General features: G+C 43.1%; 1 protein-coding gene across 1 annotated transcript; it reads left to right on the top strand.

Annotated features, from left to right (window-relative positions):
• Positions 1-41,431: 41,431 nt before the first annotated feature.
• LOC126425187 (uncharacterized) lies at positions 41,432-131,924 on the top strand. Its single transcript, XM_050088142.1, has 7 exons — positions 41,432-41,614; positions 59,335-59,569; positions 61,806-61,975; positions 84,203-84,330; positions 90,390-90,565; positions 111,233-111,480; positions 131,318-131,924. Exons 1-7 carry the CDS (start codon positions 41,461-41,463, stop codon positions 131,887-131,889), a joined length of 1,683 nt encoding a protein of 560 aa, XP_049944099.1. The 5' UTR covers positions 41,432-41,460; the 3' UTR covers positions 131,890-131,924.
• Positions 131,925-144,179: the final 12,255 nt, after the last annotated feature.

Genomic DNA, 144,179 nt, shown 5'->3' with positions numbered 1-144,179 from the left:
TGGATATTTTTCTACAACCCCGTAAAGGAACAGTCACGGAGTTCGACAGCATCCCCTATAGATAGAAATCATTTACGAAACGATAGTGCTGTGGTGGTGTAATAGTTAGTATTTTTGCCTAGTGAGCAAGAAGACCTGGGTTCGAGTCCCAGCAGAGGCACACATTTTAATTCATTTCTCCAGCTTCCATCACTATCGAACATCGAAGAGATTTAGTTAAACGAAACCCAACCTTATTGTCCTGGGGAGACTGAGAGTCTGGGTATCTTTTGGGTATGAGCAGCACCCTCACCTACTTACCTTGACTGTTTTGCAGGCGAGGAGTGGCAGATGGAGGACAGCAGCAACGCTACGCTGTCCGTGGACACTGGCTGCATGCAGCTGTTGGCCAACGCCCTGGACCACCCCACGTGCCCACTGGAAGACCTGCCTCCGGAAATCACTAAGCGGCGCGAGCAGTGCCGCGTGCAGCTGTGGCACGACCTGTCGCAGGGGTCGCCCCACATACCCGTCACCAGCTACCTGGCCTACACGCAGAGGGCCAACGTCAACCTCTGCCTCTTCGCCTGGATGACTGTCAGCTCGATCAGCATTTGCCAGGACGATCCCATAAGTACGATACAGTCCGTGCATGATGCTCGCCGCATTTTTGATAGTCGTGACGACCTGTCTTGTCCGGAATCGAACGCTGCAGATGCTATGCGCTCTGCTTCCTGAGCTATTCTGTTCTTGAAGTGCCGCGATTTTTCTTCTGAAGATCGCCTCAGTGCATGAGGCGCCCTCATGGACCACCATGGATGGTACTCACCTGCAGTGGGAGCTGAATGGCAGTAGTATGTAAAGCCAACAGAAAGATTACTGACCTACAAACACAGTTTAAACAGTGCCACATTGAAATACAAGGATTTTAAAATCGAGATTTTAAAAATTTTTAAAAATCTCATTTATATCGTTAAGGGGGGGGGGGGGGGGTGGGAGGTACGTTGATGAAAAACACACACTATTTCAAAAATGTACCAAATCCACAGTTTTGAAGGTATGGCAATGAAATTTTGCGCCACGCTATACATGAAAGTAACACATTTACACATAAAATACTTTGATTATATATGTTGAACTTTTTTTAATCAAATTTGAAGTTTTATTTTAAAAAAAATAATGTATGTTCCTTTTTCTCAGAAAGTATTCAAGAGATTTCTACAAAAAAATTCTCTGTTTCATCTCTTTACATGTTGTAAACTTCTCTCATGAGGTTTTCGGAACAGGTCAAATAGGAGAATTTTCATAATTTTTTAATTATAATTCGACAAGTACAATTTTAAATTCATGCAAAATTCCAAGCACTTTGCCCCATATCCCAGCTTGCAATCAGAATTTGAAATTTGCTCTTGCGACAACGTTTATTATATTTACAAAAAACCGATCGGGATTAGCCGAGCGGTCTCAGACGCTGCAGTCATGGACTGTGCGGCTGGTCCCGGCGGATGTTCGAGTCCTCCCTCGGGCATGGGCGTGTGTGTATTTGTCCTTAGGATAATTTAGGTTAAGTAGTGTGTAAGCTTAGGGACTTATGATCTTAGCAGTTAAGTCCCATAAGATTTCACACACACTTGAACATTTTTTGTTTACAGAAATATGTGCAAAATTTCATAATTCTAGCATTCATAGAATCTGAGGAAAAGGTACATAAACTTTAAAAGACACACTTCTCAGGAAACGCAATTTAAAGTTCAACCTAACTTTTTTGCTTATGTCACTTCTTCAGAAGGCACCACATTTATACCCTGGGTCGTCTTTCCCTTCAAGGCTTCTCTTCTGATTTCCTGTTGTCTGTCTTCTTTCCTTTACCAGGTCTTCAAATGTCTTTTCAGCTGCACAGACGCGCTGTAAATCTATTTTTCTCAGGTAGTCTTCAGTAAAATTTCCTATCTTGAATCCCATTCTTTCTAATACCTTCATCCGCCCGACGTTCCCATCATTAAATACAATATCTGCATCATAAGTTGGAATCCTGACAACTGTAGCAGATGAAAATGTGTTTTCAGGGCATTATTTCCATATGAGTGAATTTAGAGACTCATATGGATTTTGGGTTTTTCCATGAACACACTTTTTGAGAAGTGCAGGATCGGCCCAAGATGACTTATAAAACCAAAGACTATGTATCACAACCTTTTACATGTATCCCGCACACATTTGGTTGAAAGTAATACAGAGAATCGTTGTTCACTGAGCTGGTATTGAAGTGCTGCTTCAAAACGTGGGCGTGGCAGGGAGGCCGCGTCACACTTTTAATTAATTTTCTGTCACGTCGGATGCGATTCCAACATTGAAACTTTGGGAACTTATTCTCCATGAGTTGTACTAACAAATACAAAGTAAATCGAAAGTTGCCATTTTTGGTCAATTTCATCAATGTCCCCCCTTAAATGTCTTCTTTCACTTACTGACTGCCAGAGTATATATACTACTGGCCATTAAAATTGCTACACCAAGAAGAAATGCAGATGATAAACGGGTATTCATTGGACAAATATATTATACTAGAACCGACATGTGATTACATTTTCACGAAATTTGGGTGCATAGATGCTGAGAAACTAGTACCCAGAACAACCACCTCTGGCCGTAATAAAGGACTTGATACGCCTGGGCATTGAGTCAAACAGAGCTAGGATGGCGTGTACATGTACAGCTACCCATGCAGCTTCAACACGATACCACAGTTCACCAAGAGTAGTGACTGGCGTATTGTGACGAGCCAGTTGCTGGGCCACCATTAACCAGACGTTCCCAGTTGGAGAGAGATCTGGAGAATGTGCTGGCCTGGGCAGCAGTCGAACATTTTCTGTATCCAGAAAGCTCTATACAGGACCTGCAACATGCGGTCGTGCATTATCCTGCTGAAATGTAAGGTATCGCAGGGATCGAATGAAGGGTAGAGCCTCGGGTCGTAGCACATCTGAAATTTAACATCCACTGTTCAAAGTGCCGTCAATGCGAACAAGAGGTGACCGAGACGTGTAACCAATGGCACCCCATACCATCACGCCGGGTGATACGCCAGTATGGCGGTGACGAATACACGCTTCCAATGTTTGTTCACCGCGATGTCGCCAAACACGGACGCGACCATCAAAAAAATGGTTCAAATGGCTCTGAGCACTATGGGACTCAACTGCTGTGGTCATAAGTCCCCTAGAACTTAGAACTACTTAAACCTAACTAACCTAAGGACAGCACACAACACCCAGCCATCACGAGGCAGAGAAAATCCCTGACCCCGCCGGGAATCGAACCCGGAAACCCGGGCGTGGGAAGCGAGAACGCTACCGCACAACCACGAGATGCGGGCGGACGCGACCATCGTGATGCTGTAAACAGAACCTGGATTCATCCGAAAAAATGACGCCGGCCGGTGTGGCCGTGCGGTTCTAGGCGCTACAGTCTGGAACCGCGTGACCGCTACGGTCGCAGGTTCGAATCCTACCTTGGGCATGGATGTGTGTGTTGTCATTAGGTTAGTTAGGTTTAAGTAGTCCTATGTTCTAGGGGACTGATGACCACAGATGTTAAGTCCCATAGTGCTCAGAGCCATTTTTGAAAAAATCACGTTTTGCAATTCGTGAACCCAGGTTCGTCGTGGAGTCCACCATCGCAGACGCTCCTGTCTGTGATGCAGCGTCAAGGGGAACCGCAGCCATGGTCTCCGAGCTGATAGTCCATGCTGCTGCAAAGGTCGTCGAACTGTTGGTGCAGATGGTTGTCGTCCTGCAAACGTCCCCTCACTCAGAGATCGAGACGTGGCTGCACGATCCGTTACAGCCATGCGGATAAGATGCCTGACATCTCGAATGCTAGTGATAAGAGGCCGGTGGTATCCAGCACGGCGTTCCGCATTACCCTCCTGAACCCACCGATTCCATATTCTGCTAACAGTCATTGGATCTCGACCAACGCGAGCAACAATGTTGCTATACGATAAACCGCAATCGCGACAGGCTACAATCCGACCTTTATCAAAGTCGGAAACGTGATGGTACGCATTTCTCCTCCTTACACGAGGCATCACAACAACGTTTCACCAGGCAATGGCGGTCAACTGCTGTTTGTGTATGAGAAATCGGTTGGAAACTTTCCTCATGTCAGCACTTTGTAGGTGTCACCACCGGCGCCAACCTTGTGTGAATGCTCTGAAAAGCTAATCATTTGCACATCACAGCATCTTCTTCCTGTCTGTTAAATTTCGCGTCTGTAGCACGTCATCTTCGTGGTGTAGCAATTTTAATGGCCAGCAGTGTATGTACCTTCCACATTTATGTAATTTGCCTAGCGAGATATTCTTGCGCTTTCAGATAACAAGTGTAATCCAGATCTTGTTTTCTGAGGTCATGTATCGTATGCAGGCGTCCCCAACCTACCTACAACGGTGCACAATTACAGCGGCCAAACACTTCTGAGCTGTATCTGGCTCAACTCAGTTGCTACCAAATGTACGCATACGTTCCCCACATCAGGCTCTCAAACGACCTAGAACCTGCTCAAGTGAGGAAGGCATTGCGTCGTCAGCTGTTGTGTGCGCTGATACCCTGGAGCATAGTCCTGGCAACTAGTATTGCTTTAGATAATACGAACAAGTATTACCTGTTACACAGTCGGATAACATTCCTCATGGCGATTTCGCTCTCGATAGCCTGCAATTTGTCTTTTCTCGGACTAGGGAATACATATACGTACGTACGCAGAACTCCATGCGGCAACTCAATCTTTCTTTTTTTTTTTTTTTTTTTTTTGTCATCAGCCTACTGACTGGTTTGATGCGGCCCGCCACGAATTCCTTTCCTGTGCTAATCTCTTCATTTCAGAGTAGCACTTGCAGCTTACGTCCTCAATTATTTGCTTGACGTATTCCAATCTCTGTCTTCCTCTACAGTTTTTGCCCTCTACAGCTCCCTCTAGTACCATGGAAGTCATTCCCTCATGTCTTAGCAGATGTCCTATCATCCTGTCCCTTCTCCTTATCAGTGTTTTCCACATGTTCCTTTCCTCTCCGATTCTGCGTAGAATCTCCTCATTCCTTACCTTATCAGTCCACCTAATTTTCAACATTCGTCTATAGCACCACATCTCAAATGCTTCGATTCTCTTCAGGTTTCCCCACAGTCCACGTTTCACTACCATACAATGCTGTACTCCAGACGTACATCCTCAGAAATTTCTTCCTCAAATTAAGGCCGGTATTTGATATTAGTAGACTTCTCTTGGCCAGAAATGCCTTTTTTGTCATAGTGAGTCTGCTTCTGATGTCCTCCTTGCTCCGTCCGTCATTGGTTATTTTACTGCCTAGGTAGCAGAATTCCTTACCTTCATTGACTTCGTGACCATCAATCCTGATGTTAAGTTTCTCGCTGTTCTCATTTCTACTACTTCTCATTACCTTCGTCTTTCTCCGATTTACTCTCAAACCATACTGTGTACTCATTAGACTGTTCATTCCGTTCAGCAGATCATTTAATTCTTCTTCACTTTCACTCAGGATAGCAATGTCATCAGCGAATCGTATCATTGATATCCTTTCACCTTGTATTTTAATTCCACTCCCGAACCTTTCTTTTATTTCCATCATTGCTTCCTCGATGTACAGATTGAAGAGTAGGGGCGAAAGGCTACAGCCTTGTCTTACACCCTTCTTAATACGAGCACTTCGTTCCAGATCGTCCATTCTTATTATTCCCTCTTGGTTGTTGTACATATTGTATATGACCCGTCTCTCCCTATAGCTTACCCCTACTTTTTTCAGAATCTCGAACAGCTTGCACCATTTTATATAGTCGAACGCTTTTTCCAGGTCGACAAATCCTATGAAAGTGTCTTGATTTTTCTTTAGCCTTGCTTCCATTATTAGCCGTAACTTCAGAATTGCCTCTCTAGTCCCTTTACTTTTCCTAAAGCCAAACTGATCGTCACCTAGCGCATTCTCAATTTTCTTTTCCATTCTTCTGTATATTATTCTTGTAAGCAGCTTCGATGAATGAGCTGTTAAGCTGATTGTGCGATAATTCTCGCACTTGTCAGCTCTTGCCGTCTTCGGAATTGTGTGGATGATGCTTTTCCGAAAGTCAGATGGTATATCGCCAGACTCATATATTCTACACACCAACGTGAATAGTCGTTTTGTTGCCACTTCCCCCAATGATTTTAGAAATTCTGATGGAATGTTATCTACCCCTTCTGCCTTATTTGACCGTAAGTCTTCCAAAGCTCTTTTAAATTCCGATTCTAATACTGGATCCCCTATCTCCTCTAAATCGACTCCTGTTTCTTCTTCTATCACATCAGACAAATCTTCACCCTCATAGAGGCTTTCAGTGTATTCTTTCCCCCTATCTGCTCTCTCCTCTGCATTTAACAGTGGATTTCCCGTTGCACTCTTAATGTTATCACCGTTGCTTTTAATGTCACCAAAGGTTGTTTTGACTTTCCTGTATGCTGAGTCTGTCCTTCCGACAATCATATCTTTTTCGATGCCTTCTCATTTTTCCTGCAGCCATTTCGTCTTAGCTTCCCTGCACTTCCTACTTATTTCATTCCTCAGCGACTTGTATTTCTGTATTCCTGATTTTCCCGGAACATGTTTGTACTTCCTCCTTTCATCAATCAACTGAAGTATTTCTTCTGTTACCCACGGTTTCTTCGCAGCTACCTTCTTTGTACCTATGTTTTCCTTCCCAACTTCTGTGATGGCCCTTTTTAGAGATGTCCATTCCTCTTCAACTGTACTGCCTACTGCGCTATTCCTTATTGCTGTATGTATAGCGTTAGAGAACTTCAAACGTATCTCGTCATTCCTTAGTACTTCCGTATCCCACTTCTTTGCGTATTGATTCTTCCTGACTAATGTCTTGAACTTCAGCCTACTCTTCATCACTATTATATTGTGATCCGAGTCGATATCTGCTCCTGGGTACGCCTTACAATCCAGTATCTGATTTCGGAATCTCTGTCTGACCATGATGTGATCTAATTGAAATCTTCCCGTATCTCCCGGCCTTTTCCAAGTACACCTCCTCCTCTTGTGATTCTTGAACAGGGTATTCGCTATTACTAGCTGAAACTTGTTACAGAACTCAATTAGTCTTTCTCCTCTTTCATTCCTTGTCCCAAGCCCATATTCTCCTGTAACCTTTTCTTCTACTCCTTCCCCTACAACTGCATTCCAGTCGCCCATGACTATCAGAATTTCGTCCCCCTTTACATACTGCATTACCCTTTCAATATCCTCATACACTTTCTCTATCTGTTCATCTTCAGCTTGTGACGTCGGCATGTATACCTGAACTATCGTCGTCGGTGTTGGTCTGCTGTCGATTCTGTAACAATTTGGCACTAAGAAAATACTTCTTTACATGAGAGCTAGGACTGTCTTCTTAGCTGGAATAGGCGTCATTATTAGAATTGGCTTTCACCAGGCACAAGGCATAGCACAGCTTGTGTACTACGTTCATATAGCTACAATGGACAGGGACCACTGTTATTTGTTTTTTTCATTTGTAACGGAACAACACTGCTTGTGCTCATGGAGGGAGTACTGGCGTGGTGGAGTCCAGATGTGATCCGTCAAGGCCAAGACCTGTGTTCGTCAGCTGAGAGAAATCTGCCAAAGAGAATCAATGCAGAGTCTCCGGTTGCGGTATAACGATGTAATCTCCACGATTGTTCCCTTCAAAGTTTTGTCCTCATTGGACACCGCTCTAAACCAAGTGACCAGCTGTCGACCTAGAATTTAGCGGATTTTACGAGACGATCTGAGACCGACATTGTAATAGACGTGCTCATTTCTACTTTTATTAATTTTTATTTTCAGTCGTGGGCCAGTGTATCCTAGATAGCCACTACCTGTCCTGCAGATACCAGGAAAGTGTTGGCTCACACAAAGACCACCTGTGTGCATTTCCGCGTAACCAGAAGTTTCGTCACAAGTTAAGAAAACAATGTAATGCACATGTCTCTAGCACCCAAAGGATTTAATTCTTCGAGATTATCAATGCTGACAGGATGTCCTGCCTTCAGGCGATATTTCATCTGCTGCAGGCTGAATAAGAAACATGACGGAAATGTGAACAATGTTTATTGTCCTACTTGTAGGGAGTACAGCCAACTTGAACGCCACAATAGCGATATTTAGGGGGTTGTAGTAAACATTTTTTCTAGATACAAAAGTCAGTATTGTTTCTTGAAATATTTTAAATATGCTTTCGTGGTATAATTCGCTCCTTATTTTCAAATGTCTATCAAAACAGGTTTTTCAACATTTCCGTGATGCTCTTCCTTGAGGCAAACTAGTCTGTGACATTAATCCTTGAATTGAAGGGTGCTTAAACCATATATGCGCGGACTGACGTTCGCTATGCTTGGGGTCGATGAAAATAAGTTATGGGCCCCCATTCAATGATGCCACAAATCCATCTTCTGAAAGTCATCAATGTTATTTGATGAATTAAACTGACTGTAATCAATTTGGTGTATCTGGTTTTTCCAGCTATGTCCCCTTAAATCCCACAAGTTAAAAAATGTCGTCATTGCACAATATATACTGGATCAATATTTCAGCAAACAAATTCATTGTAACATTTGAAATTCGACATATTTTCGCACTGTGGTCAACCTACATTTGGGCGGCATTCATAGCAATTAAAAGAAATGCAGAGCTACACGACCTAAGACAGCATTAATTCTCTGTGAACTGCCTTTTGGCATCTCTCTGGAATATATTTACAGACATGCCTTTCATCGCCAGGAATGTGATGTCCCAAAATTGAAGCAAGAAAATTTACTGAATAACAGACATAAACAGCTTCAAAGTAAGCTCTGTTTTCGTTTATGTTAGTATTAACTTAAAAAGCTATTGCTTTGCACATTTGTTTGAATGCGTTACTATGGTAGGACCCCCGCTTGAGTTCACTACTGTTTCCACAACCCTGTTTGCACCTTAAAAAAATTAATTGATTGTATTTCTTTCAAGAAATTTAAAACGACTGAGAACCGATTTTTAAAGTGTCTAATCTTAAAGGAATTTTCGTGCTGATTCCAATAATGGTCTTAGATCTTGTAAGTCTGTAATTTTTTCTGAATTTGTGAAAAATTTAGTATTACGTTTCATATTTCAGTAATATTACTTCAGCTGATGTATTTGGGTTGAAGTTGTGTGTGTAAACATTATCTTTTGTGCTCCAGCGTATGTGGGATGAATGGTAGTCATTTAATTGAGATTAAATATTTCTCCACAGATTTCTTTGTTATTACGTGATACACAACAAAGTAATTTATCCAGAGTAGGTGGAACAGGATGAAATCTGGATTACCAAAAATCTGGATAATCCAGAAATTACTAAATGCAGAAATTATAATATGTACTGCAATATACATACAAACCTTAAATTTGGCACTATCAACAAACACTTGTTCACCACTTACTTCCTGTGGTTACTGTTGTCTCCTCATATTCATTTACTGAAATGGTGTGTAAGCTTCTTTTGTTTCAAACTTGTGCGGCGTCTGAGAGCAGCACGACTGAATAGACATTTCACTAACATCAGTTTGATGGGAGTTGTTTCCAACTGATATTCTAGATAAACCATTTGTTTTTCCTTGTGAGCCTCCTAAAACACCACTTCTATTTTTCATCCTTTTATGGGTCTTCTAATTTGAAAGGTAGTGTTTTACTGGGTAGTACCAGATAAAAAATGTCCAAATTGATCTCTACTTTAAATATGTTGTAGGGTTACGTTTTTGGAGGAAATAACTTCTTCAGATTCTCTTTAGAAGTTTTCTGCTGCCACTTTACACCCTGACAAACTTTCACCCTCACTGAAAACAGCCATGTCCCACGATGAGCTTTCCATATTTCCATCTTTCCAACCATCTTTCTCCGACTGTGAGTTAGGATCGCCATCAGGTATGTCGCTGTTTAAGTTTAGCACCTTTTCCTGCAGGTGTGGACTGGGCACTGGAAAATCGTGCGCTCTTTTCTCGCTGAACTAAATGAATAACACTCCATCCAGTGTTCTATTTCTTGCTTTTTTATTGTACTGCGGTTCTGCTGACTGTTTTTACTCATTATTTTGAAGCAGAAGTCTTCATTGCAGTCTGAAACAGTAGAAATCCCTACATCATATTCTTCAGGTATGTTTTCAGCAGTTCCCCTTTGTCTATTCCTTTTAGTGTTTCTAGTTTTTGTCTATTGAAACAACCAATTCCTTTCATTCTAAAACCATTTCAGTCATGAGCACCCAGAATTCTGAACAAAAGAACAATTTTGGTAGGTGCAGCTTCTTAATTCTGTACACAACAATTCCACACTGATCATAGTAATGTTAGCTGGAAGCATAGGGCCAGCGACCTCTATGCTAGCTGTGGTTGTAACATAACAACTGTACATATACTGTACCATATAAGCTCTGTGTTACACATTGCCATATTTAAAAAAAGGCCACAAAAAGTACATATGGATAAATCAGAAATCTGGATTAATGAGGGCTGAATAAATGAAGTTCTTGAGAACAATTTTGGAATTAGCTAAATCAGTAGGTCCCCTACAAACCCTTTTCCTTGTTATGGTGTTAGCTATTATAATCCTGAATTCATGGTAGGAAAATATTGTGTGACGAATTAAGCAGGTTTCAACATTCAAAACATGAATTTAAGGAAAAAGCAAAAATAAAATTTCAGAAATATTATTTGTTATCTATGCAATTAGGAAGTAAATATTGTGCTGTTGCTGTAAATGTGTCTTATATTTGGGAAAATGGAATTCATGCGATATAAATGTAGATTAGGCTGTAAAAGTTTGTTGCTAGGTTTCCTGACTGTGCTTTGATAATCCCCCTAGCATTGGACACTCAGTGGTGAATTATGTGTAGAATTCTTTTGATAGGCTAATATAATTTCATTTATATATGTTGTAATTCTCTCTTCTGTTATCTCAAGATAAAAAAAGAAATTTAATAGTTATTTTTGCTGGATTATATGGATATAAAAATAATTGATGTGCATTCAAGCTAAATATTTATTATAAGCTGGAGCATACTTTAATGCTGTGTAAAGTCTCATAATATAACATTACATCTATCGTGTAACACTGTATTATTGGATTCTCACTATGTGTTAGTAGTCCCATCTTGTTCTGCGAGCTCATTCTGTAGCACATACATTTCCTTACTGGGACTATTTTCAAATCTGGTTTTTCTTACAAAACAATAGTGGGTTTCACTAACAAGTCAATAGTGGCACCACCATAAAATTCAGAGTAAGCCTATGTCTTTTAAAAGCATCAAAGAGTGATTCAGGCAATATAACAAACTGATTGTCAAGAAAGAAATTCTTTTATTATTATTATTTTAGTTGGCTTCAAGAATACAGTGACAGCTTAAGGCCTTGTCAACTCTCACTGGCTGTGCTGCAGAGTAAATTTTACAGGTTTCATTATATGAAAAACATAAATGTCATAAATACTCTCAATGTAATATAAAACGACATGTGTATTTGACATATAATTGAAAAATAATGATTGGATTAATTAGCAAAATGTAGTGAATAATTGGTACCACATGCAAAATTTAGGATTTATCTTTGAACTATATTTGTTTACAATAGTGGCTTTTTTATTTTCATTTACACATTTGTTAATCTAAGATAAATGATTGTTCTTTTTTTATTTGATCCCTGATGATGCACTTGTAGAATATATGCTTTAACTACAAATATTAGACAATACTCAACATGCAATATTAATTTTGTTCATATACAAACAACAATGGATATTTGTTTGGTTTTACTAATACTGAGCAAACCATTTCTCATAAAGAGAGATCATGTGTTAACTGCTGTATTCCTCATTACTTGTTTCAGTCACAATATAAGCTGATCAATTACATAATGTGAGAAAGTAAACAACTCATGTTTTGATAAGTAAGGCCTGCTTATATGGCTTTAACTCAGTAATGTTTTGGAGCTCAAATGGTATTTTATATTTGGGATATACCTTTCTATATGCATAGGCATATAAATCGTCTATGATTACAAAAGTTCCAATGTACAGAAATTTTGTGAATTCTGTAGTCATCTGTAATGACTTTTCTTGAGCTTTTATCATTAATGAATGTCTATTATTACTGTATTATGGCACGTTATCGTGATCGTAGATTTTCCATAATGTTTTTGACTTTTGTTTCCCTGTCTTCACTTGACATGTAAGTGTATCGAGAGAAGTCAGGTAATTGTAAAATAAAATTATTGGATTGCTTGTTGAAGACAATTTGAAATAAAAGCATAACTCTGGAGATATGTGGCAAACTACACATTACTTTGTCAGAACTAGGCAAGGAAGTTTGCAATTTAGGGAATTGGGTCTCTTCAACCCATAAACTCATAATTAATGTCCTCTAGTTTCTAAGATCAGACGCAGAATCATTGGCTATTACACACTTTCAAATACTTTGTGACTGTTTTGAATGGTTTTTGAGATTTCCATCACACACTGATGAAGAGTTTTGGCATGTGGATGATATGCTGAATAGACAAATTGTTTAAGGTGCCCGGATAAAATAATCCAAAGTCGAGGGAAACGTGCAGGCCATGCAGTTGGTCGTCTTCTACCTTTCCACATGTCATGATAGATATCACCCACTGCATCCTGAACATTGAGACTGAATAGTACTTTGGCTCCATCAGGCATAAACCATACGTTTCTTCTTATTTGAAGGGGCACATATTTTGAAGGGTGTTTTGAATAAAATCCCTGTAGATAACACCTGTAAGAACTACTGAGAGAACGTATTGCCCTACCAGACAGCCACCTACCATTCCACTTCAGACAGTGATCTTGAACTGATGCTCTTTTCTAGCCTATACTGGAACATGAGGATTGTGACCAGACCATGTGTGTTGATTGTTTAATTTATTATTCAATTTTTTCCTAACTTTGCCTTATCGGTAAAGAAAACTGACGAGGAAAACAACGGATTGGTAGTTTATGCAACAAATCATTTTTAAAAGTTCTTCTGAGGTGGGAGACTGACAGGTGTAAGGCCCTGTGCACATTGAAGATTATGAAGGTACATGAGTTGTTCATGAAGTAACCTCTTTGATGAACTTGGAGATGTACCACATGCCTGGGCCACTTTTCTTGCACTGATATCTGGCTCTTCTTCGACAACCTATGGAGTGTGCTCTTCCCGGTCTTTAGTACTCTGTGGTGCTATAGATCCTGCCTAGGATCTTTGGTCTGGAAACACTGTCTGATAAAGTCTTGCAGCCTCATGTACAGTTCCATTCACGTGGCCATTTATAAAAATCGTGTCTGCCTGCCCAAGAGGTGAATATTCTGCCTTGTGCGAATGGAGTAGGTAACTCACTATCTGTTACTACATGTACACAATGACCACAATGAATGACGGCTTGAAAAAATTTTCCCTAGCAGCGCAAAGAGTCAAACTGGTGCACAGATAAGTGAAGTGGTTGGTATGTACCTGGAATGCTGTTGAATGTCAGTGTTCATTAATTACTCAGAAGCGAAGGATTTTTCAGACATAGCAACAGCAACTTCTTCAACAATTTGTAGAGCTACAGGCCGCCAGCCTCTCTCAGAAGGAATTCCCAAATCGTCAGTTAAGTCGAACTTACAATCTTGTTCTTCAACTCCTTTGCGGAAAGAGGTCTTCTCCATGTTCCTTTAATGCATCGATAATCACGAAGAGCATAAGCGACTACTGCAGCTGTTTTGAGGGAAACAGCTTTACGAGTAAAGACCTACCCACCTCGTCCATTCTCATGATGACTGTCTGCAACCGTAATGCAAACTAATGCCTGTGTTTCTACTGCACGTCGTCGTACCAGAACCGACGCCTAACGGTGAGACCAAATGGGAAGCTGGTGGAACAAAGAAGCAGCGGTATCATCAGGATTCACTAATTGGCAACATCGGCTGGTGGCACTGGTCATATGCTGAACACAAGTCCAACGATCATAAGTCGCTCCTCATACTGCCCCGTAGGCGGCAGTCGGCCAATGGTAACCGGACTGAGGCCTAACCCTGAGTGCTGTCCGTGTTAATTAAATTCTCCATAACTTCAGAACTATTACAGACACGCAAAATTTGACAATCAACCCCTTGAGTGCAAGGTCACAAAAGGCCAATGATGTTCACGGCATTCGACACCCCACATATTGTTTACCAAGCAACCACACTATTGACTGCTCATGGCAAAAGGGGAGGGGGGTCGGAACTGTAGGTATCCAAAGGAACCCAAGGAATATCGCAAAGTGAAAAAGAAGTGGCAGATGAAATATTAGCGTTTTTGCAAGATGAGTGAGCGGACTAATAAATTCACAATTCGTGTATAGTGTTTACTTTTTGTCTCTAAAAACGGTTGAAATGGGCTCTGTGCACTATGGGACTTTCATCTATGGTCATCAGTCCCCTAGAACTTAGAACCACTTAAACCTAACTAACCCAAGGACATCACACAACACCCAGTCATCACGAGGCAGAGAAAATCCCTGACCCCGCCGGGGAATCGAACCCGGGAACCCGGGCGTGGGAAGCGAGAACGCTACCGCACGACCACGAGCTGCGGACGGTTGAAGTGTTTTCTGTGCTTCACTGTTACCAGGGAACCTGTTCCACGCACTCGCATCTTCCTTGACAGTGTGCAATGGGGCAGTTATCCGAGTTTACGATCTGTTAGTGCTAATTTACCGGTATTCCCCAAGCGACACTTATTTTTGTTTTTCTTACATTCGATGCTAATGCTTCTTTTTGTAGTTCCTTTCTACACTTGACCGCAAATACAAGGGATTTTAGGCACTCCTAATGTGTCGATCGGCAAGGGCCGGCCCTTTCCAGTGTTCAAATATTCGCGCACCTTTCCTGTTGGTTTGAACACAGTGTGAACACCGTCTTCTCTTAGTACGCTGCTGACACGGTCTTCCCCTTTAGTTGGTTCAAATGGTTCAAATGGCACTCAGCACTAGTGGGACTTAACATCTACTTAAACCTAACTAACCTAAGGAGATGACACACACCCATGCCCGAGGCAGGATTCGAAACTGCGACCGTAGCGGTCGCGCGTTTCCAGACTGAAGCACCAAGAACCGCTCGGCCTCAACGGACGACCCTTTAGTTGGCCCTTTCTCATTGAAACTCTGGAACTTTTATGGTGTAGCATTCTATTTATGTAGCCATTTTTCCTCAAGGCAGTTTTTAAGTGATCGAGCTTGTCCAAGTGCTGTAGTTCACGTATTCCTTTAGCCTGGTCCATCAATGTCTAGGTTACTCCTCTTTTAATCCTTACCGCTTGGGACAGTGACTGGAATTTCTATGGGGTATCTAGCCAAGTGAGTGGACTTTCTGTAGGATTTGCGCCCCAGAGTTCTGTTGTGTTTTGTAAGTACCTGTACACCTAGAACTTAAATTCTTTCCCTTTTTCCTTAGTGAAGAGAATTAACGTTATTCAGAACATTTGAATGGGAATACTGAGAAACGCCACATTTCGATTTTTTGACAAAACTGAGTTATTTACGATTTTGTATTTTAAATATTTAAGCCGATCATGCCTACAGAGAAACCCCATATGTTCTGGCATTTACTGTGTTGCTATGCAGCCATTGCGTCACATAAACCAAAAAGAGACCCCCACATGTATAGAAGACATGGGCTTTTTTTAGAATTCTGTATTGTCAGCAACGTTTTGAACAGAGAAACTAATCGATATGTGCTTATAAATCACAAGAAAATTCTTGATGTAAGGCGATTTCTTCCATAGCTGCCAAAAGAAGAAATCATCTACAATTTGTACACTGATATATATATATATATATATATATATATATATATATATATATATATATATATATATGTACATTTGGCCAAAATGTGCCAAAAACTGAGCCTTGTGTGAAGCATAATTCCAAAAAGAGTGAAGTATACGCATAATTTGTTTGATTTTTGTGCATATCAGCCATAAAGTATGAATTATGTAAGGGTTTATGCTTATTTACTATAAAATATTGAGAAAGCCCACATGTTCAGAAAATAAATTTTAACTTAATGTCAAGAAAGCGTATCACCATTGTCTACAGTCCATTGTCATTCTGCCCTCTGCATTTATTTTACCGTAAAATGAGAAGAAAACCGGAAATCCATCAGAGTTTTAAGACCTGGAATTTTTTGTGTCTCCTGAAAAGTCAGATTTTTTGGACATGTGGGGTTTCTCTATATTCCCATTCGTTTAGAAATTCTGAGAGTTGTTTTTCTCCGTAAGATCATATAGTGAGAGTATCATCCCCTTACTGAAACAAACATGACGGTTTTTCTTCTTGCATTCTGAAGGGCTGCTTCTTCAAATTTTCCACTGAAAAATTCGCTACAAGTGCGCTGAGTGGGTTCTCATATTCACACCGTGAGTTTTCTCATATAATTTATTGTCCATATTGAAAGTAAATTGTTGGGAGACTACGTTTTCAAAAATATTTCCCAACTGTGATATCACCTCATTCACAGGAACCGTAGTAAACCGTCCTTAATATCACATGTAATCAACCTGAAGGTTCTCAATTTTTTGGGGGTTCGGGTGGCTTCCCCGTCGTAAGTTCGAGTCCTCCCTCGGGCATGGGTGTGTGTGCTGTCCTTAGAGCAAGTTGGTTTAAGTTAGATGAAGTAGTGTGTAAGCCTAGAGATCGATGACCTCAGCAGGTTGGTCCCATAGGAACTTACCACAAAGTACTTTCGGTGAAATAAGCAGAATTTTTGATATGAGAGTCACTTTTTCCTCAAAATTACTGTAGGTGAGTGGCTAAGTGTTTGTCAACCCCATAGGCTGGACAGGAGAGCCAACGATTGGTCTTAATAGAATGCAGTGTTTGTGAATTTTTGGTAAATCATACTGTCTTGGGAAGACTTTGGAAACAGGTTGGAGACTTTGGGTCAAGCTGCTGGAGTGTAATTAGCAGTTTTCGAAAGGGAGGTAAGAAGGAAATGACAAGTATTTTGGACAGGTCAGGAAAACTGCTGGTGAATCCCGTTGATGCCTTGGGCAGATGGAGGGAATATTTTGAAGAGTTGCTCAATGTAGGTGAAAATACGATCAGTAATGTTTCAGATTTTGATGTACAATGAGATAGGAATAATGATGGAAATAGGATCACATTTGAGGAAGTGGAGAAAATGGTCAATAGATTGCAGTGCAATAAAGCGGCTGGGGTGGATGAAATTAAGTCGGAACTCATCAAATACAGTGGAACGTCAGGTCTTAAATGGCTACATAGGATAACTGAAATGGCGTGGGAGTCGGGACAGGTTCCATCAGACTGGACGAAAGCAGTAATCACACCAATCTTTAAACATGGAAACAGAAATTATTGTAACGGCTACAGAGGTATCTCTTTAATCAGCGTTGTGGGTAAAATCTTCACAGGTATTGTTGAAAGGAAAGTGCGAGTATCAGTTGAGGACAATTTGGATGAAAATCAGTGTGGGTTTAGGCCTCTTAGGGGTTGTCAGGACCAGATCTTTAGCTTACAGCAAATAATGGAGAAGTGTTACGAATGGAACAGGGAATTGTATCTATGCTTTATAGATCTAGAAAAGGCATATGACCGGGTTCCTAGGAGGAAGTTATTGTCTGTTCTACGAGATTATGAAATAGGATGCAAACTTTTGCAAGAAATTAAAGATCTTTACATAGATAGTCAGGCAGCAGTTAGAGTTGACGGTAAATTGAGTACATGGTTCAGAGTAGTTTCAGTGGTAAGGCAAGGCTGCAACCTGTCTCCACTGTTGTTCATATTATTTATGGATCATATGTTGAAAACAATAGACTGGCTGGGTGAGAACACAAAATAAGCAGTCTCGCATATGTAGATGACTTAGTTGTGATGGCAGATTCGATTGAAAGTTTACAAAGTAATATTTCAGAGCTAGATCAGAAATGTAAGGACTATGGTATGAAGATTAGCATCTCCAAAACGAAAGTAATGTCAGTGGGAATGAGATATAAACGGATTGAGGGCCAAATAGGAGGAAACAAAGTTAGAACAGGTGGACGGTTTCAAGTACTTAGGACGCATATTCTCACAGGATGGCAACTTAGTGAAACAACTGGAAGCGAGGTGTAGCAAAGCTAATGCAGTGAGCGCTCAGCTACGATCTAGTCTCTTCAGCAAGAGGGAAGTCAGTACCAAGACTAAGTTATCTGTGCACCGTTCAATCTTTCGACCAACTTTGTTGTATGGGAGTGAAAGCTGGGTGGATTCAGGTTACCTTATCAATAAGTTTGAGGTTACGGATATGAAAGTAGCTAGGATGATTGCAGGTACTAGTAGATGGGAACAATGGCAGGAGGGTGTCCACAGTGAGGAAATCAAAGAAAAACTGGGAATGAACTCTATAGATGTAGCAGTCAGGGCGAACAGGCTTAGATGGTGGGGTCATGTTACACGCATGGGAGAAGCAAGGTTACCCAAGAGACTCATGGGTTCAGCAGTAGAGGGTACGAGGAGTCGGGGTAGACCAAGGAGAAGGTACCTGGATTCGGTTAAGTATGATTTTGAAGTAATAGGCTTAACATCAGAAGAGGCACCAATGTTAGCACTGAATAGGGGATCATGGAGGAATTTTTATAAGGGGGACTATGCTCCAGAGTGAACGCTGAAAGGTATAATCAGTCTTAAATGATGATGATGATCATACTGTCTTCGTTGATTTGATGAGACCTTTCCTCTCAAAGAGAGAAATATAAGAGGCTTTTATTATCTTATTTAATACCCTAAGAAAAGAAGTTGTGGGATCCCCCGTAAGTCAATAGACAGAAGGAGCAATACGATAATTCCCTACTTTCAGATATGAGTCATTTAATTATTCATAATTTTGACAGGGTTCTACCTATGCTGCGACGTGCTTGCCAAAGACGGAAACTGAGCGGTTGCACCTTCTAGAGTGTGAACTTTAACGAAACCGAGAAACTTTAGGGACGGATTCCTGACGGGAAATGAAGGAGAAAAGATCATAAAAACAAGTATCCAGAAATTGATGGTGTGCATGTAACGACAGCATATCGTGCTGGAACACAGTACAGAGCTGCATCGCATCCACATCACAGACGATGTTCAAAGTGGGATGCAATACACGCATTCACACGTCGCATCACGCATTACCGCACTCTTTCGCAAGTCCGGCCTCTCTCCCAATAGCATCACAGGGGTCGTGAACACGCTGTTGAAGATTCTGCACACCACGAACTGGTTCAGCATACACAGCGCTTTTCAGATGCACCCATACTTAAAAATCCTGGGGTTTAAGACCGGCAGTCTAGCAGCCCTTGCTACAGTTCCTCAAGCCCTATTCAACGTCCAGGGAAGATGTTGAGGTGTCGGAGAACAGTAATGCGGAAGTGGGGTGGTGGTGCTCCGTCATGCAGAAACCATATAACATGTCGTACCGCCAAAGGCACATTCTCAAGCTGCTCTGGTTGAAACCTCCCCTTAGAAAAATTAATGAATTACTGTGCTGATAAACCTGTTACGTTATTTGATTTTCAAACAGCTGAGCAAAACTGAACGTACTCAGACATTTCTCTCTTTACTGATTCTGATCATCACTAAACTGACACACAATATTTTTAGCGCAACGCCATCGGACTTTCAATAATCCCTACAAAAGAATGGCCCTAACAATAACCTATAAATTTCATGAATCACTTCCCTCACAAAAATCTTCGTTACTCGAACTACTGCAATACAGCGAGCGCCACTACTGCCAGCTAAATAAAAGATTGTAACTACTGAAGTGAATAACTACTGATAGGCACAGTTAGCAAATGAAAGATTTTGATAAAGAACAAACAATGTATTTACCTTAATAGTGTTCAAAAGTCATTATATATATATATACGAGGTTGAGTATTTCGCGAGTAGTCCGGGAACGTTTTTCCGTCGACGCATTGTGGAACAGTAAACGACTCAAATATGGGATGACCAAGAGCCCCAGCCCAGATACTGATACTGAACGGATTCTGACGTGACGCCTCAAACATTCTAATGTTTCTGAATTTTCTTGGGTTTGGGTGGACGGTGCCTCTTGGTCGCAGTCTGACTGGGAATTTCAGTCTGTAACAGCTCGTCACTCGGCGTTTGAACGTTTCCTTGGCTCAGTGTCTAATTTTAATTCTCGGCGTTCTGTGATCGATCTCACGGAGAAAACGTATGACGACGCAGCTCTGTCTGTGCTGGGGAAAGGTTTGAATTTCGCACCGACGCCTAAGAGTTTGCCAGTCGTTGATTTTATTAGTTCTATTGAACAGGCTGTTTATAAACTACCTTCCGAGGCTGCAGAAGAGGTTAGGAGGAAAGCCTGCCGTGTGTTGACTGGGGCCCGTCCACCCAAGTATAACATTACAGCAGCTGAGGCGGCTGCTTTACGTTCACTCAGAATGGATCCTGATATCATTATTTTACCTGCGGACGTGGGAAATGCCACGGTTTTGTTGAACAAGCACGATTACATTCAAAAGATGCAGTGTCTACTTTCTGATTCGGCGTATCGCAAAATCGGTGCTGACCCTACTAAGAGTGTTGAGAGAAAGACAAATAACCTCCTGAAGAAAAGTTCTTTGTCACAGGAGACTATTAAGATTCTTAATTCTTACTGTGCTGTACCACGTAGATTATATGGCCTCCCTAAGGTCCATAAAGAGGCTGTCCCGTTGAGGCGTACTGTTTCTAATATTGGTGCTCCGACATATCGTGTAGCTAAACATCTTGCTAGTTTGTTGAGCCCACTAGTAGGTAGGTGTGAACACCACATTAAGAACTCTGCAGATTTCTTACGTCGATTGCAGGGATTGAGTTTGAATGACTCTGATATTTTAGTCAGTTTTGATGTGGTTTCTCTTTTCACTCGCGTTCCTCTCTCTGATTCGTTGTAGCTAATTGAGGTTAAGTTTGGTGTCGAGTTATCAAATTTGTTTCGACGTGTGCTGACTTCCACTTACTTTTTATTCAATGGTCGGTACTACGAACAGACTGATGAAGTTGCAATGGGAAGCCCGCTGTCACCTATTTTGGCCAATTAGTTTATGGAGGACTTTAAGGAACGTGCATTGGAGTCAGCGACCTTGAAACATGCGTGTTTTTTCAGATATGTATATATATGTGGCCTCATGGTAGTGAGAAGTTGAGCCGGTTTTTGGAACACCTGAATTCAATCCACCCGAATATTCAGTTCACTATGGAGGTGGAAAAGAATGGATGCCTTCCCTTCCTTGATGTGTTGGTCAGAAGGAAGACTGATGGTACGTTGGGGCATTCTGTTTTTAGGAAGCCTACTCACACTGACTTGTATCTGCGAGCTGATAGTTGTCACCATCCAGCTCAGCGTGAAGGAGTACTTCGCACCTTGGTTCACAGGGCCCACGTTATCTCAGACCCTGAAAGTCTGTCAGCTGAGGCATCACATCTCGAAGTCATCTTTCGTCAGAATGGTTATAGTGAGAGGCAGATCAAACGTGCGTTGCGCTATCAGCCTTCTGTGCAACGGGTGAGTGACGATAGCAACGAAGTGGCACCCAAGTCTACGGCCTTTTTGCCTTACGCAGGAAGCATTTCCAACAGGATTGGCCGTATTTTGCGGAAATATGATGTGTTGTTCGACCACCTAAGATTAAGGCCCTGTTGGCGTCCGTAAAAGATGATCTTGGTTTGGGTAAGGCTGGTGTCTATCGTATTCCTTGCAGTTGTGCCATGTCATGTATTGGTCAGACAATCAGGACTGTGGAAGACCGGTGTGTTGAACATAAGCGTCACACACGCTTACAACAGCCGAGCAAATCCGCTATTGCAGAACATTGCCTTGACACCGGCCATCCTATGGAATACAACAAGACGGAGATTCTGGCTTGCACGTCCAGCTGTTGGGACAGTGTTATTAAGGCAGCTGTTGAAATCAAACTATCAAGAAACCTTATAAACAGAGATGGTCGATTTTTTTTTAAATGCTGCTTGGGATCCTGCTCTGTCTCTCATCAAAAAACAGAGGGACAGAATTAGTGCTACCTCACCTGTTGATTAACAGTCACTATAGATATTTCTGATGTTGTTTATCTTTGGTTGTGTGATGACTCTGCGGTTACTTGTTCTGTGTGTGGTATCTTCCTTGCTTCTCCTCTGTGAACCGAGGTATTAAATTTGCTTGCACATTGCTTCCTCCTTGCAGTTGTGCCTTGAGAATGGCAGGGTGTGCTCCTGTCGAAATATCGGCGGTGGTCGACGACGTCACCCGGCAGCGAACCCGTAAGTTATTTGAACATTCCCCAAGGATTATCTGCAGCCCATAGATGACGATTGTGCAGATTGATGATGCCAGCTGCTTCGTCGGTAAAGAGGACTGATGACAGAAATCCCATGTGATGATCTGGTACAATAACCATGACAAAATCCTTACCGTAGAAGTAAACTCACCGTTGATAATCCTCACGACCTCTTGGCAGATAACATGGATAGCAGCGGTTGCCATGCAGGATACACACAATCGTAATTTGGCTCACACTTTGTTGGTCTGCCACTTGCCTGGAGCTTGTACTAGCGTTCGTCTCAATGTCCTGTAGAGCCTGGTCCTCAAAAATGTGGTGTTCGCACAGCAGCCGCCTCCCAGCACATTCGTCTGTATGAAAGGACCCATGACCACACAAACTCCCAAAAGGGGGCTTGAAATGTTACGTGATGTGGTTGATGTTCGTGTAGGTACTTGTTTTGGTGTACACGTGCTGCCTCTCGACCGTTTCCATCTGCTTGACCGTACACAAACACCATCTCGATTTGTACTATTCTGCTACACTACCGGCCATTAAAATTGCTACACGACGACGGTGACATGCTACAGACGCGAGATTTAACCGACAGGAAGAAGATGCTGTGATATGCAAATGATTAGCTTTTCAGAGCAAGGTTGGCGCCGGTGGCGACACCTACAACGTTCTGACATGAATAAAGTTTCCAACTGATTTCTCATACACAAACAGCAGTTGACCGGGGTTCCCTGGTGAAACGTCGTTGTGATGCCTCGTGTAAGGAGGACAAATGCGTACCAGCACGTTTCCTACTTTGATAGAGGTCGGATTGTAGCCTATCGCGATTGCGGTTTATCGTATCACGACATTGCTGCTCGCGTTGGTCGAGATTCAATGATTGTTAGCAGAATATGGAATCGGTGGGTTCAGGAGGGTAATACGGAACGCCGTGCTGGATCCCAACGGCCTTGTATCACTAGCAGTCGAGATGACAGGCATCTTATCCGCATGGCTGTAACGGATCGTGAAGCCACGTCTCGATCCCTGAGTCAACAGATGGGGACGTTTGCAAGACAACAACCATTCGCACGAACAGTTCGACGACGTTTGCAGCAGCACGGACTATCAGCTCGGAGACCGTGGCTGCGGTTACTTTTGTCGCTGCATCACAGACAGGAGCGCCTGCGATGGTGTACTCAACGACGAACCTGGGTGCACGAGTGGCAAAACGTCATTTTTTTCAGATGAATCTGTTTACAGCATCATGATGGTCGCATCCGCGTTTGGCGACATCGCGGTGAACGCACATTGGAAGCGTGTATTCGTCATCGCCACACTGGCTTATCATCCGCCGTGCTGGTACGAGGTGCCATTGGTTACACGTCTCGGTCACCTGTTGTTCGCATTGACGGCACTTTAAACAGTGGACGTTACATTTCAGATGTGTTACGACCCGTGGCTCTACCCTTCATTCGATCCCTGCAAAATCCTACATTTCAGCAGGATAGTGCACGACCGCATGTTGCAGGTCCTGTACGGGCCTTTCTGGATACAGAAAATGTTTGACTGCTGCCCTGGCCAGCACATTCTTCTGATCTGTCACCAACTGAAAACGTCTGGCCAATGGTGGCCGAGCAACTGGCTCGTCACAATACGCCAGTCACTACCCTTGATGAGCTGTGCTATGGTGTTGAAGCTGCATAGGCAGCTGTACCTGTACACGCCATCCAAGCTCTGTTTGACGCAATGGCCAGGAGTATCTAGGCCGTTATTACGGCCAGAAGTGGTTGTTCTGGGTACTGATTTCTCAGGATCTATGCACCGAAATTGCGTGAAAACATAATCACATGTCAGTTCTAGTATAATATATTTGTACGATGAATACCCGTTTGTCATCTGCATTTCTTCTTGGTGTAGCAATTTCAATGGCCAGTAGTGTACTTACAGTACGCGCCGTCAATCACACAGCTTTCCACACACAAGGAACACACGGGATATGGTAAGGAGAAAAGCCGATCGTCAGCGCCATCTACTGTGGCAACGATGCATTTCTGGACACATGTTTATCAGATATTTTCTCCTCCATTTAAAGTCAGGAGTTTGTACTAGCAGTTTGTCGGTGTTATTAATGTTTACTCTGTATAATAAGGGAAGTCATTGTTGCTAATATCGAACGTGGAACACTTTTTTACCGAAATCAGCTGTGGATCAAATACACACAGAATCAACTACAATATCGCTTAGCAGCAAACCACGTAACAGTAACTAAGTGAAAGGTGACATGAAAGCGTATAGAGATTGTAATTCTGAAAAAGACATTCTAATTCTTCCTGCAGATAATGGCAATGCTACAGTGATAATGAGGGTAGAAGACTATCACAGTTAAATTCGGGCTTATTCGAACCACCAAGATACAGAGAGCTTAAGGTAGATCCTAAGACTGCGTTTCATACAACAATTGGCATCCCTAGAGCAGATGCGCTTTTTTTTTATAAAACGAGTAGGCACGGGGGGTACTTCGTACACAAGTAAAAAATACCTTTCTTTCTGCTACGAATGTATGAGTAAAATCACAGTTTAATCTTAATTTAAATAAACAATTATAAAATAGACTTTCCTTATATGAGCTGAAGCTCTGCGTAATTAAACAATGATAAAACAAACTTTCGTTATATCAATGTTGGTGCGCACAAGTGTGACCTTACAGTAGTGACCTAATCGAAGTATTAAAAATGCAATTGCATCAGACCCCAGATAACGGCTTATTAGATTACTGATTATCTCGTAGACAACTGCCTCAGCGTGAGATTGTGCTGCTAAGTCGCATACTGGATCATTTTCTTGCACGGATCATATATTTTTTCCCACACCTAGCACGCAGTTTATTTATATTAGTGCTGTCCACTTGGACGTATGGCACGACAACTTATCACTATGTTAGCTAAAGCAGTAATGAAGAAACAATCATGCGCTCCCAATTGTATCTGTATCTAGATCTACATGGATGCGCTGCAAATCATTTTTAAGGGCCTGGCAGAGAGTTCATCAAACGACCATCACAATTCTCTGTTCTTCCAGTCTCCTACAGAGCACGGAAAAACGAACACATATCTTTCCGTGTGAGCTCTGATTTCCCTTATTTTATTACAGTTATTGTTTCTACCTATGTAGGTCAACGTCAACAAAATATTTTCGCATTCGGAGGAGAAAGGTGGTGATTGAAATTTCTTGAGGAGATTTTGAAGCAACGAAAAACGCCTTCGTTATACTTATGTCCACCCCAAACCCTCTATCAGTTCAGTAACACTAACTCCTCTAATTCGCGATGATACAAAAGTGCTGACCTTATTGGAAATTTTTCGATGTCATTGGTCAATCCTATTCGGTAAGGATCCCACAACGCACAGCAGTATTCCAAAAGAGGACGGACAAGCGTAGTGAAGGCAGTCTCTTTAGTAGATCTGTTACATTTCCTAAGTGTCCTGACAATGAAACACAGTCTTTGGTTAGCCTTACCCACAACATTTTCTAAGTGTTCTTTCCAATTTAAGTTGTTCGTAGTTGTAAATCCTAGGTAGTTGAACTTACGGCCTTTAGATTTAACTAATTTATCGTGAAACTGAAGGTTAACAGTCAATGTCCAATTTTCGCACCGTACTCATATGTTTTCTAAATCGTTTTGCTATTTGTTTTCATCTTCTGTCTACTTTACTAGTCGATAAACGACAGCGTCATCTGCAAACAACCTAAGACAGCTACTCACATTGTCTCCCAAATCGTTTATACGCATAAGGAACAGTAAACAACCTATAACACTACCTTGGGGAACGCCAGAAATCACTTCTACTCGATGACTTTCCGTCAATTACTACGAACTATTACGTCTCTGATAGGAAATCACGAATCTAGTCATATAACTGAGAATATATTCCACACGCACGCAATTTCACTACAAGCCGCTTGTGTGGTACAGTTTCAAAAGCCTTTTGGAAATCTAGAAATACGGAATCAGTTTGAAATCCCTTGTCAATAGCACTCAACACTTCGTGAAGTAAAGAGCTACTTCTGCTTCACAGGAACGATGTTTTCTAAATCCGTGTTCACTGTGTGTCAATAGACCGTTTTCCTCGAGGTAATTCATAATGTTCGAAGACAATATATGTTCCAAAATGCTGCTGTGTATCGATGTTAATGATATGGGCCTGTAATTTAGTGGATTACTCCTACTACCTTTCTTTAATATTGGTGTGACCTGCTCAACTTTCCAGTCTTTTGTAAAACAACAATTGAACAGTACAAGATAATTTTATTTGTTGTTGGCGCAGTTTATACATAGACACGCTCGCTCGAGGGGTAAGCTAACAAAAGCCTTTTCAGTTTCTCCCACTGAGAAAAAAGGTCTCATCAAATCAAAAACATTGCCACCAAGGTTGTATGGTGTATCAAAAATTCAAAACCTAACACTCCGTTAAGATCAATTGCTAGCACTATAGATTGTCTGATTTACTGGATTGCTGAACACTTCAGAAGAAACTGCTTTTGTGACAAAAAGGTAAAGAGGCCAGTACACCATAAAAATGAACCAACTGAAGGGAAAGTTTTCCTTCCCTTTGTAAAAACTGTCGCGTATCAGAACCATAGAGAGAAAAATATGGTGCTGATACAGTGGTTAAACCAATAAAAAATGTATATGAGTATTTGAACAATCCAAAGGACCTACACTCGCAGGTTGCCCCTGTAAGCAAGTGTACATAGGAAGCATTACAAGCCACTGAGGTTCTATATATATATATAAAAAAAAATTCGGGAAATGCTGAGGAAGAAGACTATTGCAATCTCAGTTTTAAATTATGCAAAAGACAACAGGCAAAAGTTAGTTCAGAATCTGTAGAGAAGTTGATGTGCGAAGCATACAAGTTCCACTGTCATACCACAGAAAATGATGGGCTAAGAATTCAAGAAAACTACGATCCAAAGTAAAATCGCTAAGCAGGTCAAAGGCTTCAATGTTGTCATTCATTGGCCCGTCTCGGGCGGCAGTGGCTGATAGCAAAAGAAAAGCTGAAATAAATTTCGCGTTTAAGATATCGTTCATGCAGGAGATTCATACAAAACATACCGGTGTTTGGACCATCGCACAGACTCCCATATGGAGGACATAGTAATATCATCCCTGGCAAAGCAAAGAGTTGAAAAGAAATAAGCCACCAAGTTGAGATGGAATACCAGTTTACTTTGACATAGAGCTGTGCGAATCTGTCGTCATGCTCAAAATCACAAACGACTGCAGAAAAAGGACAAGTGACATCTATATATACGAAGACTACAATGAAAGACTTCAAAAAGGCAGACAAGCATCCTTAACATTAGTTTTCTGCTAAATTCTTGAACATATTCTCATTTCGAATGTAATAAATTACCTTAATACCAAAAGGCTTCTGTCCACGATTCAGCGTAGTTTTAGAATGCATCGCACGTATGAAAACCAGCTTGCCCTTTTCTTGCATGATATTCTGTGAACCATGGATGAAGGGCAACAGCCAGATTCTATATTCCTAGATTTCCGAAAAGTATTTGACTCGGTACCCTTCAACAGGCTATTAGCGAAGGTACGAGCTTATCGAATAAGTTCCCAGGTGTGTGAGTGGCTCGAAGACTTCTACAATAACAGAATCCAGTACGTTGTTCTGAACAGTGAATGTTCATCAGAGAGAAGCATATCGAAAGGAGTGACCACGGTAAGTGTGATTGGAGAGCTGTTGTTCTCTATACACACTCATGCTCATAAATTAAGGATAATTGCAGAATGTGGTGCCACACAACGTGGCACTACACAAAACTGGCGCTAATAGCATAGGCACATAGGGAACACACACGACACAGATCTGTAAGTCCACGGTATTGGTGATAAGTTGAGAAAACCGTCCGACATATGCTACAAAACGCCACTGTTTCCTGCGCACGTACCGCAGTATTAATATGGGATAGGATCACCACGCACACGTACACAGGCCGCACAACGGGTTGGCATACTCTGGATCAGGTGGCCTAGCAGCTGCTGAAGTATAGCCTCCCATTCTTCCACCACTGCCTGTCGGAGCTCCTGAAGTGTCCTAAGGGATTGAAGACGTGCAGCGATACATCGATCGAGAGCATCCCAGACGTGCTCGATGGGGTTTAGGTCTGGAGAACAGGCAGGCCGCTCCATTCGCCTGATATCTTCTGTTTCAAGGTACTCCTTCACGATTGCAGCTCGGTTGGGCCGTGCGTTATCGTCTGTAAGGAGGAAGGCGCGACCCATTGCACCCATGACATTACGATACACCTGACCTGTTACTCTGTCATAGACATGCAGGGGTGTACATGGTTCAAATGGTTCAAATGGCTCTCAGCACTATGGGACTTAACAGCTGAGGTCATCAGTCCCCTAGAACTTAGAACTAATTAAACCTAACTAACCTAAGGACATCACACACATCCATGCCGGAGGCAGGATTCGAACCTGCGACCGTAGCGGTCGCGCGGTTCCAGGCTGAAGCGCCTAGAACCGCTCGGTTATTCCGGCCGGCGGGTGTACATGTGCCAATCATAATCCCACCCCTCACCATCAAACTACGACCTTCATACAGGGCCCTTTCAAGCATTTTAAGGGATTGGTATCTGGTTGCTGGTTCACGCCAGATGAAAACCCGGCGAGTATCACTGTTCAGACTACACCTGGACTCGTCCGTGAACATAACCTGGGACCACTGTTCCAATGACCATATACTGACACCAGACTTTACGGGCTCTCCTGTGACCAGGGGTCAGTGTAATGCACCTTGCAGGTCTCTGGGCGAATAAGCCATGTCTGTTCAGTCGTCTGTAGACTGTGTGTCAGCAGATAGCTGTTCCAGTGGCTGCGGTAAGGTCCCGAGCAAGGCAGTACTCCGTAGCCGTCTGCGGGCACTGATGGTGAGATATCGGTCTTCTTATAGTTTCGTACAGTGTGGACGTCCCGTACTGTAACGCCTGGACGCGTTTCCTGTCTGCTGGAATCATTACCATAATCTTGAGATCACACTTTGTGGCACACGGAGGGACCGTACTACGACCTGCTGTGTTTGTCCAGCCTCCAATCACCCTAGTATTCCACCCCATATAATGTCATCAATATGTGTTCTTTGAGCCATTTTCAACACACAGTCACCATTAGCACGTCTGAAAACGTCTGCACACTTACTCGCTGCACCGTACTCTGACATGCACCAACACACCTCTGCGTATCTGGACTGCTGCCAGCGCCACTGTGCGACGACCACAGGTCAAATGCACCTCATGGTCATACTCCGAGGTGATTTAAATCCACAAACTGCCCACCAGAGACTTGTTTCACCACGTATCAGTAGTATCCTTAATTTATGAGATTAAGTGTACATAATTATCCTGATGGACGGGTTGAGCAGCAATCTGCAGCAGTTTTCTGATGATTCTGTGGTGTACGGGAAAGAGTTGTCGTTGAATGATTGTGGGAGGATACAGGATGACTTAGACAAACCTTCTAATTGCTGAGATGAATGACAGCTAGCTGTAAGTGTTGAAAAATGTGTGTTAATACAGATGAGTGTGAGAAACAATCCTGTGGTGTTCGAATGCAGCATTAGTAGTAAACTGCTTGCCTCAGTCGCGTCGTTTAAATATCTAACCGTAACGTTGCAAAACCGATACGAAGGAGGGTAGTAGGAAAGGCAAATCGTCACCCTCCGTTTATTGGGAGAACTTTATCAAAGTGTGGTTCATCTGTAAAGGAGACCGCGTATACGACACGACTGCGACCTTTTGGTGAGTACTGCTCTAGTGTTGGGTTCCGCGCCAGGCTCGATAGAAGGAAGATATCGAAGCATTCAGAGTCTGGCTGCTATATATGTTACGGAGATGCTTTGGGGCCTTAAATGGGAATCGTTACAGGGAAGACGACATTCTGTTCGAGGAACACACCTGAGAAAATTTAGAGAGCTGGCATTTGAAGCTGACTGCAGAACGATACTACAAGGATCACGAAGATAAGTTCTACATCTATATCCACGTATGTACTTTGCTAGCCACCAAGCAGTGTGTGGCGGAGGGCACAATTCGAACCAAAGTGATACCTTCCCCCCTCTGTTCCACTCGCGGATCGCGCGAGGGAAAATGACTGTCTGAACGCCTCAGTACGAGCTCTAATTTACCTTATCTTTGAATGGTGATCATTGCGTGAGTTGAAAGTTGGTGTAATAATATATGCTCTACATCCTCCCCGAAGATTGTATTTCGGAATTTAGTGAGCAGCCCCTTCCGTTTAGCGCGTCGTCCATCTGCAAGTGTGCCCCACTTCAAACTTTCTTTGAGATTTGTAACGCTCTCGCGATGGCTAAATGTACCAGTCACAAATCTTGCCGCTCTTCTTTGGACCTTGTCAATCTCTTGAATCAGACCCAACTTGTAAAGATCCCATACAGACGAACAGTACTCTAAGACTGGACGAACTAACGTATTGTAGGCAATTTACTTTGTTGAAGGACTGCATCGTTTAAGGATTCTACTAATAAATCGCAATCTAGAGTGCGCCTTGCCCGTTACTTGTGTAATCTGATCATTCCATTTGAGATCATTTCGAATAGTCACACCCAGTTACTTGACGGATGTTACCGCTTCCAAAGACTGGGCATTTATTTTGTACTCGTACATTAATGGGGATTTTGGCTTTGTTATACGCAGTGGGTTACACTTACTAATATTGAGAGATAACTGCCAGTCATTACACCACGCTTTCATTTTCTGCAAATCCTCTTTGATTCGTCCATAACTTTCGTGTGATACTACTTTCCTGTAGACTACAGCATCATCGGCAAACCGTCTAATGCCGCAGTCAATACCATCAACTAGATCGTTTATGTAAATCGTAAAATGCAGCGGACCTATTACGCTGTCCTGGGGCACACCTGAAGTTACACTGGTTTCTATTGAAGTCACCCCATTCAGAACGACGAACTGCTCTCTGTCTGTTATAAAACTTTATATCCAACCGCATATGTCATCGGATAGACCGTAAGGGCGCACTTTTTGTAGCAAGCGACAGTGCGGAACAGAGTCGAACGCCTTTCGGAAGTCGAGAAATATGGCATCAACCTGGGTGTCAGTATCTAGAGCCTGATGTATATCATGCGCATCGCATGACCGCTGTTTCCTAAAACCGTGCTCGTTTCTGCAGATGAGCTTCTCAGAGTCTAGAAAGGTCTTTATGTCTGAACACAAAATATGTTCCATGATTCTACAACAAATCGATGTTAGTGAATTTGGCCGGTAATTTTGTGCATCCGATTTTCTCCCCATTTGTATAGATTGCTATGACCTGGGCCTTCTTCCAGTCCCGTGGAACTTTCCGCTGTTCCAATGATCTCTGATAGATGATGGATTAGAATGGTGCTATATTTGTTGCATAGTCAACATATAATCTTACTGGGATACCATCTGGGCCAGATGTCTTCCTGGCGTGTAAGGATCTTAGCTGCTTTACAATCCCAGATACACTAAACACTATGTCAGCCATCCTTGCGTTTGTTCGATAAAGCTAGGTTTAGAATTTCGGCCTTCTGTTTATCATCATCCGTTACATTATCCACACTGTCAGCAAGAGAAGGTATTGAATTATTTGTTTGTCTCTGGTATGGAGTCATGCACACGGTAAGTTTTCCCTCGCTCTGTGTGCAAGGTGAAGATGAAAAGAAATGACTAGTGGAGGTGCAAGGTACACTCCACCACGCACCGTACGGTGGCTTTTGGAGTATGTATGTAGATGTAAACGTAGATGTCTTAAGGAACACAAGAGAATATGTCACCTGTGCAATATGGACGAATCAGCAGTAGCAATCATGCACTGGGGCCACAGAACCATCAAATTCGTTTCTGTGATACTGTGGTTTTTGCATAAGTAATCATTATTACGCAAGGATGTACGGAGAGAGACCACAGAAATTCTATATTTCAAAAATGTCTTCAATATAAAATAAGAAGGGCTGAAATTAGAAAAGTTGTGGCCGTTAGTACTAAACAAAACAAACAGTTCGAACACTCTCCCAGTGCAATAATCGTAACATACGGGGGATAGGCAAAATAATGTGAACACCTGTACTTGGGAATGGTTTATTAACAAGGGGTTGGACTCCCATTTGCCCGTAACATAGCTGCAATTCTTCTTGGAACACTGGCATACGATGATTGTATAATATCCAGTAGAATGTTATGCCACTCTTCGATCAGAACCTCGGAGGCGGAGTCTGCCCTCCAATAGCGTCCGCAACGGTTCGATAATGTTCAAGTCCGGGGACTGTGCCGGACAGGGAAGACGCTGCAGTTCAGTTGCATACTCCTCATACCATGTTTGTACTGTGTGAATGGGTGCATTATCAAAAATGGCTCTGAGCGCTATGGCACTTAACTTCTGAGGTCATCAGTCCTCTAGAACTTAGAACTACTTAAACCTAACTATCCTCAGGACATCACACACATCCATGCCCGAGGCAGGATTCGATCCTGCGATCGAAGCGGTCGCGCGGTTCCAGACTGTAGCGCCTAGAACCGCTCGGCCACCCCGGCCGGCCGGTGCATTATCGCCCTGAAATATGGCATCATTGTTGGGGAAGAATATTTGAATCATAGGGGTGCATGTGTTCACCTAACACGTTCACATAATCGTTGTCTGTAGAACGGTCTTTGAGACTAATGATAGGACCAGCAGAATACCATGATATAGCTGCCCACACCATCACACTTTCATCTCCATGCTTAACCGTTGGAATCAAGCAATCAGGATTGTAGGATTCTTTTGGCGTTCTCCAGACGTAACCCAGGCCCGATGTTGGAAATAACGAAAAAGTTGGCTCGTAGGACTGTATGACGTGTTCCCACTGATCAGCCGTCCACGATTTAGGCTCCTGATACCATGTTTCAAGCTTCCTTGCGTTGGTTGCCGTCACTAGTGGTTTCGGTATAGCAGCTCGTCCATGAATATTCGCTTTATGGAGTTATCGGCGGACAGAGTCGATAGATACGTGGTCTAGAAGGTGGATATTGACGTCTGCAGTCCCTTTAGCCATTTTAGTTGGTAGAGCACTTGCCCGCGAAAGACGAAGGTCCCGAGTTCGAGTCTCGGTCCGACACACAGTTTTAATCTGCCAGGAAGTTTCATATGAGCGCACACTCCGCTGTAGAGTGGAAATCTCATTCAGGAAACATCCTCCAGGCTGTGGCTAAGCCATGTCTCCGCAATATCCTTTCTTTCAGGAGTGCTAGTTCTGCAAGGTTCGCAGGAGAGCTTCTGTAAAGTTTGGAAGGTAGGAGACGAGGTACTAGCAGAAGTAAAGCTGTGAGGACTGGGCGTGAGTCGTGCTTGGGTAGCTCAGTTGGTAGAGAACTTGCCTGCGAAAGGCAAAGGTCCCGAGTTCGAGTCTCGGTCAGGCACACAGTTTTAATCTGCCAGGAAGTTTCGTTTTAGTTTTGTGTTTTTTTGACAAAATTTGTGTTGGCGTATGACGATCTCGTGCCCACTATTACGTTTACACGATGATGTTTTCCCATGTTTTGTGTAGGCTCTCATGACTGTTGAAAGAGTTGCTCTTGCAACATTCAGTAAGTTGGCTGTATTAACCGCGACGTTGCAGATAATCAGGTCCCCCATAATGTGCCCCCTTTGGAACTCTGTTAGGTCTTTAATTGCACGTCACGTCGGCCTATCAATGCTAATGCGAAGTGTGCACTATTCGTAAACAACGTGCCCTGATGCTTTGTCCGTACAGTCCAGCGCAACACGTGCCTTACCTGTGTTGTTAACAGCCAAACACAACCATCACATTATTTTACCTATCCCTGTATGTCAGTCTGATTCCACCATCTTAGGTAGCTGTCAGATGAAGCCACGAACCAGCCGTTACGTTGATATGTACAAACAGGTCGGCTTCCGACTTGGTCCGCAGCCTAATGCCCATAAACTAAAAGTCACTCATCTGCCCGTGTTCAATGTAGCTTAAGTCAGTGCGTTTCCCCATTTTCAATCCTTACCGTTGCTAGACTGAATCACCATTCGTGTCCGCTCCGCTTGTTCCATACCACAGTCGGTGGAGAAGGATCCGTTATGGGATCATTTTGCTGTCTGAGTGTTAAAAACCCTTTTTTTCGGGAACGTACCAGGTTGAAATTTATGTCATATACGGTCTATGGTCCCTTGGTAGTGTAACAAAGTGAAGCTTGTAAGACAATGCAATCAACAGATACGGCAATAGAAGTCACATATTTTGATAGACGCAAACTCATTATTTAAAACCAATATAGTACTTTCTGTCGACGCCGAATCATGAAATTTGGCAGGAAGGAAGATTACACAGTGCAAGAAAAGGAAAAAACGAAAGTTGTTAATACTTAATTATATAATAAGGAAAAAATGTCACTCTCCATGTTTCATACCTACTGATGTAGCCTTGTCTAGTACTAATTTTATTTTATTAGTTTTCTTTTTTAATAGAAACTGTTATGTGGGCATGCTATTCCTATTTTGTGTTAAAAGTTTCCCTGTTTGCTCTATTGTTATCTATGTACTGTCCAATTTTTACTTTTTCATTACATTACCACCACACTGTCAAAGATGTTACTGATTGTATGTAACTACTTCAGTCTGGACGTGTTACTTCTCTTCCAACGATGTTTGCAAACATTGTAACTTTTTTGGTGATAACACTCAGTAAATGTCTCAAGATGGCCTTGTAAGCCGAAAACCGGTTAACAATAAAAGTAATATTGTAGAACAAAAGCAAACTGATGTTTTTCATTTATTAAAAAAGTATTTCTTTCGCCAAAACCAGTATCTTGTCTCCCACAATCCAAACTTCACAGAAGCTCTCCTGCGAAACTTGCAACACTAGCACTCCAGGAAGAAAGGATATTGCGGAGACATGTCTTAGCCACAGCCTGGGGGATGTTTCCAGAGTGAAATTTTACCTCTGCAGCGGAGTGTGCGCTGATATGAAACTTCCTGACAAATTAAAACTGTGTCCCCAGACCGAGACTCGAAATCGGGACTTTAGCCTTTCGTGGGTTCAAAATGGTTCAAATGGCTCTGAGCACTATGGGACTTAACATCTGAGGTCATCAGCCCTCTCGTACTTAGAACTACTTAAACCTAACTAACCTAAGGACATCACACACATCCATGCCCGCGGCAGGATTCGAACATGGGACCGTAACGGTCGCGCGGTTCCAGACTGAAGCGCCTAGAACCGCTCGACCACTGCGGCCGCACCTTTCGTGGGAAAGTGCCGTATCAGCTGTGCACTTGCCCGCTAAAGCAATGGTCCTGAGTTCGAGTCTCGGTTCGGGACACAGTTTTAATTTGCCAGGAAGTTTCACATCAGTGTTCATTCCAGATTTCTTTTCTCATTTATGATCCGACTTCAGACTTTAAACTAAAATGTTCTAGAAAGTCGCGGAATTCCCGGGACCTACATCAGTAAAGACGCCGATAACAGGCAAAAACCGTCGGGATTCTCCTCTCCCGGTAAGGGTCAACCGTCCATACACCTAATTGTGGAGAACGCATAGAGCTCGAATCCTATTCGCATCAGGCCACTTTTTCTTTATTTTTACAACAATCGGTATTACTACCCTGTCTCTCATTTCCTAATTCGGAACCAATGAGCAAAAATCGTACGGATTTTTTGTGCCGGAATACAGTATTAAGCCATCGCTGCTAGACATAGCTCACTAGTCTGTAAGGTAGCTATAATTCCGCATCTTACAGGCACTCATCCACATAGTTTGCTGTGATCTACAATCACACTTAGGTATCATGTGATACGTTGTACATCGTATACAAGGTGTTACAAAAAGGTACGGCCAAACTTTCAGGAAACATTCCTCACACACAAATAAAGAAAAGATGTTATGTGGACATGTGTCCGGAAATGCTTAATTTCCTTGTTAGAGCTCATTTTAGTTTCGTAAGTACTGTACTTCCTCGATTCACCGCCAGTTGGCCCAATTGAAGGAAGGTAATGTTCACTTCGGTGTTTGTGTTGACATGCGACTCATTGCTCTACAGTACTAGCATCAAACACATTGTTGGTGATGTCTTGATTGGGCCCCATGTTCCTCCACCTACGCTCAATGGAGCACGTTATCATGATTTCATACGGGATACTCTACCCGTGCTGCTAGAACATGCGCCTTTACAAGTACGACACAACATGTGGTTCATGCACGATGGAGCTCCTGCACATTTCAGTCGAAGTGTTCGTACGCTTCTCAACAACAGATTCGGTGACCGATGGATTGGTAGAGGCGGACCAATTCCATGGCCTCCACGCTCTCCTGACCTCAACCCTCTTGACTTTCATTTATGGGGGCATTCGAAAGCTCTTGTCTACGCAACCCCTGTACCAAATGTAGAGACTCTTCGTGCTCGTATTGTGGACGGCTGTGATACAATACGCCATTCTCCAGGGCTCCATCAGCGCATCAGGGATTCCATGCGACAGAGGGTGGATGCATGTATCTTCGCTAACGGAGGACATTTTGAACATTTCCTGTAACAAAGTGTTTGAAGTCACGCTGGTACGTTCTGTTGCTGTGTGTTTCCATTCCACGATTAATGTGATCTGAAGAGAAGAAATAAAATGAGCTCTAACATGGAAAGTAAGTGTTTCCGGACACATGTCCACATAACATATTTTCTTTATTTGTGTGTGTGAGGAATGTTTCCTGAAAGTTTGGCCGTACCTTTTTGTAACACCCTGTATATGAATATATAAAGGAGGCTGACATTGTTACGTACACCTTGTAAATAATTGTTAACGCTTATTGCGTGAAAGGTGACGGATTGTCTTCACTATCAGAATGGCATAATGAATGATTGCCTATACTAGTAGAGATTGGAATGCCAATGGTGATGAAACGGCAGCCAGAACTCAAGCTCTGGGTGGAAGGCCCTCACAGGTGTTGGTCCTGCTTAAAAACAGGAAGTAGCAAGACGGACGTCGTAGCACCTACGTGCTGGAGCACAATAGGGTGACGGCCAGCCGCTAACAAAGAGGAACAAAGAAGCGGCACCTCGGATTTTTACTCAGAAGCATACCATTGTACGAGTATATGTTTCTCCTCGTAAACTTTCCGCACTGGACTCCAAAAGACTAAAATATGGTTGGTCGGCGTTCGGAAGAATCTGTAGAGAGGGAAAATATTCCGTCGTTTTCGGAATTACGAGGATGGGGAGCCTAGCCTTGCTGGGAAGTCAGCGGTGGAGAGACGAGGTCTTCCATTGTGAGTCCCCGTGTGTGACGGTCGCTCGGTATCAATTTTATTGGTACAGACGGACTTGCTGTCTTTGCTCTCAGGAGAGTTTATAGTTAGAACAGTTAGGCACTGTACTGTTGCGAACCTATACGATTCTGGACTTCGCCTCCGGGTTGGAAGTCGTCGTTGCGTATGCAGCATTCAGTAATTGAGAGCACTTATTCTGCCTATATTTACGTTGAGACGTTATCCGAACTCCGTCCTTGTTGCTGGGAGATGGCATTTCTCGTCTGTAGAACACAGAGAGGAGAAGACAGTATTAGAGTTTATTAGTGAGAGGACCGCCTTCTGCCGTCCTAGTGTTTGAAAGAGTTTATTTTGTGTATCTGGAGTTCTTCTATCGTCGCAGTCGAGTACGAGAACCATCGCTTCGACGCACCGGACGCAGTACATTCGGTGATATCACAAATTGCTTCGGCTTATTAGGGCTTTAAAGCTAAACAGGTGATCGCGTTAGTTTATTTCCACTGAGGTTCCACACCACCGAAGATCATCTTTGAAAGTAGTGTGTTCTGGTGTCTGTTACGTAGATAATGTCAGACAGTTTGCGTTATTTATGTTAGATCGCGTGGCCATAAAAAGGGGCAAAGTTGGGCAATGGATTAATAATTTTACTTAGGAAATATTGACATTTGTAATAAAGGGTGTTTTTTCAATCTACAATATATGTATAATAAGAAACAACGTTTTATCATTTAGTAGTATTAGTTGCCTTAATCATTCATTTATGTTTAGATTGTAATTTATATGATAAAAAGAATTAAGAGTTCCTAAGATCTTTATTATTATTTTCAGCCATAATGTTATACACACAACACAAGATGGCGAACTGTAGAATGTGAGTCTGTACGATTATCGAGGTTTGTGGACCGTGACTGTGTGGAACAATTATTTATTTCAAGTTTCTGCCACCAGTCACTTTTTATTTTATTTTATGCTTAATCTGACATAATGCAACGCGTTTCGAACATGTTCTGTTCATTTTCAAGCGTTAGTACATACATACATACATACATAGAGAAATGTTACTTAAAAATAAACAGTCTTCAACGAGATTATGCTAGAACAGTATGTCCATTGTTTTTTAATTTTTTAATGTAGCTGCTGGTGTGGCATTTTGGGGGGGGGGGGGGGGAGGGGGGGCAGTGTATATCTAGAAATCGAAATCAGTTATGTCTTCTGCTGGTTTTCTTCCTTGTGGTTGACTATGTATATCACAGCCTGTATCGGATGCAGATAGATTTGCATCAGTTATGTGTTACGAAAATAGTGTGAAAGGTTTTTATATGACAGTTGATCACTTACAATTTCATAATCTTGCTGCTTCACTCCATCACTGGTGTAATAGCGGAGCTGTTAATTGACATTACACTATAGCACATTACATTTTGTCACTGATTGCCACTGCACAAATTGCTTCGATGTTATACACACAACACAAGATGGCGGACTGTAGCATGTGAGTCTGTATGATTATCGAGGTTTTGGATCTACATTCTTGGTTCTAGTCAATTATTCACGTTGACATATCTTGAATCTATTGAGTTAGAACTGGCTTAAGACTGTTGAAGACTCTCGAGTTTTTGAATACGGTTATTTCATTAAGAATGTTATCTTCATGCCTTGTGCTATGTATGAAAATTTACATTTCTTCCATGATATCCATTCTTTTACTTTTCCCTATTTTGTGCAAAATTTCGAGGTTGTCTTCGATTTTCAAAGGGTGGCCTGTGCCTTTAATTTGAGTTGCTACTGCTGATTTGTTACATTTATAAAGCCTGTTCTTTGAATCGGATTCTGAAATTTCTGCCTGTTTGGCCGATATAATATTTATTACATTGGCTGCAGGTAATTTTGTAAATGCCAGATGCATCAAGACTTGTATCTGGTGGTTTTATATTGTGAATAAGCTTCCTACTTAGGTTGTTGTTGGTGCTGAATCTAATTTTTACTTCTGTGTTTTTGAATAGTCTTGCTAATTTGTCAGATACTATGCCAAGATATGGCATTTTTATATATTTGACTGCTGGGGTACTGTCAGTTGTGAGTGTGGTTTGAAGTTGTTTGTTCAGTTTATTTTTTATCTGTTGTGACATGGTATTAATTAGAGAAGGGTCATATCCATTCTTTATTGCAGTGTATGTTATGGTTTCTATTTCTTGTTGGAGTTCTGTATGCTCAAGTGGAAATTTGTGTGCTCTGTACAGCATTGATCTATAAGCAGCTTTTTTGTGGGAGGAGGGATGTGTTGAGGAGTTTGGTATAGCGGTGTCAGTGCCAGTAGGTTTTCTGTAAACATTGAAAGCTACCTTTTGGTTCTGTTTTGATATTTTTATGTCAAGAATAGGTATGGTGTTGTCTTCTTCCTGTTCAAGGGTGTATTGAATATTTTTATGTAGGCTATTAAATTTGTTAAATATCTGCTTGTTGTGTACATAGTTCCGCGTAGTCAGTGCGAACACAACTCTCCCACTAGAGCGCGCCCCGCTAAGCACAACAGCGCAGGCGAAGCACTCGTCCGTCTCCACACTACGAGATGGCGCTGTCTTAGAGATGGACCAAATTCTGCTTCCGCTGATCCGCGTATTAATGTGTAACGCAGCTAGTGAGATTGCTGCTAACGTAGAACCTTTTCTCCTCGCAGATCACACTCGTGCAGTGATACCCGAACGCGCGAGGTATTATAACGAGTGTACAGACCTCTGATTAGTCGGTCTGCATCAGTCAGCATCTAACGTCTCCAACCATCCTGATTTAGGTTTTCCGTGATTTCCCTAAATCGTTTCAGGCAAATGCCGGGATGGTTCCTTTGAAAGGGCATGGCCGATTTCCTTCCCAATCCTTCCGTAACCCGAGCTTGCGCTCCGTCTCTGATGACCTTGTTGTCGACGGGACGTTAAACACTAACCACCTACCTAACTCAGTCAGCACCAGTCTGCACCAGTCTGTATGAGTTCTACATTTGTCTGTACCAGTCTATAGTCAAGTTTCAGTCTGCGCCTAATAAGATTATCATATTCCTGTACATAGCCATGAAGATAAATGAATAGACACTTTGTCAAGTATCAGAGATATGTGAGAATAAGATTAACGTACCAATACCAAAGGAACTTCAGATTGTCAATTGTAAATAGCATCCAGAATCAAGTTAAGTAAGGTTTATGATTTTTAATATTTTAATAAATGTGTGTGAAAATTAATCAAGTTATGTTTAAAGTTGGTCACCGTCAATCTGCTACTCTAGGCGTGCAGGTGGCATTTCTATCGTCTGACCTAACGGCAGAAGATAAACACGCCACGATAAGACCACGAGACATATTGCTGACACTCGCCTACTTCGTTAGAGCGACAAGTCAAATAATCTGATGGTGTGTGTACCGAAGGTCTTACGGTACGCACACCACACTGCTTCAGGGGGTAGTCAGAGAGGGCCAAATCATCATTTTAGCATTTATCATTTTCCATTGCGCACAGTCAGCTTACACCCGCCTGGAGTAGCATCTTGGAAGTCTATCAGTGGATCTCGCTGTAGTCTTGAAAATGTGCGGCAGACAAACGCATAAAACGAAAGAGTATTTTCCTGTTACGTCTCTGAGTTGGCAACTGGTCTCTCTGACAGGAAAGAGGCTCCGGAATGGAGACATCATACTTCCTGTGGTTCACTCATCCTGCGGAAAAGACATCCGCTACGCGTCTCCTTATACCGGACCCGCGCTCCCAGCGACCCCCACAGTGCGTGTTCCTACCTCGCTCTCAAAGGCTTACGATGCATCCAGCCGGCGTGGCTACGTCGCTGCTGGCCCTACTGGCCGCAAATGGCACGGCAGTACTCGACTGCGTCTGTACCCACGTCCAGCGCCGCTACCAGCACTACGGCTACGGCGGACAACTAATATACGGAGCCTATTGTCGAGAGTTCAGTGAGTACTCATTCGTCCAGTACGCGTCCACACTACGTTATCCACCTTGCCGTTCTGAACAACTGAGAGGTAGCTATAAAATAATGGGACAGGTGGTGTGAACGACTGATAGCTGCGGAGCGTGAACATAGAGTACGTACAGGATGTTTCACAATTCATGTAGCACACTACTAGGTTGTAGAGGGGACGTAGTAGATCAAGTTTTACGCGCGAACCATTGTCCGCAGTTAGACTGGGATGAGGTGTACCGTGAATCTGATGCCAATTTAAAATATAATTTATTTCATGACATTTTTGTAAATGCATTTGAAAACTGCTTCCCCAAGAAAATAGTTAAATATACTCGTAAGAAACCTTGTAACAAACCATGGCTTACTAAGGGTATAAAAATATCTTGTAACCTGAAAAGGGAAATGTATCTGACAGCAAGAAAGAGTAGTGACCCAGAAACTATCAAACATTATAAAAACTACTGTGTTATATTAAGAAAAGTTATTAAAAAATCCAGAAGTATGTGTATCATGTCTGAAATCAGCAACTCTGATAATAAAATTAAAACAATTTGGAATATTATTAAAAGAGAAACAGGTCAACCAAGAGCACAGGAAGACAGTATTACCATCAAATTGAATGAAAACTTTAATAACAAAAAGTCAGAAGTTGAAAATATTTTTAATAATCATTTTCTAAATGTTGTGGATGTAGTAGGATCCAGGTGTTCATTAGAAGATGCTAGGCTGTTAATGGAAGAGGCCATACCTATGCAATTTGATACAATTGAAATCTCACCCACTTCTCCCTCTGAAATTAGGAAAATAATAAAGTTGCTTAAAAGCAAAAACTCACATGGAATTCATGGCATTTCCAGCAAAATACTAAAAGCTTGTTCTCAACAGATAAGTAAGATTCTCAGCCACCTGTGTAACAGCTCTCTGGAACAGGGCATTTTCCCTGATAGACTGAAATATGCTATTGTTATACCTTTGCATAAAAAGGGGGATAGATCTGATGTCAACAATTACCATCCAATCTCCCTTCTAACAGCTTTATCCAAAATTTTTGAGAAAGTAATGTATTCAAGAGTAGCTTCACATATCTGTAAAAATGAAGTACTCACAAAATGTCAGTTTGGCTTCCAGAAAGGTTTTTCAACAGAAAATGCCATATATGCCTTCACCAATCAAATTTTGAATGATATGAATAACCGAACACCAGCCATTGGGATTTTTTGTGATCTCTCAAAGGCTTTTGATTGTGCAAATCATGAAATTCTGCTAGACAAGCTCAAATATTGTGGCATGGGTGGGACAGTGCACAAATGGTTCAATTCGTACCTAACTGGACAAGTGCAGAAAGTTGAAATAAGCAGTTCTCATAATATGCAAAGATCAGCACATTCCTCAAACTGGGGAACTATCAAGAATGGGGTTCCACAAGGGTCAGTCTTGGGTCCTTTGTTGTTCTCAATATATATTAATGACTTGCCATTCTATATTCATGAAGAGGCAAAGTTAGTTCTCTTTGCTGATGATACAAGTATAGTAATCACACCTGACAAACCAGAATTAACTGATGAAATTGTCAATACTGTCTTTCAGAAAATTAGTAAGTGGTTTCTTGTAAACGGACTCTCACTGAATTTTGATAAGACACAGTACATACAGTTCTGTACAGTGAATGGTATGATGCCATTAATAAATATAGACCTTAATCAGAAGCATATAGCTAAGGTAGAATATTCCAAATTTTTAGGTGTGTCCATTGATGAGAGATTAAATTGGAAGAAACACATTGATGATCTGCTGAAACGTTTGAGTTCAGCTACTTATGCAATAAGGGTCATTGCAAATTTTGGTGATAAACATCTCAGTAAATTAGCTTACTACGCCTATTTGCACTCATTGCTTTCATATGGTATCATATTTTGGGGTAATTCATCACTGAGGAATAAAGTATTTATTGCACAAAAGCGTGTAATCAGAATAATAGCTGGAGTCCACCCAAGATCATCCTGCAGACATTTATTTAAGGATCTTGGGATATTCACAGTAGCTTCTCAGTATATATACTCTCTTATGAAATTTGTTATTAACAACCAAACCCAATTCAAAAGTAATAGCAGTGTGCATAACTACAATACTAGGAGAAAGGATGATCTTCACTATTCAAGATTAAATCTAACTTTGGCACAGAAAGGGGTGAATTATACTGCCACTAAAGTCTTTGGTCACTTACCAAATAGTATCAAAAGTCTGGCAGATAACAAACAAGTATTTAAGAAGAAATTAAAAGAATTTCTTAATGACAACTCCTTCTACTCCATAGAGGATTTTTAGATATTAATTAAGAAAAAAAAATTATAAAAAGAAATTTAAAAAAGTCACAAAAAAATAAAAAAGTTGTTATATTAACTTAAGTATGTTGTTAAATTAACTTAATTATGTCATGTATTGGAAAAATTGACTCGTTCCACATCATTACGAAATATCGTATTCATGATACATGGAACTAGTATTAATCTAATCTAATCTAATCTAATCATCCATCTACACCTACATCTACATCTACATGTTTACTCTGCAATTCACACTTAAGTGCCTGGCAGAGGCACCACATTTCGAAAGCTTCTATTCTCTTCTTGCCCAAAACTATTTATCGTCCATGTTTCACTTCCGTACATGGGTACACTCCATACAAATACCTTCAGAAACGATTTTCTGACTATACACGATGTTAACAAATTTCTCTCCTTAAGAAACGCGTAAGCCATACAGTAAAGCTGCATGCCCTGGGTAAAAATTACGGCCGTAGTTTACCCTTGCTTTCAGCCGATCGCAGTACTAGCACAGTAAGGCCGTTTTGGTTAGTGTTACAGCCATTCGTCCAGACTGCTGCCCCTGCCACTACTGAAAAGGCTGCTGCCCCTCTTCAGGAACCACACGTTTGTCTGGCCTCTCAACGGATACCCCTCAGTTGTGGTTGCACCTACGGTATGGCTATATGCATCGTTGAGGCAAGCAAGCCCCCCCACCAACGGCAAGGTCCATGGTTCATGGGGGGGAGGGTACAAATCCAAAAACGCTTTATTTACTGTGCTACATATAGAAGATTTTTTGCTACAAGAGATGTGATACACATAGTACAATATATTCATTATAGAACAAGGAAATGTGAGTAATTAATGCGAAATCAGTATAAAAAGCTGAAAAACAGTAGATAAAGAGCAGATAAAATTGAAATACCAAAAACAAAATGTACTGATGTGGTTCAGACACATACAAGACATTATTCATTGTCATTTTGTATAATCCGCTCATAGAGTCTGTAGAATCATAGTCATTTCCTTCTGTGGTATCTCTTGACGAATGTCCTTCCAGGCAATATTAGTGACTCTGTGCCACTGTGTTGGGCATTTTTCAGTCTTCGTCGTCTCCGTCTTTGACCATGTCCTTTTCCCTCTCCACTCACGGTTCTTGCACCCATGGTAACTGCTGTCTGGGAGTGGGATGTACTGTTGTAGAGCATGTTATAAATTGGAGGGATGTAGTTCTACGTCTCATGAAGATTTTTCCGGTCCTAAACTTTTATTTCAAAACCATCTTGAGAGAAAGCCTGCAGAAGACGTATTGGTGGGGGACCTGTATTGGGCCTCCTAAAATCAGATCACAGTTTATTGAACACTTGTACTGCATTTTAGAGGATTTTCTTCGCTGTTTCCAATCTACCTCTGTTCCTCCGTTGTATTTTGCTTCCTTCTGCTTCTTTAGCAATTTTATCCGTTGCTATGGCTACCACGTCTGTAACTGCAATGAAGTTTTCTGTTTTCATTTCCACCACGGGAAACTTACTGCCGACCTCCTTCCTTGCTTCCATCCTGTCTTGCAGAACAAATACATGGCTGAGTGTTTTTTTGCCTTCTAGAGTGGCCAAAATCATCATCTACATCTACATGTCTACTCTGCGATTCACATTGAAGTGCCTGGCAGAGGGTTCATCGAACCATTTTCATACTACTTCTCTACATTTCCAATCTCGAATGGCGCGTGGGAAAAAGGAACACCTAAATCTTTCCGTTCGAGCTCTGATTTCTCTTATTTTATTATGATGATCATTTCCCCCTACGTAGGTGGGTGTCAACAAAATATTTTCACATTCGGTAGAGAAAACTGTTGATTGAAATTTCGTAAATAGATCTCGCCGCAAAGAAGACCGCCTTTGTTTCAGTGACTGCCACCCCAACTGGCGTGTCATATCAGTGACACTCTCGCCCCTACTGCACGATAACACGAAACGAGCTGCCCTTCTTCACACTTTTTCGATGTCCTCCGTCAATCCTACCTGGTAAGGATCCCATACCGCGAAGCAATATTCCAGCAGAGGACGGACAAGTGTAATGTAGGATGTCTCTTTAGTGGGTTTGTCACATCTTCTAAGTGTTCTGCCAACAAAACGCAGTCTTTGTTTCGCCTTCCCCACAATGTTATCTATGTGGTGTTTCCAATTTAAGTTGCTCGTAATTGTAATTCCTAGGTATATAGTCGAATTGACAGCCCTTAGATTTGTGCGATTTATCGTATACCCAAAATTTATCGGATTTCCTTTAGTGCCCATGTGGATGACCTCGCACTTTTCTTTGTTTAGTGCTAATTGCCACATTTCGCACCATACAGAAATTCTCTCCAGATCATTTTGTAATTCGAATTGATCGTCTGATGATTTTATTGGGGTTGTAAATTACAGCGTCATCTCCAAACAATCTAAGAGTGCTACTGAGATTATCACCTAGATCATTTACATAAATCAGGAGGAGCAGAGGGCCTACGACACTAACTTGTGGAACGCCAGATATCACTTCTGTTCTAATCGATGACGATACAGAACGTAAAAGCTACAGTCGCTGCGCCTGTAATTCAGTGTAAATATAGCTTGATCCGCGACGATTTACAAACATTCAAGGATGACGGAGACGGATAAATGTATCAATTTGAGTCAAGGGTCCTTGGCTCGGAAACGAACGAGTCGAAAGTTACAATCGAAAACCGTTCTGATGCCTCTGACAGTGGAATACATGATCGGCACTGTTCTTGCTAAGAATGTAGGGCAAGCAACTTTCAGGGCGGTAGTATGGACCAAAAGAAGGAAAAATGGCCTTTAAAATGTTAAACGTCCCCTTAGAACAATTATACATGACTGTGCTTAAACTGACACACAATTTTTTAAGCGCAACGCAATCTGACTTTCAAAAATCCCTACAAAAAAATGGCCCTGACTAACATTAACCTATACCTTTCACAAATCACTTACCTCACCAAAAATCTTCGTTACTCGAACTACTGCAATACAGCGAGCGCCACTACTGCCAGCTAAATAAAAGATTCAAATTACTGAAGGCACTAACTACTAATAGGCATAGTTAGCAAATGAAAGATTTTGATAGAGAACAAACAATGTGTTTACCTCAATAGTGTTCAAAAGTCATAATGTATATAGCAGTTCATGACATCCAGTCTTACAAATTTCAAAACTCCGCCATCTCTCTCCCCACATCCACCACCGCTGGCGGCTCACCTCCAACTGCGCAACGCTACGCGCTGTTCACATCCAGCTGCCCAACACTACAATGGCAGACAACAATGCAAACTAGCCACAGACTGCACACAGCACAGCCAGTGATTTTTCATACAGAGCGCTACGTGGCGTTACCAATAAGAAAACCTAAACAGCCTACTTACATAGCCCCCATGCTCCCCACAAAAAATTTTACAAATTGTTTTGGGCAGTGGCCAATAATGATTTGATAAAATTTTTCATAATTACAATAACAAAGATATCAAATGCACACACTTATTGATACAATGTTGGTCAAAAGCTAAAATTTTCTAACAGTCCACAAAGACAGTCCTGATCGTTCATCACAGTAAAATAGCAGTGTTTTTCTCAAAGTCTGAGCAGTAAAAGAAAATGCACACGGAAGTAGTGGATATCCATGCAGTCTTGAAGAAGTAGTGTTGTCCTTCCAACGGAAAGACAGTGCTGACTCTCGACATGCAGACAGGTAATGGGCCACAACAGACCAACCCGCAGCAGAGTCAGTCGAAGTTTTGAAGAATATTAATAGGTAGGTCATCACAGAGTAAACCCACTGTAGTCCCGGTAGAGATTACGGTATTGGTGGGCCAGCAGAGGTGCTAGACTTTGAGAAAGTTTTTACTGTGATGAACGATCAGGACTGTCTTTATGGACTGTGAGAAAATTTTAGCTTTTGACCAACATTGTATCAATAAGTGTGTGCATTTGATATCTTTGTTATTGTAATTATGAAAAATTTTATCAAATCATTATCGGCCACTGCCCAAAACAATTTGTAAAATGCACCCCTGAGGAGCCAGTAGCACTTGTTCACCTTCGCTGCTGTGAAACAGTTCTCCTCTATTGAACAAGTGCTCATAGGCCTTGAGGTGTGCATTTTAGAACCCATGTTTACTGGATATTTTATGCTTTTTTGATCTTTACCACCACCGCTGAAAGTTGCCTTAGCAAGAACAATACCGGTACGTGTATTCCACTGTTAGAGGAATCAGAACGGTTTTCGCTTGTAACTTCCCAGTCGTCCGTTTCCTGTAGAGGTATTCTTACCTCAAATTGATACATTCATCCTTCTTCATCATGGGTTCCGACATAAAACTTCATCTACTGAGTCACCTCTGCAACATCGAGAAGTGTGTAACATGAACTGTGAAACACCCACCTACACAGGGAGAAATGATCATCACGATAAAATAAGAGAAACCAGGGCTCGCACAGAAAAATTTAACTGCTCGTTTCTGCCGCGTGCCGTTCGAGAGTGAAACAGTAGAGTGACAGCTTGAAAGTGGTTCATTGAACCCTCTGCCAGGCACTTTATTGTGAATAGCAGAGTAATCACGTAGATGTAGATCTATGGAGTGAACATAGCCTACTGCGTATGTTCTCAACATCAAACCGGGCTACTCACGTGATTCTGGGTCAACGTTGCTTGTCTTCAGTTTGCGGTGTGATAGCGAAACTTAAACATTGCCTTGACTGACACGTTTCTGCACGTCTGAGTTTTAGTAACAGCTGTGATGCAGTCTTGTTGTTGCTATGGATATAAAGAGAAGTACGTGAAAGGACGAACAGTTACTTCTCATAGGTATCTACAACAAATGTATAATTGTAAATGTCATATTGAGATGAGTCACTTTACATGTTGAAAAATATCGAGGCAAGGACTATAAGGTCTTGTAGTGTACAGATGATTTCTACGACCTTATGGCCATTTGTCTACGAGACAGGTGCTAGATAAATTTGCAACTGTGTTTGGTCAATTGCCAGGCAGTGTATACATTTTGGCGCCGTATTCATACGCAGATAAAATTTATACATGGCAGTCTGATTAATTCCCTCCAATTTATGTAGGTTCTCAAACTCTTGTGCGTAACAAAATATTTCTTAATGAGACAGCTCCATATACAGTGTCATTATAATTAAATTAAATTAAACAGAGTCAGCAATATGCACCTAAAACAATATTGTTGGCGGTCACTTCTTTTATTGCTCCAAAATTGGAGCACTGATCTTGTATTTTTTATTTTTTTCTGCGTAGTGTATGGTTTCACTTTACTGATGAGATGGCGAAAAAAAGTTGCAGAAATTTTACTTCTCTATAGAACGTAGCATGGTAAATGTAGGCCTGTCGGTGTGGCCGAGCGGTTCTAGGCGGTTCAGTCTGGAACCGCGCGACCTCTACGGTCGCAGGTTCGAATCCTGCCTCGGACATGGGTGTGTGTGATGTTAGGTTTAAGTAGTTCTAAGTTCTAGGGGACTGATGACCTCAGACTGATGACCTCAGATGTTAAGTCCCGTAGTGCTCAGAGCCATTTGAACCATTTTTTTGGTCAATATAGAAAAATTAAAAATAATAATTGACAAGCATGTGGTGCAAATCGGTTATTGTATGTACTGTAACAATTTCATGGATCCAAACGTATTGCTTTTTCATAAAACTTTATGGCCGTGTACATACGCTCTCTCACGGAGTATGGTACCTCATAATCATCACAGTGTCGTTACAACCTAATCAATTAGAGCAGAGATTCGAGAATATGAATAAGTGCAGTAGTAAAAGTAAAAAAAAAAATATTGTTGTGTATTACTTTTTTCCATTACTGAAAAAACATAAATATAGTGGAATCTGAGCTATGATATTGTGGTGAAGAAGTACAATACCATTGCTCTTCACATCTTTAAGCCAAGTTCAGTTCCTGGCACCAAATTGTTAAAATGTCTGTGAAACGCAAATACAAAGTTCCACGGTAGGTGAGTCATATGTACCAGCGAAGTAATAACACTCAAAACGCCATGCGGGCCAAAATGAGAAGTCCCAATACCACGTGACTTGAGCTGCAGAGATGTTGAGTTCTGCTCATCCGAACGATCGCTCCACAAATATTTATGCTCTATGAGCGTGAAGCCTTCTTAGTTGAACGCAGCACCTCTGTTGCCAGTGGACAAATCACGGTGACGGTGGCCTTCGTTTTTGTAAGCACTGTTATCTTGTTTTGGCGGAAAAATGTTAAGTGAAATAATAAGGCAGCGAATTGTCGCAAGGTTCCACATAAAACTTGCAACTGAAGTCTACTACTAAAAGCAGTGTGCAGCGAAGATTGTTTATCACGTACGTGAGTTTTGGAGCCGTTGAAGTGTTTTCAAGATGGCCTAGAAGGCGTTGAAGACGACTCACGCCCGGGACGCCCTTCATCATAAAGAAAGGTTGGAAATATCAATGAAGTACATAATTTGATTCTATCGATAGTTGAAAATGTAGAAATTGCGAAGGATTCATAATGCAAATTTTACAAAACTGATTTAACACGACAAAAGCGCGATACAACAAAAACAAGCCCGTGAAAATGTTTGTATTGACATTTGTAATATAATGAAAATAATCCTGATTTATTGGAAAGAGTGATAAAATGTGACCAATCTTGGTTTTTCGCATTTGATCCACAAACTAAGCGCCAGCACATGCACTGGAAGCAACGAACTTCACCGAGAGCGAAAAGAGCTCGAATGAGCAAATCAAGATTCAAAGGCATGACGATTGTTTTTCTTTTTCATAGTTAAGAAATTTTGTATCTTCATTGGGTTCTTGAAGATCAAACTCTTAATAAACATTTATACCTTAAGGTTGTTGCTCAGATCCGTCAGAAAAAAGGAAAAAAAACGACCCGAATTGCGGAAGAGCAAGTCATGGTTCTGCGTGAAGACAACGTACCGGCTCACACCGCGTTGTCTGTTACGAGGTTTTTAACGAAAAACAGCATCCCAGTGTCAGACCACCCACCTTACGCGCCTGACCTAGCACTACTCCCCAAGGTCAAATTTGCATGAAAAGTAATGTGAGAACAACGTAAATATTGCAACACGTAATGGAGTTGCAACATTTACGTTGTTAAAAGCAGTATCGAAAGAAATAGTTGTATCGAGTGGCAAAAGAACAATAGTACACCAAATAAAAAAAGAAGGAGAAACATGGTGAACGGTGTGAAAAATGTCAGAACTAAAGGTTGTGCTTATATGACGATAATAAAGTGGTAGTGCAACCTCCAGACCAGATGAGAGGAAGCGCAGATCAGTAAATCGTAAGTAACTACTTTTTTACATAAAAAATTGCGACGTGAACTGTTTGAGAATCTAAAAATAACAAAACTGTATCGTTATAGACCCCACTGATGATGCCTTAGAACAAGAGAAAGGCGAAACGCGTCTGGGAAAATAAATTAAGTGACAGCAGGAGAAAGAGATTTTATTTACATTTTTTTATTTCTATGCTTGCTGTGGAGGATGGTCACGCAAACAAACTTGTTACAGGAGGCATAAACTGAAGCTGTATATAGGGTCTCCCTTTTATCTTGACCACCCTAAATAACTGTTTGTCCAGATGCAGATTACAAAATGTTTCAAGCAAATGTTCTTAAACCGTCAGGGGGACATCAGTCAGCATGATTGCCTTCGTTGTAGCTTTGTTCTTTACAAAAATATGAACAGCGGTATGACTCTTTTAAATGGCACCCTGTATTTTTTATTCGGTTATTCATTTCCTCTACTAAAGACCTATTCAAAAATGTATTAGTCTACCATTCGCTGAAACACAACGTTATTAATTACATAACACAACACTGACTCAGCCCGGGGTTACAAACTCGTCCACTTGCTGCATTTGTCAGAAAACAAATGAAAACCAAGTAAAAACATAACAAAAAATTTACTTTTAGTCTCCTGTACCGCTGCCCGGGAGTAGAACATTCAAAGGTGCCCGAAGTAGTGCCCCTGGACACCGGTACATTGGTGCACTCGTTGAATGAAAGAATTATTTACTGCTTTCTGTGTTTCCTTCTGAAGAGAATTACAAGCAAGCACAATACGTTCCTGCGTGTCCTCTGGATTTGTTGGAATATCGCGATAGACAGCGTCTTTAACGCGTCCCCAAAGAAAAAAGTCCAGAGGTTTTAAATCAGGAAACCTAGCAGGCCAAGTAACTGTTCCTTCTCGACCAATCCATCTGGCAGGATACCTTCGGTTCAGAACACGACGTGTACGCCAGGCATTATGTGCTGGACATCCATCGTGTTGATCCCGCATAAGCATTCTGGTTCTTAGCGGCACTTCATCCAGAGGAAGTTGGCATCCGCTGTGCCATTTGGACTACCATTGATGAAATAAGGGCCAATAAATGTAGTACCAAGCATCCCACATCAGACGTTAACTCTCCATTGATGCTGATGGTACACCTGTCTAAGCAATCGTGGGTTGTCGCAGGACCAATAATGGATCTTCCTTGTTTTTACCTGTCCTTTGTTTGAGAAGGAATATTCATCGGTAAATAGAACATTGGAGAAGAAGTTCGGGTTGGCGAGGATTTGCTGCTGTGCCCAGTGACAGAACTGTACACGATCTGGAAATCACCCCCATGGAATTCTGGTGCATGGTAAGGATTTAACCGGTGCCGTGTAAGAACACGCTGTACACTGGTTTTGGGAATTCCCGTGTCGTGTTCAAGCTGTCGTGTGCTCACATGGGGATTCATAGCAACGGAAGCGAGAACAGTAACTTCGGCAGCTTTGTCTGTGCGAGTGTTACGACGATTGCGTTTTCGTGGGTTGAAACTTCCCGTTTCCTGAAGCGTCGCAACAAGACGAGAAAACATCCGCCGGAAAGGTGAGTTCTCGTCAGGATATTGCTCTCTGTACAGTTCCGCTGCCTGCGTAGCATTTCGCCTGCCTTCAACAACAAGAACAATAAAAGAAACGTTATGTGGATGCAGTTTGTAGGAGTTGGGTTGGGTTGTTTGGGGAAGGAGACCAGACAGCGAGGTCACCGGTCTCGTCGGATTAGGGAAGGATGGGGAAGGAAGTCGGCCGTGCCCTTTCAGAGGAACCATCCCGGCATTTGCCTGGAGCGATTTAGGGAAATCACGGAAAACCTAAATCAGGATGGCCGGACGCGGGATTGAACCGTCGTCCTCCCGAATGCGAGTCCAGTGTCTAACCACTGCGTCACCTCGCTCGGTTTGTAGGAAAAACAGCCGTTACTGTATGCCTACTCTACACAACAGTGTTTAAAAGGACTAAACTACTGTACTAAATGTACCTGTACATAAGAAAACAGTATTGCAATTACTGTTCTGCTAACTTACATTCCCCATACATGGTTAGCGTTTCTACCTTCTCTTCGTTGGTATACATTCTGGTCACACAACTCTTCAACTGACGATGGTTGACAGAATGAAGGGTGTGCATTCTACTTATGTTTACGTTTGTCCTCTGTCAACGTCAGCACGTAGATGTGTTCCATTACCCCGAGTACCTGCACTAAGCGCTGGGAGCGTCAACGTCAGTGTTGTGTTGTGTAATTAATAACGTTGTGTTTTAGTGAATGGTAAACTGTCAAACATCTTTGAATAGGTCTTTAGGAGAGGAAATGAATTACCGAATCAAAACTAATGGGTGCCATTTAACAAAGTCATACCGCTGTTCATATCTTTGTAAAAAACAAAGCTACAACATGCTGATTGATGTCCCCCTGACGCCTAAAGAACATTTGCTTGAAACATTTTCTAATTTGCATCTGGACAAACAGTTATTTAGGCTGGTCAAGATCAATGGGACACCCCGTATAACCAATCGATCGACGATGGGGTGTCGATGTAACATTACTAGCTACACTGCAGCGACGTCTTTGATATTTACTGAAGAAAGATTAGTATTCCGTGATTTACAGACGTTCGAACAGCTATTTTTTAAATTAAATTCTTCGCCGAACTGTTTCTTACATCACCGAGTCTCAAACAGACTCCAGAATTTCGACACATTTAAACCGTACAGAGTGTCGAGTATGGGTGCAGTGCTCTGTCATTGCCGATTTATTGGGCTGTAAGAGCCGTGTGTATACTACGGTGTCCCATGCATCTTTCCTCAACGGTACGACAAAGGAGTAAGTTTAGAAGTCATGCATCCCGTGCACCTTACGCGAATCTTAGAGGAAGAAACTTTATTATGCTCACGGTAAATGATAACAGCCAAACAGTACAGGATAAAGATTTATTGAAATCCTTGACCACAGTTTCGGTATATCTAAATATACCTTCATCAGAAACAAAAATACACCTGAACAGGAAACTTAGCACCATAAGCGAGATAGAACAAAAAAACAAACACTTATAGCTTTAAGTAACCGTGAAAATTACCAAAGTATTACAAGCACAAAAACTTTTAGTCACTTACTAAAATCATATCTTTCAGTGGAGATACGAGGGCTATCCACAAAGTACATTACGTTTTGGAATTAAAAATAAATAAAGTATTGGAAATTTTTTAAATTATATAAAGATGAAAGCCACACTTAAATACTACTTTTCTACATAGTTGCCATTTAAATTAAGGCACTTATCGTAGCGATGAACGAGCTTGGAAATTCCTTCGTCGTAAAATTCGGCCGTCTGCGCCTTCAACCACGTGGTTACCTTTTTTGGGACAGATAAGGTGTGATTTTTGTGGATTTCCTGGAGAGTGGCACTACAATAAACTCTCAAAGGTATTGCCAAACTCTGCACAACCTCAGAAGAGCAATACAAAACAAGTGCAGGGGAAAGTTGGGCTCAAAGATCTTGCTGATTCACGACAACGCCCGGGCCCACACGGCAAATGCCACTCGTGAAGTTCTCGAATCTTTTAAGTGGGAGTTGTTTCCTCATCCGCCGTACAGTCCCGACGTGGCACCGAGCGACTTCCACTTATTCCCAGCAATGAAGAAGTGGTCGGCTATGCAGCGTTTTGATGACGACGCACAGCTTCCAGAAGAGGTAACCACGTGTTTGAAGGCGCAGGCGGCCGAATTTTACGACGAAGGAATTTCCAAGCTCGTCCATCGCTACGATAAGTGCCTTAATTTAAATGGCAACTATGTAGAAAAATAGTATTTAAGTGTGGCTTTCATCTATACATAATAAAAAAAATTCCAATACTTTATTTATTTTTAATTCCAAAAGGTAATGTACTTTGTGGATAGCCCTCGTATATAAAACAATCGTGCCAAAGGCGTCGTCAGTAGTTAAAATTAAAATATTACCACCATCTGTACAGCATAATTATGAAGAGAAGGTCGACGCGAACACGGCATATTAACAGTACTTAGCCTGTGAACTACCGTAAAGAGGGTGTGGAAACCCTAGGGCAGACAGTTTCACCGAGTGAGGGCACTTGTGGTATGCGCGAGGCACTCGCGCACATTAAACCCAGGTATACATACTCAGGCGCATCAAAATTTTAAAGGTTGTGTTAATTCAAACCCTCTGTCTTAATAAATAAAACATATCAGAACCATTTAAAACACTTACACACAACAGAAAATATGAAACCAATTTGCCTGTGTCCTAGTGTCAAGCAGGTGAAGCTTGCGCTAAGGAACACATCTAACAAGAGAGGGCAGTAGCGTTATGCGCAAGAATCTCGTGCAAAGTAAAGTCTAGGATAAATACTAGCGAAAACGAACAAAATGTTATAGTAAGTCGAAACCATCTGTCGTCGTAAATAAGAAACATAAGAGAGTAATTTAACCCACACATACACATCGAAAACCGCGAACTACAACAATAAAAAATACGCAAAATCCCAACAAGACAGGAAAGGAGCATCTCACCAGCATCAAAAGACAAGAAAACTAGCTTCTAGTCAGCCAGACTATATTACGTTAGAGCAAGGAGGGGTTTGTCATCTTAGAAACAATAGAATCCTTAGCAAATCACAGATTGGGTTTTGGAAGGGTTGCTCTACTGATAATGCTATTTGCATGTTCACTCACCAGATTCTACAAGCATTAAACAATACAGTAGCACCGACTGGTATTTTCTGTGACCTATCTAAGACATTTGACTGTGTGAATCACGGTATTCTCCCAGCTAAATTAAATTTTTATGTTATTGATGGTAAAGCGAACAAATGGACTTTGTCATATATAACCTTAAGAATGCAGAAAGTTGTACTTAGTAATTCTAGCAATAAAAATCAGGAATATGATTCTGACGAATGAGGTTCCTCAAGCTTCAGTCTTAGGCCCACTGCTGTTCCTCATACATGTAATCAAGCTTCCATCTATATACAACAAACAGAATTAGTTCTTTTTGCAGATAACACTAGTAATGTAATTAATTCAAGAACACTACACAAACAGTAGAAATTGTAAACAAGGTTCATTAAAGTATCATCGACTAGTTTTCCACAAAAGATTTCACCCTCAGTTTTATGTAAAAAGACACATCTTCAGTACTGCACATCTAGGGATACTACGCCAATGACTAGTGTAAGACATGGTGAGGAAATAATTAATGTGAATCAACTATTGTGACTGAGTTACAGTGACAGAAGCCTCCCCAGCGGGACAGGCACCATTCACGTCATCCAAATGATGCAAAATCTGAAGATGTAATTAAAAGGCCGAAGCCGGTCAGGAGTTAACATCGGCTGCGATAAAGACTGTTTTTAAATAATTTTATAATAGCATTTCTGTATTTTTATATCGCATATCTCTGACAACATTCACATTGCAAATAAAGAATTGTGAAGGAACTTATGCAGTTCTGCGATTTGCTCCTCCAAACTGAATTTATCGTCAAGCTGTAATCCCAATAATTGAACAACCTCAGCTTCTTCTGGATACTTGTCGTCATATTTTGTGCATTAATGGCAGGAAATCTCTTACAAGTTCAGAACTGCATATAGTGTGTCTTTTCAAAGTTTAGTGACAGACTTGGCTACTAAACATTTACGAATGTTTGTAAGAATTTCATGAAGCGATCGTTCTATGACTATAACTGATATGTGATACTACACTATTGGGCATTAAAATTGCTGCACCACGAAGATGACGTGCTACAGACGCGAAATTTAACCGACAGGAAGAAGATGCTGTGATATGCAAATGATTAGCTTTCCAGAGCAAGGTTGGCGCCGGTGGCGACACCTACAACGTGCTGACATGAAGAAAGTTTCCAACAGATTTCTCATACACAAACAGCTGTTGACCGGCGATACCTGGTGAATCGTCGTTGTGATGCCTCATGTAAGGAGGAGAAATGCGTACCATCACGTTTCCGACTTTGATAAAGGTCGGATTGTAGCCTATCGCGATTGCGGTTTATCGTAACACGACATTGCTGCTCGCGTTGATCGAGATCCAATGACTGTTAGCAGAATATGGAATCAGTGGGTTCAGGAGGGTAATACGGAACGCCGTGCTGGATTCCAACGGCCTCGTACCACTAGCAGTCGAGATGACAGGCATCTTATCCGCATGACTGTAACGGATTATGCAGCCACGTCTCGATCCCTGAGTCAACAGATGGGGAAGTTTGCAAGACACCAACCATCTGCACGAACAGTTCGACGACGTTTGCAGCAGCAGGGAGTATCAGCTCGGAGACCATGGCTGCGGTTACCCTTGACGCTGCATCACAGACAGGAGTGCCTGCGATGGTGTACTCAACGATGAACCTGCGTGCACGAATGGCAAAACGTCATTTTTTTCGGATGAATCCAGGTTCTGTTTACAGCGTCATGATGGTCGCATCCGTGTGAACGCACATTGGAAGCGTGTATTCGTCATCGCCATACTGGCGTATCACCCGGCGTGATGGTATGGGGTGCCATTGGTTACACGTCTCGGTCACCTGTTGTTCGCATTGACGGCACTTTGAATAATGGACGTTACATTTCAGGTGTGTTACGACCCGTGGCTCTACCCTTCATTCGATCCCTGCGAAACCGTACATTTGAGCAGGATAATCCACGACCGCATGTTGCAGGTCCCGTACGGGCCTTTCTGGATACAGAAATTGTTCGACTGCTTCCCTGGCCAGCACATTCTCCAAATCTCTCACCAATTGAAAATGTCTGGTCAATGGTGGCCGAGCAACTGGCTCGTCACTATACACCAGTCACTACTCTTGATGAACTGTGGTATCGTGTTGAAGCTGAATGGGCAGCTGTACCTGTACGCGCCAGCCTAGCTCTGTTTGACTCAATGCCCAGGCGTGTCAAGGCCGTTATTACGCCCAGAGGTGGTTGTTCTGGGTACTGATTTCTCAAGATCTATGCACCCAAATTTCATGAAAATGTAATCACATATCAGTTCTAGTATAATATATTTGTCCAATGAATACCCGTTTGTCATCTGCATTTCTTCGTGGTGTAGCAATTTTAATGTCCAGTAGTGTATTTTACCAATATTAGATCTTGTGAATTCCGCTGTCCTTAATGATGGTTTCCTAATGACGCAACCAGCCACAAATACTTTTTAAATGTTTTATTTTAGTGGCATAACCATTTTCGAGCTACCCTGCCTAACTTCAGATGCATATTTTCGGCACATAGATGTTTTTTGAAATAGATAACATGCTGTTGACCAAGCCATCTATGTCACGAAAATATTAGCCTTTGAAGACGGGCATGGTGTCCCGGAACTGGTTATGGCACTAAAATAAAACATTTAAAAAGTATTTGTGGCTGGTTCCTTCACTCACCAACTATAATTCATTTGCTATTTACTGTAGTGTTGATCTCAGATGCAAATAAAATAAATTGGTATCTGGTAATGTTATAGATGAAAGAAAAAAAGAAGAGACCTAAAATGGAACCTTGTGGAACACCACATGTAATTTGTTTTCAGTTGGGTCACGCCCTTGCCTTCAAATAATGGTTCAAATGGCTCTGAGCACTATGGGACATAACTTCTAAGGTCATCAGTCCCCTAGAACTTACAACTACTTACACCTAACTATCCTAAGGACATCACACACATCCATGCCCGAGGCAGGATTCGAACCTGCGACCGTAGCGGTCGCGCGGTTCCAGACTGTAGCGCCTAGAACCGCTCGGCCACCCCGGCCGGCCTCCCTTGCCCTCCCTTTCTTTCCTATCAGAGCTATAGGATTTGGACTATTTTCCAGATTTCCCTTACACCGTAATATTGCAATTTGCATGTCGAATCATGCAGAAAACTTCATTCCATGTTGACGTTTGTTGGTTGCCACTATCACGGCGTTTCACGTTCAGTGGCTAGCTGTGTCGATGTAGACGGAATTTCTTAGTTAAAGCTTGTCTGAACAGTGTATAAAACCTCAATATGACTGAATGAACCTTTTGCAGGACAGTTTGACGTTTCTCTAAAGTGCGAGACGCTCCAGAAGCCCTCTATCGCGGTGGCAGCTTTGCTGCGTGTGTTACCGAGCTGGACGTTGGGGCGAAGGCTCTGGTTCGGGGAGTGCGAAGACGCCCTGGCGGTCATCCACGGACTTACCAACGACACCGCAGAGCCACAGTTCACCAGAGACCTCCGGTGCTTCATCGCTGACGACTGTATTGATTCCTGCTCTGTGCCGGGGTACGTACGACACGGAAGGCACCAACCACCTATCTTATATCTAATCGAAATTAATTACAAAACAGTGTACATAGCAAAGGCACGATTGTTACAAGTTAACCCGTTTCGACCATTGCATGATCATCTTCAGACCTTCATACTGGTAGGCAATGGCTGTATGTTGATCAGGAACCGCTGAATGACGATAATGAACTTCTCTTTGGTTCAGCTGTTCCTGCTCCATGTACAGCCATTGTCAATGAATATGCTGTTGTAGGTCTGAAGATGATCATGTGATGCTCGATACCCGTCATCTCGTAATAAATGTCTTTGTGGTCTAGTCTCTTTAACGTCCGCCTCCGGTAACTCTGTGGTCAGCGCGACAGAATGTCAATCCTAAGGGCCCAGGTTCGATTCTCGGCTGGGTCGGAGATTTTCTGGTCATCAGTCTGCTGACTGGTTTGATGCGGCCCGCCACGAATTCCTTTCCTGTGCTAACCTCTTCATCTCAGAGTAGCACTTGCAACCTACGTCCTCAATTATTTGCTTCACGTATTCCAGTCTCTGTCCTCCTCTACAGTTTTTGCCCTCTACAGCTCCCTCGAGTACCATGGAAGTCATTCCCTCATGTCTTAGCAGATGTCCTATCATCCTATCCCTTCTCCTTATCAGTGTTTTCCACATATTCCTTTCCTCTCCGATTCTGCGTAGAACCTCCTCATTCCTTACCTTATCAGTCCACCTAATTTTCGTCTATAGCACCACATCTCAAATCCTTCGATTCTCTTCTGTTCCGGTTTTTCCACAGTCCATGTTTCACTACCATACAATGCTGTACTCCAGACGTACATCCTCAGAAATTTCTTCCTCAAATTAAGGCCAGTATTTGATATTAGTAGACTTCTCTTGGCCAGAAATGCCTTTTTTGCCATAGCGAGTCTGCTTTTGATGTCCTCCTTGCTCCGTCCGTCATTGGTTATTTTACTGCCTAGGTAGCAGAATTCCTTAACTTCATTGACTTCGAGACCATCAATCCTGATGTTAAGTTTCTCGCTGTTCTCATTTCTACTACTTCTCATTACCTTCGTCTTTCTCCGATTTACTCTCAAATCATACTGTGTTCTCATTAGACTGTTCATTCCGTTCAGCAGATCATTTAATTCTTCTTCACTTTCACTCAGTATAGCAATGTCATGAGCGAATCGTATCATTGATATCCTTTCACCTTGTATTTTAATTCCACTCCTGTTGTCCTAATCATCATCAATTCATCCTCATCGACGTGCAAGTCGCTGAAGTGGAGTCAAATCGAAAGACTTGCACCTGGCGAACGGTATACCCGACGGGAGGCGCTAGTCACACCACATTTACATTTTAGTCTTTTTTACGAGGGTCGTTCAGTAAGTAATACCTAACATTTTTTTCTCAGAACCTACTTATCGTGAAGTCAGAATTTGGTGACAATATACATCAACATGTCTTGTCCATGTCTCCATCTCGTTCTATGGCCGTACCCCAACGTTGTGGAAGAGCAAGTATTACCTGCTGGTAAAAGCTATTGCCATGTAGCAGAAACCATGTTTTCACTACATGACTGACACTCCCTTCATCTTCGAAGAGTATTTCTTGTAGAGAATCTTTAAGTGACCCAAGGAGATTCCGAGGTTGTCAGGCAGAATTAGGTCGTGAGGTGTATGGGTGTCACTGCCAGATAAACTTCCACTCAGTGGTGGCCTGTTCTAACCAATGTTCTTCCCACTAATCTCAGAACCAAAAGTGAAGAAGTGGAAATTTCCATAAGAACTCAGTTCTAAACAGCGTTTCACAGGCTGCAGTAACCGCGCGCCTGAAGTCATTAAGGGCCACTTTGGCTTGAAGTTCAGGCAATAGAAAATTCGGATACCACAGAGAAACGGAAAGAACGATGGGATTAAGAGCCACCCGGGATGCCTATCTAGCTCAAAAACAGACGCATAAGGTTGTAGAGTTTGGTCTACCACGTCGTGAATACTCAAGGCAAAACCACCTTCAAACGAAAGGTGTCGCTTTACCAAAATGTGGCAGTAGTTACGCATACCGCCTATAATTTACAGCGCAATAACTCATTCTAATACCCTGATTCATTTCCAATTACCTTTGTTCGAAGAAACGGGAGAAGGGGTCAGTTGGATTTTGCTTTCACCATTTTGTAGTACAAAATGTAATCAAGATTCAAAATATCACTTGTTACATCAGATGATTACGTTGTATTTCAAAGGTTGAACGACAAGGAGTGGAACGTGGAAACACTGGAAACTGATCTGAGGGAGCCTATCCTATCCCAGTTGCTGCACGCTGTTCGGCGCATCACAAAAGCCATAAAAACCAGGAGACGATGTGCCGAGGGACGTCAATGGAATTTTCTTCAGAAGTACTTGAACAAAACTGGTGAGTGACTTATTTGGGAGTATGTTCCTTGGAATTGCATCCTTGGATTCATGTAATCTTGTCGGTTTATCAGCGAAGATGATAAATAAGAAACTCATTTAAACGTTGCGACAATGTGACGCCATGACTCTCCTGATAACGCAAGAAGTATTCACGAAGTATAGTATTGTTAAAGAAAGTTTAGTGTATACATAACACCTCCTAGTACCACTATGGTCAATATGAGTCCACAAGCACTATGGAAAAATATAACTCTCTTGGTTTCTAAAACGTTGTTATTGTGGTATTCAGTCCTGAGACTGGTTTGATGCAGCTCTCCATGCTACGCTGTGCAAGCTTCTTCATCTCTCAGTACCTACTGCAACCTACATCCTTCTGAATCTGCTTGGTGAATTCATCTCTTGGTCTCCCTCTACGATTTTTAGCCTCCACGCTGCCCTCCAATGCTAAATTTGTGATCCCTTGATGCCTCAGAACATGTCCTACCAACCGATCCCTTCTTCTGGTCAAGTTGTGCCACAAACTTCTCTTCTCCCCAATCTTATTCAATACCTCCTCATTAGTTATGTGATCTACCCATCTAATCTTCAGCATTCTTCGGTAGCACCACATTTCGAAAGCTTCTATTCTCTTCTTGTCCAAACTATTTATCGTACATATTTCACTACCATACATGGCTACACTCCATACAAATATTTTCAGGAACGACTTCCTGACACTTAAAGCTATACTCGATGTTAACAAATTTCTCTTCTTCAGAAAGGCTTTCCTTGCCATTGCCAGTCTACATTTTACATCCTCTCTACTTCGACCATCATCAGTTATTTTGCTCCCCAAATAGCCAAACTCCTTTACTACTTTAAGTGTCTCATTTCCTAATCTAATACCTTCAACATCACCCGACTTAATTCGACTACATTCCATTATCCTCGTTTTGCTTTTGTTGATGTTCATCTTATATCCTCCCTTCAAGATACTACCCATTACGTTCAAGTGCTCTTCCAAGTCCTTTGCTGTCTCTGACAGAATTACAATGTCATCGGCGAACCTCAAAGTTTTTATTTCTTCTCCGTGGATTATAATTCCTACTCCGAATTTTTCTTTTGTTTCCTTTACTGCTTGCTCAATATACAGATTGAATAACATCGGGGAGAGGCTACAGCCCTGTCTCACTACCTTCCCCACCACTGCTTCCCTTTCATGCCCCTCGACTCATATAACTGCCATCTGGTTTCTGTACAAATTGTAAATAGCCTTTAGCTCCCTGTATTTTACACCTGCCACCTTCAGAATTTGAGAGTATTCCAGTCAACATTGTCAAAAGCTTTCTCTAAGTCTACAAATGCTAGAAACGTAAGTTTGCCTTTCCTTAATCTAGCTTCTAAGATAAGTCGTAGGGTCAGTATTGCCCCACGTGTTTCGATATTTTTACGGAATCCAAACTGATCTTCCCCGAGGTCGGCTTCTACCAGTTTTTCCATTCGTCTGTAAAGAATTCTCGTTAGTATTTTGCAGCAGTGACTTATTAAAGTGATAGTTCGGTAATTTTCACATCTGTCAACACCTGCTTTCTTTGGGATTGGAATTGTTACACTCTTCTTGAAGTCTGAGGGTATTTCGCCTGTCCCATACATCTTGCTCACCAGATGGTAGAGTTTTGTCATGACTGGCTCTCCCAAGGCCGTCAGTAGTTCCGATGGAATGTTGTCTACTCCCAGGGCCTTGTTTAGACTCAGGTTCAAAAAATGGCTCGGAGCACTATGGGACTTAACATCTATGGTCATCAGTCCCCTAGAACTTAGAACTACTTAAACCTAACTAACCTAAGGACATCACACAACACCCTCCATCACGAGGCAGAGAAAATCCCTGACCCCGCCGGGAATCGAACCCGGGAACCCGGGCGTGGGAAGCGAGAACGCTACCGCATGACCACGAGATGCGGGCTAGACTCAGGTCTTGAAGTGCTCTGTCAAACTCTTCACGCAGTACCGTATCTCCCATTTCATCTTCATCTACATCCACTTCCATTTCCATAATATTGTCCTCAGGTACATCGCCCTTGTATAGACCCTCTATATACTCCTTGCACCTTTCTGCTTTCCCTTCTTTGCTTAGAAGTGGGCTTCCATCTGAGCTTTTGATATTCATACAAGTCGTTCTCTTTTGTCCAAAGGTCTCTTTAATATTCCTGTAGGCAGTATTTATCTTACCCCCAGTGAGATCAGCCTCTACATCCTTACCTTTGTCCTCTAGCCATCCCTGCTTAGCCTTTTTGCTCTTCCTGTCGATCTCATTTTTGAGACGTTTGTATTCCTTTTTGCCTGCTTCATTTAGTGAATTTTTATATTTTCTCCTTTCATTAGTTAAATTCAATATTTCTTCTGTTACCCAAGGATTTCTAGTAGCCCTCGTTTTTTTACCTACTTGATCCTCTGCTGCCTTCGCTACTTCATCCCTCAAAGCTACCCATTCTTCTTCTACTGTATTTCTTCCCCCCAATTCCTGTCAGTTGTTCCCTTATGCTCTCCCTGGAACTCTGTACAACCTCTGGTTTAGTCAGTTTATCCAGGTCCCATCTGCTTAAATTCCCTCCTTTTTGCAGTTTTTTCAATTTTAATCTACAGTTCATAACTAATAGATTGTGGTCAGAGTCCACATCTGCCCTGGAAATGTCCTACAATTTAAAACCTGGTTCCTAAATCTCTTTCTTACCGTTATATAATCTATCTGAAATCTTCTAGTATCTCCAGGGTTCTTCCATGTATACAAACTTCTTTCATGATTCTTGAACCAAGTGTTATCTATGATTAAGTTGTGCTCTGTGCAAAATTCTACTAGGCGGCTTCCTATTTCATTTCTTACCCCCAATCCATAGTCACCTACTACGTTTCCTTCTCTCCCTTTTCCTACTACCGATTTCCAGTCACCCATGACCTTATAAATTTTCGTCTCTCTTCACTATCTGAATAATTTCTTATATTTCATCATGCGTTTCTTGAATTTCTTCGTCATCGGCAGAGCTAGTTGGCATATAAACTTGTACTACTGTAGTAGGCGTGGGCTTCGTGTCCGCCAAAATTTCTAAACTATTATTTTCAAAATATATTAATTTTTCCTTCTGAGTCAACTTTATCCAATTATGTCAATTAGTATATTTACAACATAATACAATTTGTTCATGGGTTTTGCAGTAAGTTTCACTGGAGTCGATATTAACCCAAAACTAAATTGTTCGTTTTTTTGTGTAACTTTTACGAAATTGAATGACATCTGTCACGGTGAACAGCTGCAATACTAAACACTTGAAGTATTCAAAATAGTATATCCACTTATTTTTGTACCCATTTTAGGGTATCTTTCCTTAGCTGTTATATCATTCCTGGTACCAATGGGGTCAATATAATGCCATAAACAGAATGGAACTGTGTATCTCTCTTGTTTACAAAGCAATTAGTTTCCAAATATGTGACTTGCTCCCTCTGAGTCGATTGTAACGAAGATGTTGATGATTAGTGGTTTAGTGCGCTACATGGCAAAGTCACAGCGTCAAATTGTATCCACAGATGTTTTGCTGGGTTTTATGTTTTCAGTACATTTAAATTTATTCACGACTTCTAGCAGTGAGTACCGCTTGTGTCAATATGACATCCGTCCAAATTTCTTTTTGTATGTCCACCATTCTGATTGGAGGTTTGAGAGATTTCGGCCATACACTTATGTAATAAAATGGAACACTCACAGGCGTCCTTACGATGTTATTTATTACATGGCTACTAGTTTCGGTACCCCAGTACCAGGCCTTAACTGAGGCTCAAGGCGTTAACTCCAACCACATACACAATTCATCAATGGCCAACATCTGTGAACTGGTTTTCGCATACTACCTGTAGCAAAGAGGTTTTGTCTCCAACATCTACTATCAACTGGTAGCCATATAATAAATAACATCATAAGGATGGCCGTAGGTGTTCCATTATCATATAAATTTCTTTTCGTTTCTTGAACCTAACATTTTTTAAAATAGAGTTATAGTGAACAGTTTCAGTATATGTTTTTATCTTAGTTCATTAAAATACTACCAATATATCCTGTGTAAGTTGTTAGGGGTCTTTACGACCTGAGTAGTAGTCAGTGGAAGAAAAACATCTTGGTAGTGAATGATAAGGTATGTTATGAAGCAGCATGAGCAACGGACGAAAAATTCAGATTTAAAATGAACGTAAACAGTCTTGACCGCAAGAAGCCTTTATTTTTATGGTTGCCGGTTTCGGTCATTTGCCGACCATCTTCAGACCTCGTACCATGATGGTAGGCGGTGGCGGTGAACGGAGCAGGTGTTACGAACTCCACGAACGTCAGCTGCTCAAAGGAATAACCATTAGAAACGGTTTCTTGTAGTCGAGACTATTTACGTTGATTTTAACGTACTTGGAAAAACCACGGTTCTCCGTTTGAAAAGTTCTCAAAAATTACTGAAAAATTCTACCGATAACCAGATTACACCTATGGTACCTAGTATGCTTAATAATCAACACAGACGTTGAGGACAAATTTCAGTTGATGGCAAATACGCTCGTCAGACAATAAGGGTCTACAAGATGCTTTCATCTAAATGTACATGGTTGCCACGCAGTTCACACTTAAAAGGCCTGGCACAGGGTTCATCGGACCACCTTCAGACTATTTCTCTACCGTCCCACACTCGAACAGTTTTTGGGAAAATGCGCACTTAAATTTTTAGGTACGACCACTGATTTCTCTTATTTTTTACGATAATTTTTTCTTCTTCTGTAGATTGTCGTCAATAAAATACATTCGTGTCCAGAGGAGAACGATGATGGTTGAAATTTTGTGGAAAGATCTCACCTCAATGAAAAACGCCTATGTGTTAACGATTGCCACCCCAACTCGCTTATCATATCCGTCATACTCTTTACTCCGTTTCTCGATGTTACAAAAAGAGGTGACCTTCTCTGGACTTTCTCGATGCCCTCTGTCAGTCCTATCTGATAAGAATGCCACACCACACAGCAGTATTCTTGCTGAGGATGGATAAGTGTAGTGTAGGCAGATACTTTAGTAGACCTGTTGCGTCTTCTATGTGTTCTGCCAGTAAATTGATTTGCGGTCTGCACAATATTTTCTATGTGATCGTTCCAATTTAAGTTTTTCGTAATTGAAATTTCGAGGTACTTAGCTGAATTGAATATATTTATGTTTTATATCGTGTAAGCGACACTTAACGCATACCGTTCAGTACTCATCTGGACGACTTCACACGTTTTGTTATTCAGAGACAAATGTCATTTCTCGCGCCACACAGATATCGTGTCTGTGTCATTTAACAATTGGTTTTGATCTTCTGATGACTTTGCTATACGGTAACTGACAGCATCATCTGCAAACTGTCTAAGAGGGCTGTCAAAAAAATGGTTCAAATGGCTCTGAGCACTATGGGACTTAACTTCTGAGGTCATCAGTCCCCTAGAACTTGGAACTACTTAAACCTAACTAACCTAAGGACATCACACACATCCATGCACGAGGCAGGATTCGAACCTGCGACCGTAGCGGTCGCGTGGTTCCAGACTGCAGCGCTTACAACCGCTCGGCCACTCCGGCCGGCGAGGGCTGTCAGATTGTCTCGTAAATTCATGTATAATTGAAGAAGTGTGTTCGTTCGTTTGTTTGTTTTTTTTTTTAATTCATACAAATCTACAGTTTTATTCACATCTTGATGAAATTGTGATACTTTACCTTCAAGACAAGAGGAAGCTTACAAAAGATTTCGTAACCTGACTTGAAACATATATATATGTTACATATAAAGGAGAAAGGTTATTACCAAACACTCTAAAAATCCATTGCCTATTTAGTTCACGTTTCTATACGATCCGCTAATGAACTTTTGGGCAGACATAGGCTACACATATTTTTTAACATACACCATATACAAATATGTACATAAAATATGTAAAGGAGAGACGTTGTTAACAAACATCTTGAAACGTACTTGACCGATTTACTTCATACTTCTTGGCTGATTTACTTCAAATTTCTACACTCAGATGGAAAAAATGTAGAATATTAATGAAGCATCAAACATGAAGCCGTGCTTAATGCGTAGCTAGAGGTCATCCCAAGTAGTACGTAAGTCTGTGCCTGACGTTCAAGAGCGGGCCCAAATGATTTTTCCTATTTGCTTTTTCTATGTTATTATTTTACTTTTTTGTCTAAAGAATTGCCTAATCAAATTTTAAGAGCCCTTACTGGGCAAGTGTTGACGTAGGTTAGTTGCTTGGGTTCATTTGTGCAGGGCCCGCTCTTGAACGTCAGGCACAGACTTACGTGCTACTCGGGATGACCTCTGGTTACGCATTAAGCACGGCTTCATGTCTATTCCATGTGCGTGGCTAGCACTCCCTTAAATCTACATCTACATCTATATCTACATCAATACTCCGCAAGCCACCTGACGGTGTGTGGCGGAGGGTACCTTGAGTACCCTTCTATTCCAGTCTCGTATTGTTCGTGGAAAGAAGGATTGTCGGTATGCCTCTGTGTAGGCTCTAATCTCTCTGATTTTATCCTCAAGGTCTCTTCGCGAGATATACGTAGGAGGGAGCCATATACTGCTTGACTCTTCGGTGACGGTATGTTCTCGAAACTTCAACAAAAGCCCGTACCGAGCTACTGAGCGTCTCTCCTGCAGAGTCTTCCACTGGAGTTTATCTATCAACTCCGTAACGCTTTCGCGATTACTAAATGATCCTATAACGAAGCGCGCTGCTCTCCGTTGGATCTTCTCTATCTCTTCCATCAACCCTATCTTGTACGGATCCTACACTGCTGAGCAGTATTGAAGCAGCGGGCGAACAAGCGTACTGTAACCTACTTCCTTTGTTTTCGGATTGCATTTCCTTAGGATTCTTCCAATGAATCTCAGTCTGACATCTGCTTTACCGACCATCAACTTTATATGATCATTCCATTTTAAATCACTCCTAATGCGTAATCCCAGATAATTTATGGAATTAACTGCTTCCAGTTGCTGACCTGCTATTTTGTTGCTAAATTATAAGGGAACTATCTTTCTATGTATTCGCAGCACATTACACTTGTCTACATTGTGGTTCAATTGCCATTCCCTGCACCATGCGTCAATTCGCTGCAGATCCTCCTGCATTTCAGTACAATTTTCCGTTGTTACAACCTCTCGATATACCACAGCATCATCAGCAAAAAGCCTCAGTGAACTTCCACAAGCTCATTTATGTATATTGTGAATAGCAACGGTCCTACGACACTCCCCTGTAGCACACCTGAAATCACTCTTACTTCGGAAGACTTCTTTCCATTGACAACGACATGCTGCATTCTGTTACCTTGGAACTCTTCAATCCAATCACACAATTGGTCTGATAGTCCATATGCGCTTACTTTGTTCATTAAACGACTGTGGGGAACTGTATCGAACGCCTTGCGGAAGTCAAGAAACACGGCATCTACCTGTGAACCCGTGTCTATGGCCCGCTGAGTCTCGTGGACGAATAGCGCGAGCTGGGTTTCACACGACCGTCTTTTTCGAAACCCATGCTACCATCAACATATCAGGCGGCCAGATTAAATACAGTAACAAGTTACTGAAACAATCAAGATAGTTTTCAGTTAACATGAATAGAACCCACCAAGGAACGATTCGACGACTCCGGTTCGATCACTTCGAGTAACATGCAACAGACGCGAAGGAAATCGGTCCTTCAAATCTCAAGGAAATCCCAATCACCGTCGGCAGCGGATCTCCATTGAAACGGCTAACCACTGCGCAGCAGCTGCCCACGCTACTCCGTCGTACCGACTCGGCCACTCGCCAGCGCCTCACGTCACTGTCGCTCACACAGCCGATACTCGAACTCAGGCCCGTGCAGAGCGAGCGCACCGCAGTTATACAGCCGTCCGCCAAAGATGCGAAGAAGACAAGTAGGCATCGAAAATCGACTCATAACGATCGGGATGACAATCAGAAGCTTCCTGGCAGATTAAAACAGTGTGCCGCACCGAGACTCGAACTCGGGACCTTTGCCTTTCGCGGGCAAGTGCTCTACCAAAGCACATGCCCGCGAAAGGTGAAAGTCCCGAGTTCGAGTCTCGGTCCGGTACACAGTTTTAATCTGCCAGGAAGTTTCATATGAGCGCACACTCCGCTGCAGAGTGACAATCTCATTCTGGAAACATCCCCCAGGCTGTGGCTAAGCCATGTCTCCGTAATATCCTTTCCTTCAGGAGTGCTAGTTCTGCAAGTTTTGCAGGAGAGCTTCTGTAAAGTTTGGAAGGTAGTAGACGAGGTACTAGCAGAAGTAAAGCAGTGAGGACGGGGCGTGAGTCGTGCTTGGGAAGGTGGATATTGACGTCTGCAGTCCCTTTAGCCATTTTAGTTGGTAGAGCACTTGCCCGCGAAAGACAAAGGTCCCGAGTTCGAGTGTCGGTCCGGCACACAGCTTCAATCTGCCAGGAAGTTTCATATGAGTGCACACTCCGCTGCAGAGTGACAATCTCATTCTGGAAACATCCCCCAGGCTGTGGCTAAGCCATGTCTCCGCAATATCCTTTCCTTCAGGAGTGCTAGTTCTGCAAGTTTTGCAGGAGAGCTTCTGTAAAGTTTGGAAGGTAGTAGACGAGGTGCTAGCAGAAGTAAAGCAGTGAGGACGGGGCGTGAGTCGTGCTTGGGAAGGTGGATATTGACGTCTGCAGTCCCTTTAGCCATTTTAGTTGGTAGAGCACTTGCCCGCAAAAGACAAAGGTCCCGAGTTCGAGTGTCGGTCCGGCACACAGTTTCAATCTGCCAGGAAGTTTCATATGAGCGCACACTCCGCTGCAGAGTGGTAATCTCATTCCAGAAACATCCCCCAGGCTGTGGCTAAGCCATGTCTCCGCAATATCCTTTCTTTCAGGATTGCTAGTTCTGCAAGTTTCGCAGGAGAGCTTCTGTAAAGTTTGGAAGGTAGTAGACGAGGTGCTAGCAGAAGTAAAGCAGTGAGGACGGGGCGTGAGTCGTGCTTGGGAAGGTGGATATTGACGTCTGCAGTCCCTTTAGCCATTTTAGTTGGTAGAGCACTTGCCCGCGAAAGACAAAGTCCCGAGTTCGAGTGTCGGTCCGGCACACAGTTTCAATCTGCCAGGAAGTTTCATATGAGCGCACACTCCGCTGCAGAGTGGTAATCTCATTCCGGAAACATCCCCCAGGCTGTGGCTAAGCCATGTCTCCGCAATATCCTTTCTTTCAGGATTGCTAGTTCTGCAAGTTTTGCAGGAGAGCTTCTGTAAAGTTTGGAAGGTAGTAGACGAGGTGCTAGCAGAAATAAAGCAGTGAGGACGGGGCGTGAGTCGTGCTTGGGAAGGTGGATATTGACGTCTGCAGTCCCTTTAGCCATTTTAGTTGGTAGAGCACTTGCCCGCGAAAGACAAAGGTCCCGAGTTCGAGTGTCGGTCCGGCACACGGTTTCAATCTGCCAGGAAGTTTCATATGAGCGCACACTCCGCTGCAGAGTGACAATCTCATTCTGGAAACATCCCCCAGGCTGTGGCTAAGCCATGTCTCCGCAATATCCTTTCCTTCAGGACTGCTAGTTCTGCAAGTTTTGCAGGAGAGCTTCTGTAAAGTTTGGAAGGTAGTAGACGAGGTGCTAGCAGAAGTAAAGCAGTGAGGACGGGGCGTGAGTCGTGCTTGGAAAGGTGGATATTGACGTCTGCAGTCCCTTTAGCCACTTTAGTTGGTAGAGCACTTGCCCGCGAAAGACAAAGGTCCCGAGTTCGAGTGTCGGTCCGGCACACAGTTTTAATCTGCCAGGAAGTTTCATATGAGCGCACACTCCGCTGCAGAGTGGTAATCTCATTCCGGAAACATCCCCCAGGCTGTGGCTAAGCCATGTCTCCGCAATATCCTTTCTTTCAGGATTGCTAGTTCTGCAAGTTTTGCAGGAGAGCTTCTGTAAAGTTTGGAAGGTAGTAGACGAGGTGCTAGCAGAAGTAAAGCAGTGAGGACGGGGCGTGAGTCGTGCTTGGGAAGGTGGATATTGACGTCTGCAGTCCCTTTAGCCATTTTAGTTGGTAGAGCACTTGCCCGCGAAAGACAAAGGTCCCGAGTTCGAGTGTCGGTCCGGCACACAGTTTCAATCTGCCAGGAAGTTTCATATGAGCGCACACTCCGCTGCAGAGTGGAAATCTCATTCTGGAGACAACCCTCAGGCTGTGGCTAAGCCATGTCTCCGCAATATCCTTTCCTTCAGGAGTGCTAGTTCTGCAAGTTTTGCAGGAGAGCTTCTGTAAAGTTTGGAAGGTAGTAGACGAGGTGCTAGCAGAAGTAAAGCAGTGAGGACGGGGCGTGAGTCGTGCTTGGGATGGTGGATATTGACGTCTGCAGTCCCTTTAGCCATTTTGGTTGGTAGAGCACTTGCCCGCGAAAGACAAAGGCCCCGAGTTCGAGTGTCGGTCCGGCACACAGTTTCAATCTGCCAGGAAGTTTCATATGAGCGCACACTCCGCTGCAGAGTGGTAATCTCATTCCGGAAACATCCCCCAGGCTGTGGCTAAGCCATGTCTCCGCAATATCCTTTCTTTCAGGATTGCTAGTTCTGCAAGTTTCGCAGGAGAGCTTCTGTAAAGTTTGGAAGGTAGTAGACGAGGTGCTAGCAGAAGTAAAGCAGTGAGGACGGGGCGTGAGTCGTGCTTGGGAAGGTGGATATTGACGTCTGCAGTCCCTTTAGCCATTTTAGTTGGTAGAGCACTTGCCCGCGAAAGACAAAATCCCGAGTTCGAGTGTTGGTCCGGCACACAGTTTCAATCTGCCAGGAAGTTTCATATGAGCGCACACTCCGCTGCAGAGTGGTAATCTCATTCTGGAAACATCCCCCAGGCTGTGGCTAAGCCATGTCTCCGCAATATCCTTTCTTTCAGGATTGCTAGTTCTGCAAGTTTCGCAGGAGAGCTTCTGTAAAGTTTGGAAGGTAGTAGACGAGGTGCTAGCAGAAGTAAAGCAGTGAGGACGGGGCGTGAGTCGTGCTTGGGAAGGTGGATATTGACGTCTGCAGTCCCTTTAGCCATTTTAGTTGGTAGAGCACTTGCCCGCGAAAGACAAAGGTCCCGAGTTCGAGTTTCGGTCCGGCACACAGTTTCAATCTGCCAGGAAGTTTCATATGAGCGCACACTCCGCTGCAGAGTGGTAATCTCATTCTGGAAACATCCCCCAGGCTGTGGCTAAGCCATGTCTCCGCAATATCCTTTCTTTCAGGATTGCTAGTTCTGCAAGTTTCGCAGGAGAGCTTCTGTAAAGTTTGGAAGGTAGTAGACGAGGTGCTAGCAGAAGTAAAGCAGTGAGGACGGGGCGTGAGTCGTGCTTGGGAAGGTGGATATTGACGTCTGCAGTCCCTTTAGCCATTTTAGTTGGTAGAGCACTTGCCCGCGAAAGACAAAGGTCCCGAGTTCGAGTGTCGGTCCGGCACACAGTTTCAATCTGCCAGGAAGTTTCATATGAGCGCACACTCCGCTGCAGAGTGGTAATCTCATTCTGGAAACATCCCCCAGGCTGTGGCTAAGCCATGTCTCCGTAATATCCTTTCCTTCAGGAGTGCTAGTTCTGCAAGTTTTGCAGGAGAGCTTCTGTAAAGTTTGGAAGGTAGTAGACGAGGTGCTAGCAGAAGTAAAGCAGTGAGGACGGGGCGTGAGTCGTGCTTGGGAAAGTGGATATTGACGTCTGCAGTCCCTTTAGCCATTTTAGTTGGTAGAGCACTTGCCCGCGAAAGACAAAGGTCCCGAGTTCGAGTGTCGGTCCGGCACACAGTTTCAATCTGCCAGGAAGTTTCATATGAGCGCACACTCCGCTGCAGAGTGGTAATCTCATTCTGGAAACTTCCCCCAGGCTGTGGCTAAGCCATGTCTCCGTAATATCCTTTCCTACAGGAGTGCTACTTCTGCAAGTTTTGCAGGAGAGCTTCTGTAAAGTTTGGAAGGTAGTAGACGAGGTGCTAGCAGAAGTAAAGCAGTGAGGACGGGGCGTGAGTCGTGCTTGGGCAAGTGGATATTGACGTCTGCAGTCCCTTTAGCCATTTTAGTTGGTAGAGCACTTGCCCGCGAAAGACAAAGGTCCCGAGTCCGAGTGTCGGTCCGGCACACAGTTTCAATCTGCCAGGAAGTTTCATATGAGCGCACACTCCGCTGCAGAGTGGTAATCTCATTCCGGAAACATCCCCCAGGCTGTGGCTAAGCCATGTCTCCGCAATATCCTTTCCTTCAGGAGTGCTAGTTCAGCAAGTTTTGCAGGAGAGCTTCTGTAAAGTTTGGAAGGTAGTAGACGAGGTGCTAGCAGAAGTAAAGCAGTGAGGACGGGGCGTGAGTCGTGCTTGGGAAGGTGGATATTGACGTCTGCAGTCCCTTTAGCCATTTTAGTTGGTAGAGCACTTGCCCGCGAAAGACAAAGGTCCCGAGTTCGAGTGTCGGTCCGGCACACAGTTTTAATCTGCCAGGAAGTTTCATATGAGCGCACACTCCGCTGCAGAGTGGTAATCTCATTCCGGAAACATCCCCCAGGCTGTGGCTAAGCCATGTCTCCGCAATATCCTTTCTTTCAGGATTGCTAGTTCTGCAAGTTTCGCAGGAGAGCTTCTGTAAAGTTTGGAAGGTAGTAGACGAGGTGCTAGCAGAGTAAAGCAGTGAGGACGGGGCGTGAGTCGTGCTTGGGAAGGTGGATATTGACGTCTGCAGTCCCTTTAGCCATTTTAGTTGGTAGAGCACTTGCCCGCGAAAGACAAAGGTCCCGAGTTCGAGTGTCGGTCCGGCACACATTTTCAATCTGCCAGGAAGTTTCATATGAGCGCACACTCCGCTGCAGAGTGGTATCTCATTCTGGGAACATCCCCCAGGCTGTGGCTAAGCCATGTCTCCGCAATATCCTTTCTTTCAGGAGTGCTAGTTCTGCAAGGTTCGCAGGAGAGCTTCTGTAAAGTTTGGAAGGTAGGAGACGAGATACTGGCAGAAGTGAAGCTGTGAGGACGGGGCGTGAGTCGTGCTTGGGTAGCTCAGTTGGTAGAGCACTTGGCCGCGAAAGGCAAAGGTACTGAGTTCGAGTCTCTGTCCGGCACACAGTTTTAATCTGACAGGTAGTTTCATATCAGCGCACACTCCGCTGTAGAGTGAAAATCTCATTCTGGGATGACAATCGATGGAGACTGGCGCCAGCAGCGCACCAGCTCACTAGGCAGCATAAACACTCCGTAAAATAGTGGAATATAAACCTTTTGATGAGTTTAACTATATCGAATTTTGCAGCTGATTTTTCAGATACCACAGCTATTATACAGGGTGTTACAAAAAGGCACGGCCAACTTTCAGGAAACATTCCTCACACACAAACAAAGGAAATATGTTATGTGGACATGTGTCCGGAAACCCTTACTTTCCATTTTAGAGCTCATTTTATTACTTCTCTTCAAATCACATTAATCATGGAATGGAAACACACAGCAACAGAACGTACCAGCGTGACTTGAAACACTTTGTTACGGGAAATGTTCAAAATGTCCTCCGTTAGCGAGGATACATGCATCCACCCTCCGTCGCCTGGAATCCCTGATGCGCTGATGCAGCCCTGGAGAATGGCGTATTGTATCACAGCCGTCCACAATACGAGCATGAAGAGTCTCTTCATTTGGTACCGGGGTTGCGTAGACAAGAGCTTTGAAATGCCCCCATAAATGAAAGTCAAGAGGGTTGAGGTCAGGAGAGCGTGGAGGCCATGGAATTGGTCCGCCTCTACCAAACCATCGGTCACCGAATCTGTTGTTGAGAAGCGTACGAACACTTCGACTGAAATGTGCAGGAGCTCCATCGTGCATGAGCCACATGGTTTGTCGTACTTGTAAAGGCGCATGTTCTAGCAGCACGGGTAGAGTATCCCGTATGAAATCATGGCGGTGAATCGAGGAAATACAGTACATACTGACGAAACTAAAATGAGCTCTAACATGGAAATTAAGCGTTTCCGGACACATGTACACATATCATTTCTTTATTTGTTTGTGAGGAATGTTTCCTGAAAGTTTGGCCGTACCTTTTTGTAACACCCTGTATATATCGGAGCCCTATCCTACGCGATTATAAATAATATAGCTCTTTCCCAATAGCCACAGACGCCACTAACCTCTCATGTCTTTTCATTTCGTCAAACTGCTGCTGCGAGTTTTCCTCATTTTCCAGTGTTCTGTCGACAGCTGCTACGCCACCTGCTACATAGCCAGTCACTGACAGACTCGCCGATGTTGGAATTATGGATGGAAGGAATCCACCGAGTGTTCTAGGCAATGGTAGGACACTAGGCGTCTTAATCAGTTACCCTTCCGAGTCCTATCTGCTGAAAGTGATTTTAAATGGCCTGGTGTGACCTTCTTCTTCTTCAGCTTATTCTTTGTCTTCAGTGAATGATGAGCAGCACTCGTAACTGAACTGAAGTTTACACCGATACCCAGTTTAAGTTTTGTGTGGAGTCCTTTATCTACTGCTAGTGTGATGCTATGCTGCCTAATAGCGATATCCCTACTTGAATTCGTTTCCATAAATCCGTCAGCTAAACTTCTATCGGCAGCGTGGCATCCTGGGAGATCTTCATTTGCTGCATACACAGTATCATGATGTCTGCAGACCTCTTGCCACCACACACAATTCACTTTTTTGGCTTTGTTCTTGATCTCCAGGTCATAATTGGGGATGTGACGTTGTGTAAGTAATTCGCCGACAGTAATACAACCTCTGTTGGTGTCTTACTATCATTTATGTTATCATACAGCACGGTTTGACATCTTTGATCTACGTGCTTGGCTACGTAGCAAATCATTGGCATCCACTCACCTGTTGTGTGATAACTGTCAGCAGAACAATATAACAGGAGCCTTATGCCCCTATCGCCTCATGAGACAGTCTACAACAAAGACAACTGGTTCACTAATTTTCTGGCAGCGCGGGATTAGCCGAGCGGTCTGTAGCGCTGCAGTCATGGACTGTGCGGCTGGTCCCGGCGGAGGTTCGAGTTCTCCCTCGGGCATGGTTGTATGTGTTTGTCCTTAGGATAATTTAGGTTAAGTAGTGTGTAAGCTTAGGGACTGATGGCCTTAGCAGTTAGGTCCCATAAGATTTCACACACATCTGAACATTTTTGAACACTAATTCTCTGTAATTCTACTGTATAGCTATTTGACTACTGCTGCTGTCCTTTATAAGTGCTAGGGTTCGTTATTTCACCTTTGGAAGCTGTAAATATCTCCGATGCCCAGTTGAGGAGTTGTAATTTCACTATTTCTGTCTTGCTTCTCTGAAATACGCACACATCAAAAAAAGCTTTGCGTCACCTCGGTTCCGAGAGTTCCGGAACCTGTACACAAAATTGGAACTGAGATCACCATAAACATCATTTCCGCCAATTTATTGCTCATGAAAACCACACATTGCATGTTGTACCATCGTACGGCGAGACCTGCAGAGGTGATGGACCAGATGGCTGTACACACCGGCACTTCTAATACCCAGTACCACGTCCTCTTGCATTAATGCGTGACTACATTCGTCATGCCATTCTATCCACAAGTTTGTCAAGGCACTGTCGGTCCAGATTGTTCCACTCCTCAACTGTGATTCGGCGTAGATCCCTCAGAGTGATTGGTGGGTCACGTCGTCCATAAACAGTCCTTTTCAATTTATCCCACGCATGTTGGTTAGGGTTCATGTCTGGCGAACATGCTGACCACTCTAGTCGAGCGATGTCGTTATCATGAAGGAAGTCATTCACAAGACATGCACGATGTAGACGAATGCCTCGCCAATATGCTGACGATATGGTTCCACTATCGGTCGGAGGATTGCACTGACGTATCGTACAGCTGTTACGACGCCTTCCGCGACCACCAGAGGCATCCGTCGGCCCAACATAATGCCACCCCAAAACGGCAGGTAACGTCCACCTTGCTGCACTCACTGGACAGTGTAGTGTGTCTAAGGCGCACAGTCTGACCGGGTTGGCTCCAAACACGTCTGCGACGATTGTCTGGTTGAAGGCATATGGGACTCTCATCATTGAAGAGAACGTGATGCCAATCCTGAGCGGCTCATGCTGCATGTTGTTGGACCCATCTGTGTATGGTGTCGTGGTTGCAAAGATGGACCTCGCCATGGACGTCGGCAGTGAAGTTGCGCATCATGCAGCCTACTGCGCACAGTTTGCGTCGTAACACGACGTCCCGTGGCTGCCCGAAAAGCATTATTCAACATGTTGGCGTTGCTGCCAGGGTTCCTCCGAGCCAAAATCCGTAGGTAGCGGTCATCCACTGCAGTAGTAGCCCTTTGGGGCCTGAGAGAGGCATGTCATCGATAGTTCCTGCCTCTCTCTATCTCCTCCATGTCCGAACAACATCGCTTTGGTTCACTCCGAGACGCCTGGACACTTCCCCTGTTGAGAGCCCTTCCTGGCTCAGAGTAACATTGCGGATGCGATCGAACCGCGTTGTTGACCTTCCAGGCATGGTTGAACTACAGACAACACGAGCGGCGTATCTCTTTCCTGCTGGAATGACTGGAGCTGATCAACTGCTGGGCAACCTCCGTCTAATAGGCGATGCTAATGGATGATTGTTCACATCTTTGGGCGGGTTTAGTGACATCTCTGAACAATCAAAGAGGCTGTGTCTGTGATACAATATCCACAGTCAAGGTCTATCTTCAGTAGTTCTGGGGGAATGAAAAACTTTTTTTGATGTGTGTGTAGGGAATCATCCACATTAAATTTCTGCTTACATGTATCTATCTTTCCAATATAACTTTACACGACAGTTAGGAGCTCATTATCATGAATGTCAATTGCTTTCCTTTCCGGGACACAGCTCGGTTGCCCAGGGCAATGATTTGTCTGAGGATAATAGTTAATTATAACGTCTATAAACATCCAAGTTCACGCTTTTATAGTCAAACATTCCATGATGCTTGCCTACATCTGAGGGAACGCTGACTGGTGGTTTGTTCCATATCGTTCCATCACCGTCTTATATTTTATAAAGTTCTTCATCATCATCTGTTTGAAAATTGTCTGGGATGTCATCGGTTCCACCGGCATCAACTGCGAAACACCTGTGCAACTGCCTTCCTCGTCTTTGTTTTCTCAGGTAAGACCCAAGAAAATTTCGGGTACATATCAGTAATCATTAATATATATTTGAAACTTTTGTTCTCCTGTAAATATTGATTGATATATATCTACCTTCCGTAAGTCACTCAAACCTCGAATTATAACTTGCCTACATAGGGATGTCTTGCATGCTGGTTTATGCAGTTCCTGAACAACTGTCTCCAGAATTATTATATGAAACGTCTTTCTCTAAGCTCTGACATTCATGAAATGATTTCATTCGATTTTGTTTTATCAGCTGTAGCCGATGCTCTGAGCACTTGTAAATTTTGTACTATTACTTTTGGGTCGCCAAATTAATTTTCTTATTCTGACAATGAATGTTGATAGTGTCACCACCAGGTATCCCCGATAATGCTGGTTTATTTATGTATTTGTATTCGGAAGTATTTTGTTTTTAGCTTCTACTACATAGTTCTCTCAGGTGTAGTATCTGATCAGAAATTTCAACATCTCTTGGTGGATACCTGTCGAGTTTTGTATTTTTTGAGCGTATTAGATCCAATTATATGAGAAAATCAGCCAGCTAGTTTTAAGCGTTAAGTTTTATTAACAGCCCTTGACCAATGTTTCAACTGCTGTGTCGTCCGAACAAGACACAGCCGGGGCAAAAGCACCACAGACGGAAAGGTGCGAGGTGGCGCCAGTGCTAGAGAGACTCGCGACTTGCGCGACTTCCACCAGCGCCACGGGCGGCGCTGAAGATGAGGATATCGACTTCTCCTCGGCCAATTGCCGGCCGACTACAATCCGCCAATGACAGGACGACAATGGGCAGAAGCCTTCTCGGAAGATGTAAGGGCAGCTCTCACCCACTTGGTTCATCATCCAGGGCTGACTCAGACGGGCAACGTTGTTTAGTGAACTCTCAGAAGTGAACAGACAGTGGTTGTAAATTGCATTTGCCATGTGCAGTGAAGTTTACCTAGGATTATTTGCACTTACCCATTGTGAGCCTTTTGTGTGTTGCAGATTAATATTTCAACAAGTCACAAGGATAAGTAAACCTTTTTAACTAATTTGTGTGACTTCGTTACTAATTTGTTGCAGTGTTATGGAACCGTCGTTCTCCTATCCTGTTACTAGGCCCTGGTGCATAGCTGTGTAACAGCGGCAGGAAGAAATTGTCTTAGCGGTGTACTGCACCAAAAGCCATTTCTCGAACTCACAAACTCGGCCTACCGTAACAACAGTGGTAACTCGGCGTCCACAGCAGTAGCGAAGAGGTCTTTACAAAATCAACAATCATAAAATTGCCTCCTTCGGTAGTACATGGACGTAATAACGCAATATTTATTTCAAAGTAAAAAAGAGTTACCAGGTTGTAAAGGATGTATAGAATCACTGGGTAAAAATATTATAAAAAAGGTAACTTACATATGTAGTCACATATTGACGATGAAAATTTCAGAGCTCTAAAATTTGTCGTCGCCAGTATATGATTTGAGCAATTTGTTTATTATATTTTTACCCACTGGTTTTGTAATTCTTTACACTTTGGTCATTCTTTTTAAATTGTGATTTAAAAATTTCCTCAATACGTGCGTATACTGCTGAAGAAGACAATTTTAGAATTAGAAGACGTCAAATCAAACACCTATCAGCCGTCCAAATTTCCAACTTGTTGTTTCATTGGCTTACCAGTTTCGGCGGTATATTACGCCTTCTTCAAGCCGCTGATCGATGTGTAGGAAGATTAGCACCTCTGGTCCAATGAAAATACAGGCCAGCATTCAGTGACTGGTATCTGTAGATTTTTGACACTGTGATGACTTCAGACACCACCTCCTGACTGTTAGTCAAACATTTTACAATTGTTGATATCATGTCAGGAGTTGTTAACAAACCTTTATACCGGCAAATGGTCTGCTGATTTCCTCAAATAATTCTCTATTACCAATATGTATAGAATTCTTAGTTAAATTTTCAGGCTGAGTAACCAGGATATACGTTTTTTCCCTGCTCACTCAGTACATTATATCTATCGTACTATCAATATAATGTTGAATGAAATCACCACCAGTACATTATAATTCTTCTTCTTCTGTTCTTTTTACCTACTATTACCTACTAATATCGTTCGACAGATTCTGTAACAGGTTTAAAAGTTTCTTTCACTGATCGGCCTCTTTCCAAATCGTAGTTTCTCCTAGAGAGCCTTGCGCACTTCAACGACGTCTGAATTTTCATTTCAATGTAGAGACGAATGTTCTGCCTATATATATATATATATATATATATATATATATATATATATATATATATATATATATATATGTAAATGGAAAGGAAGTTCCATGCTGCTTGACAGGATGTAGGGGAACGATGCGGGAGACCCGCACCGCCGTACTAGGCAGGGTCCTAATGGAGGTGGTTTGCCGTTGCCTTCCTACGACCATAATAGGGGTGAATGATGATGATGAAGACACAGCAACACCCAGTCATCTCGGGGCAGGTGAAAATCCCTGACCCCGCCAAGAATCGAACCCGGGACCTCGTGCTCGGGAAGCCCGCGAGAAAGTTCCTCCGGTATCGACCATCACTCAGTTGCCTCGTTTTATTGATAAACAGAAACCTGATTTCAGCAATCTCCGCATGAAGTTGTAAATTCTTCGAATGTCATTTCGGGTCCTACAAGTGCCTCATAAATGTGTTTTAAATTCATATTATCCCGTTTGAAAGCAGTCACAGTTTTTGTATTATCTCTTATCAGTTGCTTTGATATCCAAGAATACGTCTGACTTAGATAGGAGACGTCAACCTCTCTTTGCTTGCCAAAGCAGAAGTATTTTCGTGTTTGATCTTGATTTTTCACTGTGACATCGTCGAATACAAACACAGCATTCGGTTTTACCCTGTCAGGTTGTGGACATTGCCACTTTCGGTAATAGGTTTATACGTAATTTTGTCAACGTTTGAAAGTATCTCCTCTAGTATTTGGCGTTTGGGTTCCATAATGATTTTGAAAAGAAATACACATTTTCAAAGCAAGCACCATCAGAATCCACTAGTAGGGACACAAGAACATTTGTCTGCCCACAACGCAACTGATCGGCAATTATAGTTCTGATGCTGTGTGGCAATAGTGACCTATTTTTTTCCATTCTGTTGTTCTCTCAGATTTTTAGACTAATAGGTGACGTGGATGTTACGTCCTACCGTTCATGGCGAGTACTACACGATTATACATGAGTTTATATAGGGAAAATGAACACACATGTCACACACACACACACACACACACACACACACACACACACACACACACACACTTCATTTATTTCTGAATATAGGCAGATATATACACATGCACAAATAAGAACACCATTCTATGCCAGCATGAAGTACATAATTCTGGGTATTTATGAGCAACCTTCATCATAATATTGAGCCTCATCTTCCACAGGATTTGGAGTTTCCTGCGACAGTTATAGTAAATCCTTCTGCAATGTTTCATAGAGGCTATAAACATAAGGCAGCCAGATCAATCTCATATGGAATGCATGTTGAATAGCACAGCTGGATTACATTAAATTCTTCAGTGACGGTTCCTGCATGTGAGTCGATTGTATTTCGTTAAGAAGTTTGATCTTGTGAGCACCTGTACTACTGTAAGTGTTTGAGCATTTCGAGGAAAACTTGTCACAAATCACAACTGAGTTATCAAACAGTCTACATCTCTCTGTGGGAAACAATATCACTTCAATGCCACAATAAGATAGGTTTTCAAGAATCTCAACAGTGCTGAATTCGCCATCAGACGGCATTACAAACCTGACGTTACTTCGGCTTGACTCAAGGTGAAAACTGTATTGTAAATTGTTATATGATGCTGCTGAGACGTCGTCCACAATGGGTACCCGACAACATCATCTGAAAATAGAAATCGAGTTAAATAATGCACACATAGCACACTATACGCACACAAATGCAGAAGTACATTGGCGTGACTTAGAGAATGGTGGCCATTTAGTTTGACAGTTCATGGTGGCAAAGTTATCTCCTCGATCACACATTGCTTATTGGTGGTATGTACATTATTTTTGCAATGCAATGTGGGTAACATCATAAAAGTAGTGTGTGGTCACTGTACCGCATTTAGCCGTGTGGGAATAAATGTTGGAATCTTTGGTGGCACAGAAAATCTAAGATCTGCGTCTGTGGAATGAACCTGCTACCATAACTCTTTGTGGTACCTACCATGATTGCTACAACTGCACCACAATGACCACATATCATTACTCACCTTTTAGTAGGATTATGTACAAGTATCACTTCCAGATTTATTATTTGACACAAAACGTATTCTGTGGAACAAGTCCCACACATTCCTGACAAATGAATTTTCGTTGGTCTGCTATAAAAAGCCCTGCTGACTGAGTGCTTCCCACATATTAGGGGGGATATATGTTAACATCTAACTAATAGATTTTCATGTTTCCAAAAGCAGGTCAGCTGTAAATACTATAGCAGTTAAGTTCAGATTGGTTACAACTGTATGGCGAAAATATGTTTACATTTCCTAAGTGGCTTCCCACAAATAATCAACAGGTTTAGGCAGACCGCTACCTACAAAGCATATCTCACTGATTTCTTGCTGAGTGAATAATACATCTGAACAGTTTTCCACATTGCAAAAAAGTAAAGCATCTACGAATAGCAACTCACAAGGTTTCAGGTTATCTGTGATAAAACATCTTTCGTCTAGGCTATGAATAACAGTCAAGCTTGGAGGCATGGAGGACACACACACCTTTCCTACAGGTATGAAAGTGTGAGACCTTAATCTTGTGCGTGAATACCTGTGTCAGGCACCACCCTACACCATGTATTGTGGAAGAGTGACCCTTACTGTTTCCTATAGCTTATATTGACCCGGGTCTAGAAAGTATATTCTACTTACGTACACTCTTTAAGTTGATGATGGCAGAAAGTGAAAATTGCACTCGTACAGAAATCTGATGCATTGTGTTGCTCACTAGTACGTAGTCTGTCTTTATGTCCAGAATTCCAGGCCGAGGTGCCGGTCTACCTGGAACACCTGTCCAGCTACACTCGAGACGCTGTGCAGTTGCTGTCAGTGGGTGTGAAGAGTCTCTCGCAGCTGTTCATACCACTGGCATTCAAACTCATGGTGAGTGATATTTTATTTCCTCTTTTTATCTGTGTTGTATGCGGAAGGGATAAGAAAACGACACACATACAGCGTCGCGTGGTCAGTATCAGAGTCTGTTTCATGTACACTATGTGATCAAAGGTACCCAGACACCTGGCTGAAAATGACGTACAAGTTCGTGGCGCCCTCCATCGGTACTGCTGGAATTCCATATGGTGTTGGCCCACCATTAGCCTTGATGACAGCTTCCACTCTCGCAGGCAAACGTTCAGTCAGGTACTGGAAGGTTTCTTGGGGAATGTCAGCCCATTCTTCACGAAGCGCTGCACTGAGGAGAGGTATCGATGCTGGTCGGTGAGGTGTGGCACGAATTCGGCGTTCCAAAACATCCCAAAGGTGTTCTGTGGGATTCAGGTCAGGACTCTGTGCAGGCCAGTCCATTAAGGGATGTTATTGTAGTGTAACCGCTCTGCCATAGGCCGTGTATTATCAAGAGGCGCTCGATCGTGTTGAAAGATACAGTCAACATCCCCGAATTGCTCTTCAGCAGTGGAAAGGAAGAAGGTGCTTAAAACATCAATGTAGACCTGTGCTGTGATAGTGCCACGCAAAACAACAAGGGGTGCAAGCCCTCTCCATGAAAATCATGACCACACCATAACGTCACCGCCTCCGAATTTTACTGCTGACACTACACACGCTGGCAGATGACGTTCACCGAGCATTCTCCATGCCCACACCCTCCCATCGGACCGCCACGTTGTGTACCGTGACTCGTCACTCCACAAAACGTGTTTCCACTATTCAGTCGTGCAATGTTTACGCTCCTTACACCAAGCGAGACGTCGTTTGTCATTTACCGGCGTGATGTGTGGCTTATGAGCAGCCGCTCGACCATGAAATCCAAGTTTTCTCACCTAACTGTCCTTGTACTTTCAGTGCTTCCTGATGCAGTTTGGAATTCCTATGTTATGGTCTGGATAGATGTCTGCCTATCACACATTACGACTCTCTTCAACTGTAGGCGGTCTCTGTCAGTCAACGGACGAGGTCGGCCTGTACGCTTTTGTGCTGTACGTGTCCCTTCACGTTTCCACTTCACTATCACATCTGAAACAGTCGACCCATGGATGTTTAGGAGTGTGGAAATCTTGCGTACAGGCGTATAACATAAGTGACACTCCATCGCTTGACCGCGTTCGAAGTCCGAGAGCTCCACGGAGCGACCCATTCTGCTCCCTCATGATGTCTAATGACTACTGAGGTCGCTGATATGTACCTGGCAGTAGGTGGCAGCACAATGTACCTATTATGAAAAACATATATTTTTGGGGTTTCCAGATACTTTTCATCACATAGTGTATACCTGGCTCACACTGTTGTTATCTTTACTTTTGAGACTGCAATGCTACCTCACTGCAAGACTTCTAACCTATCAGTACGTCTTCGGTGATTGTGGGGTTATTAGCCTGAGAGCACAAGATTGCGAAGCATAAGGATAGAGGATACAGTTGTTTGTGTCTTTATTTCTTGTACTTTCGCAGAATTTGCCTAACAGATTTACGAAACTTAGTATTAGTCCCTATTGTACAAGCATAAACCTCTTGGCTACTTAATCATTGGAGATAGGTCGACGTACTATTGTGCCGTATTTTATCTTACCATTTTTTGTGTGATGGTGTAGTTGTTGTAAAGAGTGTTCTTATCCATCATTACTTTTGTGAAACAAATACTAACAAAGAGATAGAGGGGATGGCCAGTACTTACCTCAGCTCAGTGCAGCCGATAGGTACACAAAACAGAACAGAAAATTTACATATCCTAGCTTTCGGAACTTTGTTCCTTCGTCAGGGAGGAGAGAGGAGAAAAAAGGGGAAGAAGAGAAAGTGGATTCAGTTACTCACAACCCAGGTTATGAAGCAACAGGGGAAAGGTAAACAGGGAGGGTAGAGAAGATGGAGGCATGAGTGTCAGAGGGAAGCCAAAGATATTCTACTATAAGTACTGTGCCAGCTTCAAACCAAAGAGGATGCATACAGATGTAAAGAGGTATATAGTATAAAGATAAACACATGCATCTTTTCATCCTAAACAGTTGTGTTTACCTTTATCTTTATACTATATACTTTTGTATGCATCCTCTTTGGTTTGAAGCTGGCACAGTACTTACAGTAGAATATCTTTGGCTTCCCTCTGACACCCATGCTTCCATCTTTTCTACCCTCCCTGTTTACGTTTCCCCCGTTGCTTCATAACCTGGGTTGTGAGTAACTGAATCCACTTTCCCTTCTTGCCGTTCTTCCCCTTTTTTTCCCTCTCTCCTCCCTGACGAAGGAACAAAGTTCCAAAAGGTAGGATACGTAAATTTTCTGTTCTGTTTTGCGTACCTATCGGCTGTACTGAGCTAAGTACTGGCCAGCCCCTCTATCTCTTTGTTAGTATTTGTTTCACATCTTTATGTGAGATTTTCCATTAACCATCATTACTTTTATAATATAATATTAATTCATTTGCTACGGAAAATGTGGGAGCACTCCCTTCCTGTTTCAGTTAAACTGCAAAGAAATAGTCTAAATTCACGAAATGCATCTGGTTTACTGGTAGGAAACGTTCTATTGATATCAAATAATTCAGCTTTTTATTGCCATGAAAAATTCTCCTTTGAAGAAAGTATACTATTGCTGTTGTTGTGGTCTTCAGTCCTCAGACTGGTTTAATGCAGCTCTCCATGCTACTCTGCCCTGTGTCCTACTAACCGATCCCTTCTTCTAGTCAAGTTGTGCCACAAATTCCTCTTCTCTCCAATTATATTCAGTACCTCCCAATTAATTTCGTGATTTACCCACCTAATCTTCAGTATTCTTCGGTAGCACCACCTTTCGAAAGCTTCTATTTTCTTCTTGTCTAAACTATTTATCCTCCATTTTTCACTTCCATACATGGCTACACTCCATACAAATACTTTCAGAAAATAGTAGACTATTATATGGTTTTAAAATTGATGGCAAAATACTTGAGAAATGACCATTGCTTAGTAAACGGTAACTATTGTTCAGAATAATTTAATATCTTTATTTACTTTTTCCTGGATATAAATTGTTTTAAAAAGAATTCTGAATGTTTCCAGAATGAGATTTTCACTCTGCAGCGGAGTGTGCGCTGATATGAAACTTCCTACCAGATTAAAACTGTGTGCCCTTCCGAGACTCGAACTCGGGACCTTTGCCTTTCGCGGGCAAGTGCTCTACCATCTGAGCTACCGAAGCACGACTCACGCCCGGTACTCACAGCTTTACTTCTGCCAGTACCTCGTCTCCTACCTTCCAAACTTTACAGAAGCTCTCCTGCGAACCTTGCAGAACTAGCACTCCTGAAAGAAAGGATATAGCGGAGACACGGCTTAGCCACAGCCTGGGGGATGTTTCCAGAATGGAGAGCTTCTGTAAAGTTTGGAAGGTAGGAGACGAGATACTGGCAGAAGTAAAGCTGTGAGTACCGGGCGTGAGTCGTGCTTTGGTAGCTCAGATGGTAGAGCACTTGCCTGCGAAAGGCAAAGGTCCCGAGTTCGAGTCTCGGTCGGGCACACAGTTTTAATCTGCCAGGAAGTTTCAATTCTGAATGTGTTGGTTACCTGTATCACTCTCACTTACAAAGGTCTGCTCTGAGAATAAAATTCAAAGACGTGATTCACACAAATATACCTCCTCCCACTGTAGTTCCTTTACCATAGTGTCATAATGTCACTGTAACTAAAGAATGAAACACACAGCTATAGGTGTTTGTTCGTATCCTGGGTATGATTACTTGTCTACAAACACCAATACAGAATAACAGCGACAGACTTACGTTGCCCAGTCTGAAACTCGTAAGATCAATCAACTGTGCTACATTCCGTCAAATGTTTAAGATTCGAGACACGTTTAGGAGGACTCTGTTTTAGAAGGTCGTTCGAAAGCTCAAATTAATATTTCCGGTCTCCCAACAACGGCAGCTGCCTTTGCGTGCACAACTTCAACTCCGCTGTAAATCGTAGAGCATTATATTCAGGCTTCTTACCTCGACAGCATGCATTCATACATTCAAACGTTTGTATTATAACTACCTAGAAATAATTGCCGCTCTCTTGTCTGTTCTTACAGGCTGAGAATTGTGTGTGTTCCGTAAGACATCGCTGGAGACTTACATCTACATCTACATCTACATCTATACTCCGCGAGCCACCTTACGGTGTGTGGCGGAGGGTACTTATTGTACCACTATCTGATCCCCCCTTCCCTGTTCCATTCACGAATTGTGCGTGGGAAGAACGACTGCTTGTAAGTCTCCGTATTTGCTCTAATTTCTCGGATCTTTTCGTTGTGATCATTACGCGAGATATATGTGGGCGGTAGTAATATGTTGCCCATCTCTTCCCGGAATGTGCTCTCTCGTAATTTCGATAATAAACCTCTCCGTATTGCGTAACGCCTTTCTTGAAGTGTCCGCCACTGGAGCTTGTTCAGCATCTCCGTAACGCTCTCGCGCTGACTAAATGTCCCCATGACGAATCGCGCTGCTTTTCGCTGGATCATGTCTATCTCTTCTATTAATCCAACCTGGTAAGGGTCCCATACTGATGAGCAATACTCAAGAATCGGACGAACAAGCGTTTTGTAAGCTACTTCTTTCGTCGATGAGTCACATTTTCTTAGAATTCTTCCTATGAATCTCAACCTGGCGCCTGCTTTTCCCACTATTTGTTTTATGTGATCATTCCACTTCAGATTGCTCCGGATAGTAACTCCTAAGTATTTTACGGTCGTTACCGCTTCCAATGATTTACCACCTATGGCATAATCGTACTGGAATGGATTTCTGCCCCTATGTATGCGCATTATATTACATTTATCTACGTTTAGGGAAAGCTGCCAGCTGTCGCACCATGCATTAATCCTCTGCAGGTCCTCCTGGAGTACGTACGAGTCTTCTGATGTTGCTACTTTCTTGTAGACAACCGTGTCATCTGCAAATAGCCTCACGGAGCTACCGATGTTGTCAACTAAGTCATTTATGTATATTGTAAACAATAAAGGTCCTATCACGCTTCCCTGCGGTACTCCCGAAATTACCTCTACATCTGCAGATTTTGAACCGTTAAGAATGACATGTTGTGTTCTTTCTTCTAGGAAATCCTGAATCCAATCACAAACCTGGTCCGATAATCCGTAAGCTCGTATTTTTTTCACTAAACGTAAGTGCGGAACCGTATCAAATGCCTTCCTGAAGTCCAGGAATACGGCATCAATGTGCTCGCCAGTGTCTACGGCACTGTGAATTTCTTGGGCAAATAGGGCGAGCTGAGTTTCACATGATCTCTGTTTGCGGAATCCATGTTGGTTATGATGAAGGAGATTTGTATTATCTAAGAACGTCATAATACGAGAACACAAAACATGTTCCATTATTCTACAACAGATTGACGTAAGCGAAATAGGCCTATAATTATTCGCATCTGATTTATGACCTTTCTTGAAAATGGGAACGACCTGCGCTTTCTTCCAGTCGCTAGGTACTTTACGTTCTTCCAGCGATCTACGATCAATTGCTGATAGAAAGGGGGCAAGTTCTTTAGCATAATCACTGTAGAATCTTAAGGGTATCTCGTCTGGTCCGGATGCTTTTCCGCTACTAAGTGATAGCAGTTGTTTTTCAATTCCGATATCGTTTATTTCAATATTTTCCATTTTGGCGTCCGTGCGACGGCTGAAGTCAGGGACCGTGTTACGATTTTCAGCAGTGAAACAGTTTCGGAATACTGAATTCAGTATTTCTGCCTTTCTTCGGTCGTCCTCTGTTTCGGTGCCATCGTGGTCAACGAGTGACTGAATAGGGGATTTAGATCCGCTTACCGATTTTACATATGACCAAAACTTTACTTTGCATTAGTATCGCAATGCCTGCGTAAAACTGTATGTGTAGTCATGCGCCCGCATTAATTTAAATGCTTTGTGATTGCGGTACCTGTAATTATAAGTTAAGATTTGCTGCTGCTTGTGAATATTATGCAAGTAAATCGAATTATTTTCTGTGTGTCTCAGGATAAACAGACTAATGACCAGCAGCTCCAAGGGTGGATTAATAACATGGAACATCTGAGAGACATGCTGGACACGAAATTATGGGGCTGGGTACAGGATACGGAACGTATCAGCGAGCAGATAGCGAACTACAAGGTGGAAGAGGACGTGAACAAGCCTGGGATGTACATAATAAGGTATAAACCAGTTTGTATTGAAACCTTTGTCCAATTATTTATGATTCGCGAACGTTTATTTAGTATTAGGCGAACTACTGAAATTATTTCATGCAGGATGGTGTAAACAAATGTGAAGGATTGACAACAGCAGAGGAGACGGTTACAACAATTAGTCGCTTTGAGATTACGATTAGTTTTCAGTTTCTGTGTTTGTCTTTTGTCTCAAAATGGGCTGCATATTACGCAGCGGCTGAGTAGAGCCACCCATTACGAGCGACTGTTACTACTCGGACTAGCGAAAATACTACTAAAGTTTTTAGTATTTATCGAAATACTGATAATCTGTGAAAGCTTGTGTTACATGACAAGAAAGTTGAATATGTTGTCACCATAACACAACTGCACGGAACTATGCAGACGCAACGAAAATAAACAAATTAGTAAATAAAATAAAGATAAAATAGTCACCTACAGGAGAAATCAAGCTGATACCGTGTAATATTGCTTATCACAAGTTGCGACTTGGTCGCGGACTAAAACAGTGATCCAGAAAGTGTAGAAGGAATTTCTTTTATTTCCTCCATTGATCACAAAACTTTTGGCCCTTTGGCTACCGGGTTCTGTCAGGAAAGACAATCTTCAGATCTGTTTTATTACGTGTCGTTGGTTTTATTACATTAGAACATTTTATAAACCAGATCTGAAGATGGTCATTGCTGACCAAGACCGGTAGTCAAAGGACCGAAATTTTTTTGGTCATTGGCTGAAATAAGAGAAATTCACCATCTATCGCATATAGTCTCTATAACGGCATCATTTCGATGAGGAAGAGCGTCCACAAGTCATGTGGGTATCAGTAAACGAATAAAAATGCCATGCAGCAAAAAAAAAAAGGATAAAAAATAAATAAAAAATGTTCAAATGTGTGTGAAATCTTATGGGACTTAACCGCTAAGGTCATCAGTCCATAAGGTTACACACTACTTAACCTAAATTATCCTAAGGACAAACACACACACCCATGCCCGAGGGAGGACTCGAACCTCCTCCGGGACCAGCCTCACAGTCCATGACTGCAGCGCCTGAGACCGCTCGGCTAATCCCGCTCGGCAGCTACGTAGCGATGAGGATTAAACAACATTGGTTGTGGCCATAATTTTTTTGTATCTTTAAATCCGTTCATAGCATAGAGCTAAATACTATAAGTTGCAAGCATAGGGCAACAGATATGATTGGCCACTGGAGGACTTATGGGGCCATGGAGCAATGAAGTTTGGAATCTCGAGGATGGTGAGTCTATCTTGTGGGTAACAAGCGAAAAGTTTTGCTTTACTTGCATTTTCAGGGAGGAGCAGGTTGTTAAGAAGGAGTGGGTGATAAGGGAAGAATTGTTGTTAATAAATCAATGCGAAGCCTTCCTGTCCTTAGTTGAGTTTGTGGGTCGTGTTGTATCGATTTTGGAGCATGTCTGTCGCCAGTGCTGGGATGTTTCGGCATTGAGGATATCGCGGTCTGCTGCTATTGGTTTAGGGGTTAGCGTTCTTTCTTCTATATCCTGGACACTTGGGCCTGATTCCCATCCAGATCATGGATTTTCTCCTCCGGAGGACTCGGTGATCGTGTTGTCCTCACCATTTCATCTCATCATAATAGTCGTGCAAGTCACTGAAGTGGCGTCAAAAATGGTTCAAATGGCTCTGAGCACTATGGGACTTAACATCTGTGGTCATCAGTCCCCTAGAACTTAGAAGTACTTAAACCTAACTAACCTAAGGACATCACACACATCCATGCCCGAGGCAGGATTAGAACCTGCGACCGTTGCCGGCACGCGGTTCCAGACTGAAGCGTCTAGAACCGCACGGCCACACCGACCGGCGAAGTGGCGTCACACAGAAAGACTTACACTAGGTGGTCAAACTAGTCCAGATGGGGTCTGTTGCCCAATAATGCCATACGAACATTTCATTTTCAATTCAACGATATCGTAGATGTGTAATTGCCAGTGATGGGTTTGTGTGTCCAGTGATGGGTGTGAAGAAAATGGCAGTAGTGGCTGCAGAATTCTTAGTATGTTGCAAGACCTTGTGGTGTGCGGAGATTCTGTGGGATACACGGAATGTGTGTGTGTGTGTGTGTGTGTGTGTGTGTGTGTGTGTGTGTGAGAGAGAGAGAGAGAGAGAGCTTGCAGCTGCAGTAAAGTTTTGTTGCAGGAAAGAAGTAGTGATGGAGGTATCTTCATGGTCTGGAGGGTCGCAGGGTGGCTTCTGATGTGAATATGGATAAATTCCCTGTAAGCATTCCAGATTTTGTGGTGGAGTTCTTGGATTGTTTTATGTGGGTTACTGTGGGCAGGTTTGAAGGTGGGGTGATTACGGTTGACCATTGGAATGATCGCTTCCATTTGGATAAAGGACTTCTGCATTTATATATTTGAGGAGGTTTTTGGAGGTTTCACTTTGAAGATGGGTGCATCAAGGAAGTCGACTAGATATCGCGGAATGTAGATGAACAACTGTCATCCCCAGTTGAATTCAGTGTGGGAACTGCTGTACAGATACGTATAAGCAACAACAGTATGTGAAGAAGGTCTGATGAATGTGATTGAAGAAATTCTATTGGACAGATATAAATGGTGGCACTGGTGACTACTAGGGAGGTAAAATACATTCTCAGGATGAAGTTGAAACAAATCAACCTAGGGCAGCCTGATACATTCCATATTTCATTTCTGTTGTACCGGTTTATGGAATTCTGTTTGACAACTGAGCCGATTTATAGAAATCTGTTCCCCAGTATCATGGAGAATAATAACGTTTGTGAGGATCCAGTCCCTGACACACATCTCGTTCTGTTCTCCCCGTCTGTTTAGTTGTGTGTCCTTATTTAATGAGTTGCACACCACCACAATAGAAATGGATGAGCCATGGAACAGGCGATCTGGAAATCCGTTTGCAGGTGGCAGGCATTTCCCTAAGGGCGGTACGATTTCTGCATTATGGAAAGGGCAGGGCACTGACAGCATATCAGGCTGTAGGATCTGCCAGTAACGCCGCTTTGTCACAATGTGCCGTGTCACCCAATGAGGCTCCAGGTCCAAAGAATTACACACTTGTCCAGCACAGCAGGGGCGAATTCCTAAAAAGCTCAGTTTGGGAACAATGGCCAATGTCTGGAAAATGCAAAGTAAATTATTTTATGAGCTCCTATCCCTGTTAGTAAGGAGCTCTCAATCGAGTGGTTTTTCACATTCCAGTAAAGATAGAGGAAGCCATCCAGGGCAAACGATAGCAATCTTGAAATGTTCACTCAAGAAAGCTATGTAGCAGTTACTGTTAAAGTTTCTCTCCTTTTCTGGCGAGGGATGGCACTCTCTGGACGCAAAACCATATGGCGAGAGATGGCGCCATCTGGACGCAAAATCATATGAACAGCAAGTCAATGACCAAGTCAACAAAGCTATGTAGCAGTTACTGTTAAAGTTTTTCTCCTTTTTTTGATAAGGGAAGGCACTCTCTGGACGCAGAACCATATGAACAGCAACTCAATAATTTTCTCTCTCACGACACATCATAGAACCTCATTGGGTGGCTTAAGAGGTATCTGCTAGGTAGGATGTTGGAGTTCCATTTCCAAAAATTTCATTGGATAGTCTTTGGCTGAGACTTCTCATTGGGGGAGTAATGTTTGTGTAGATCATTGTGGGAGACTGTGGCAGAGACGAGCGTAAAATTTGGGAGATTTGTTTGGAGGATGTGGAGGAAGACAACTGTTTGGGAACGTGGAGGAAGACACTCCATCGAAAGACCCAGACGAGCGGCAGAGACTTGCACTTGAGAATAAGCTCGTCACTTGATGAGTGATAGGTTGTTGCTGTCAGCAGGTCACAGTGGACGCAGGCTTTGCTGATTTGAACCGTCGATTTTGGTGACAATAGCTTGAAATGTGGATTGTTGTGGGAGGAGAATTGTTAGATGTTCTCAATTAGTTTTTTGAAACTTGATTGGACTACTTGATATTTCGTCTTGAAGAAGTGGGCTCATCCATGATGAAGATGATTTAAATATTTGCGTGTGAAGCCAAAACTTTGTTGCCTGGTATGATTGAAGCTGTCATTATGCACTCAACAGCAGTATATGCATTTCTGGGTGACAAACTGTTGAGACAGTCGTCATACATAGGCCAACCAGTCAGCCAACCTCCCCTGCTGAGCACATCTTTCCTGACCTGTTTGTGTGGGCGATTTTATAGCCATCTGATGTGTGGTCTGGGTGGGTTGGGTTACCAGGGGACCTCTAACGGCTTACCCTGACCACTGCCTGCCATCCCACACTCCGTCTGTGGAGGAAACTATGGAGGTAGGCCTTGCTGCACAGTCACAGGCAGTGTACCCTCCCACTGTTAGTGACCTGCTGAGTGGGGAGGGGGGGATTTTCTTTTTGGAGGGGGAGGAGGGTCAGCCGACCAGTCTGGCTATGAATGGGTGGCTTAAGACTGAGTTACATGCCCCAATTTTCACTACTTTTACTTCCTTTTTTTATTTTATTAGCCTTTCATTGTGTGTCCTTCATGTGTGTATGCTCCTAAAGAGTAAATAAAACAGTGGTCATTCTGGACCAATAACCTCAATTCTGTAGGTAGACCAACCATAGTTATTAATCGTTAATAATTTTGTAGCAACAGATACCCAGAACTCATTCAGAATTCTTCCCTCATATGCAATCCATTGTGTGCCAAATTCAGTTACGTACCTGAGTTAATGGGGAGCAATCTGAGTCTCGTTTGGCCCAGCCAGAGTAGATCACAAAAAGAACAAGGTTCATTAGCTCGACTCACTGCCTTTGAAAGTGTTCAGCAGGGTGTCTGAACAGAGTTTTAGCTATGTGGGGGGTGTTTTTGACGTGTGGCTACTGTGTAGGGTTACTGCTCCTCTATTCAGCGTATGGCATTGCTACTGTGTGTGGGTTACTGGTTCGCTAAAGGTTATCGGAGACAAGCAGACAGTGTGATGCAGTAAAACCATGGATAGACTGTTGGGTGAGCATGTTGGTGAGCTGGACGTTTCTGGAACAGATGTTTGTTGAAGAATAATGAACTGATACGTTGCCATTTGGGTTGAGGTAACTTTTATTGATAATCTGTAGAATGTGCAATTGATTGTGAGTGTAGGTGGTGGTTACATTGAGGTGGCATACTGAATGGGCAGCTGGGGTGAACTGGTGTAGGATTTGGCGGTTGAGGTAATTTTTCTTGATAAGCTGTACAATGTGCAATTGATTGTGAGTGTAGGTGGTGGTCACATTGAGGTGGCATACTGAATGGGCAGCTGGGGTGAACTGGTGTAGGATTTGGCGGTTGAGGTAATTTTTATTGATAAGCTGTACAATGTGCAATTGATTGTGAGTGTAGGTGGTGGTTACATTGAGGTGGCATACTGAATGGGCAGCTGGGGTGAACTGGTGTAGGATTTGGCGGTTGAGGTAATTTTTATTGATAAGCTGTACAATGTGCAATTGATTGTGAGTGTAGGTGGTGGTTACATAGAGGTGGAATACTGACTGGGCAGCTGGGGTGAACTGGTGTAGGATTTGGGGGTTGAGGTAATTTTTATTGATAAGCTGTACAATGTGCAATTGATTGTGAGTGTAGGTGGTGGTTACATTGAGGTGGCATACTGAATGGGCAGCTGGGGTGAACTGGTGTAGGATTTGGCGGTTGAGGTAATTTTTATTGATAAGCTGTACAATGTGCAATTGATTGTGAGTGTAGGTGGTGGTTACATTGAGGTGGCATACTGAATGGGCAGCTGGGGTGAACTGGTGTAGGATTTGGGGGTTGAGGTAATTTTTATTGATAAGCTGTACAATGTGCAATTGATTGTGAGTGTAGGTGGTGGTTACATTGAGGTGGCATACTGAATGGGCAGCTGGGGTGAACTGGTGTAGGATTTGGGGAAGTTCAATAGGGTGAATGTTTCTGAGGGCTGTGGTAACAAGTCCGACTAAATCTTTGGATGGTAGGAGAGTCTTTGTGGAGGTGTATGGTCATCTTGCAGATGAGCTTTCGATGGTTTGACTTTATGGCGTTGGAAACAAGCGAAGGCTCTGTTTTTTGACTGGTTGTTGCTCCAAGTGGATTCTGAGAAAATATGTACTAAATGAATGGTACTGTGAATGTTATGGCGTTGATTTCCTGCAAGCCTCCTCCACTGTGATCTGAAGATTGACACCGACGATCTCGATAGTAAGTGTGATATTGCACTACCTGTGTTATTCCGAACTACGATACGCATGGTTGACGACATACGAAAGTTTGGATCTGGCCGTGAGTCCCGCTCAGATAGCCAAACGATAAGGCGACCACTCCCCACAAGCGGGAAATTGGGGGTCGAGTCCCAGTCTGGCACAAATTTTCCATGTCGTCATTCCATTATACAGCTGATGGTAGTCCACATGCGCAACTGAGAATACATTTCATGCATTAGATGGTAAGTGTTGATGAGTGGTGTAGGTCATATTGTCATCTGGGGAGATGATGGGACATTGTCTTTATGGTAGCTCTGGAACCAAAGCCTGAAGACCTGCAGAGTAGGTGGGTGTACAAATGGGGTCGATGGATATTTATGTACTTTGGAAATATTTTTGGATTTTCTGTAATAGGGTTCTGAACTGTAAGGACAGCATGAAGACTGAAAGCTGAGGGAGGTGAACTGGAAAGTATATGTGGGTATGTTGGAAAATGATAGTTGAGAGGTTTCATGTCTATGAATCCAGTAAATTATTTTATTTTACAGGGTTATTACAAATGATTGAAGCGATTTCACAGCTCTACAATAACTTTATTATTTGAGATATTTTCACAATGCTTTGCACACACATACAAAAACTCAAAAAGTGTTTTTAGGCATTCACAAATGTTCGATATGTGCCCCTTTAGTGTTTCGGCAGACATCAAGCCGATAATCAAGTTCCTCCCACACTCGGCGCAGCATGTCCCCATCAATGAGTTCGAAAGCATCGTTGATGCGAGCTCGCAGTTCTGGCACGTTTCTTGGTAGAGGAGGTTTAAACACTGAATCTTTCACATAACCCCACAGAAAGAAATCGCATGGGGTTAAGTCGGGAGAGCGTGGAGGCCATGACATGAATTGCTGATCATGATCTCCACCACGACCGATCCATCGGTTTTCCAATCTCCTGTTTAAGAAATGCCGAACATCATGATGGAAATGCGGTGGAGCATCATCCTGTTGAAAGATGAAGTCGGCGCTGTCAGTCTCCAGTTGTGGCATGAGCCAATTTTCCAGCATGTCCAGATACACGTGTCCTGTAACGTTTTTTTCGCAGAAGAAAAACGGGCTGTAAACTTTAAACCGTGAGATTGCACAAAACACGTTAACTTTTGGTGAATTGCGAATTTGCTGCACGAATGCGTGAGGATTCTCTACCGCCCAGATTCGCACATTGTGTATGTTCACTTCACCATTTAGAAAAAATGTTGCTTCATCACTGAAAACAAGTTTCGCACTGAACGCATCCTCTTCCATGAGCTGTTGCAACCGCGCCGAAAATTCAAAGCGTTTGACTTTGTCATCGGGTGTCAGGGCTTGTAGCATTTGTAACGGTAAGGCTTCTGCTTTAGCCTTTTCCGTAAGATTTTCCAAAGCGTCGGCTGTGGTACGTTTAGCTCCCTGCTTGCTTTATTCGTCGACTTCCGCGGGCTACGCGTGAAACTTGCCCGCACGCGTTCAACCGTTTCTTCGCTCACTGCAGGCCGACCCGTTGATTTCCTCTTACAGAGGCATCCAGAAGCTTTAAACTGCGCATACCATCGCCGAATGGAGTTAGCAGTTGGTGGATCTTTGTTGAACTTCGTCCTGAAGTGTCGTTGTACTGTTATGACTGACTGATGTGAGTGCATTTCAAGCACGACATTCGCTTTCTCGGCTCCTGTCGCCATTTTGTCTAACTGCGCTCTCGAGCGCTCTGGCGGCAGAAACCTGAAGTGCGGCTTCAGCCGAACAAAACTTTATGAGTTTTTCTACGTATCTGTAGTGTGTCGTGACCATATGTCAATGAATGGAGCTACAGTGAATTTATGAAATCGCTTCAATCATTTGTAATAGCCCTGTATTTTACTGTAGGCTCATGGGTTATTTGCACTATTTCGTCTGTGTGGACGTGTGACTGCATCGATCAGGTTTGTGGGATTTTAGGTGGCACTACTTGGATGTAAGCAGGGACATTAACAGGAGGTCGTGATGGTCAGTGCAGTGGTGCCGAATACGGTTGCAACTTCAGGCGCAGGCAATGGAGCTGACGATGGGCGAGTCGTGGTGCTGGGACTGGAGATGGTTTTGGTGATGGGGCTGGCGATGCCGGTGGTGGTGGAGCCTATGACACTGACAGTGCAGGCGACCACGCTGATGCAGGAGCATTTGAAGCGCTCGTGTAGAAGCTTCAAAACTGGAGTTTGTGAGTGGTAAAACACTCGATAGAACGGGTAAGGGTAAGAGATTATTGGTGAAGAACCATTATGTGACTGCAGAGAAAGGAGCTGAGATGGTGGCGTAAGTTACATGGTTACTGCCGGTTGGACCTCGGTGCGAAGTCGCAGACTGTGGGACTATCAGGAGCAGTAGAATTCTAGTGGCAACGGTGCAGCTTTGGTAACGTCCTTCTAGTTCATAGACGACAGCGTTACACGCAACGTGTATAGCTGTAATGTCACCATTTACAGTAGGTCATCCGAAAACTCCACCAGTCCACATAATTACTGCGGTTGCATTATACACTCCTGGAAATTGAAATAAGAACACCGTGAATTCATTGTCCCAGGAAGGGGAAACTTTATTGACACATTCCTGGGGTCAGATACATCACATGATCACACTGACAGAACCACAGGCACATAGACACAGGCAACAGAGCATGCACAATGTCGGCACTAGTACAGTGTATATCCACCTTTCGCAGCAATGCAGGCTGCTATTCTCCCATGGAGACGATCGTAGAGATGCTAGAATAGTCCTGTGGAACGGCTTGCCATGCCATTTCCACCTGGCGCCTCAGTTGGGCCAGCGTTCGTGCTGGACGTGCAGACCGCGTGAGACGACGCTTCATCCAGTCCCAAACATGCCCAATGGGGGACAGATCCGGAGATCTTGCTGGCCAGGGTAGTTGACTTACACCTTCTAGAGCACGTTGGGTGGCACGGGATGCATGCGGACGTGCATTGTCCTGTTGGAACAGCAAGTTCCCTTGCCGGTCTAGGAATGGTAGAACGATTGGTTCGATGACGGTTTGGATGTACCGTGCACTATTCAGTGTCCCCTCGACGATCACCAGTGGTGTACGGCCAGTGTAGGAGATCGCTCCCCACACCATGATGCCGGGTGTTGGCCCTGTGTGCCTCGGTCGTATGCAATCCTGATTGTGGCGCTCACCTGCACGGCGCCAAACACGCATACGACCATCATTGGCACCAAGGCAGAAGCGACTCTCATCGCTGAAGACGACACGTCTCCATTCGTCCCTCCATTCACGCCTGTCGCGACACCACTGGAGGCGGGCTGCACGATGTTGGGGCGTGAGCGGAAGACGGCCTAACGGTGTGCGGGACCGTAGCCCAGCTTCATGGAGACGGTTGCGAATGGTCCTCGCCGATACCCCAGGAGCAACAGTGTCCCTAATTTGCTGGGAAGTGGCGGTGCGGTCCCCTACTGCACTGCGTAGGATCCTACGGTCTTGGCGTGCATCCGTGCGTCGCTGCGGTCCGGTCCCAGGTCGACGGGCACGTGCACCTTCTGCCGACCACTGGCGACAACATCGATGTACTGTGGAGACCTCACGCCCCACGTGTTGAGCAATTCGGCGGTACGTCCACCCGGCCTCCCGCATGCCCACTATACGCCCTCGCTCAAAGTCCGTCAACTGCACATACGGTTCACGTCCACGCTGTCGCGGCATGCTACCAGTGTTAAAGACTGCGATGGAGCTCCGTATGCCACGGCAAACTGGCTGACACTGACGGCGGCGGTGCACAAATGCTGCGCAGCTATCGCCATTCGACGGCCAACACCGCGGTTCCTGGTGTGTCCGCTGTGCCGTGCGTGTGATCATTGCTTGTACAGCCCTCTCGCAGTGTCCGGAGCAAGTATGGTGGGTCTGACACACCGGTGTCAATGTGTTCTTTTTTCCATTTCCAGGAGTGTATCTGTAGCAATGACTCCAGGTCAACAGAAACAGTCGATCGCACACTGACCCCTGGGACAGCCTTGCTGCATCACTAACGACTGCCTGCCATGGTAGTAATCTTCCAGGCATTTGTACAGACACGCTGGGCACTCCAATTCCCTCTGGCGAGGAAACGAATACGGCCACCGGAGGCTGTCTAAGGCATCTATAACAATAATCAGTCAAAATCACATTATTTATTGCGTCCTCTGTCGACAGGTTGTTTCGTGCACCAATGCACGAGCAGGGAAACTGTGTATGGTAGTCAATATTTTATCGTTATTGGTATGTACTACGATGGTAAATTGTTCATTAGTTTCGAGGCTTTTCCATATGCCTTTATTTACTGGAAATTACGTGCTCACCTCCTTCATGCGCTGAAATGTATTCTTTGCTTACCTTAGGGAAAGAATCCGTTGCATCACATCAGTAGCATCCATCTGCTAGTCTCCATCCCCACACAAACCGCCGTATAATGGTAACCTAGACCATGGTCAGTAGCCATCTACCACCATCTGCGTCATGTAAAACGAACAGAATTCATCATGGCAAAGAGTTCTAAATGTGCCTAGCTCGTAAGTGGAGTTGGAATAGTACTGTACGTCCTAGCACAACGGCCAGCACCGGAATCATTGCAATGAAATGATCTGTAAGCCTTATTACCATAACATCACATGTCCTGGAAAGGATTACTTTCTGGTGATATGGGAGACTCAGAAATCTATTCGTTATCACCCACCTTCGCCCTTTAACTGACAATGTGGTTCTCAAGTAACGTTGATATCCAAAGAACGCTCTACTTAGCTTGCGAGTCCTTTGCGTTTTAATTGACCATATTTAAACTTTCCACCATTCATAGGGCTATGGGGAAAGCAGTCGCAGATTAATTAGAACGAAACTCAGACTGCAGCTATTAGTATGCACTCTTCACCTTGTTGCACCGCCATCAATTTTGAGGCCTCTAGCCTCATGATCAGATGTACTCCATACCAAACGTCGGATCGATGTGCTGTACACTAGTCTTAGGACCATAGCTTATGAACATGAATTGTTCTGTGATAACTTGCACTGTCAAACGTGAAACCTACAGCACAACTCACGAAGAGACCAGGGACTGATTGCTGCAGAACTATGTACACGAACATTTGTATGCAATAGTGATGCGTTATTTTGTCATGTTTTATGCCAGGAAGCCTATAGTGCTGCAAATCAAGGTACAAATAGGCGAAAACGGGCAGTGCGAAACGCATCGATTTCTGACAAATGTGCATACAGACGACACGTGCAGACGTGAGCAGAAACCAAACGAAAGTGCAACCACTGACATTGGTTTCAACGAGTAAAACCAAACGTGAGTGTTAAAAGAAATACACGTTTCAGTGGTTCTAAAGGCGGACTTGAAGTACCTTTCCCCTTTCAGTAATTCTTTTTCACGTGTGGAATAAAAATTTTGTAATTTTGTTTCCAAAGACAAGCTTTTCATATAGTAGAAACCAAAATTGGACTATTCAAAACCAAGTTATGGATTGTCCACTAAAGGGGACACTGTTTAACAGTTTTCAGATTTTCTTATTCTGTAGTTTTAAAATCTAGAATTACTGTGACATCTGCTCTTAGATAAAAAACTGTACAAAAGTGGAATGATGCTGGTAACATTGTATTTTCACGTAAAGTTTATTTCCTATGGAACTATAGATACTACATGTACCCTCTTGCAATTTGTACAAAGATGGAGATCGCATTTGGTGCACTGTATGTGCTTTTCACCAGGATTTTTGCATCTAGATGCTGATTTCTGCTGATCAAAGCATGGTAAATGATTCACAGGGTTATATCTGACGTCCTCGAGCGGTTTCAGTTCATTTGTTCGTTCTTCAGGCACAGATACTTCTGTTGCTTTATTTGAGGATCTGTCTCTCTTCTTTATAGTCCGTTTTCGTGCCATAATTCACTATTCTGCGATCTGATTGTCTTCATCTAAATCTTCCTTAAGATAACCCACTGTCTGGGAAAGTTCAATACTGCCGGCAGCCACTGAAGAAAAATTATCATCTTCAGATATATCACTATTTTCCCGAATTAGTAAAATCTCTTCCACACTGAGCTCTCCTTTATAATTCCTGATCATTGTTGAAATAATTCCAAGTAATTAATAATAAAAAAATGTTGTAGAAATGAGGTCAAACACTTGGAACCAGCACACAAGCAAAGTGTGTATTGTGGTTGGCAACAAGAGATGAGGATGACGACGGATGGTTTGTCCACTGTCGTTGACGGTTGACGATTGTTTGAAACTTTGCCATCACAACTGTAATTTCAATGGCTTATGATTACAACTAGTTTTTAAGTTACAGAAACCAGAATTTCAGTGAATACTTAGAAAAAATTATGCAATATCATAAATGCTAAGTAGTTGCACTTAGCCACAATCATTGCATGCCTGAGAAGCTAAAACATCGTCAACAGATGGAATGGAGCCTCGCAGAAGAAAACGTGCACTACAAAGTAAGCTATGCCCAGTGCATTACGAAGCTTTTAGAACGAGTACTTAGACTGGAAATAAAATCATCCACTACATTGGACAAATACATCGAAAGCGTTAAGTGATCAAACTTTGCTGTCGTCAGCTGCATTAGCTACAATGGGCTGGATAAGTGCAACTGTTTGACGGTACATTAACACTTATTGGTAAGACGTCATCTTCTTTGAGAGTTCTCCCTTCAGCACCATTGGGAAACAGAATTATTGCAGCTGTCCCATCAGTTAATCCAAATAAGGTACTTCACTGCAGTTTAAATCTGTTTACTTGACTGGAACTAGGTTCTGGAAGTTTCAAATCAGTGCACACTCTGCTAAAATCAGGAAACAATCCTATAGCCCATTTATGTATAGCGTTATTACTTGCAGGAGTGCTAGTCCTTCGAGGTATGTAGTAGAACTGTGAAATCTAGAAAGTAGGCAAAGAGGTCGCAACATATTGTTACGGCACTAAAAAGTAAGGGGTAAAAATTAGAAAACTGTATTAAACCTCATTCACATTGCCACGACCAAGCTGAAGTCATGCCTGGGAACAGAGGAGGAATTAGGAAGCTAGCTAGTATGTTGCAAGTGGGTCTATCTCTTTCACAAGATCATGTAGCAAGGAACTCTGACAGCAGTGGGGAGTGCAGGAGGAGGATTTACAGAAGAAGGAGCAGACTGCCAGTATACAAGAGTGTTGACAGTTTAAGCGAATATAGCTGAATAGGGACGACACATGGGGTGATTACGAAGTGAGCCTCATGTCATAGCGTCATGTCAGCTCCCTTTACGGTAAATACCCCATCTCTTCAGCTGTCGCCATGAATTGATCATGGGGTCGATGGCATTCACAGTAATAGCACTTAATTACATTATTGCGTTACTGGAGTGAATCTACGTACTAGATGCCCCATCACAGTCCATGAACTACCGGAAGATGTACTTGAGATTAACGGCTTCATGGGATGAACTTCATGCTGCTCGCCACCTACAATCTACTGTTGGGTGAACTACATCTACATCTACATCTACATGGATACTCCGCAAATCACACTCAAGTGCCTGACTGTCTTCCGACAACTCCACATCGCAGGTTGCTGCCAGCACTGAACTTCAATTTGGAAGCAAGCAACAGGGCCTCTAGGTTCAAATGGTTCAAATGGCTCTGAGCACTATGGGACTTAACATCTGTGGTCATCAGTCCCCTACAACTTAGAACTACTTAAACCTAACTAACCCAAGGATATCACACAACACCCAGTCATCACGAGGCAGAGAAACAGGGCCTCTATGGTTCCACATTCAGGCGCCTCCGTGTGCTGAAACTACCAGCCAGTAAGGAGGAGGTCAACCGACCACACGACTACCGACACAGGTAGACAGCGGATGGGCTACTGAGGGTCACTGTACAGTTCAGGGTGGGACTAGGTAGACACCTACAGCCAGCCCAAGACCACTTCATGGTGGTCAACGGCGGCGCCTGCTAGCCGGCAACCCGCCACGGCGACAGGGCCGCTAAACCTCACCTGTGCGTGCAACCATGGAGCTGACTTGGCACGCATCAACCAAAATCCAACACACAGCTGAATGAGCGAGAGCCGACGCTGGTGTGGAAGAACGACGACGTATAAACATTGAGAACTCTAATAATATTTTAATAGCGTCGTTGACGCTTCACAGGTTCCCAACACCTATCCTGAGTTCAGAGAGAGGTGTCTCCACTTGGCCGTATGCAGTATCAAGAACATTAGACTTGCAGCTGGTTGTAACAACCTGAGGTCATATGCGAATAGCAGGCGGACAGATAAAGGATAATTGCAGAATGTGGTGCCAAACAACGTGGCACTACACAAAACTGGCGCTAATAGCATAGGCACATAGGGAACACACACGACACAGATCAGTAAGTCCACGGTATTGGTGGTAAGTTGGTTGAGAAAACTGTTCCGAAACACGTGTGCTACAAAAAGCCACTGTTTCCTGCTCATGTACCCCGACATCAATATGGGATATGGTCACCATGCACACGTACACAGGCCGCACAACGGGTTGGCATACTCTGGACGAGGTGGTCGAGCAGCTGCTGGGGTATAGCCTCCCATTCTTGCACCAGTGCCTGTCGGAGCTCCTGAAGTGTCGTAGGGGTTTGAAGACGTGCAGCGATACGTCTACCTAGAGCATCCCAGACGTGCTCGATGGGGTTTAGGTCTAGAGAACAGGCAGGCCATTCCATTCGCCTGATATAAAGGTACTCCTCCACGATGGCAGCTCGGTGGGGGCGTGCATTATCATCAATCAGGAGGAAGGTGGGATCCACTGCACCCCTGAAAAGGCGGACATACTGGTGCAAAATGACGTCCAGATACACCTGGCCTGTTACAGTTACTCTGTCAAACACATACAGGATGTACGTGCACCAATCATAATCCCTCCCCACACCATCAAACCACGACCTCCATACAGGTCCCTTTCAAGGACATTAAGGTTCAAATGGTTCAAATGGCTCTGAGCACTATGGGACTTAACATCTATGGTCATCAGTCCCCTAGAACTTAGAACTACTTAAATCTAACTAACCTAAGGACAGCACACAACACCCAGCCATCACGAGGCAGAGAAAATCCCTGACCCCGCCGGGAATCGAACTCGGGAACCCGGGCGTGGGAAGCGAGAACGCTACCGCACGACCACGAGATGCGGGCAAGGACATTAAGGGGTTGGTATCTGATTCCTGGTTCACTGTTAAGACTATACCTGGACTCGTTCGTGAACATAACCATGGACCACTGTTGCAATGACTGTGTACTGTGTTCGTGACACCTGTCTTTACGGGTTCTCCTATGAACAGGGGAAAGAGGAATGCACCTTGCAGGTCTCCGGGAGAGTAAACCCTGTCTGTTCAGTCGCCTGTAGACTGTATGTCTGGAGACAACTGTTCCAGTGGCTGCGGTAAGGTCCCGAGCAAGGCTTCCTCCGAGGCCGTCTGCGGGCACTGATGGTGAGATATCGGTCTTCTTGTGGTGTTGTACACTGTGGACATGCAGTACTGTAGCGCCTGGACACGTTTCCTGCCTGCTGGAATCGTTGCCACAATCTTGAGATCACACTTTGTGGCACACGGAGGGCCCGTGCTACGACCTGCTGTGTTTGACCAGCCTCCAGTCGCCCTAGTGTTCTACCCCTCATAACGTCATCAATATGTGTTCTTTGAGCCATTTTCAACTCACAGTCACCATTAGCACGTCTGAAAACGTCTGAACACTTACTCGCTGCACCACACTCTGACGTGCACCAACACACCTCTGCGTATGTGGACTGCTTGCTGCCAGTGCCACCATGCGACGACCTCAGGTGAAATGCACCGCATGGTCATACCCCGAGGTGATTTAAGGGGGGTAGGACGTCAAACGGGCCGACTTGGAGCAGGAGAGGCACCACAGTACATTTTATTTTCTACTGTCTATACTTTTACAAATAAATTCATAAACCTTTGTCAGCATGACCAGGAAGGATTCAGGATTCACATTCACAGCAGTGGAAGTGAAAAAACGTAACAAAATAATTTTTTTTTTTGATACGAAATTTCATCATTTTTTCACTTACTGTTGGCTGCATTTGTTGCCTTAGGTACATTTTTCTTCACGAGTAAGAGAGATTCTTTGATGAATTTTGCACAGAATACAAACCATACTTACTGGTGTATGAAACTGTAGAATTTTCCAAGTCTATTAAAAACTGTGGTAAAAATGGAGATAATTAACTACAAAATTTGATTTTTTTCTAAACATGAAGTTTAAAACGTAACAGCTCATTCATTTTTTCATAAATTAAATAGATTCTAGAATTTCAGACACCTGTAAGTATGGTACGTATGCTGTGCAAAATTCATTGAAGTGTCTCTGTTATTTATGAAGAAAAGTGTACCTATAGCAACAAATGCAGCCAATAGTAAGTGAAAAAAATGATGAAATTTCACATGTAAAAGAAATTATTTTGTTATGTTTTTGAACTTCCGCTGCTACGAGTGTGAATCCTGAATCCTTCCTGGTCATGCTGACGAAGTTTTATGAATTTACTTGTAAAAGTATAGACAGTGAAAATTAAAATGTCCTCTGGTGCCTCTCCTGCTCCAAGTCAGCCCGTTTGACGTCCTGTCCCCCTTAAACGCCTAAACCGCCCACCAGAGCGTTGTTTCACCATGTGTCAGTATTATCCTTAATTTATGAGCATGAGTGTACATCAGGCAGACATCGCCAAAGCTGTGATTGCTCACCTTACGACTTGTCAAGTTGTGCCCATCTCAGAGAAAATCTCGCACGGTCGTGGTTCTGTTGATGATTTCACTCTGTGGATCTGTTACAGGAATGTGCAGGTGTACGTTTCTGTAAGGAGTGCGTTATTTTTAAAGGATGCCAGGAGTGTATTCCACGCTTGCAATGCCTGCCACAACACTCGTCACAATTGCTGATACAGTCACAATTAAGACCTACTATGTACTTCCATTTGTACGTTACTCCACTATTGCCCAACATTGTAGTTTACACCAGACCAGTTAGCCATAAATGTTACGAGCTACCTTGAATTATGCCCTTGAGTTATGTCTGGTTAGGTCAGTGTGTGCTGTACGCGTGTTCCATCTTTATTTTATTGTGTACAGAGTTTAGTTAACACGAATTTTGATACATTACCTTCGGGTATAGCAAAGCCCAACAAATCATTCTTGTGATTAATATAAATATCAAACGTTCACTTTCTTGCAACACACATGAAATTTTTATTTAAGGGAAAATGTATTCTGTGCCGTTTGTTACATTTGTGCAGTTTTCATTTCTCCAGTTTACATCTACAAGGAGTTCGTCAGTACAGAACAGACAATACATTCTGACAAGGCCTAGGAACAGTTAAAATAAATTTATGTTATTTCCTGGCAGATTAAAATTGTGTGCCGGACCGAGAATCCTAACAGCTTTTCCGCCAGTACCTCAACTCCTGCCTTTTACACTTCACGGAAGTTCACCCGCGAAACTTGGAGGACTAACGATCTTGGAAGAAAGGACACTGACATTTATGTTGTTTATTTACAGGGTGGTCAAGAACAGTCCGAAAAACTTTTGAAGGTGTTGCATGAAAGGTTGTGATGAGAATTAATTGTTAAGAAAATATCCGAAACGCCACGCCATTTCCGAGTTAATTAGCACTGGAGTGAGGGAATCAGAACGTTGGGCGAGGAAATTCAAGCGATTCGCCAGATACAATAAGTGTCAGTTGTTCTCACAGTGAAGATTACAGCGCTCAAGACTACCCAGCCTGTGGCTCGGATTCGATCCTTATACTGTTCCCTGATCAATTTTTGTATCCCTTTTTTGATCGGATTTAGGAAACGAAGCGAAGAACAGGTTTTGGCAGCTACGTCTGTGGCGAATCACTTAGATTAGGGAGCGCATCGACTTGACTGGCTGACTTCAGTCAGAAATGGCGGAACGTACGCTATGTGATCCAAAGTATCCGGACACCTGGACGAAAATAAAAGTTCGTGCCGCGCTCCATCGGTACTACTAGAATTCAATATGGTGTTGGCCCACCCTTAGCCTTGATGACAGCTTCCACGCCGGCCGTAGTGGCCGAGGGGTTCTAGGCGCTACAGTCTGGAACCGCGCGACCGTTACGGTCGCAGGTTCGAATCCTGCCTCGGACATGGATGTGTGTGATGTCCTTAGGTTAGTCAGGTTTAAGTAGTTCTAAGTTCTAGAGGACTGATGACCTCAGAAGTTAAGTCCCATAGTGCTCAGAGCCATTTGAACCATTTTGAACAGCTTCCACTCTCGCAGGCATACGTTCAATCAGGTGCTGGAAGGTTGTTTGGCGAATGGCAGCCCATTCTTCACGGAGTGCTGCACTGGTATCAATGTCGGTCGGTGGGGCCTGGCACGAAGTCAGCGTTCCAAAACATCTCAAAGGTGTTCTTTAGGATTCACGTCAGGACTCTGTGCAGGCCAGTTCATTACATGGGTGTTATTGTCGTGTAACTACTCCTCCATATGCCGTACATTAAGAACAGTTGCTCGATCGTGTTGAAAGATGCAATCGCCATCCTCGAGTAGCTCTTCAACAGTGGGAAGCAAGAATGTAGGCCGGTGCTGTGACAGTGCTACGCAAATCAACTAGGTGTGCAAGCCCCCTCCATGAAAATACGACCACACCATAAGACCACCGCCTCCGAATTTTACTGATGGCACTACACACACGTAGGCAGATAACGTTTAACGCGCTTTCGCCATACCCACACCCTGCCATCGGATCGCCACATTGCGTACCGTCATTCGTCAATCTACACAACGTTTTACCACTGCTTAATCGTCCAATGTTTACGCTCCTCATACCAAGCGAAGCGTCCTTCGGCATTTACCTGCTTGATTTGTGGCTTATGAGCAGCCGCTCGGCCATGACATCCAAGGTTTCTCACCTCCTGCCTAACTGTCATAGTACTTGCAGTGGATTCTGATGAAGTGGGTCTAGGGAAGTTTTTAGGAGTGTGGAAATCTCGCGTACAGATATGTGACTCAAGCGACACCCAGTCACCTGACCACGTTCGACCACCGTGAGTTCAATGGAGCGCCCCATTCTGCTCTCTCACGCATGTCTAATAACTACAGAGGTCGCTGATGTGGAGTACCTGGCAGTAGGTGGCAGTACAATGCATCTAATGTGAAAAACGTATGTTTTTGGGGGGGTGTCCGGATACTTTTGATCACATAGTGTATAGAATTTTTTTCTTAACAATTATTTCTCAGCACAAACTACTACGTAACTCCCTTACAAGCTTTTCAGATTGATTCTGACAACCCTGTATATATATTCTTGCAGAAACAAAATGTGCACTGGTATTAGTTATCGCCTTTTTGTAAATTTCTGTTCTTTATGTAAGTAGTTTTAAGAATGTGTACAGCTTTGCACCAAGATTTGGATAACTTTGTAAAAAATGTTCAAATGTGTGTGAATTCCTAAGGAACCAAACTGCTTAGGTCATCCGTCCCTAGACTTACACACTACTTAAGGGGGGTAGGACGTCAAACGGGCCGACTTGGAGCAGGAGAGGCACCACAGGACATTTTATTTTCTACTGTATATACTTTTACAAATAAATTCATAAAACTTTGTCAGCATGACCAGGAAGAATTCAGGATTCACACTCATAGCAGTGGAAGTGCAAAAACATAACAAAATATTTTTTTTTAGATATGAAATTTCATCATTTTTTCGCCTACTGTTGGCTGCATTTGTTGCAAAGGACATTTTTCTTCACAAGTAAGAGAGATTCTTTCATGAATTTTGCACAGAATACAAACCATACTTACAGATGGTGCAAAACTCATCAAAGTATCCCTCTTACTTGTGAAGAAAAATGTCCTTTGGCAACAAATGCAGCCAAAAGTAGGTGAAAAAATGATGAAATTTCGTATGTAAAAAAAAATAATTTTGTTATGTTTTTGCACTTCCACTGCTATGAGTGTGAATCCTGAATCCTTCCTGGTCATGCTGACAAAGTTTTATGAATTTATTTGTAAAATTACAGACAGCGTAAATTAAAATGTTCTGTGGTGCCTCTCCTGCTCCAAGTCGGCCCGTTCGACGTCCTACCCCCTCAAACTAACTTATGCTAAGAAGAACATACACACCCAGGTCCGAGGGAGGACTCGAACCTCCGCAGGAGGGCCGGATAACTCTGAAGTTAAATTACGAAAGGCAGAGATCCCAGATTTGAGTCCCAGCCAACCATATCGTCTTAAAACGATAGGTATTGTGAAACCAGGGCTCACTCCGTTACTGAGTGAAAATTCATTCTGTATATTTTCACGTTCTTGCGTACAGTGCACATGATTTTATTTTATTTTATTTTTTTAATTTTAACCGTGCAGCTTGTATGTTACAGGCTCCCGCTGTTGAATGATCGCCTGCTGTCCTATCACGGAAAGTACCTCTCCTTCCGTGACGACTTTACTGCACAATGCGAGGAGCAGCAGCCAGAGGCATCAGTAATGTTTGGTCTCGCCGACGCGCTGTACGGCTTCTATCGTCGACTCTGGTTCGACGAACTACAGAGATTTCTCCCATCTTATGAACATCCCTTCAGCCTGAACAACCCACAACGACATTACGCACGTCATATCGACATTATAGGTAAGTTTAGTACTGGGACCTACCCACGTCATGTTTATGCACTGATCTGATGGCTATCTGTATTCTGATACGAGGAAAGAGGTTCGAACCCCCCCCTCCCCCCCCCCCCCCCCCCCCCCCGCCACCATTATCCAGTTCAGGTCTCCTCTGATTTTCTGCGTCAAGCAAGGCAGTAGCTGATATTATTTTTATCTTTAATTATTCGACTGGTTGGTTTGTTGATTTGGGTGGGTGGGTGGGGGGGGGGGGGGGATGGAGGGGACGAGACAGCGAAGTCATCGGATTAGGGAAGGATGGGAAGGAAGTCGGCCGTGCCCTTTCAAAGGATCCATCTCGCCATTTGCCTCAAGCCATTTAGGGAATAAGTTTCCTTCAATTTACGTCTATGGTCACAATCTTTTTTGTTTAACAGATTACCGGTTTCGGTCTTTAATGACCATCATCAGATCTGCAGCAAAAATGGGAAAAATACACTCCTGGAAATGGAAAAAAGAACACATTGACACCGGTGTGTCAGACCCACCATACTTGCTCCGGACACTGCGAGAGGTCTGTACAAGCAATGATCACACGCACGGCACAGCGGACACACCAGGAACCGCGGTGTTGGCCGTCGAATGGCGCTAGCTGCGCAGCATTTGTGCACCGCCGCCGTCAGTGTCAGCCAGTTTGCCGTGGCATACGGAGCTCCATCGCAGTCTTTAACACTGGTAGCATGCCGCGACAGCGTGGACGTGAACCGTATGTGCAGTTGACGGACTTTGAGCGAGGGCGTATAGTGGGCATGCGTGAGGCCGGGTGGACGTACCGCCGAATTGCTCAACACGTGGGGCGTGAGGTCGCCACAGTACATCGATGTTGTCGCCAGTGGTCGGCGGAAGGTGCACGTGCCCGTCGACCTGGGACCGGACCGCAGCGACGCACGGATGCACGCCAAGACCGTAGGATCCTACGCAGTGCCGTAGGGGACCGCATCGCCACTTCCCAGCAAATTAGGGACACTGTTGCTCCTGGGGTATCGGCGAGGACCATTCGCAACCGTCTCCATGAAGCTGGGCTACGGTCCCGCACACCGTTAGGCCGTCTTCCGCTCACGCCCCAACATCGTGCAGCCCGCCTCCAGTGGTGTCGCGACAGGCGTGAATGGAGGGACGAATGGAGACGTGTCGTCTTCAGCGATGAGAGTCGCTTCTGCCTTGGTGCCAATGATGGTCGTATGCGTGTTTGGCGCCGTGCAGGTGAGCGCCACAATCAGGACTGCATACGACCGAGGCACACAGGGCCAACACCCGGCATCATGGTGTGGGGAGCGATCTCCTACACTGGCCGTACACCACTGGTGATCGTCGAGGTGACACTGAATAGTGCACGGTACATCCAAACCGTCATCGAACCCATCGTTCTCCCATTCCTAGACCGGCAAGGGAACTTGCTGTTCCAACAGGACAATGCACGTCCGCATGTATCCCGTGCCACCCAACGTGCTCTAGAAGGTGTAAGTCAACTACCCTGGCCAGCAAGATCTCCGGATCTGTCCCCCATTGAGCATGTTTGGGACTGGATGAAGCGTCGTCTCACGCGGTCTGCACGTCCAGCACGAACGCTGGTCCAACTGAGGCGCCAGGTGGAAATGGCATGGCAAGCCGTTCCACAGGACCACATCCAGCATCTCTACGATCGTCTCCGTGGGAGAATAGCAGCCTGCATTGCTGCGAAAGGTGGATATACACTGTACTAGTGCCGACATTGTGCATGCTCTGTTGCCTGTGTCTATGTGCCTGTGGTTCTGTCAGTGTGATCATGTGATGTATCTGACCCCAGGAATGTGTCAATAAAGTTTCCCCTTCCTGGGACAATGAATTCACGGTGTTCTTATTTCAATTTCCAGGAGTGTATAAATACACTCGCAAACTGTATACAGCTTAAGAACAATACATAGAGCATATTGAAAAGTAGTACTGACAAAATTTACATTTGTGCGCTTTAAATATTAAGAGGCTTACCTGTTTCATTAAAACAAAGTCCTAATGTACTGCAGCCATAGTGGCATCGTCAAATGTTAAATGCGGAATCAGCACCAGCATATGCATATGCATATGCATATAAATCACATCACATGCACGAGTCATGTTGTCAGTAAAACTACTGTTTAAAACAAGCTGCCGTACAGTAGCCACAAGATGTTTGTGTAGTAAGTTGACCAGATGTCGCTAATGTCGGCATATACTAGTTTTCAATAATTAATTGAAACAGCGAAAATAAAAGGGGGATACAATAGTTAAAGTCTGTAATAAGCTTGTAAAGTATCAAAGGTGATACAGTAATAGAAAGCAATAAAAGGAAGAACGCGACAAAAGTAATATTGTTAAAAAGACGAAGAGTTAAAAAACAGTGGTTGACATATGCTCTAGTGCCAATATTCTAGATAATGACATTAATATTAAACACCGTTGGTAGTGCACTGGGTAATACTAAACAACCATACAACAAATCGCTAAAGGAGCCACAAATGAAAGAAAACATAGTGCTGCACACAATCGGCGCCCCCTGTCAGCGCTGACGCCAGAATTCCGCACAGGCGGGGAGTGGTTGGGGGAACGTGACAGGCAGAGGGCCCCTCGTAACGTTGCAAGAAAAGAATGATAAAATTCCACAACAGTGGATGATCCACATTATCTGATTAATGCAGTCTATGAAATGAAGAAAGAAGGAACATTTAGGGAAATCACGGAAAACATAAATCAACCGTCGTCCTCCCGAATGCGAGTACAGTATGCTAAGAACTGCGCCGCCTCGCTAGGTTTTCGGTTGGTTGGCAGGTATCCATCTACACATAGTAAAATCTAACAATTATTTTCTGTGCCGCGTTATTGACTCCTAGACAAAACAGCGTGCAAAAAAAAAAAAAAAAAAAAAAAAAAAACACAGAGTACAGGAAGTTCTACTGTGCTTATAGGACACAAAAATAAACATTATTTTATTTGTAACTCTTCAGGATTTCCTGGCGATCTAATGACATCTTGGGTTGTCGGGTGTTCTGCCGGATATCAGCGTCGTACTTGCACGATATTTCGGTCACGTAGCTCGTGACCTTCATCAGGTGCGACCTGAGACTGCTCCTCGAGTGGACCTGGTCCAGTATTTATGCCTATGGCCTTCCCCTTCCACCAACGGCTGCAGGCGCTTCCTCTGTGGTCCGCGCCCATTCGCTGTGACCTGCTGGAGCGTTGCTGATCCGTTTTCCGTCCGCTGCGGTTCTAGGTGTTCCCTCTGCGGTCCGCGCCCACCAAACCCGCTCCTGGGGGTTTTATTTTTATTTATTTATTCATTTATTGTTCCGTGGGACCAAATTAAGGAGAAGTTTCCATGGTCATGGAACGAGTCAATACATGAAATTATAACATGATATTAGAAACAGATAAAATGAAATATAAAAAAACATATTCAGGTGACAAGTCGTAAATTTAAATAAAGAAAATGAACAATGTAACACTGGAATTTGCTTAAGTTTTTAGCTCTTTCAGGAGCTCCTCGACAGAATAGAAGGAGTGAGCCATGAGGAAACTCTTCAGTTTAGACTTAAAAGTGTTTGGGGTACTGCTAAGATTTTTGAGTTCTTGTGGTAGCTTATTGAAAATGGATGCAGCAGAACACTGCACTCCTTTCTGCACAAGAGTCAAGGAAGTGCATTCCACATGCAGATTGGATTTCTGCCTAGTATTAACTGACTGAAAGCTGTTAACTCTTGGGAATAGGCTAATATTGCTAACAACAAACGACATTAAAGAAAATATATACTGTGAGGGCAATGTCAGAATTCCCAGACTATTGAATAGGGGTCGACAAGAGGTTCTCGAACTTACACCACGTATAGCTCGAACAGCCCGTTTTTGAGCCAAAAATACCCTTTTTGAATCAGAAGAATTACCCCAAAAAATAATACCATACGACATAAGCGTATGAAAATATGCGAAGTAGACTACTTTTCGTGTTGAACTGTCACTTATTTCAGATACTGTTCTAATGGTAAATAAAGCAGCATTTAGTTTCTGAACAAGATCCTGAACATGGGCTTTCCACAACAGCTTACTATCTATCCGAACTCCTAGGAACTTGAACTGTTCCGTCTCGCTTATAATATGCCCATTCTGTCTGATCAAAATATCGGTTCTTGTTGAATTGTGTGTTAGAAACTGTAAAAACTGAGTATTACTGTGATTTAGCATCAAATTATTTTCCACAAGCCACGAACTTATTTCATGAACTACGTTATTTGATATTGTTTCAATATTACACACAAGATCCTTCACTATCAAGCTGGTGTCATCAGCAAACAGAAATATTTTTGAATCACCTGTAATACTAGAAGGCATATCATTTATATAAATAAGAAACAGCAGTGGCCCCAGCACCGACCCTTGGGGAACGCCCCACTTAACAGTGCCCCATTGGGACTGAACATCACTACCACTCTCAATATTGCGGAGAATTACCTTCTGATTTCTATTCTTAAGGTAAGAAGCGAACCAATTGTAAGCTACTCCCCTTATTCCATAATGATCCAACTTCTGTAGTAACATTTTGTGGTCAACACAGTCAAAAGCCTTCGTTAAATCAAAAAAAAACACCTAGCGTTCGCAACCGTCCAAAATATAGCATTTTCAGTTGTTAAACCATTTCTAAAACCAAACTGAACATTTGACAGCAAATTATGTGAATTTCAATGCTCCAGTAACCTTGTATATACAACCTTCTCGATAACTTTAGCAAACACCGATGGCATAGAAATCGGTCTATAATTGTCAACATTATCCCTGTCTCCCTTTTTATAAAGTGGCTTCACTACCGAGTACTTTAATCGGTCAGGAAACCGACCACTCCTAAAGGAAAAGTTACAGATATGGCTAAGTACTGGGCTAACATACATGGAACAATACTTCAGTATTCTGCTAGATACCCCGTCATATCCATGAGAGTTCTTGGTCTTTAGTGATTTAATTATTAACTCAATCTCCCTCTTGTCAGTATCATGGAGGAGCATTTCAGGTAACAGTCTCGGAACACTTTTTTCTAAGAGCGCTATATGATTCCCTACGGTCTGGGGTATCAAGCGTTCCCCCTGCGGTCCGCGCCCGCTCACCACGAGGGGGAAGGCCATAGGCATAAATACTGGACCAGGTCCACCCGAGGAGCAGTCTCAGGTCGCACCTGATGAAGGTCACGAGCTACGTGACCGAAATATCGTGCAAGTACAACGCTGCTATCCGGCAGAGCACCCGACAACCCAAGATGTCACTATTTTATGTGACAAAAATATCAGAGGCGCTAGGGATCTACGAAGGTTTTGACAATAATGATGTCTAGAGACACTGTTCAAACTGACGTGTGATAAATAGTGTTTTAGAGATGTTGCTGAAAATGTCGAGGAGAAAAAAAGACAGGAATCCATAGGTCAGCAACATCTCAAAAACAATATTCATAACACGGCAATTTAAACTTCATCTCCGAACATGACTAACATCAAAACCTCCATCGGCCCCTAGGCCCTAGCAGGGATCAGAGCACGTCCGACATATACGTCACATAGAGAAACTGGTTGCTTCTATCTTCTCTAAAAACTATAAAATATTGTATACACAGACTTTTACTCTGTTTTTACGGCTCGTTTGAAAAACGACAATTAACATCTGAAACACAACAGTTGCTGTTGTTAATTTTTTTTTCGTTTTTGCAGTGTTTTAAATTTCTCTTACACTTTTTGAATTTTCTGTTTCTCTTTCATTCATTCATTCATCAATGTTCTGTCCTAGGACAGGTCTTCACATCTAGCTATCAATGGACTGCTGTCTTTTGCTACTTTACTGTCTTTATACTATCCACCATCAAGTATCTTCTTCTTCCATTTACCGTTCCTTTCATAGCATCCTTGAGTAAACAATCTTTTCTCATTCGTTGTACAAGCCAGTTGTATTTCTTCATCCTGATTACCTTTAAAATTTCTGTCTCTTCTCAATACTTCATTTCTCACATTATTTATCCAGTTTTATCCCTTCCATCCTCCCCCACATCCACAGCTCAAATGCTTTTGTTCTTCTTTCTTCCTGTTTCCTCAGTGTACATGTCTCAGTTCCGTACAATCCCACACTCCATGTAAAGCACGTCTCTAGTCTGTTTCTTAGGCCCTTGTCCATGCCCCCACACAGAAACCTTCTCTTATTATTAAATGACTTCTTGCGTATTGCATTTTCACCTCCTTAATGCACCTCTTGTCTTCTGTAATTAAGCTTGCCAGATATGTGAAAGTACCAACTTGTTCTATATTTCCTCTCCTAACTTCATAGTTGCTCTTACTTTTGTCTTCACGGGACATCCAAAACTGTTATTCATTGTCAATAATAAAATCCGCTACAGTTGTAAAAATTATTTATTTCTAAAAAGGGAAGCACTACCCAGTTTCAGGACATGTTTCATCTTCAGGTGCTTCTGCAAAGTTTTGAAAAGAATAATACCTACCCACAAGGTTTACTTTTGCTTAGCTTTGATAATATAAATGGTGTTGACAGGCAGAAGAAAATGATCAACAGCATGAGGATGCAGAAGGCAATGGAAACCACTGCATTCAAGACACGTAACGTGTATCCACAGGACATGTGCCCTGTAATTGAAGAAGTGTCATGATGATCCCTTCATTGACAAAAGATTGGTTCCGGAATAGTTCCCCATTCACATCTAAGGGAGGGGCCTGCCAAGGGGGAGGTGACCATGAGAAAAAGCTTGAATAACCAACGAAAGGATAGCATTCTATGAGTCGGAGTGTGCAATGTCAGAAGCTTGAACGTGGTACGGAAACTAGAAAATCTGAAAAGGGAAATGAAAATCCTCAATCTAGATGTAGTAGGGATCAGTGAAGTGAAGTGGAAAGAAGACAAGGATTTCTGGTCAGATGAGTATAGAGAAGTATCAACAGCACCAGAAAGTAGGATTCGTTATTAATAGGAACGTAGGACAGAGAGTGTGTTATTGTGGACAGATCACTGATAGGGTTGTTCTTATCAGAATCGACAGCAAACCAACACCGACAACGATAGTTCAGGTATACATGCCAACGTCGCAAGCTGAAGATGAAGAGATAGAGAAACTATATGAGTATATTGAAAGGATAATACAGTACATAGAGGGAGATGAAAATCTAATAGTCATGAGGGGACTGGAATGCAGTTGTAGGTGAAGGAATAGAGGAAAAGCGTAAATGACAATACGGGTTTGAGACAAGGAATGAGAGAGGAGAAAGACTAATGTTGTCCTGTAATAAATGTCAGCTAGTAATAGTGAATAGTCTGTTCAAGAATCACAAGAGGATGGGGTATACCTGGAAAAGGCCAGGTGATACTGGGAGATTTCAGTTATGTTACGTCATAGCCAGGCAGAGATTCCAAAATCAGATACTGGATTGTAAGGCGTACACAGGAGCAAATCTAGACTTAGATCACAATATAGTAGTGATGAAAGGAGGCTGAAGTTTAAGACATTAGTCAGGAAGAATCAAAATGCAAAAAAGTGGGATACAGAAGTACTAAGGAATGACGTGATATGCTTTAAGTTCTCTAAAACTATAGATACAGCAATAACGAATAGCTCAGGAAACAGTACAGTTGAAGAGGAGTGAATGTCTCTAAAAAGGGCCATCACAGAAGTTGGAAAGGAAAACATAGGTACGGAAAAGGTAAATGCGAATAAAACATGGGTAACAGAAGAAATACTTCAAATCATCGATGAAGGGAGGAAGCACAAAAATGTTCAGGTAAACTGGGGAATACAGAAATACAAGTCGCTGAGGAATGAAATAAACAGGAAGTGCAGGGAAGCTAAGATGAAATACACTCCTGGAAATGGAAAAAAGAACACATTGACACCGGTGTGTCAGACCCACCATACTTGCTCCGGACACTGCGAGAGGGCTGTACAAGCAATGATCACACGCACGGCACAGCGGACACACCAGGAACCGCGGTGTTGGCCGTCGAATGGCGCTAGCTGCGCAGCATTTGTGCACCGCCGCCGTCAGTGTCAGCCAGTTTGCCGTGGCATACGGAGCTCCATCGCAGTCTTTAACACTGGTAGCATGCCGCGACAGCGTGGACGTGAACCGTATGTGCAGTTGACGGACTTTGAGCGAGGGCGTATAGTGGGCATGCGGGAGGCCGGGTGGACGTACCGCCGAATTGCTCAACACGTGGGGCGTGAGGTCTCCACAGTACATCGATGTTGTCGCCAGTGGTCGGCGGAAGGTGCACGTGCCCGTCGACCTGGGACCGGACCGCAGCGACGCACGGATGCACGCCAAGACCGTAGGATCCTACGCAGTGTCGTAGGGGACCGCACCGCCACTTCCCAGCAAATTAGGGACACTGTTGCTCCTGGGGTATCGGCGAGGACCATTCGCAACCGTCTCCATGAAGCTGGGCTACGGTCCCGCACACCGTTAGGCCGTCTTCCGCTCACGCCCCAACATCGTGCAGCCCGCCTCCAGTGGTGTCGCGACAAGCGTGAATGGAGGGACGAATGGAGACGTGTCGTCTTCAGCGATGAGAGTCGCTTCTGCCTTGGTGCTAATGATGGTCGTATGCGTGTTTGGCGCCGTGCAGGTGAGCGCCACAATCAGGACTGCATACGACCGAGGCACACAGGGCCAACACCCGGCATCATGGTGTGGGGAGCGATCTCCTACACTGGCCGTACACCACTGGTGATCGTCGAGGGGACACTGAATAGTGCACGGTACATCCAAACCGTCATCGAACCCATCGTTCTACCATTCCTAGACCGGCAAGGGAACTTGCTGTTCCAACAGGACAATGCACGTCCGCATGTATCCCGTGCCACCCAACGTGCTCTAGAAGGTGTAAGTCAACTACCCTGGCCAGCAAGATCTCCGGATCTGTCCCCCATTGAGCATGTTTGGGACTGGATGAAGCGTCGTCTCACGCGGTCTGCACGTCCAGCACGAACGCTGGTCCAACTGAGGCGCCAGGTGGAAATGGCATGGCAAGCCGTTCCACAGGACTACATCCAGCATCTCTACGATCGTCTCCATGGGAGAATAGCAGCCTGCATTGCTGCGAAAGGTGGATATACACTGTACTAGTGCCGACATTGTGCATGCTCTGTTGCCTGTGTCTATGTGCCTGTGGTTCTGTCAGTGTGATCATGTGATGTATCTGACCCCAGGAATGTGTCAATAAAGTTTCCCCTTCCTGGGACAATGAATTCACGGTGTTCCTATTTCAATTTCCAGGAGTGTAGATGCATGAAAAATGTGAAGTAATCGAAAAAGAAATGATTGTCGGAAGGACAGGCTCAGCTTACAGGAAAGTCAAATCAACCATCGGTAACATTAAAAGCAAGGCTGGTAACATTAAGAGTGCAAAGGGAATTCCATTGGTATATGCAGAGGAGACAGCGGATAGATGGGAAGAATAAATTGAAAGCTTCTATGTGGGGAAAGATTTGTCTGATGTGATAGAAGAAGAAACAAGAGTCGATTTAGAAGAAATAGGGGATCCAGTATTAGAATGAGAATTTAAAAGACCTTTGACTTAATATCAAATAAGGCAGAAGGGATAGATAACATTCCATCAGAATTTCTAAAATCATTGTGGGGAAGTGGCAACAAAACGACTATTCCCGTTGGCGTGTAGAATGTATGAGTCTGGCGACATACCATCTGACTTTCGGAAAAATATCATCCACAGAGTTCCGAAAACTACAAGAGCTGACAAATGCCAGAATCATTACACAATCAACTTAACAGCTCATTCATCTAAGTTGCTGACAAGAATAATATACAGAAGAATGGAAAAGAAAATTGAGGGTGTGCTGGATGACGATCAGTTTGGCTTTAGGAAATGTAAAGGCAGGAGGGAGGCTATTCTGACATTGCGGTTGAGGTTGGAAGTAAGACTGAAGAAAAATCAAGACACATTCATACGATTTATCGACCTGGAAAAAGCGTTCGACAATATAAAAAGGTGCAAGATAATATAATACATATATAATATTTACAAGACCCAAGAGGGAATAATAAGAGTGGACGACCAAGAACGAAGTGCTTGGATTAAAAAGCGTGTAAGACAGGGATGTTGTCATCCGACCCTATTGTTCAGTCTGTTCATCGAAGAAGCAATGATGGAAATAAAAGAAGGGTTCAGGAGTGGATTTAAAGTTCAAGGTGCAAGGCTATCAATGATACGATTCGCTGATGACATTCCTATCTTGAGTGAAAGTGAAGAAGAAATACATGACCTGCTGAATGGAATGAACAATCTGAAGAGTACAGAATATGGACTGAGAGTAAATCGAAGAAAGATGAAAGTGATGAGAAGTAGTAGAAATGAGAACAGCGAGAAACTTAACATCAGAACTGATCCAAGAAGTAGATGATGTTAAGGAATTCTGCTACCTAGGCAGTAAAATAACCAATGATGGACGGTGGAAGGAGGACATCAAAAGCAGAGTAGCAATGGCAAAAATGGCATTCCCGGCCAAGAGAAGTCTATTGGTATCAAAAATAGGCCTTAATTTGAGGAAGAAGTTTCTGAGAATGTACGTCTGGAGTACAGCATTGTATGGTAGTGAAGCATGGACTGTGGGAAAACAGGAACAGAATAGAGTAGAAGCATTTGAGATGTGGTGCTTATAATGGTCGCCTAGTAGTAGATATTGCTATAATCGCACTATTTCACTCCCATTTACGGAGCTTGTTAGCACTTGATGTTAGGTTGGCACAATTAAAAGGCATTGTGGTAATCGCTGCTGCTTGCTGGATCGCTGCTGTGTCTCGATGCTACTGCTGGGTCTATACATGGTTGTCTAGGGGTAAAAAGATGAGGTCCCGTGTTTTTGATGTGCTTTTGATGATAAATAATGAGCGAAACCAACAAATATTTAAACTTCAAATATTTCTTACTCTGGTGGCCATCTTAATTCCACTGTCCACCAAAGACAATGACACAACACAAAGTAGCACTTCTGTTACATGTTCTTTGCAATGTTTATCTACCTCGAACAATAACACACATACACTTTACCAAAGTGACATTCAGACTCCACTTCCGATCCTTCCTGCTGCTTGTATTTATAACCTTGTCAAAGAACTACTAAAAAGAGATATAGTTTATAAGTCACATGTACATCTGTTATCGTAATTTGTGCAGAAAAGTTATTAATTTATATCGAGTGACATAATTTAACAGGTTATTAAAATGACAGACAGATTTGTTTACTTGACAGAATAATTATTTGTTACAAAAAGGCCGTTTTTTAGAAGTTTGTCAACTGACTTCTCTAATTTGCATAAATAAGTAAATAACATGAATTTATTAAGAATTACATTGGTTTTCGTCTAAAATAGGAGCGTTTACGTGAATACTGAGTGAAAACGGTCCTAGTGAACAAATAGGTTTCACTGGGTGATTTTTATTTAAGGAGATCCAAAATACAGGGTTATTACAAATGATTGAAGCGGTTTCACAGCTCTACAATAACTTTATTATTTGAGATATTTTCACAATGCTTTGCACACACATACAAAAACTCAAAAAGTTTTTTTAGGCATTCAAAAATGTTCGATATGTGCCCCTTTAGTGATTCGGCAGACATCAAGCCGATAATCAAGTTCCTCCCACACTCGGCGCAGCATGTCCCCATCAATGAGTTCGAAAGCATCGTTGATGCGAGCTCGTAGTTCTGGCACGTTTCTTGGTAGAGGAGGTTTAAACACTGAATCTTTCACATAACCCCACAGAAAGAAATCGCATGGGGTTAAGTCGGGAGAGCGTGGAGGCCGTGACATGAATTGCTGATCATGATCTCCACCACGACCGATCCATCGGTTTTCCAATCTCCTGTTTAAGAAATGCCAAAGTGCGGTGGAGCACCATCCTGTTGAAAGATGAAGATGGCGCTGTCAGTCTCCATTTGTGGCATGAGCCAATTTTCCAGCATGTCCAGATACACGTGTCCTGTAATGTTTTTTACGCAGAAGAAAAAGGGGCCGTAAACTTTAAACCGTGAGATTGCACAAAACACCTTAACTTTTGGTGAATTGCGAATTTGCTGCATGAATGCATGAGGATTCTCTACCGCCCAGATTCGCACATTGTGTCTGTTCACTTCACCATTAAGAAAAAATGTTTCTTCATCACTGGAAACAAGTTTCGCACTGAACGCATCCTCTTCCATGAGCTGTTGCAACCGCGCCGAAAATTCAAAGCGTTTGACTTTGTCATCGGGTGTCAGGGCTTGTAGCAATTGTAAACGGTAAGGCTTCTGCTTTAGCCTTTTCCGTAATATTTTCCAAACCGTCGGCTGTGGTACGTTTAGCTCCCTGCTTGCTTTATTCGTCGACTTCCGTGGGCTACGCGTGAAACTTGCCCGCACGCGTTCAACCGTTTCTTCGCTCACTGCAGGCCGACCCGTTGATTTCCCCTTACAGAGGCATCCAGAAGCTTTAAACTGCGCATACCATCGCCGAATGGAATTAGCAGTTGGTGGATCTTTGTTGAACTTCGTCCTGAAGTGTCGTTGCACTGCTATGACTGACTGATGTGAGTGCATTTCAAGCACGACATTCGCTTTCTCGGCTCCTGTCGCCATTTTGTCTCACTGCGCTCTCGAGCGCTCTGGCGGCAGAAACCTGAAGTGCGGCTTCAGCCGAACAAAACTTTATGAGTTTTTCTACGTATCTGTAGTGTCGTGACCATATGTCAATGAATGGAGCTACAGTGAATTCATGAAATCGCTTCAATCATTTGTAATAGCCCTGTACGTAAGTTGGCCACTATTTTTCGCACTTCATATAAATTATTTAGATGAACTTAGTGTTTTTACATGATGACATTTGCTGTATCAGTGATCAAGTGATATTAACTTTTGTGTGGGTCAGTTATTCTGTATAATTTAGTGGGTTGACTGTTTATGGAGAAATGTTATGCAATCATTGTTAACATACACAATAACTTTTCTATAATCATAAATACTCGTTAAACTGGTTGAATTTGGAGGGTATCGCATACTTCGGTAAAGTAAAGCCTTTAATAGGTTCCGTTACAGACGAATGTTGAAATTTAGGTGGACTGATACGTTAAGGAATGAGATGTTTCTGTGCAGAATCGGAGAGGAAAGGAAAGGAAAATGTGGAAAACATAAGGAGAAGGGACAGGATGATAGCATATACGTTAAGACATGAGGGAGTGACTTCCATAGTACTAGAGGTAGCTGTAGAGTGCAAAGCTGTAGAGGAAGACAGAGATTGGAATATGTCCAGCAAATAACTGTGGACGTAGGTTGCAAGTGCTGCTCTGAGATGAAGAGGTTAGCAGAGGAGAGGAATTCGTGGCGGGCCGCATCAAACTGGTCAGGAGACTGATGACCCCACGCACTCCCCCCCCCCCCTTAAAAAAAGTATTTTTCTTTCAAATATTTTGCGGATGCACTTGAAGAAGGGACATACGTCCTGAAACCGGGTAGTGCTTCCCTTATTAGAAATAAATAATTTTTACAACTGCAGCGGATTTTATCATTGACCATGTTCTTACTGTTCTTGCACTTACCACCGTAAATTTGGTCCCTTTCTTATTAATTTTCATTCAGAATGCTTCACATGTCGTATTTAACTGTTTTAACATCCCAATTGCAGTTCTTTCGCTGTCTGCCAATAACACCATACTATTCGCAAATCGAATACGTTCTATCCTCATACCTCCAACTCGCACTCATATTTTTCCTTTCAAGCATTTCTGAATAATATGCACCAAATGTACGTCAAAGCGTGTTTGGAAGAGACAACTCCCTTGCATCACTCTCCACCCAATCTAATTCGTAATCAACCTTGCATCCCTTCAATCACCATTCCCTTCAATCAACCCCATTCTTCCTTAGAATATCCATTAACTTATTCCACTGTACTCTATCAAAAGCTTTCTCCAAGTCAATGAAAACAGTATGAACTTCTTGTCCAGTATATCTGTCACACGTAACTCTCTAAAGTCGGATTGCATCTCTTGTATCTTTTGCTCTTCTAACTACACCGAGTGAGGTGGCGTAGTGGTTAGCACACTGGACTCGCATTGGGGGGACGACGGTTCAATCCCGCGTCCGGCCATCCTGATTTGGGTTTTCCGAGATTTTCCTAAATCGCTCCAGGCAAATGCCGGGATGGTTCCTCTGAGAGGGCACGGCCGACTTCCTTCCCCGTCCTTCCCTAATCCGATGAGACCGATGACCTCGCTGTTTGGACTCCTCCCCCAAACAACCCAACCTACCTCTTCTAAATCAATAATGTGCCTCTGCAATACTTTCCCAGTCTTCCGCGAACAGCTCTGTTTACCACTCTCACTATAACTTTTACTACATGAGAAATGAGATTTGTGAGTCAAAATTCTCTTATTTCTTGGCATTGCTTTCCTTCTCAGTCAGTATTATTACTGCTGCGAGAAAGACATCTGGCCATTCATATTTATCTGCGTAGATGAGTCATCTCTTTCACACAACTGCTCCCCAGACTCTTAACCATCTCTGGTGATAATCCATCAATTGTACGTGCTTATCATTCTTCAACTCTTTTAAAGTTTTTTCTACTTCTACTTCCAGGATGCAGCATCTTTTCTCCTTCTGTTTTTCTTTAGTGAATAATATTTCAACTGTAATTAAACAGTTAATTACACAAGAAAAACTGCCTTTATTGATCTTACAAGTGTTGATACTCTGAACTGTAATAAGCCTGATAGACTCTGTATGATAAGGTATTACCAGTACAGTTTGTTCAAAACATCCTGAACTATTCTTTGTGGCCTGTGGCAAGTGGGGAAGGAAGTTCCACCCACCGACCCCCAGCTTATGGCCAGCAAGGGGCAGGAGGTTGTACAGGGGGGTAGAAGACACAGTTTCATAATTTGCAGTGATGTCGCTACACGCGTGCTTCCTGGTTTGAATTGGCACGGCACGCCAATCACTTCATAACGTTTGCGGTACATACACACATACTGTATTGTTAGACGGAAAATAGTCCCGTCCCGAAGTCGACCAACTTCAACCAGCTGCAGATGAACTACAAATTGCGACATTGTGAATAGATGAACAAATAATAGTAGCAGTGGTGAAGAACCGCTTTTAGAAAGTCGTCGTTTAAGTGAGACGGGCGAGCGCGAGAACCCAGACTGCAGGGTGTGATACGGTCGTGGCGAAAACAAGTGACGCCGCCACGGTCGCTGTTAGTAGCCATCTTCCATCAGTAGCTCAGCTACTATTTTCAGCAGAGACTCCTATCAAAATACACTATGTGATCAAAAGTACCCGGATATCTGGCTGTAAATGACTTACGAGTTCCTGGATTTCAATATGGTGTTGGCCCAACCTTTGCCTTGATGACAGCTTCCATTTCGCAGGCATACGTTCAATCAAATGCTGGAAGGTTTCTTGGGGAATGACAGCCCATTCTTCACAGAATGCTACACAGGGGAGCGGTATCGATGTCGGTCGGTGAAGCCTGGCACTAAGTCGGCGTTCCAGAACATCCCAAAGCTGTTCTATAGTATTCACGTCAGGACTCCGTGCAGGCCAGTCCGCTACAGGGATGTCATTGTCGTGTAATCACTCCACCACAGGCCGTGCATTACGAATAGGTGCTCGATCATGTTAAAAGGTGCAATCACCATCCTCGAATTTCTCTTCAACTGTGGGAAGCGAGAAAGTGCTTAAAACATCAATGTCGGTCTGTGCTATGATAGTGCAACGAAAAAAAAAAAAAAACACGCGGTGCAAGCCCCCTCCATGAAAAACCCTGACCACACCATAACACCACCACCTCCGGATTTTACTGTTGTCACTATACAAGCTGGCAGATGACGTTCACCGGGCATTCGCGATACCCACACCCTATCATCGGATCGCCACATTGTGTACCGTGATTCGTCACTCCACACAACGTTTTTCCACTGTTCAGTCGTCCAATGTTTACGCTCCTTACACCAAGCGATGCGTCGTTCGGCATTTACCGGCGTGATGTGTGGCTAATGAGCAGCCAAAAAAAAAAAAAAAAAAAAAAAAAAAGAAAGTTCAAATGTGTGTGAAATATTATGAGAGTTAACTGCTAAGGTCATCAGTGCCTAAGCTTACACAGTACTTAACCTACATTATCCTCAGGATAAACACACACACACCCATGCCCGAGGGAGGACTCGAACCTCCGCCGGGACCAGCCGCACAGTCCATGATTGCAGCGCCTGAGACCGCTCGGATAATCCCGCGCGGCTATGAGCAGCCACTTGACTATGAAATTCAAGTTTTCTCACTTCCCGCCTGTCATAGTACTTGCAGTGGATCCTGATGTAGTTTGGAATTCCTGTGTGATGGTCTGGATAGATGTCTGCCTATTACACACTACGACCCTCTTCAACTGTCGGCGGTCTATGTCAGTCAACAGACGAGGTCGGCCTGTACGCTTTTGTGCTGTACCTGTCCCTTCACGTTTCCACTTCTCTATCACATCGGAAATATTGGACCCAGGGATGTTTAGGAGTATGGAAATCTCGTGTACGGACGTATGACACAAGTGACACCAAATCACCTGACCACTTTCGAAGTCCATGAGTTCCGTGGAACGCCCCATTCTGCTCTCTCAGAATATCTAATGACTACCGAGGTCGCTGATGTGGAGTGCATGGCAGTAGGTGGCAGCAAAATGCACCTAATATGAAAAACGTATGTTTTAGGGGGTGTCCGGTTACTTTTGATCACATAGTGCTGAACAACTATATTTCTTCATTTCTTCGCATTTTTTATTATTTTCTGCTTATTTTCTGATTACAAGACTCCTTCATCCCTTACTTGATCATTCCATCTCCCTACAGTATACCAGACATGGATTGAGCTTCGTAACTGTTTCATAACTTCTCGCTTGGTAGAGTGTCAGTCCGTTTAAATGAAGGCAGGCGAGTGGCTTCAGCTTGTGCCCAGTACGTGGGAAAATTAATTGCTGCGTCTGGTCTCAGCTTTGCCCACTTGATTCAGTCAAGTTCGTCCCTACTTACAGGCGGCTGTAAACTGATTAATTCATAAACTGAGCAGGTGAACGGTTGTTTACATACACTTAGAACAAAGTTAACACCAGAGTAGTCGTGTAATAGAACAAGGACCTTTTCAAAACGTCAAAACGTCTACACGGATACTCTGCAGATCACACGTAAGTGCCTGGCAGAGGGTTCATCGAACCACCTGCATAATTCTCTATTATTCCAATCTCTTATAGCAGGCGGAAAGAATGAACACTTATATATTCCCGTACGAGCTCTCATTTCCCTCATTTTATCGTGGTGATCGTTCATCCCTATGTAGGGCGGTGTCAACAAAATATTTTCTCATCCGGAGGAGAAAGTTGGTAATTGGAATTTCGTGAGAAAATTCCGTCGGAACGAAAATAGCCTTTGTTTTAATGATTTCCAGCCCAAATCCTGTACCATTTCATTAACACTCTCTCCAATATTTGGAGATAATGCAAAACGTGCTACCCTTCTTTGAACTTTTTCGATGTACTCCATCAATCCCATCTGGTAATGATCCCTCACCGCGCAGCAGTATTTAAAAAAAAAAAAAAAAAAAAGAACAAGTGTAGTGTAGCCAGTCTCCTTAGTATATCTGTTACATTTTCTAAGTCTCCTGCCAATAAAACGCAGTCTTTCGTTAGCCTTCCCCACAACTGTTTCTATATGCTCCTTCCAATTTAAGTTGTTCGTAATTGTAATACCTAAGTATTTAGTTGAATTTACGGCTTTTAGATTACACTGATTTATCGTGTAACCGAAGTTTAACGAGTTCCTTTTAGCACTCAAGTTGATGATCTCAAACTTTTCGTTATTTAGGGTCAACTGCCAATTATCGCACCATTGAGATATCTTTTCTAAATCGTTTTGTAGCTTGTTATGATCTTCTCGTGGCTTTATTAGTCGATAAACGACAGCGTCATTTGCAAAAAACCGAAGTCGGCTGATCAAATTGTTTCCCAAATCGTTTATATAGATAATGAACAGCGAAGGGCCTGTAACACTACCTAGGTGAACCTGCGGAACAGTTGCTGCTAATATGGTTCAAATGGCTCTGAGCACTATGGGACTCAACTGCTTAGGTCATTAGTCCCCTAGAACTTAGAACTAATTAAACCTAACTAACCTAAGGACATCACAAACATCCACGCCCGAGGCAGGATTCGAACCTGCGACCGTAGCGGTCTTGCGGTTCCAGACTGCAGCGCCTTTAACCGCACGGCCACTTCGGCCGGCCTGCTGCTAATAACTCACTGCTTACAACCATAAACAGAACACTGATACATAATTCTGGGCCATTACCACTGGATATATCTTTATTGTGAACTATTTTAACCACTGACGATGGATGACTTACTTAAACCACACCTAGTCTTATAGATCAGTCAGTTTAATGAGTCACAGCTGCAAAATACTAACACGGATTCTTTACAGACGAATGGGAACAATGGTAGAAGCCGACCTCGGGGAAGATCAGTTTGGATTCCGTAGAAATGTTGGAACACGTGGCGCAATACTGACCTTACGACTTATCTTAGAAGAAAGATTAAGGAAAGGCAAACCTACGTTTCTAGCATTTGTAGACTTAGAGAAAGCTTTTGACAATGTTGACTGGAATACTCTCTTTCACATTCTAAAGGTGGCAGGTGTAAAATACAGGGAGCAAAAGGCTATTTACAATTTACACAGAAACCAGGTGGCAGTTATAAGAGTCGAGGGACATGAAAGGGAAGCAGTGGTTGGGAAGGGAGTGAGACAGGGTTGTAGCCTCTCCCCAATGTTATTCAATCTGTATATTGAGCAAGCAGTAAAGGAAACAAAAGAAAAATTGGGTGTAGGTATTAAAACCCAAGGAGAAGAAATAAAAACTTTGAGGTTTGCCGATGACATTGTAATTCTGTCAGAGACAGCAAAGGACTTGGAAGAGCAGTTGAACGGAATAGACAGTGTCTTGAAAGGAGGATATAAGATGAACATCAACAAAAGCAAAACGAGGATAATGGAATGTAGTCGAATTAAGTCGGGTGATGCTGAGGGAATTAGATTAGGAAATGAGACACTTAAAGTAGTAGACGAGTTATGTTATTTGGGGAGCAAAATAACTGATGATGGTCGAAGTAGAGAGGATATCAAATGTAGACTGGCAATGGCAAGGAAAGCGTTTCTGAAGAAGAGAAATTTGTTAACATCGAGTATAGATTTAAGTGTCAGGAAGTCGTTTCTGAAAGTATTTGTATGGAGTGTAGCCATGTATGGAAGTGAAATATGGACGATAAATAGTTTGGACAAGAACAGAATAGAAGCTTTCGAAATGTGGTGCTACAGAAGAATGCTGAAGATTAGATGGGTAGATCATATAACTAATGAGGAGGTATTGAATAAAATTGGGGAGAAGAGGAGTTTGTGGCACAACTTGACAAGAAGAAGGGACCGGTTGGTAGGACATGTTCTGAGGCATCAGGGGATCACAAATTTAGGACTGGAGGGCAGTGTGGAGGGTAAAAATCGTAGAGGGAGACCAAGAGATGAATACACTAAGCAGATTCAGAAGGATGTAGGTTGCAGTAGGTACTGGGAGATGAAGAAGCTTGCACAGGATAGAGTAGCATGGAGAGCTGCATCAAACCAGTCTCAGGACTGAAGACCACAACAACAGTCTTATAGGCCAGAGGTGTTTGTGACTTCAGCTACTTTTAGTTTATGAGCGCCACCACCACCTACTTGCTATGATTGTTTTGCAGGTGAAGAGTGGCAGCTGGAAGACAAAAGCAACGCTTCCATCTCTGTGGACGCTGGCTGCCTGGAGCTGTTGGTGAGCTCCCTGGACCACCCCACGTGTCCACTGGGAGACCTGCCACCGGAAACCATTGAGCAACGCGAGCAGTGCCGCGTGCAGCTGTGGAACGACCTGGTTCAGGGATCGACCCACGTACCCGAGACCAGCCACCGGAGGGCGAACGTCAGCCTCTGCCTCTTGGCCTGGATGACAGCCAACTCGTCCGGCATTTGTCAGCACGTCCCATTTAGCATGATTCAGTCCGTGGATGACGCTCGCTGCGTTTTCGATAGTCCTGACGACCAATCTTGTCCGAAATCGAACACTACAGATGCCATATGCTCTGTTTCCAGAGCTCTTCTGTTGCTCAAGTGTCGTGATTTCTCTTCACACACGTATTTCGCGGTATGTGGCGCGTCCATGGACCACCGTGGGTGGTACTCACCAACGTGGAGAAAAGACTGGGAAAGGAACATACAGCCACCAGAAATTTTACTGACTTACAAAAACGATGTAAACAATGTCACCTTGAAATAAAATGTTTTTGAAATAAAGTCTGAAATTTTCATAAATCTCATTGTAGCAATAAATATTTGATGTGTGGAACCCTCTCGACACATCGAAATTAAACACATAACCAGTTTGTAGTTGCCACACACTTGCTCTTATCATTGCTCTTATCAAATTAACAGTAGCAACGATTATAGAAAGTTGCTTGCCCTATATAACCACATATTTTTCAAAATTGTTTCAACCAAATTTCATTAATTAAAACAATATTCATAAAAGCATCATTAATCAAGTATGACTGAGTGAACTAAATCTCACAAACTTCGTGACTTAGATGGAACAGTTTTTCACATTGTTGTTATTGTGGTCTTCAGTCCTGTGACTGATTTGATGCAGCTCTCCATGCTACTCTATCCTGTGCAAACTTCTTCATCTCCCAGTACCTACTGCAACCTACATCCTTCTCAATTTGATTAGTGTATTCATATCATGGTCTCCCTCTACGATTTTTACCCTCCACGTTGCCCTCCAATACTAAATTGGTGATCCCTTGATGCCTCAGAACATGTCCTACCAACCGATCCCTTCTTCAAGTCAAGTTGTGCCACAAACTCCTCCCCAATTCTATTCAATACCTCCTCATTAGTTTTGTGGTCTACCCATTTAATACGTTAGAGCACGGAAACTAATTACCGTGGTAGAATTAACGACAGACACATGGGGAAGAGAAATAATGCAGAATCCTTCTGAATCTGCTTGGTGAATTGATCTCTTGGTCTCCCTCTACGATTTTTACCCTCCACGCTGCCCTCCAATCCTAAATTGGTGATCCCTTGATGCCTCAGAATACGTCCTACCAACCGATCCCTTCTTCTAGTCAAGTTGTGCCACAAACTTCCCTTCTCCCCAATCCTATTCAATACCTCCTCTTTAGTTATGTGATCTACCCATCTAATCTTCAGCATTCTTAGGTAGCACGACATTTCGAAAGCTTCTATTCTCTTCTTGTCCAAACTATTTATCGTCCACGTTTCACTTCCATACATGGCTGCACTCCATACAAATACTTTCAGAAACGACTTCCTGACACTGAAATCAATACTCGATGTTAACAAATTTCTCTTCTTCAGAAACGCTTCCTTCCCATTGCATTGGTAGTTGCATTGTTTAATTCATAAATTTCGGGCGTATTATAGTATTTGAGAGTTGTAACATCGCGTTTTAGTACCTGAATAGTGTAAAATCGCGTAGTCTCCTTCCGCCGCCGAGCAGTGTGTCAGCAGTGTGCAAGTAGTAGCATTACTGCATTTACTAGGCAGTCATGTATTTTAATAACCGTTTAAATTTTGTGTCGATTTGTTTGCACTCTCTGTAGATTAGTTCAGACGTTCTTTGCACAACAGTTTTTAGCATGGATAGGGACTGCAACTGCTGTGTTCGGATGCAGGCTGAGTTGGCATCCCTTCGCTCCCAGCTTCAGGCAGTGCTGGCTTCGGTCACACAGCTTGAGGCTGTTGCCAATGGGCATCACTGTGGGGTTCCGGATGGGGGTTTGTCGGGGACGGCCAGCTCGTCCCACGCATCCCCCGATCGGACTACGACTGTGGTTGCCCGGGATACTGCCCGCATCTGCCCGCATTGAGGCTGATCCCTCACCTGTGGTAGAATGGGAGGTCGTCTCAAGGTGTGGCAGGCGGCGAAAGACATTCCGGAGGGCTGAACGGAAGGCCTCTCCAGTTTGTCTGACGAACCGGTTTCAGGCTCTGTCTCAGGCTGATACTGATCTTCGGCCTGACATGGCTGCTTGTCCTGTTCCAGAGGTTGCCCCTCAGTCTGCAAGATCCGGGCGGTCGCAGAGGGTGGGCTTACTGGTAGTTGGGAGCTCCAACGTCAGGTGGTTGATGGGGCCCCTTAGGGATATGGCAGCAAGAGAGGGGAAGAAAACCAATGTGCACTCCGTGTGCATACCGGGGGGAGTCATTCCAGAGGTGGAAAGGGTCCTTCCGGATGCCATGAAGGGTACAGGGTGCACCCATCTGCAGGTGGTCGCTCATGTCGGCACCAGTGATGTGTGTCGCTATGGATCGCAGGAAATCCTCTCTGGCTTCCGGCGGCTATCTGATTTGGTGAAGACTGCCAGTCTCGCTAGCGGGATGAAAGCAGAGCTCTCCATCTGCAGCATCGTCGACAGGACTGACTGCGGACCTTTGGTACAGAGCCGAGTGGAGGGTCTGAATCAGAGGCTGAGACGGTTCTGCGACAGTTTGGGCTGCAGATTCCTCGACTTGCGCCATAGGGTGGTGGGGTTTCGGGTTCCGCTGGATAGGTCAGGAGTCCACTACACTCAACAAGCGGCTACACGGGTAGCGGGGGTTGTGTGGCGTGGGCTGGGCGGTTTTTTAGGTTAGATGGCCTTGGGCAAGAACAGAAAGGGCAACAGCCTCAACGGGTGCGGGGCAAAGTCAGGACATGCGGGGACCAAGCAGCAATCAGTATTGTAATTGTAAACTGTCGAAGCTGCGTTGGTAAAGTACCGGAACTTCAAGCGCTGATAGAAAGCACCGAAGCTGAAATCGTTATAGGTACAGAAAGCTGGCTGATGCCAGAGATAATTTCTGCCGAAATTTTTTAAAAATGTACAGACGGTGTTTAGAAAGGATAGATTCCTTGCACCCGGTGGTGGAGTGTTCGTCGCTGTTAGTAGTAGTTTATCCTGTAGTGAAGTAGAAGTGGATAGTTCCTGTGAATTATTATGGGTGGAGGTTACACTCAACAACCGAGCTAGGTTAATAATTGGCTCCTTTTACCGACCTCCCGACTCAGCAGCATTAGTGGCAGAACAACTGAGAGAAAATTTGGAATACATTTCACATAAATTTTCTCAGCTTGTTATAGTCTTAGGTGGAGATTTCGATTTACCAGATATAGACTGGGACACTCAGATGTTTAGGACGGGTGGTAGGGACAGAGCATCGAGTGACATTATACTGAGTGCACTATCCGAAAATAACCTGGAGCAATTAAACAGAGAACTGACTCGTGGAGATAACATCTTGGACCTACTGATAACAAACACACCCGAACTTTTCGACTCTGTATGTGCAGAACAGGGAATCAGTGATCATAAGGCCGTTGCAGCATCCCTGAATATGGAAGTTAATAGGAATATAAAAGGAGGAAGATTTATCTGTTTAGCAAGAGTAATAGAAGGCAGATTTCAGACTACCTAACAGATCAAAACAAAAATTTCTGTTCCGACACTGACAATGTTGAGTGTTTATGGAAAAAGTTCAAGGCAATCGTAAAATGCGTTTTAGACAGGTACGTGCCGAGTAAAACTGTGAGGGACGGGAAAAACCCACCGTGCTACAACAACAAAGCTAGGAAACTACTGCGAAAGCAAAGAGAGCTTCACTCCAAGTTTAAACGCAGCCAAAACCTCTCAGACAAACAGAAGCTAAACGATGTCTAAGTTAGCGTAAGGAGGGTTATGCGTGAAGCGTTCAGTGAATTCGAAAGTAAAATTCTATGTACCGACTTGACAGAAAATCCTAGGAAGTTCTGGTCTTACGTTAAATCAGTAAGTGGCTCGAAACAGCATATCCAGACACTACGGGATGATGATGGCATTGAAACAGAGGATGACACGTGTAAAACTGAAATACTAAACACCTTTTTCCAAAGCTGTTTCACAGAGGAAGACCGCACTGCAGTTCATTCTCTAAATCCTCGCACAAATGAAAAAATGGCTGACATCGAAATAAGTGTCCAAGGAATAGAAAAGCAACTGGAATCACTCAACAGAGGAAATTCCACTGGACCTGACGCGATACCAATTCGAATCTACACAGAGTACGCGAAAGAACTTGCCCCCCTTCTAACAGCCGTGTACCGCAAGTCTCTAGAGGAACGGAAGGTTCCAAATGATTGGGAAAGAGCACAGGTAGTCCCAGTCTTCAAGAAGGGTCGTCGAGCAGATGTGCAAAACTATAGATCTATATCTCTGACGTCGATCTGTTGTAGAATTTTAGAACATGTTTTTTGCTCGAGTATCATGTCGTTTTTGGAAACCCAGAATCTACTATGTAGGAATCAACATGGATTCCGGAAACAGCGATCGTGTGAGACCCAACTCGCTTTATTTGTTCATGAGATCCAGAAAATATTAGATACAGGCTCCCATGTAGATGCTGTTTTTCTTCCGGAAGGCGTTCGATACAGTTCCGCACTGTCGCCTGATAAACAAAGTAAGAGCCTACGGAATATCAGACCAGCTGTGTGGCTAGATTGAAGAGTTTTTAGCAAACAGAACGCAGCATGTTGTTATCAATGGAGAGACGTCTACAGACGTTAAAGTAACCTCTGGCGTGCCACAGGGGAGTGTTATGGGACCATTGCTTTTCACAATATATATAAATGACCTAGCAGATAGTGTCGGAAGTTCCATGCGGCTTTTCGCGGATGATGCTGTAGTATACAGAGAAGTTGCTGCATTAGAAAATTGTAGCGAAATGCAGGAAGATCTGCAGCGGATAGGCACATGGTGCAGGGAGTGGCAATTGACCCTTAACATAGACAAATATAATGTATTGCGAATACATAGAAAGAAGGATTCTTTATTGTATGAATATATGATAGCGGAATAAACACTGGTAGCAGTTACTTCTGTAAAATGTCTGGGAGTATGCTTGCGGAATGATTTGAAGTGGAATGATCATATAAAATTAATTGTTGGTAAGGCGGGTACCAGGTTGAGATTCGTTGGGAGAGTCCTTAGAAAATGTAGTCCATCAACAAAGGAGGTGGCTTACAAAACACTCGTTCGACCGATACTTGAGTATTGCTCATCAGTGTGGGATCCGTACCAGATCGGGTTGACGGAGGAGATAGAGAAGATCCAAAGAAGAGCGGCGCGTTTCGTCACAGGGTTATTTGGTAACCGTGATAGCGTTACGGAGATGTTTAACAAACTCAAGTGGCAGACTCTGCAAGAGAGGCGCTCTGCATCGCGGTGTAGCTTGTTCGCCAGGTTTCGAGAGGGTGCGTTTCTGGATGAGGTATCGAATATATTGCTTCCCCCTACTTATACCTCCAGAGGAGATCACGAATGCAAAATTAGAGAGATTAGAGTGCGCACGGAGGCTTTCAGACAGTCGTTCTTCCCGCGAACCATACGCGACTGGAACAGGAAAGGGAGGTAATGACAGTGGCACGTAAAGTGCCCTCCGTCACACACCGTTGGGTGGCTTGCGGAGTATAGATGTAGATGTAGATTGCCAGTCTACATTTTATATCCTCTCTATTTCGACCATCATCAGTTATTTTGCTCCCCAACTAGCAAAACTCCTTCACTACTTTAAGCTTCTCATTTCCTAATCTAATCCCCTCAGCATCACCCGATTTAATTCACATGGCTTACATCAAAACTCTGACTACTTCCAACAGCTAAAGAATGCATTAAGTCCAACAAACTCAGATATTTCATAATTTGCTTAACCAAGTCTCATTAAATAAAACAATATTCATAAAACCATTATTAATAAAATATAACTGCAATAACTAAAACTCACAAGCTTCATAACTTACATTGAATCTGTTTTTCATATAATTCATATCAAAACTCTAAAACTATTTCCAGAACTAAGGGGGTGCATTAAGTCCACGAGATAGAAATCTTTCAAAATTTTCTTAGCCAACTTTCATTAATTAAAACAGTATTCATAAAACCACAATTAATCAAATCTCAAAGATGCTTCAACTAACATAAAAACTGGTTTTCATCTAACTTAGGACCTGTTAAGAACATTAACCCAGTTAAGTCCAATAAGTTCAGATCTTTCCGCAATTGGTCTTAAGATTTATGACAAATTAACAGTATTGTAATGTTGTTGTTGTTGTTGTGGTCTTCAGTCCTGAGACTGGTTTGATGCAGCTCTCCATGCTACTCTATCCTGTGCAAGCTTCTTCATCTCCCAGTACCTACTGCAACCTACATCCTTCTGAATCTGCTTAGTGTATTCATCTCTTGGTCTCCCTCTACGATTTTTACCCTCCACGGTGCCCTCCAATGCTAAATTTGTGATCCCTCGATGCCCCAAAACATGTCCTACCAACCGATCCCTTCTTCTAGTCAAGCTGTGCCACAAACTTCTCTTCTCACCAATCCTATTCAATACCTCCTCATTAATTACATGATCTACCCACCTTATCTTCAGCATTCTTCTGTAGCACCACATTTCGAAAGCTTCTATTCTCTTCTTGTCCAAACTAGTTATCGTCCATGTTTCACTTCCATACATGGCTACACTCCATACAAATACTTTCAGAAACGACTTCCTGACACTTAAATCTATACTCGATGTTAACAAATTTCTCTTCTTCAGAAACGCTTTCCTTGCCATTGCCAGTCTACATTTTATATCCTCTCTACTTCGACCATCATCGGTTATTTTACTCCCTAAATAGCAAAACTCCTTTACTACTTTAAGTGTCTCATTTCCTAATCTAATTCCCACAGCATCACCCGACTTAATTTGACTACATTCCATTATCCTCGTTTTGCTTTTGTTGATGTTCATTTTATATCCTCCTTTCAAGACACAGTCCATTCCGTTCGACTGCTCTTCCAAGTCCTTTGCTGTCTCTGACAGAATTACAATGTCATCGGCAAACCTCAAAGTTTTTATTTCTTCTCCATGAATTTTAATACCTACTCCGAATTTTTCTTTTGTTTCCTTTACTGCTTGCTCAATATACAGACTGAATAATATCGGGGAAAGGCTACAACCCTGTCTCACTCCTTTCGCAACCACTGCTTCCCTTTCATGCCCCTCGACTCTTATAACTGCCATCTGGTTTCTGTACAAATTGTAAATAGCCTTTCGCTCCCTGTATTTTACCCCTGCCACCTTCAGAATTTGAAAGAGAGTATTCCAGTTAACATTGTCAAAAGCTTTCTCTAAGTCTACAAATGCTAGAAACGTAGGTTTGCCTTTTCTTAATCTTTCTTCTAAGATAAGTCGTAAGGTCAGTATTGCGCCACGTGTTCCAACATTTCTACAGAATCCAAACTGATCTTCCCCGAGGTCGGCTTCTACCAGTTTTTCCATTCGTCTGTAAAGAATTCGCGTTAGTATTTTGCAGCTGTGACTTATTAAACTAATAGTTCGGTAATTTTCACATCTGTCAACACCTGCTTTCTTTGGGATTGGAATTATTATATTCTTCTTGAAGTCTGAGGGTATTTCGCCTGTCTCATATATCTTGCTCACCAGATGGTAGAGTTTTGTCAGGACTGGCTCTCCCGAGGCCATCAGTAGTTCTAATGGAATGTTGTCTACTCCGGGGGCCTTGTTTCGACTCAGGTCTTTCAGTGCTCTGTCAAACTCTTCACGCAGTATCTTATCTCCCATTTCGTCTTCATCTACTTCCTCTTCCATTTCCATAATATTGTCCTCAAGTACATCGCCCTTGTATAAACCCTCTATATACTCCTTCCACCTTTCTGCCTTCCCTTCTTTGCTTAGAACTGGGTTGCCATCTGCGCTCTTGATATTCATACAAGTCGTTCTCTTCTCTCCAAAGGTCTCTTTAATTTTCCTGTAGGCAGTATCTATCTTACCCCTAGTGAGATAGGCCTCTACATCCTTACATTTGTCCTCTAGCCATCCCTGCTTAGCCATTTTGCACTTCCTGTCGATATCATTTTTGAGACGTTTGTATTCCTTTTTGCCTGCTTCATTTACTGCATTTTTATATTTTCTCCTTTCATCAATTAAATTCAATATTTCTTCTGTTACCCAAGGATTTCTTTAGCCCTCGTCTTTTTACCTACTTGATCGTCTGCTGCCTTCACTACTTCATCCCTCAGAGCTACCCATTCTTCTTCTACTGTATTTCTTTCCCCCATTCCTGATCGTCTGCTGCCTTCACTACTTCATCCCTCAGAGCTACCCATTCTTCTTCTACTGTATTTCTTTCCCCCATTCCTGTCAATTGTTCTCTTATGCTCTCCCTGAAACTCTCTACAATCTCTGGTTCTTTCAGTTTATCCAGATCCCATCTCCTTAAATTCCCACCTTTTTGCAGTTTCTTCAGTTTCAATCTGCAGTTCATAACCAATATATTGTGGTCAGAATCCACATCTGCCCCAGGAAATGTCTTACAATTTAAAACCTGGTTCCTAAATCTCTGTCTTACCATTATATAATCTATCTGATACCTTTTAGTATCTCCAGGATTCTTCCAGGTGTACAATCTTCTTTTATGATTCTTGAACCAAGTGTTAGCTATGATTAAGTTATGCTCTGTGCAAAATTCTACAAGGCGGCTTCCTCTCTCATTCCTTCCCCCCAATCCATATTCACCTACTATGTTTCCTTCTCTCCCTTTTCCTACTGACGAATTCCAGTCACCCATGACTATTAAATTTTCGTCTCCCTTCACTACCTGAATAATTTCTTTTATCTCATCATACATTTCATCTATTTCTTCATCATCTGCAGAGCTAGTTGTCATATAAACTTGTACTACTGTAGTAGGCATGGGCTTTGTGTCTATCTTGGCCACAATAATGCGTTCACTATGCTGATTGTAGTAGCTAACCCGCACTCCTATTTTTTTATTCATTATTAAACCTACTCCTACATTACCCCTATTTGATTTTGTATTTATAACCCTGTATTCGTCTGACCAAAAGTCTTGTTCCTCCTGCCACCGAACTTCACTAATTCCCACTATATCTAACTTTAACCTATCCATTTCCCTTTTTAAATTTTCTAACCTACCTGCCCGATTAAGGGATCTGACATTCCACGCTCCGATCCGTAGAATGCCAGTTTTCTTCCTCCTGATAATGACGTTCTCTTGAGTAGTCCCCGCCCGGAGATCCGAATGGGGGACTATTTTATCTCCGGAATATTTTACCCAAGAGGACGCCATCATCATTTAATCATACAGTAAAGCTGCATGTCCTCGGGAAAAATTACGGCTGTAGTTTCCCCTTGCTTTCAGCCGTTCGCAGTACCAGCACAGCAAGGCCATTTTGGTTAATGTTACAAGGCCAGATCAGTCAATCATCCAGACTGTTGCCCCTGCAACTACTGAAAAGGCTGCTGCCCCTCTTCAGGAACCACATGTTTGTCTGGCCTCTCAACAGATACCCCTCCGTTGTGGTTGCACCTACGGTACGGCCATCTGTATCGCTGAGGCACGCAAGCCTCCCCACCAACGGCAAGGTCCATGGTTCATTGTAATACATTCAATTTAATAATAACGTATGAAATCGTCTTAACATGGGACCGCCTCAACTTTACGATAAATTGGTGGTGGGCGCCAACAAACCGAAAGGTTCTAACAGATATAGGATATGCACGGACCATAATGTGAATTAAAAATATACTGAACTTTGATCTACAAGTAAGCTTGCGGAAAACCACAAGGCTCCACCGGCAACATGGAATTACCGCACGTTAACAACGTAACCATAGACACCGATCCAGGTTCTCAATTTTCACTCTTCCATCGTGATACCTCGATCGGAGCTTGCTTGCGTCGACCACCGCCAATTATCTGAAACATAAACGCATCAGCGGCAGACAACATTCTGACGCAACAGATACACAGGGATATTAACCCAGCCAGTTATCAATAAACCTTTACTTCTACGAGGCAAAAATGAACCTTCAGCAGACTTAACATACGTGACAGTGGGTCTCAAGATTTGATTAGACATCCTCATTAAGCAACAAATAAAATAATAAAATAGAAAAGGGATTAGGGAAAATATTTCAGCCCGCTTCTGAACGAGAGGCACAAACGTACGCACTACTTGGTATGCATTAAACACGTGTTATGTATTACTATCTTTACGACGTTTCTCATCGAGCCATATACGTTATCTCGCATTTCTAGCTGCTTCTCTCACAAAAATTCAGAGATTCAGGGTCGCAACCAGTCCAAGCCCTTCCTCACCATTTAGAAAAAAAGGAGCTGGAAAGTTATTAGTTTAATTACTTTAATAATTTAATTACAAGTACGCAAATTTCTTTAAGTAACCAGATAAATATCACTCCATGTCGTACATGAAGCAGCTTGATTAATTCAGGATTGGAAATCGGATTAAGTGGGTAAGATCAACACCACAGAATTTAACTTTTACGTAGATTATTTATTGTATCTAATTATTTGGTTGCACATCCTGACTAGAAATATTTAAGCAAGAATTACGTGGGAATGTAACAGAGCACAATTTAACTACAGCATGAAGAAACACACAAGACGGGTGTAGGAGAACATTATACTATCACCTCCTTTGCATTAATACCATAAAAATATCTCAGTGGCATTTGCATTACGATTATACGCATGCTCTATTCTGGACAGAGGTTTAAGCAATGCACAAGGCTGTGCGATAATTATTTAACATACTAACTGCGTCTGCTGCTTGCAAACGGCCGAACTAGAGCACGTGGTGCATTCTGACTCAAACTGTTGTGCTGCTTTGTAGAAGGCGTACGAAAGAACAGATATTCTTGCAGAAATTGTAGCTCATTAATTAAGCAAACTGTTAAAATGAAGCCTACTGCGGTGCCGTGGTGGACCCGAAGGGTCATTGATTACCAAACACGTGGCACAAAAATCGACACACAAAGACAAAAGCAACTTCCACAAAATATAAGATTAAGAATCATTAAAAAAAATAACTCGCTTCACACGCTTCAGTTTAGCTAAAGTTCTTAAGTATTTCATCAGTTAAACATAACGAAGTCCTAACTCAACCTGATTACTAGAAACCCCCCTTAAACAGCTACGATCCGTGCTCACCAAGCGTTCACCGAAGAGTGCCCCTTTCTCTTACCTAGCTCCTCGTGCAGCGGAAGCTAGCAGAGGGGTAGCCCTCCAACCTCACACACAAATACAGCTTTCGACACAGCCGTCGACTATGAAGGGGAAACCTCTCTGTTCAGGTACTGGAATCCTAAGTTGGTCATCCTGTGCTCTCCTTCGAACGAGAAGCAACATCGTCTGCTCCCAGTAGACGATGACCAATTCAGCGTTTCCCACAAAACAAAACCGAAACCCCGCGTTAAATCACACATATAATATTCAATAGGCCTTATCTGAGTGCTCAGTCTTTCTGGGAAAGTTCATGAATTGAGCTAAAATCAGGTAATAAAGTGAATAAATTGTACCGAATTCGACAAGCGTCTTATGAACGACTTCACAGAGACGTTTCACACGGCTTGATGTCTATTGGTTGTGGGTCACTAGCATTCCGTTAAATGCCGTCAACATATCAGGCAGCAAGATCAAAGGTCACCGAAACAGCCAAGTTTTCAGTGCACTCTGGTATTAATTATCATGAACAAAAAAAAAAAAAAAAAAAAAAATGGTTCAAGTGGCTCTGACCACTATGCGACTTAACTTCTGAGGTCATCAGTCGCCTAGAACTTAGAACTAATTAAACCTAACTATCCTAAGGACATCACACACATCCATGCCCGAGGCAGGATTCGAAGCTGCGAACGTAGCGGTCGCTCGGCTCCAGACTGTAGCGCCTAGAACCGCACGGACACTCCGGCCGGCTATCATGAACAGAACCCACCGATGAACACTTCGACGACTCCGGTTGACTTTGAATCACATGCACGAGACACGGAGGAAATCTGTCCTTCACATATCCAAGAAACCCCAACCACCGTCGGCAGCGGATCTGCATTACAAACACGCGGCAGCAGTGGCCCAGGCTCCTTCGTGGAACCGACTCGGCCACTCGCCATGCTCCCTACAGGCACGACGCCAGACGTGGCTGTCGCCGACACAGCTGATACCCGAACTGGAGACCCAGAGAGCGCGCGCTCCGCGGTTAAGGGGGGGTAGGACGATAAACGGGCCGTCTTGGAGCAGGAGAGACACCACAGGACATTTTAATTTCCACTGTCTATACTTTTACGAATAAATTCATAAAACTTTGTCACCATGACCAGGAAGGATTAAGGACTCACAATCATAGCAGTGGAAGTTCAAGAAAATAACAATTTTTTTTTTTACATGTGAGAGTTCATCATTTTTTCACTTCTATTGGCTACATTTGTTGCTATAGGTACACGTTTCTTCATAAGTAAGAGAGATTCTTCGATGAATTTTGCACAGCATACAAACCATACTTCCAGGTGTATGAAACTCTAGAAGTTATTTAATTTGTGAAAAAATGAATGTGCTGTTGCATTTTAAACTTCATATTTAGAAAAAACTCAAATTTTATAGTTAATTATCTCAATTTTTACCACAGTTTTTAATAGATTTGAAAAATTCTC

This window comes from Schistocerca serialis, chromosome 10, assembly GCF_023864345.2.
Source record: "Schistocerca serialis cubense isolate TAMUIC-IGC-003099 chromosome 10, iqSchSeri2.2, whole genome shotgun sequence".
Lineage (NCBI taxonomy): Eukaryota > Metazoa > Arthropoda > Insecta > Orthoptera > Acrididae > Schistocerca > Schistocerca serialis.
The sequence above is the reverse complement of the archived record's forward strand: the minus strand, read 5'-3'. Positions and strand labels throughout refer to the sequence as shown.

What these genes read in the sequence shown, in the direction of transcription:
- LOC126425187 (XM_050088142.1), top strand. Translation starts at nt 41,461, where the DNA reads ATGCATCCAGCCGGCGTGGCTACGTCGCTGCTGGCCCTACTGGCCGCA. An exon ending in GAAGTACTTGAACAAAACTG is followed by an intron (nt 61,976 to 84,202) that starts GTGAGTGACTTA and finishes CTTTATGTCCAG; the next exon opens with AATTCCAGGCCGAGGTGCCG. An exon ending in CACTGGCATTCAAACTCATG is followed by an intron (nt 84,331 to 90,389) that starts GTGAGTGATATT and finishes TGTGTGTCTCAG; the next exon opens with GATAAACAGACTAATGACCA.